The following is a 144,179-nucleotide window of genomic DNA, read 5'->3' on the forward strand; positions in this document are numbered from 1 at the left end:
TCAAATGTGAAAAATTCTGTAACACCTGCACCACCAAGCATTTTAAATAAGAGATATTCAGCTTATAATTGGTGGAAAGTGCTATAAGAAGAAAGCAAGTGTCTTGACCGATCCAGAATAGTGACACAGAGTTGAGAATGACTTTGCCTTCCAGAAGAAGTTTGGCAATGTCTGAATATATTTTGTGAAAAATAAGACTTTTGTGGGCATATAGTATATTACAGTGAGTGAAGCTGCTGTGTGGGGCACCTGCACCCTATCGCAGAGGGCCTGGGCTTGAGTCTTACTTCTGCTTCTAACTCCAGCTTCCTGCTAGTGTACAACATGAGAGGCAGCAGATGACGGCCTGATTACTTGGGTTCCTGCCACCAAAATTGGAGACTCAGATGGAAATCCTGGTTCCTTGTTTCAACGTGGCCCAGCACTTAGAGACTGGGAATTGAGAGTGCACCTGCAGATAAAAGATATTTCTGTGTGTCTCGTCCTCTTTCTTTGTCACTCTGTCCTTCAAAGAAACCTTGAAAAAATGGAAACAATTTTAAAATGTTGAGTTTAAAAAACTGTAAACTAGTACAGAGACTTCTGTACACTCCTCCCTTTCAGTTCCCACTATTGTTAATATCTTGCTTTTAGTATATATTGTTACAAGTAATGGATATTGGTACAATATTGCCTAGTTTGTTTTTCTTTTTCATATTGTTTAAGCACCCAGGAAACACTAAAGGCGCCCTCTAGCAAAAAAATTCACACTTTGTCTGATTTCCCTAGTTGATTCAATAGTTCTTACATGATGTCCTTTTTTCTGTTTCATAACCCTATCCAGTAAGCCATGCAGTGAGTCTTCTCCTTAGATTTCCTTTTGCTGTAACAGTTTCTCAAACTCGATTTTGATGAGCTTGATAGCTTTTAAAAATATTTATTTGTTCTTTATTGGAAAGGCAGATATACAGAGAGAAGGAGATACAGAGAGAAAGATTTTTCCATCTGCTGGTTCACACCGCAAGTGGCAACAATGGCCAGAGTTGAGCCTATCTGAAGCCAGGAACTCCCTCTGGGTCTTCCACATGGGTGCAGGGTCTCAAGGCTTTGGGCTGTCCTTGACTGCTTTCCCAGGCCACAAGCAGGGAGCTGGATGGAAAAGTGAAGCAGCCAGCATATGAACTGGTTCCCATATGGGATCCTGGCATATGCAAGGCGAAGATTCAGCCACTAGGCTATCGTGCTGGGCCCTGACCGTGATAGTTTGAGGACTACACATTAGGTATTTTATAGACTTTCAATTGCGACTTGTCTGATATTCTCATGAAGACTGGGACTATGGGGTTTGCGGGGGGAAAGACCATCACGGTGAATTCCCAGTCTTATGTCACATCTGGGAAAATCACATCACATCACTGATAGCATTAATCTTGACCACTTTCTCAAGGTGTTTGTTGTGTCTTCTCCATTGGACAGTTATTGTTCTACCTTTCTATATTTATTGGAAGCAGCCCACACTTTAAAGAATAAGGAGTCATATTCCACCTCCTTAAAGGGGTCTGTATATATGCATAAATTGTTTAGGATTTGTGTAAGGGATTTGACTTTGTTCCCTTATATATTTATTGATTCAAGATTTATTTTTCTAAAGACTTATTTTATTTTTTTTTTGTAAAAGCAGAGTTACAGAGATAAGGACAGAGAGGGAGGTCTTCCATCGGCTGGTTCATTCCCCAAATTACCAGAATGGCCAGAGCTGGGCCGATTCTAAGTTAGGAGCCGGGAGAGTGCTCCAGGTCTCCCCTGTGGATGCAGGGACCCAAGGACTTGGGCTGTCCTCTGCTGCTTTTCCTGGTCACAAGCTGAGAGCCGGATCACAAGTGCAGTAGTTCAGATTTGAACTGATACCCATATGTGGAATATTAGCACCGCTAGACTGCAGCTTCCCCTGCAGCACCAGCTGCGACTCAATATATATATATTTTTTACATCACTGTGGACTCCTAGATATTTCTTTCAGACTTTAAAAATTATTTTTGTGGACCCGGCACGGTAGCCTAACTGCTAAAGTCCTCACCTTGCACACACCAGGATCCCATATGGACAGCGGTTCTAGTCCCGCCAGCCCCGGTTACCATTCAGCTCCGTGCTTGTGACCTGGGAAAGCAGTCGAGGACAGCCCAAACACGTGGCACCCTGCATCCATGTGGGAGACCCAGAAGAGGCTCCTGGCTTTGGAACACCTAAGTTCTGGCCATTGAGGCCACTTCGGGAGTGAGTCAGCAGATGGAAGATCTTTCTCTCTGTCTCTCTTCCTCTCTGTATATCTGACTTTCCAATAAAAAAAAATAAAACTAATTTAAAAATTATTTTTGCAGTGATGAGGGGTGGCTGTGTGTGTCACATCTGGCACCTGGAAAGCAAAGATCAGAAATGTTGTTCAATATTCTACATTGCATGGAACATGTGTCCACAACGAAGAGCTACGTGGCACAAAATGTCGGTAGTGCCAAGGTTGAGGAATCTTGTTCTAGAGGCTTTGTTTTCAGCACTGTGCTAGAATAGGTAAAACTAATAATTATTTTAGTATTCTGTAGATATTCAGTAGGAGGTTTAGTTTCTCTAAGGCATTGTGTAAAGGAAATCAGCTGAAAAGTTAAGACAACTCATCAGACTATTCAGTTTCCGTACTATCCTTACCCTTGACCCTGGCATTGTGTAAAAATGATGGCTCTGTATTGAGTGTAAATCTACATTGGATAAATGATTGAATATTTACTTAGCATCAGTGTGTGTATTCCAGAGCTAAGGAAGTTAAGCAGGCTTTGGAATGAGCCAAGAAGTAGGAAAGACAAAAGGCATCTTTTCACTTTCATGCCTTGCACTACAGTGGTACCCAATCAAGGCCACTGATTAGTCCTGGAAGACATTTGACAACAGCATGATAAAATTTTGCTGATCAGAACCTGAGGAAAGTGATGCTACTAGCATCTAATATGTAGAGATCAGGGTTGCAGTTAAACAAGGTGCAACGCATAAGGCAACTCTCCAAATAATTAAGAAGCCTGAAATGGCAATAGTACAAGGTCAAGAATCCCCAGACTAGAAGAATCAAATCTATGTTCAAGTTCATTAGTTTTTCACAGCCAGGACATATATGAATATATATGTATATGTATATATATAATATATTCTGTTATAACCTTTAAAATTGTGGTGTGTGTGTGTGTGTCTGAGAGAAAGAGAGAGAGAGAGTGCAATTCCTTTTTGTTAATGCTTTCAAATAGATTACAGTTGGTGTGGCAAAACATTGCAGAGCATTGATGTGCTTAAATAAAATGAAATCTTTTATCTTGTACTATAACACCCTGAAATGTGTGCCTCTAATCACTTCTCTGACACCTTCCCAAGCACATCTACCCTTAATTCTCCATAGTTTGTGCCACAGCACAGGCCCACGCCTGCCAGAGTCCAGCTCCAGCTGAGTTCGGAACTCGCGAAGGGTGCGTGGATGAGGCGCAAAGAAAGAAAGAGACGGACCACTAGGAACTGTTGATCATCATAATGGACTACGCACAAAAGCTGTCCGCTTTATTTATACAAAATCAGTCAAACTCTGGCTCAGACTTTTTACGTCATGGTCAAGCGGGTGTTTCTAAAGATAGCTGCCATTTGTTTCACCTAAGGCTAGGATGTTAACCACCTGGTGCCTGGCACCTGGCGCCTGGCTAGGAAAAAGTTCTCAATAGACGGTGCATATCAATCACTAACACATTCCTACCACAATTACTCTACAGCTTGGTCTTGAGACAGTCAAGGAAAGAAGGGACCTAAAAGATCAAAGAAAGAGGGAAAGAATAGATTCCCACTACACGTGAAGACAGAACACCCTTGATTAGCATAGGATCAAAAGGGGAGTTAGCACCCTTGATTAGCATATTGCCACAGGATGCAGCCATAACAGCAATAATAGCATTTTGGCTAAAAAACGGCAACAGCACATCAGCTTCTAAGCTCCCATTGATATTTAACAGTAACTCCGCATAGGCAGGCAATGCCTAAATAGATTACAGAAATCTCAATGGGGTTGTCCGGTATCCATGCAAAGGGAGGCGGAGCTGCATTCAGGTGTTGTAGAGACATGCACCGGGCCTTGCCACACAGCGGGAAGTTCCTTGCAGCCTTGCCTGCAAAGTAACGATACTCTTCACACCTTCCTGTCTTCCACATCCATCACACAGACTTCAGCACACACCTGGACTAGCTTTATGACCTGTACATTTGGTGATCCTTCTGCCTAGTCTACTCTTCCTCCTGGCTACGTCCCTTCCACCGTTCACATCTCAGCTCAAATGTCACCTTCTCAGTGACATTTACCCATCTAGAGGGAAACAACAGAAATTATCTTTGCCCTCACCGTTATGTTTCATATTGTCCACATTTATCAATTTTGCAAGTTGTAATTTTTTTGGTCTTCTGCATTAAGCTATAATCTGCTACAAACAGCCACAGTGTCTTCAGTTTGTCAGTTTGTGTGTCCTATCCTCATGTTTGGACAAATTCAGACTTAAATAAATAAGTGTTGAATGACTGAATGCATGGATGGATGAGTCTGGAGTAAATTTAAATTTTCAGAAATTGTGAAGTTTAGAAATTTTTTTTTTGGCTTCTTTGGCCTTGGTCTCTCAAAAATGGAAATTTAGTAATAAGATGCCAAACTATGGATCATTTTTAAGTAACTATGATTTTTATGCTACATTTTTAGCAACATACTACATAATATGCATATTTGGCAGCATCATGAACTTCTACTTCTTATGTGTTATGTAAAATGATGGATTCATTCATACGAAGTTAGTGTTTAATTTAATAATCACATTCTTATTCCTAGTTTTTGCCTATATAAGTGAAACACAATAATCATTAAATACACAGAAAACCCATCAATATCAGAAAAACTAATGAAACTGCTAGATTTTAGAACTTAGGAACCCAATGAGATACAGAAAATATTCACTCTTAGAAAACAAACAGATAAATGAGCAAGGCAAACACTGCAATTCATCAATTACAAATTCTCTCCTAAGGGAAGTTGATCAATGTATTTTATTTAAATTTTTTTGCGGGGGAAAGAGGGGATTCCCTCAGGATTTATTCCTCACCAACACAAACAGTGGCCTTATCCATGGATATCCGTAGGCAGCAATTCCACACCCCCAAGACCCCAGAGCTCGCTGCTGGGTGGCCAGTAGGCGGAGCCTGCGCAAGCAACCCAAAAGCCCAGGACTTGCTCAGCATGCGGCAGCAGTGGCTGTGACTAGGGCCACAAACATTGAGTCCGAGCTGGCTTAGGTACCCCCAGCAGCTGCAAGGCTGCTAGAAGCTCCTACCACCCAGGCCCCTAGGTTGTACTGGTCAATGTATTTTAGTTTTTCTGAGAGATTACTTGCAGTAGTGTCTTCCCTAATGCTTCATGAAAGTTTTAAAAATTGAAAGTTTGCATTCATTCTTTTCTAAGCATTTTTTTCTTAAAATAAGCAGAATATATTTCATGCATTTCAATTACACAATGCTAAGAATCTAAGGATATTTCTTTTGCTCCTTCCCTCCTCTTTCCCTCACCCCTCTTTATTCATTCTTTTAAAAAAATTTTTTGTAATAAGTTTCAATTTATAAACAGGGAATAAGTAATCCAATAAATATAGTGTTCCACAAGTAAACAGTAGAAAGACCCTGTTCCACAGGAATGTAGACAAGGCTTATAAATAATAATAAAATCATAAGCTGTCAATTTTGGTCATATGTATTCAGGTTTTTTTTATTATATTCTAAATATTAGTTAGCTACCACAAATTAAAGAAGGCATGATAATTATCTGGCTATTTCACTAATGGTATCCGTTGCATCCGTTTTTTGTTAAAAAAAAGATAGAATTTCATTTTTAAAATTTTACTTTTTGAAAGAAGTATTTTCTTTATTGGAAAGTCAAATTTACAGACAGAAGGAGAGATAAAGATTCTCTGATCCTGGTTTACTCCCCAACTGGCCACAGCTGCCGGAGCTGAGCCAATCCAAAGCCAGGAGCCAGGAGCCTCCTCTGGGTCTGCCACTCAAGTGCAGGGTCCCTCTACTTGACTTCCCAGGCTACAGGCAGGGAGCTGGAGGGAAGTGGAGCAGCAGAACACGAATTGGCACCCATATGGGATCCTGGTGCATGCAAGGCAGGGACTTTAGCCACTATGCCACACCACCAGGCCAGAAGATTTTTTTTTCTTTTCTTTTTTTAAGATTCATTTTATTTTTATTGGAAAGTCAGATATACAGAGAGGAGGACACAGAGAGAGGAAGATCTTTCATCTTCTGATGCACTCTCAAAGCGGTCACAACCAAAGCCAGGAGCCTCTTTTAGGTCTCCTATACCGGTGCAGGGTCCCACCTGTTTGGGCCGTCCTCGACTGCTTTCCCAAGTCACAAGCATGGAGCTGGATAGGAAGCAGGGCTGGCGGGACTAGAACCAGTGCCCATGTGTGATCCTGGCACACTCATTGCAAGGGCTTTAGCTGCTAGGCTACTGTGCTGGATCCTGGCAGGAGGATTTCATTTTTTATTGCTGAATATTATTCCATCGTGTATATGTATTATTTTTCTCTAGTTTATCAGTTGATTCTGTATCTTAGTCATTGTAAATTGAGCTACAGATAACTTTCATATGCTAATTATATTTCCTTTGGGTCAAATTTTAGGGGTGGCACAGGTGAATCATATGGTAGATGCATTTTTCAGATTTCTAAGGAATCTCCATACTGTCTTCCAAAAGGGTGTGCTGGTTTACTTTCTTACCAATTATGTGTTAGGGTACTTTTTCCCCACCTTCTCACCAGCATTTAACTATTATAATTATTTTTAAAATTTTTGGATGATAACCATTCTAACTGAGGTGAAATGAGATCTCACTGTGGTTTTTATTCATATTTCCCTCGTGGCTAGTGATCTTGAGCATTTTTCATGTGTTTGGTGATCATTTGTATTTCATTTTTAAAACAATGTTCATATCCTTTCTTAACTGGATTATTTCTTTTGTTGATGTTGTGTTTCTTGAGCTATTTATAGATCCTGGATACTAATCCTTTATCTGTTACATAGTTTACAATCTTTTCTTCTGTCTTCACGTTGTTGCATGTTTCCTTTGCTGTGCAGAAGCTTCTTAGCTTGATGCAGTCCCGTGTATCTCATTTTGCTTTTATTGCCTGTGCTTCTGGGGTCTTCCTCCAGAAGTTTTTTCTACACCAGTTTCTTGCAGTGTTTCCCCTAATTTAATGGTATCCACTCACAAAGCTCTTTGATCTACTGCATTTTTGTATAGGCTGTGAGTTAGGAGTCCTGTTTCATACTTCTGCAAGTGGAGATCTATTTTTTCTTCAACACCATTTATTGAAGGGACAACCTTTCTCCAGGTAGTGTTTTTCTTCATTCTTTCATTGCAATTTATTTCTTTTTTACAATAATGGTTTGGTGTGCAATTAAAAAGACATGAATTTAAACATTTTAAAATAAGCAACTTAATGTCATTTAGTATGTTTGCAGTGTTATGTAAGCACAACTCTGTCTACTGCCAAAACGTTTCCATCACTCCAAAATTAATCTCCTGAGCCATTAAGCAATTATGTTCCTTACCCTTAGCTTGAGGTATCCACAGTTCTGCATTCTTTCCCTATGAGTTGATTTTGAATATTTCTTATTAATGGGAATATTTTGGGGGGCCTTTCGATCTGGTAACGTCGGGGAGGTGGGGTTGCCGTGGGAAGGGGGAGGGTTGGGGTGGTTGGTATGGGGGTGATTGGGCACCGTAATATGGGGGTGTGGATATTTGTGGAACAAAAGATAAAAGATGAAATGTTTAAAGAAAAATGGGGGGTGGAAGCAGAATGCGGCTGACGGATGGTAATATGGAATTGGGCTGGGGTGTGTGATGGATGGTATTGACTGGTATTGATTAGAGTGTTGAATGAATGAGGCGGGGCGGGCACTCGTGTTGGGATTAGGGAGCGGGTGGGGGTGAGTGAGATGTGTACTGAGAGGGTAGGTTGGGGGGTGAATGATGTGGTAGTACCATGCAATTGATTGGTTTTGAGAATTTATGTTATGATGTCATATTGGGTGTTTGGGTGGGTTTGGGTGAGTATGCTGGTGGGTGGCTTACTTGTGGGGTTTTGTTGCTTTGTTGTCTCTTGTTTTATTTTTTTGGATATTGGGGGTGAATATGAAGGGGGACAGGAGGATGTCTGGCACTTTGCATTTTTGTTTATTTACTACCGGGGTATTTAAACAATATGTTTTTAGGTTATAGATTTGATTCTGCTATTTAATGCATATTTTAATTTTACTAAGTAATTATAGGATTTTAGTAAGCGTTATGATTTTTGTGTGGGCTGGTATTACCACACTCAATACTTTTTATTCTCATTTTTATTTTAGGGAGAGTAGTTGTAAAGTTTTCTTTAAATGGGGATGAGTTAAGTTTTTGTAATGGTTAAAGTTCAGTCTGGGTTCACTTATACCTTACTAGGTGGGACACAAAGATTAGTTACTCCTCACTAGGGTACTGAAGATTTCTCTGCACACCCCTCCTAAAACTGCTCTGCACCTAAACTGTTGACATATGTCTTGTTAGAATTATAAGCCAGTCTAGACTACCCAAAAAACAGCCAAGATTTATTTATTTTTATTGGAATGTGGAGTAGATTTTCAGAGAGGAGAGACAGAGAGAAGGATCTTCTATCCACTGGTCACTCCCTAAATGGTTTCAATGGCCGGAGCTGAGACAGTCTGAAGCCAGGAGCCAGGTTCCCCTCTGGGTCTCCCACAATGGTATAGGGTCCCAAGGTTTTGGGCTGTGCTCTGTTGTTTTTCCTGGGCCATAAGCAAGGAACTGGATGGGAGGTAGCACAGCCAGGATGTGAACTGGCATACATATTTCTTTTCAGCAGTGTTCCGTGTGCTTTTGATTTTTCATTATCTTAAAGACTGGGAAAGCTATGCATTTTTGCTTGTATTTGTTGGTCATTTTTCAGTATAGTTTCTTTTCTTTTTTTGAAGACAGTTCTGCATTTTTTTTTCTATTTCTTTTATATAGTTTAAAAGATGGGGCATTGGGAGTCCAGGTAAGTCTGCTCAGAGTTGCGGGTGTCTCAATCTCCTAGTCAAATGGCTCGGCTGGAAGAATATGAGCCAGGACAGACTTCCTGCTGGGAATCCTAGCTACCATTCCAAGGCTGCGAAGTGATGGGCAAATCCTGGGTTTGTTCAAGAAAGAGGTCCCAGCATTTCCTCCAATCATAGTGATCATGCTGCGGGCAGATCTTGGTGACAGCTCCAGGCATTCTCAGGATCATGGCTCCGCCCACAACCGCCATGTTGGTGGCCCGTGTCCATGAGAGTCTACTCAAAAGTGTGAGTGTCAGAAACTCCCAGCCACGTTGCCATAACTGGAAGAACCGGTGCCAGGTGAGGCTTCCTCATGTGGATCCTAGCCCTCTGTCCACCGCTACCAAGCAGTGAGTGAATCCTGGGCTTGAGGGATGGCCAGAGTGACAACAGAGAAGGGTTTTACCTGCTGGCCACCTGGTAGGAGCTCTGGGTTCCAGAAATTACTGCCTAAGGATATCCATGAGTAAGGCCACAGTACCTGTAGATGAAAAATTAATCCTGAGGGATACTTAATGACAGAAACACTGTAACTCAAAGGTAAGAAAGGGGACTGAGACCTGATGGTTTGGAGGAAAGAGACCAGAAGATCTGTGTGGGTCAGACTCATGCACCAGCCCACAGGGGAATGCAGAGCGGCTCTTATTAGCATGGAGCATTGCTGACTACCTCATGCCAATACACGCAAAAGCTAGGGCTGGGGGCCTGTCTAGCAGGCCTAGATCCTAGTACCTGACTGAATATTGGAACAGGGGACAGGTCACATTAGGGAAGGTCAGGACACTAAAGAGCACTCGAGAGAATCAGATCTGGGAATAGATTGTGTAGGGGGATTTGTGGTTCAAATCCTGTGCAAGTCCCACTGGTTAGCTCAAGAGTTGGGGTGGTTGGAGTGGTGATGGGCTCAGCTAGGTGTGAGCTTGGAACTTGCCAACACTGACAGGTACTGGCACCAAGAATAGTCTTGGCAAGTCCAGGCTGCAACACCCATATGTGTATCCTAAAACAGGGTGTCAGGTGGGCTAGACCACAACATTCACCAGCTCATACTAGGCCAAGATGGAGGAGCAGACTATGTCAGGCAAGGGCCTAACACTTGCTGGCACGTGTGAAATCTGGGTCTGCGAGTGGGTCGAGTGGGGGACGTGGGATACTCCACGTGGTCCCATGTAGTGGGTCATAGCTCCTGCTGGTGAGCATGTGGTCCAGGCCTGGGAGTCAAGCAAGCAGGGCATGGTAGCTCCAACTGTTGGCTAATGTATGGCTGGTTTTGGAAGGGGCCAGGCCCTGCAGAGCTGAACAAACCTTAGCTCACTGGCAAGTGCAGAAACCAGGCTGGAGCAGGTCATGCTGGGCTAGGCTGGCACACTTACTGGCTTGTATGATCCATGGATGGGGGCAGACTGAGCAGGGCCAGGTTCCAGTACCTGCCAGAGATAGTTGGAGCTGAGGGCAGACCGGATCAGGCCAGGCTACAGCATCTTAAGGCAAAGGCCAAGTCAGGTGAGGGACTATGCCAAGTTGAGTCAGAACAACCACTGGCACTCACAAGAACTATGTCTGGGAACAGGCCTGGTTGGGGAGCAAAGGGGATGCCCTGGCTGGGTTGTGGCTCTCACTGTGAGTGCAAAGGCCAGAGTGAGTGCTACTGTCTAGTCAGGGCATGACTACAATGTGCCTTGGCACAAGTGTGCACTGTGTCTGGGGTGTAGCAGACTGGGCTAGCCTCCAGCACCCACTGGTACTCGTGGGAACCAAGGTAAGTAGAGGATGAGCTAGGCTAGGTCTTTGCCCCTGCTGAGCCAGGTGTGAGCTGTGATTGGGTGTGAAGCAGGCTTGGCTGTGCTGTAACACCCAACAGTAAAAACCAAAATGGGTAAAAGCTGTCAGGAAAGGGTACTGCTCCTGTTAGGACATGAGGTAGAGTAAGTAGGGCTGGACCATGGACCCACTGGTGTGTTTGACACCTGGCATTGGGAATGGTTCTGATGGAGGAGCTTGGGCAGCTCCTCTGTCAGAACATGGTCCCTGCAGGTGAGTGCAAGAACCATAATAGGGAGAAGCCCAGACCAGGCCAGGGAACCATACCCACTGGCATATATTTGGTCCAGGTTGGGGACGAAATGACCAGGCTTGGCCAGTTCATATTACCCGCTGGAGAATCTGAGCATCAGAATGGTGTGTGGGTCAGGCCAGGTTGGGTCACAACATAAGCCAGTTCACATGAGCGTCAGGACTGGGGTCCAGATGGGCAGGGCTAGGCTATAGCACCCACCAGCGTGAGTTGCAAGTGGGGGTGGGCAATAGAGGACCAGCCAGACTACAGCACCCACTGCCAAATGCCGAGGAGAGGTGGGCCATGTCAGACTGGGCTACAGCACCCAACCAGCACATGGGAGTCCCGGGGGTGGGGATAGGTGGTGAAACCAGTAGGTGGGCAATGGAGGACCAGCCAGACTACAACATCCACTGCCAAATGCCGAGGAGAGGTGGGCCATGTCAGACTGGGCCACAGCACCCAACCAGCACATGGGAGTCCCGGGGGTGGGGATAGGTGGTGAAACCAGTAGGTGGGTAATGGAGGGCTCCCCGGCTGGACCACCAGTCCCACTGGAGAGTGTGAGTTGGGATGGGGAAAGACCAGGCTGTGTAGGGCTATGACACCTGTTCATCCCATGTGGGCTGGATTAAGTGCAAGTTAGGCTGTGTTGACTATTCCTACTGAAGCATGGATAAGTCAGAGTGGGTGTGGGTTGGTTGGGCTTTGCCACAGCATCAGCTGGCAGATGCTGACACTGGGGGCAAATCCTGTCAAGTTAAAGTGCAGAACCACCTGGAGAGTGCAAGTTGTGGGAGTGGTCCCCTTAGGGAAACAGTGGGCACCTCCCTCTTAGGTTGCCACTCCCACTGGTGAGCATGAGAACCAGGACTGGGGCAGGCATGATGAGACAGAGAGGGGCACCTGCCGGCCTGCAGATGTGTCGGCTGGATAGTGTGACTGGTTGGGTTGATCTAGGCTACACTGTCCATTGACATGTATGAGAGGTGAATGGGATGTGGGACAGACTGGACCAGTGTGCTGTACATACTGACAAGCACAGGAACCAGGGCAGGGTTTGGGCCTGGTGGGGGTTAAAGTGGGTCACTCAGACTAGTCTGTGGCCCTAACTTGTGTACGTGAAGGCCGAGTGTGTAGTGGCAGGATTGGGCTGGTGTGCAACGCCCATTCGTTTGTGTAAAAGGCAGGGCTGGAGACACAAGTGACCCAGCAGTTGCAACCAGCAGCATGCGCATAAGCTGATTGGAGCGACAGACTGTGCCCGACCCTGTATTGGTGGGCACACACAAGAATCAGTTCTGGGATCACCTCAGATGAAGTTTCTATGGGTATCCCCCAAACTGAATTTCTGGACTCAGCCCCCAACTTTGGAGAGAATTGCAGGTTCTGTGGTCTGATCATGGAGTGCATGTGTCATGCCTGGGCCTCCTCAGTGGCTTAGATGAAGAAGTGGCCAGCATATCCAGGTACACATGCAGGATATGGCAGTACACTGGAGTCTGCAGAGGGCACCTGGTGGCACAAGTAGTGTACAGAGGACAAAGCAAGTCTAGCGCCTACCCCGGGCCAAGTGTTGGTAGTGAATAACTGGGCAAATGGAGACCCTATGGTGGACTATGTCAGCCAGTGGATTTCGGAGAGCTCTTGTCGCGTTTGGAGTGACGAGATTAGCTGTAATTTAGAAATGTTAAACTATCGAGACCTCATGAGCAGGACCCTCAAAGCATGCTCCACATTGAGGACCCTGTGGTGGTGATGTCGATTGGCTGTCCTCCAGCCCAGGGTGTAGACGCATTTATGAGGCTGGTTGTTGCTTCTCTCCTTGTCTCTCCCCTTTCCCTAGATACAGGAAGGAAAAAAATAGGATGTGTAAATGGAAATTTCACCCACTTTACTGTAGCCCTTGGCCCGAATCACCCTAATCAATTATGTAAAAATCATCAAAAATAAAAATAATTAATTCAAAAAGAGGGGCTCAGCAGCAGCAGACAAGCACAAGGGAGTGAGTATTGGTGCTTACTAGATCTCCCAAATGGATTTCTGTGTCTGGTTGTTCAGATTGCCAAATTTTCTGCAACATTGGGAGGTGTTTTTCTGATATCAATTACAAAGGTTGAAATGTTTGCTGACACAGTTAAACAAAATATCTGGCTGTCCCAAGATTGACAGGCTCAAGGTATTGATGCCAGGAATCCATTGGGTGTGGATGAGGCTGCAATCTTGCAGTGGACTGGATCTCTGTAGAGTAGCTTCAGCCAATGAAGATAATTTTGGAATGTGTTGAAAATCTTTGGTAATTTTTTTCCTTAGAAAATTGTACAGAGGAGAACTCCTGATTTTCTTTCAAAAATTCTGTTTGCTCTCCAAGATACATCCACATACATTGAATAGAATTTATTTTCTTTTTTTTTTTTTAGATACTCCAGATGGTTTACTTATCTAGTAAATAAAGACCTCTTAATACATGTAGTTATGACAATTCTTTTTAGGTGTAGGTTGTAAAACCTCTGGGAAATTGGCATGTACTAGGCAATGTGGCAAAGTGGGGTCACTTACAGTGGTGGACAGAGTCAGGTGATCTGGTTTCTGGTCCCCAATTCTTTAATTGCGAATTTTGTAACCTTGGATAAATTACTTAACATTTTGGAGCTCAAGCTTCCTTATTTGTAATAAATAAATGACAGGGGTCTCTTATGTTGTTATACTTCCAAAGTCCCTATTGGAGAAATGAATGTGTTGCTTTAAATGTCAAAAGCAAATTCATAGTCTTTCTTTCTTTGCATGGTTGCTTCAGTCAAACACGTACCAATAGAAAATGCTTTTTAAAAAGCACTCAGTGTATGGGAGCCATTGTGTACTATGCTAAGTCCCCATCTGCGGTGTCTGCATCCCTTATGGGTGATTTGTGTCCTGGCTGCTCCACTTCCCATCCAGCTCCCTGCCTGTGGCCTGGGAAAGCAGTTGAGGACGGCCCAAAACCTTGGGACTCTGCATCCATGTTTGGAGACCCAGAAGGGTCCCCTGGCTTCCAGTTTCACATTGGCTCAGCTCCAACCATTGTGGTTATTTCGGGAGTGAACCAGCACATGGAAGACCTTTCCATCTAATCTCTTTTCACTGCAACTCTGATTTTCTTTCTTTTTTTTTTTTTTTTAAGATTTTTTCTTAAATTGGTAAGTCAGATATACAGAGAGGAGGGTAGGCAGAGGGGAAGATCTTCTGTCCGCTGATTCACTCCCCAAGCAGCTGCAATGGCCAAAGTTGAGCCAATCTGAAACCAGGAGCCAGGAGCATCTTCTGGGTCTCCCACCAGTGTGCAAGATCCCAAGGCTTTGCGCCATCTACTACATTTCAGGCCACAGGCAGGGAGCTGGATTGGAAGCAGGGCTGCCGGGACTGGAACGAGCGCTTATATTGCATCTCAGTGCTTATAAGGAAACAACATTAGCAGCTAGGCTACTGCACTGGGCTCAACTCTGATTTTCAAATAAAAAAATATATAGCATGTTGTGCCCAGATTTAGAGATTCCCCAGAAATCAACAGGAGTCTGAAGTCAATCCAAGTGCACAAGGATGGTTTATTGAAGCTCAGCACAACTGAGCCTGGGTTCTTAGTGGAGAGCAGACAGCTGGCTGACCGACCGGCTAGCCGGCTGGCTGGCTGGGACCAACATCCCTTACCAGGAGTGTGGCCCCGAACAGCACATATATAGGGTTTTTAATAGGGGCAGTCCACAATAGCTTGAAAAGTCTGCAAGGTGAGGGGAAATAGCACACATTCCCTACCTATTTATGCTAGACAGTCCATGCTCTGAGCAACTAAGGTAAGCGCCTACTTAATTACTTGGAGCCGCCTGTGAGATAACCAGACTTAGGTGGGCTTTGATTCATAAGAATTGGGACTCATCAGTAGTAAAGGTCACATAGGCCTTTTGGCTTGCAAGCTCATACAGTTTCTTAGTAGCAATGAGCCATGAACAAATGCTTGGCATTTTGAAACTGAGGTTCTTCAAACACAGTTACACAAAATAGCTGGAAACAAAACAGTTAAACAAAATCTCAGAAAAAGAAAACAAAGCAACAACAACAACAACAACAACAATAAAAACCAGAAAGGTTCAGTGAACGCAGACTACACAGTGCTCCCCTTTGTGTCCTGGCCAAGTGCCCTTTTACACTTGTCCATGTGATGATCTGGTCTGAGGTTTGTTTCCTAATCTATGTTTTGCAATGTGTGTCAGAAATGTTTGCTTATCAAACATAACGCAACCAGCTCAGACAGGATGTAGCTCTGTTTGCTAGTCAGTGGCTAATACCTTTGTCATCCTCTGAACTTTTCCAGTTTCTCATTCTGTAACCTCTGTGACCTCAAATGATGACACCTTGACTTTCATCTAATCCGGAGATGTGTTTGTATTTTCTACAGGAGGGTTCAGGGTTTGCAATGCATTTTTTCCCTCGCTCCACTGCTGAATGCCATCCTGGCCTGCTAACCTAGAGTTCTGTGTCAACTAATTGCCAACTGTGTCCTGCTAACCTAGAGTTCTGAGTCAACGAATTGCTTCGGTTTCTGGTGAGGCTTTGAGAGCCAGAATTAAGGTCATTTTACATTTAGACATAGCACAGCAGGATCTTGTTTACAATTTGAGGCTTAAGATAAAAAAACAATGAAGGGGACCAAACTTGATGGTATTTACTTCCAATTTGTTTTCTTTCTTTATTTTTGTAATAGATGAAACCTGGCTATTTGTTTTTTGATAATTTGCAGAGAACACTTTGCATCAGTGACTTTCTGTTGCTGTTTCTGTGTTGTCTTTCACTCAGCCCCAAGTCAGCTTATTTATATTTAAAAAAAAAAAAAAAACGGCAAACCACTGAGAAACAAGCTAGGGTGTGGGGTGTGGGAAGGGAGGTTAAGATTGAGCTTGAGTGTTAATGATAGTATGTCCTGTATAATTAAACTGTCTGTTCTCCCCCACACACACACTTTTTTTCCCCTAAAAGAATGTTTAAAACTTGTACCTGTACAAAAATCTTCCCAAACTCAGTTCCATAACCAAATAAATGATCTTCCTCTCTGTTCTGAATCAAACACTATGTGGGTATTAGTAATATTTTTAAAGAATTATTATATTGAATTTAGTATAAAATTACCTTTGGGAATCTATAACAGATTAGTATACGAAATTGTTTTCTTATTATCAATCAGAGTATTGCTACAAATTATTGTTTTCTGTTCCTTTTGACAATCAGAGCAAATTTGTTATGTTGATATGCATCAATGATCTCAAAACTGTCACTTGATTCATTAGCTTCCCCCTAGTTCTTCTAAGAAACTAGAAAGAAATGCATATTTATATGTTAAGATGTTCATGATAGTACCATGTAAGGCAATGCAAAAATTTAGGAACCAACCAAAATGTCTCATAACAAATAGAAAGTTGGTTAAATAAATTATGTGACATTACATGCTAGAATATGATGCTACTAAGTACTATGTCTTTAAAATAATTCTTAGTAACATTCAGGGTAGCTCATGTTAAGTGTTAGGTTAAAAATAGCACTCAATGTTTTGTGTGGTCTAGTGCCTGCACTTGTTATTTGCTTCTGGCTCCCGATTGCAGCTTCCAGCTAATGAAAGGAAGCAGCAGTACTCAACCCAGTGGCTGAGTTCCCTTTACCCATATAAAACACCTGGATTGAGTTCCCAGTACCCAGCTGAGCTACGACCTTTATAGGTACTTAGGGAATGAACATTCAGAAGTTAGCACTCTCTCTTTCTCTCTCTCTTGCATGTGCATGTTCTCTCTTCCCCCCTTAAATAAATGAATACATTTTTAAAATTCCATACATAAATATAGGATGGTTCGACTTTGGAGGAAAAAAAAAATATGAACCAAAAAAAAACTTGTAAAAGGTATATCAAAGTGTTAACAGTGAGTCAGGGTGATAGAACTATAAATGTCAAAAGAATTATTCAGGTATTTTGGTGTTTTCAATATTTTCTAGTAAGAAATTATTGCTTTTAGAAACAGATATAAAAAGTTATTAAACAATTTTAATTAAAGCAAGCAATGAGATATTACTCTGCATATCAAACTAGCAAGATTTTTAGATGATAATTTTCAGTTTTGACTGGGATATGAGAAGCTGGTACTCAACTCTGAATATGAATGTAAATTGGTTGAGTCCTGTTAAAGACAATTAACACTCTCATAATATTCAAAATGTACATAACTATTTGACATCTCTACTTACAAGGCTTTGCTATATAAAGAAGTTTGAATATACAATATATATGCAATGATATTAATTGAAATATTAGTTTAATAATGAAAAACTAGGTAAAAGTTCAGAATGTCTGTCAGTGGAGATATGGGTAATACATTATCCATATAGCCATACTGTGGAATATTGTGTAACAGCAAAAAAAGAAAGAGATTTAATTATTTAGAGATTAATATTGAAATAACATGGAATGATGCTTGCTACATAATAAGTGAATGAAGCAATATATAGCATAATATGTACAATGTATTCTCACTTTGAGAAAATAAGCATCTTTGACCACATATGTGAACAGCGAACATCTGGAAAGATCTATACCAGATGACTTAACTGCTGTTATCCCAGTGAAGAAGTAGAAGAGATTTATTTAGTTTATATCGTTATATTTGGACAAAAGAAGTAATGATGTGCTTCTTTTGTAATAAAATAATAATGGACAATCAGGGGAAAATCAAAGTTTCTTGAGTGAAAATATGCTTCATGAATAGCAGTTCATGAATATATGTTGTTCATCCACAGTGATGTATATCTATTAAGCATATGGACTTTTTCACATATGCCCTAGTTTGCACTAATGCTTAATTTTATAGTGAAGTCACAAGAAGGAACTGATTCATGAGCTGATCTATATCCCCAAACCATACTTCTGCCCTAGGGTAGCCAGAGCAGAGTCATTGAATACTTTCATAAATATCATAGAAACTTGTAGAAAGTTGCAGTTAGTCACAGATTCTGAGCCCTGCCCATAGAGGTATAGTCGTCTAGGTTAGATGCATGTAAAAATGACTTAAAGTCTATGGGCTCACCTTCAAGGTATTTTCTATAAATGCTGTCTTGTGAGAGGAAGTCACCCTGGGTTTTATACAGAAGTTGGATGTTCCAAAATCAGGTGGTTGTATGCAATAATGCAATGGACATATGAAACATGAACTTCTCAGTCACAATACTTTTTCCCCCAAATAATAAAATATCGATCACATAGGCTTGTTGTGAGGGTTAAATGCACTAATAAATGTAATGTGTTTCAGGCAGTACCTGGCAGATAAAAAGTACTCAAAAAAATGGTGATTTCTAATTATTCAAATATATTGCTGTAATTCCTATTTGAATTACAATAAGTTGGTTCTATACTGTGTGACACATACTATGCTGTCTAGGCAAGAACAAATGATTTTATCACAGCATTTTAGTTTGAAAAAGGAGTGCTTTAGACTAATGGAATTATAACTTGTTATGAAGGACTATACTATTGTAACAATATGGGGAAATCAATTGGGGACTGGGATCCGGGGGCGGGAGGAAATCTCAGACCCTAAATAATTATACCATAAAATTCAAAATTTTAAAAAATCTGAAAGTTAAAGTAGAGTGAATATTTGTAATTATTGGTTTTGTCCATTTCATAGATGACGTTAACAAAAGGAAGGTTTGGAGGATTGAAGTGAATGGGGATTAGCTTGGTGGTCAGATAGTGATTTTTTTTTTTGGTAAAGATTTATTTTATTTTTATTGGAAAGTCAGATGTACAGTGAGCACAACAGCCCATGCTATGCTGATCCAAAGGCAGGAGCCAGGAACTTCTTCTAGGTCTCCCACACTGGTGCAGGGTCCCAAGGCTTTGGGCTGTCCTCAACCACCCCTCAGGCCACAAGCGGGGAGATGGATGGGAAGTGGAGCCGCTGGGACTAGAACTGGTGCCCATACTGGATCCCAGCACATTCAAGGGGAGGACTTTAGCCACCAGGCCACACTGCCAGGCCCCAGATAGTGACTTTGAGAATGAAGTATCTGTAGGCCATTCCTCAAGGACATTAGCTTTTGGCTGTAACAAAAGTCACTCAATAAGGAAAATATAGAGAAAGACCTTGGTGGAACTAGCTTCCTTTTCTTTTTTTCTCATCTGTTAGAGAGGTTGAACTTAGTCTTTAGTAGCCCTTATTTTCTATACACTTGACATGAATCAGGCAGTTTACAAGCATTATTTCACTTAAATGCTCCCTCAGAAAAGCCTTATGAATGAGGCTCTATTATTATCCCTAGCTGATAGATAAAGAGGTTGAGGCTTGGAAAGAGTTTAATGAAAGTTGATCTAGCGTGGTCTATGAGCCAAGTTCATATGATTTCCATATTGCCAATAAGTGACCTGCTAGCTCTAATGGTTGATGATTGAGTAAGGAAAACGTTAGATTTTTGCTGATCTTTCACTTGCCTTTTAAGAATCAGATGGTTGGAATCTTATATGTGTGAAAGATAGAGTTAAAGGGAGCTATGATGTTTATGCTTTATCTTTCTTAATAGAACTAGGCTTGAATCATTAAAGACGGCAGGCAAAATTATAGCAAAGATAATTCTTTTTAAGTTTCATGGTAATTATAATGTATTTCATTTATTCACTTCTTAATGGAATTTGGAACACTCATTGTTTTCTTTCTTATTTCCTTTATTTTATTTTATTTTTCATGATTCAATTCTATAGGCTGTGGGATTTCCCCTTCCACCCTACCCATTTCCTTTCTTCTCCCCCCCGCCCCATTTCCCTGATATTTTCCTTTTCAGGAAAGTTAATAAATGTCAAGGGTAAATGTGAAAGACGTTACTTAGAGGGGATATGAGCTAGCTTTAAAAAGGACAAAGTACAAGTTTCATCAAAAAAAGTAAAGTTAATTTACATCAAGACCCCCACCGGGATTTTGATTTGGATGGTACTGACTAGTTAGATTAATCTGGAAAGAAAGACCTGACTCTTTATAATACTGTGTTTTCCATCTAGGCTCATTATACTTCCATTGTTTTGGTCTATCAGTTAATTTAAAAGTCCAGCCAGTATACGAAATGAAAAGAAATGACTATTGAAAAGATGAACCACTGCTGGAAAAAAAAAAAAAAAACGTTTAGATCTAGCTGTTACACCTTTGACCATTTTTGAAAAGAGTGGCTTAGGTTATTATTTATGTTCACAGTGAGATCATGTGATACCTGGGTTTCTGATTTCACCAGTTGTTTCAGACACATGACTAAACACAATATTTGGCCTGCTTATTATTGGGGCTACAAAAATGAGGTTTCATACTGGTAAACTTTAACATAACTTACCTACTCAAATATTATTATAAGGTCTCACTGCTTGTAGATGGACCACAGGAGGAAATTATTATTCTTGTTACACGGTCAATGAAGAACAGTTGTTTTGTGCCCTTCCATAAATAACTAATGCCAAGAGCAGTTTGGCTATCTGTTTCGGCTTCGTGTTACAGAGGAGTAAAGGGGGCAAGGCGTAAGTATCAGCGCCTGGAAACAGAGACCTGCTGTTTAAGTTCTATTTAACTTCTACCAGTTCGATTTTCACGCTTTCAATGCTCTGTGTTGTATTTTGAACCCATCAGTTCCATTATACATCTCTGGAATGTGTCCATTTCCCAAAGATTTATATATTCTGTCTCTAATTGGATCCGTAGTTGTGGTTAGGACTCATTACTGAAGGAGCCTCACCATCCTGGGTCAAGGACAGGACCCTGGTCTGGACATCATGAGGACTATGGAAGGAAAGACAGGCTTTGTTGTTGGTTAGGTATGTGCTGGGCAAGTCATTTAATCTGCATCTGTTTCTTCATCTGTGAGGTAGGGATAATAATCTCCCGTCTTCTTAGTTGGTAAACAATGGTGCAAATGTTCCCTCTCAAATGTCAGACAGCTGCTTAGGGAATGTTTGGCTCCTGGGTAAGTAGTTCTTGGAGCATTACTGGTGACAAGAGGTTTTGCTTTTTTAAAAAAACATTATTTTTTGACCCTCACAAAGTAAAAAAAGAAAAGCTAGAAACAGCATGGATGCGTTTTGTTTCCTTCTTGGAGCTGTAGCTTTTCTTTCCTCTTTATCTGGGGTGTGGTTAGATGTGGCAGAAAAGGTGAGATGTGGGAGGTGATAAAGATAGCCAGTCATGTTTAAACAAGGACAATCCCGACCATTCCCTTTTGTTTCCCTTTTGTTTCTCGATGTGATAGATATCTGTGTTATGTGCACAACCTCATCTGTATCTGTATGTATTTACTGAATACAGATGCGGATACAGAAACAAACAAGGATAGCTATAGGAGATCCTGGTTTCTTCCCTTTTATGACTTCTTCATTTTGGGGAACTTCTGTGGGCTGAGTACTCAATATTCGCAGGAAATTACCTAATTGAAAGTGTCTGGACTAAGAGTCTGATAATAAAGGAAATGGGTAGAAGCACTATTATTTAATTACATGTCCTTTTTTATCTTGGTTCAGTGGATTGATTTCTGTGTTCTGTAGGCTCTGTACTGTGCCTATGTTTTAATTCTACAGCAAGACACCAAGTTTCTTCGCTATGGGGATGCTCATCCCTTCCATCTCTTTTGTGTTAACCTTACTTTAGATGACACTGCTCTGCACTCCCAGCTACCCAGTGAGTTCTAGAATTGCCAAAATGATTATTTCTGATATTACAACAAAATCTTGTAAAATCAACAAGACAAACTAGTTATTTGAAGTCTGCAATTTGCCGGGTCAATGTTTAAAAATGACTGCCGTGGCCACATTTACGGGCAAATTATGTAGAAGAAGATGGGTCGGTTGGACACTGGGTACTATATCTTTGGAAGAGCAACACACAAAGCTGTGGCTGTGCTCTCAGTTAACCAGCTACAGCGAGACCTTGGATGCTTATTAAAAATTCAACTTTCTCAGCCTTGCCCTTATCTCAGTTAGAATACCCAGATATTTTAGGTATAGATATCCATATTTTAATAAGCACCCAAATGATTCTGGTGCACAGTGAAGTTGAAGAACTATTCCAGCGCTTAATCTGAGATGTTGAGGCAAATACGAGGGCATTTTATAAAGTTGGTGGAAAAATAAGATTTTTGCTGCAAACATTTTTTGCAACCCATGTACACAACATATACACATAGAAGCACACACAACGCTGGTAATTCTATAGGCAAATGGAAAACAGCAAGAAGTGAAATGTGCATTAGCCACAAGAAAAGGTGACTCCTCCATTATGCGTCAGGGACTGGAAAATACGCGACAGTTGATGTATCGTTGGCAGTTTGTCATGATTCGTTTGTAATTATGATCGACCGCTTTGAGGTCCTGAGCCAACTTGGTGGAATTTTACTTTTGACAGCGATTTCTCCCATCTTTTGGAAACAGCATTCACTGGACTGGCTTAGAAAGAACGACCCAGGCCAATAACGGTGTCACAGTTCGTTTGCCAAAGTGCCGTCGTGGAACCAAAACGCAGAACGTGCTAAACCTGGTATCCTTGTGATACCTTCCGATTAGGACACAGAGGCAATCTTTATGCAGAGGGAGATAAGATAAACGGATGAGAGGCTTTTGAGCAGGCCCCCAGGAGCTAAGATGCTTTCAGTTAAGAGCGTTAAGATCTCTCCCCCAAAGGAAGAACAATAAGTGCAAAGATGAGTATCTTAAAGGGAAGCTGGAGGATGACCCGAGGGGAACTTTCATCCTAGGGTGGAGCCCTGGGAAGTTAGGGCAGGTGTGGGCGTGAGCCCGTTCAGCCTCTCACTGCCCTTAAGGCACCAAGACCCTCGGAAACACTCCGGATCAAGCCCGGCGGCAGTACTAACCTGCCGGGAGCCGTTAGGCGCCCGAGCGCCGGCGCCTCCCTCCCTTCGCCCCTCAGAAGCGGGGTTGAGCCCCGCCTGCTCGGCTGACGTCCCCGGCGAGCAGGGGCGGGCGCGTGGGTGGGCCGAGCCGTCCTCTGCCTGCGATTCGGCCGGCGCAGCCACACCACCGCGCCCCCGCTCCGCCCGCCCCTCCAGGCTCGTCTTTTCCGGGCTCGCGCCCCGCCGCCGTGCCCCGCCTCCGCCGGCTGTGTGCGCGCGCGCCGCTGCGGCTTTTTCTTCGGCCTCCGCCGAGCGCCAGTCCTCGCCCCAGCGCTAGCGGCACGCGGTTGCTCCCCGCCAGCTTCTCGAGTTCCCGGCGCCGGCCGGCTGCTAAGACGCGGCGGGCTGCGTCTCTGGTGAGTAACTCTGCCTGGGGGAGACTGGCGGCTTCCCGGCACCGTTCTCTTCAGATCCCGGGACCGTAGCTGTGGGGAGGGCTAGAGTGCCTCACCTGAGCCGGGAGAGGGGTGGGTAGGAATTGCTGTTCCTGGGCTCCATTAGCTTTCTTCTGGAGTCCAGGCGATTGAACTGCCCTCCCGTCCGCCTGCCTTCACTTGGGGTCGGGAGGATTTCGGGATTCACTGTATTCGGATTTGGTTCTTTGCCGCAGTCTGGGGTCCTCGAGACCCCGGCCTGCCTTTTCCCGCCGCCCGCGGCACGCGCAGGACCAGAGAATCATCCTTTCTGGTCGGCATACTAGGCTTTGCCACCAGCCTTTGCAGGAGAGTACCTCAAGTGCTCGCTAGACCTCCAAACGACCTTTACGGCGCCCCTAGACCTCAGCTCCATTTTGTCCCCTCCCAGGCGCTTTATAAGTGAGGACCACAGTCTTTCCTGCCTTAGAAGCATCAGCCCCTGTGAATATGACCGTTGGATACCTCAGCTTCTGATATCCTGAAAGCATCCCTACCCTTTGGGTACCTAAGAAAGAGCCGGGTTCTAGCAGAAGAATGCTCCACCCTCTCCGTCCCCCGCCCGGTTCTAGCTACATCCCTGCCTTCAGTGGGTGCTGCTGTATATTTAGTATTAGGTTTGTTCACTTCCTCTTCCTCTCATTCGAGCTCCCGAAAGCGCGGTGGTTGTTGTCTATAGGCATACAGAAATCTAGGAGACTATGATTCATTGCCTAACCCCATCAAGGGGTTACATATTTGAAATAAGACGTCATTTCTCCTCTTCACTCCAGCATCTCCTCCTTCAAAGGCATTTGTTTTCCAGCCTCTTGAAATTAATTGCCTTCGTTTGCCCTTTTCACTTTAAAAAAGCAGCCATTCGTTTATCAGAGAACTGATTGTGAGATAGAGAATAAGAAGAGTAAAATGCATCGAAGTGAACCCTGTTGAAAAAGTAAGCAGTTTTCTTTTTAAGAGGCTAATGGTTTAATCAGTGGTTCCATTTCCTCTTCTGTAAAAATAAGGATGTGGAACGAAGAACATAACCCAGGTTCCTTCTAGTGTTGTGGTTCCAAGACCTCGGAATCCATGCTTAGCATAAACACGTTTGCTGCATAAGCATAGACCTGGTTCAAGCTCTGTCTCCCATAGTTGCTTAGTACTTTTGTTTTCTTTTGCCGCTAACAAGAAAAACTTGTCAATGTTGGTGATGCATAGGGCAGCAAGTGGACATCCAGTTGCAGTACTGCTACTGAACATACCGATCCAAATCTCACTGGCTTAATGGCTTATTCTGAAATTGTAAAATTGCACGTGTTTTCCATTCAAGCTGCTAAAGAATAAGCCACGTCAGACTCATGTTAGAATTAACACGCGCTCTACCATTTAGGTGGAAGAGGAAACACGAAACCATCAGTATGCTTGCACCTTACAAATACAAAATGAGGTAACTCATTGTCCTAATAGAAGTCATTTGACCCCCTCCCCTGAAAATCTGTAGCTTTTAAATTACAGTCATTAAAAGCTTGAAGAAATTCAGGGAGTTTTTTTTTTTAATCCTTTTTACAAAAAAAAGCACAAGTGATTAATAAGTTAGCACTTTTATTTGAAGTCTTACGGGTAGCAAGATATGACTGGACAGAGGAAAGTCTCTGTTCAGTGAGAAGAGAGATGAATTGGGACTCTGGAAAAGCACAGATTCCAGTTCCAGGTCTCACTAGATGTGCAAGGTTAACTTGGAACAGATCAACTTAACCTCCAAGTTTATGCAAAAATCTGTGAAGCATTTTCAGGATTTGGAATTCACAAGTCCCCCAATCTGAATTCTGTATTCTTATACTGAATACATAATGAGTGTATACACATACACAAAGCAATTTACATTAAGGCTGTGTCATAAATCTTGTTACACTAATTGTTTAAAATGATTCAAAGATGTACATATACTAATTCAAATTTAGATAATACTCCGTTCTTAATTCACCCTGATTAAATGAGTCACTGTAAGTGGATGTGTACAAATTAAAACATTTTTTTAAAAGTTTGGTTACTAAGCAGCACTAATTTTTGCTTCCAAGTAGAAATATATGTGTATCACTTTTTGAAATCGTTCATGGCTTTTAGACATTTGTGAGGTAATGTACATAGGCTATCTTATGACTAATTTGCAAGCAGCTTTAAAAATAGACATACATCTCATTTATTCATTCTTCCAACTATCTTTTTCCTTCATCTGTAGTTTATTTCATGCTGGATTCTCAGGATATGATTAAAGAGTGAGTTTTACAGCCTTTGATTATGATGATGGTGGTGTGGAGAAATAGCTTATATAAACGGGTTACTTTATTAAAAGCAACTGTGGCCAAATACAATCTATAGGCAAAGTCCTTGGGAATTTGTGACTTCATAGTGAAAGGATAGATGATTGTACTATTTGTAGCATATTGACTGTTTTTATCATTACTTTTATTGCCTGCCTTGGCTTTCAATTGCCTTGCCTTTGGCAGAAGAAAAGTTTTATTTTTCCACACCTGTCATATCCTGGTCTTATTTTGCTTTCTTTTCCTTTTAACTTTTTATGTTTGAAGGGATGATAATAAATAATACCCTGTATCTCATTTCCACCAGTGATAACCATGTTTAACTATAGGATAACATAATCAGGAAATTGAAATACTCCTAGGTGTAATCCAAGCACATTACACAGGCTTCATTGGTACTATGCATACTCTTTTGTGTGTGTATTATTCTATGTAATGTTAGCACGGGTGGATTCATGTGATCGCCACTACAGGCAAGATACAGAAAAGTTTCATAATCAGAGAATTATTTATGCTGCATTTCAATAGTCACAGACATGTCCCTTCTTCCCTCACTCCTGGTACCCAGTGATCTGACTTCTGTATTTATACCTTCATTACTTCAAGAGGACTATGTAAGTAGAACTATACAGTACCAGTGTCTAACCTTTTACATGGGGGCTTTTCTTTGGCTTCATTCCTTGGGGATCTATACAGGAACAGCTTATTCCTTTTTACTGTTGAGTAATATTCAATGGTGTGCACATGTTTAACCATTGGCTTGATGATGAGCATCTGGTGTTCCAAGGGCTTTTTTGTTTTGTTTTGAATTTTGGCCTATTGTGAATAAAACTTCTGTGAACAGTTGAGCGTGTGTTGTGTGTGTGGGATAAATTTCCAAGAGTACAATTGTTGGATTCTCTTAATTTTTTTCAGAGATTTTTAGTTATTTATTTGAGAGAGAGGGAGTGAGACAGAAACATCTGGGGGTTTATTCACCACATGGCTGCAACCATCCAGGGTTTCAGCCAGATTTCCTGCATGGGTGGCAAGGACCCAAACATTTGGCTCAACTTTTCCTGCTTTAGTAGGGAGCTGGATCAGAAGTGGAGCATCCAGGACTTGAACTGTTGCTTTTATAGGGTGCCGTGGTCACAGGATATCGCTTACCTCACTGTTATAATGCTGGCTCCATATGCTTAGTTTTCTGAGGAACTGCTGTCCTGATTCCCATAGTGACTGTCATTTTACCTTTATCCTAGTGATGTATGTATGTTCCTCATCATTGTCAGCATTTCGGCCTTGTCACTGTTTTTCTTTTTTTCTTCCCATCATTACCTTTCCCATTGGTGTATAGTGATAATTCTTTGTAGCATCAATTTGCATTTTCCTGATGACTAATGACGTCTTTTCATGTGGTTATTTTCCATCCCTGTTTTCCTACAGTGAAATGACTGTTCATGCCCTTTTCCCCAGTTTCTAGCTGGATCTTTTATAACCTGAGTTTTGAGAGTTCTTTATGTATACTAGATACTGATCCTTTGTTGCATATGTGGTTTGAAAATCTATTTTTCTTGATATTAGCTTGCCTTTCCAACCTCTTCAAAGAGAGTTATACAGAACAAAAGGCTTTTAATTTGGATGTCGTCCGGTTAATTTTTTCTTAGTGTTTCCATTTATAGATTGTGCTTTTGATGTCAAGGGGTCTTATATATACTTTTTTTTTGGGTTAATTTCATTCCTTTCTGTCCTTTATAATTCTCATTACCATGAGCAATACGAGCAGTTTCTCTTTCAATAATTTTGGAGTTCAAATATATTCTGTGAACAAGTGGTTTGATGATTTAGAGTGTGAATACATACTCACAGATGCTCTCACTGTTTTAAAATGACTGCCATTCTTTTGTGTCATAAAAATGCATTATCTTGGGCCTGGTACGATAGTGTAGTGGTTAAATTCCTTGCCTTGCCTCTGGGATCCCATATGGGCGCTGGTTCTAATCCCAGCGGCCCCGCTTCCCATCCAGCTCCCTGCCTGTGGCCTAGGAAAGCAGTCGAGGATGGCCCAAAGCCTTGGGACCCTGCACCAATGTGGGAGACTTGGGGAAGAGCTCCTGGCTCTTGGCTTCAGATTGGCTCAGTTCCAGCCGTTGCAGCCACTTGGGGAGTGAGTGAATCAATGGATGGAAGATCTTCCTCTCTGTCTCTCCTCCTCTTTGTATATCTGCCTTTCCAATAAAAATCAATCTTTTTTAAAAAAAATACATTATCTTTCTCAAAAAGTTGTCAAGTGAAACAATTTTTTTTAACATTAAATGGATACATGATGTGTTTGGGAGGTTTTTGTTTTCACTTTCTAAATTAAACGTATTTTAGCAAAACATTATAGTTTTTTTTCATCAAAGATTTTTGTCAGTAATCTGAAAAAGCTTCTGTTCTCATTTAAATGTACTTTGAAAGTCTGCTGCTTCATTGTGAGTAGGGAGGTTACAGATCATGACCAGCAATATGGTAGGCGTTATCTGTTCATCATTAACTATCAGGATAATGAGCAAAAGATTATTATATTTGATTGTCTAGACTGCATATTTTTCCTTTATAGAGGCTATTAGCATTCATTTTAATTAGTTTTTAAAATAAATATTGGCTTTAAAGTGATGCTTACAACTTTGTATTTTTTTGGAAATGCCATACATGTTTTTTTATTTTCTTGACATTTTACTTATTTTCTTGTGATTTGAAAGAGAGGGTGACAGGTCCACTCCCCAAACGCCCACAACAGCCAGGGCTGGGCCGGGCCGAAGCCAGGCATCATGAACTCCATTTGAGGCTCCCACGTGGGTTGCAGGGCAACAACATCAGCAGCCATCATTTGCTGTCTCCCAGGATACGTATTAGCAAAAGGCCAAATCACAGACACTTTGCACACTGGATGCAGGCAGGTATTGAAAGTGGCAACTTCAGTTGCTGTGCTAAATTCTCTGTAATTTTGTATTTTGAAAAATGTGTGTGTTCATATTATGAGAAGAACTTAGAGGAAAAGGTTAATAATTAATGTTGTGAATATTAATTTATCTAGCAGTGCTGAAATTACTACTTGTCTCTTCCATGCTTGCCAAATTTACCTAAGTGTAATGCGAGGTGGTGGGTTTTTATTGAAATGGATTAAATAATGATATAAGGCAGGGGCCAGCAAGATAGTGCCTGAGGCTAGATCCTATCCACCACCTGTTTTTGTAAATAAGCTTCCACTTCCACTCATTTATGCATTGTCTGGTTGCATTCACAACATGTCAGAGTTTAAATAGAGACATTATGATCCACCAAGGCTTTCATCCCTGGACTTTACACCAGAAAGTTTGAGAAGCCCAGAGAGAGCAGCCTTGTCAGTTAGCAGTTTTCCATGTCATGCAGACAACCTGACACAGTTGCCTTGCCTTGACTAGGCTATCTTTCCTGGGGATATCAAACTTGGAAGAATGAATTTGTTTTTTTCCGAAGTCTGTATGGTACTGTAATCTAGCAGTCTTATCATGGAGTACATAGACACTTGGGAAGGTTGACTGTTGTTAAAAGTGGGTCATTTTTCATGTGACTACATTTACAGGGATGGCAACTATTAAGAATCACAGGGAGGCCTTCCTAGGTAGGATGTGCTTCTGGGGCTTACCATGGGCCAGAGAGCAAATGAGAGAGCCGGACATGCCATGGGAGTATTTTCACGCTTCACACTATTAAATGGTCTTCCAATTTACTGTAGTATTAACCTGTCAAACTGAACCTGGACTGTTGATTTATTATTTTGTTTGTACAGCTTCTTTCTTTCATTAATTCGAGGCTCAAACTTGAGTTCTTGTAAATGCCATAATGTGTTCACAGAATTGGAAGTTGAGTTAGTACAGTTGCTTCTGCATTTTGGAAAGATATGTATATCTAGCTCCTATCGTATAAAAAAAGTAATGGTTGTATAGATATTTTTAAAATGTGGACAGCCTATGACACCATATCAAAGTTAGAAAAGCAAGTAATATGGAACCAGCACCATGGCATACGATGTTAAACCTCCACATGCAGTGTTAGCATCCATATGTGTGCCAGTTCCAGTTCTGGCTGCTCCACTTCCCATCCAGCTCCCTGCCTATGGTCTGGGAAGGCAATGGAGGAGGATGGCAGACTTGGAGGAAGCTCCTGGCTCCTGGCTTCAGACTCATGCGACTCTGGCTGTTGTGCCATTTGGTTTGTGAACCAGTTGATGGAAAACCTCTCTTTTTGTCTCCTTTCTCTGTAAATCTACCTTTCAAACAAAGTGCAATAAATCTGAAAAAAAAGACAAGTGACATACTGGTGAGAAGCAGCTTAAATATATGCAGTAGAAACCTTAGTTACTTCCACTTAACTGATTCACCATATTACAAGATGGACGTTATTGCCTTTGTAAAATAAGGTACAAGAACAATTGATATTAGTATGCTTGGCTCCAGTATTCCAGTGTGCTTGTGTATTCATCAGTAGAACAGATGTGTTTTATTACTAAACCGTATATGCTGATTATATTTGTTTTAAGCAAACAATATGCTTAAATATGTTATAGCCTGATAAAATATAACTAGGCGAGAATTGGAGTCAGTATTGAAAATTTACTGATGAAACAAGATGAAGTCTGAGATTTAACTCATAGTATATGGAGGTAGTTTAGACGATGCAGATGTGGGGAATGGATAGGTACTGAGGAAATGTGATGGAACATAGAAAATATTGCTAAAATTGAAGTATGACTCCATTAGACTAATTTCATTAAGACGTGAGTGCTTTGGCAAGAACTGAGCAGCAAGATGCTTTAAAAATGAATTAGATATTGGTAAGGCAACTATGAAACGTTTGTGTAAATTTTTTTAAAGGTTTATTTATTTTTGTTGCCAAGTCAGATACATATAGAGGAGGAGAGACAGAGAGGAATATCTTCCATCCATTGATTCACTCACTCCCCAAACGGCTGCAGTGGCCAGAGCAGAGCCGATCCAAAGCCAGGAGCCCAGAGCCTCCTCCGAGTCTCCCACGTGGGTGCAGGGTCCTAAGGCTTTGGGCCATCCTCAACTGCTTTCCCAGGCCACAAGCAGGGAGCTGGATGGGAAGCAGAGCTGCCGGGGATTAGAACTGGTGCCCATATGGGATCCTGGCATATGCAAGGTAAGGACTTTAGCCTCTAGGCTACTGTGCTGGGCTCAGGTTTGTGTAAATTTAAGAGAGTTCCTTATTTGTTATGCAAATATCTTAATTTTTTGGAAATTTTGTCTTAACATTTCAGTTAATATGTCTTCGTAAGCAGTAGGCTTGAAGCTAAAGGGAAAGGTCTTGGCCTTTTGGCACCACATCAAAAGTTTGGTGAATGAGTGTACATTTGCTACTGATAAAATGAATGAAGATAAAATGAAATGTTTGTTATGCACATGTTTTTAGAATTATTAACCTGAATTGACCTTTTTAATGAGCTACCTGTTCCAAGTCACATTAATCAAGGGCTTCTGCTATGTAATATCTATGATATATAAAGTTCTTTTAGATCAATAAGAAAAAGGCACCCGTTAGAAATGGTAGCAGAGTGTTATGAATTTACATTTTCCGGAAAATGAAATAAAAATGATGTATTACAAGAACAGATGCTGACATTTGCTCTAGTAACTAGAGAAATGAAAATGATTTTCACTAAATGCAATAGCAAAATCTAAATATGCTATCCATTTTAGGAAATGGGCATACTTGTAAACTGTTAATGAGTATACATTGTGTAATTTTTTTGGTAAATTTTTATTTTGAAATTTTGAATTTCGTGGTACAATTTTGTATAGACTGGGATTTCCCCTCAAATTCCCATCCCCTGACAGATTTTCCCCATGTTGCTACAATAGCATAGTCCTACATAAGGAGTCATAATTCCATCAGACTGTGATTTAAGTGTTTCCCGATATTGCTGGTACAGACAGTGTCAGACAGTTCAGCATCCCTTTATCCACACATTTCCAACAGTTTCATTAGGAGTCCATCTGTGACCTGGAAGCAGGGATGCTTGTATCCCCACATCTGGATATGGTAGTGCCTAGTACTCCATCACTATACATTCCCATAAATGAGAAGCCATGGACTAAGATCAACAGCTGGTATGAATTGGAATAGCAGCCACAACAACAACAAAAACAACAAAATTAACATCGTGTAATTCTTTTATAAAGAATACCAAAACCCTTATTTTATTTATTTTTAAAAGATTTATTTATTTTTATTGGAAAGTCAAATATACAGAGAGGAGGACAGACAGAAAGGAAGGTCTTCTGTCAGTTGATTTACTTGCCAAGCCGGGATCCTGGAACCTCCTCCGGGTTTCCCATGCGGGTTCAGGGTCCTAAGGCTTTGGGTTGTCCTTGACTGCTTTTCCAGGCCACAAGCAAGGAGCTGGCTGGGAAGTGCGGTTGCCGGGATTAGAACCTGTGCCCATATGGGATCCCGGGCGCATGTAAGGTGAGGATTTTAGCCACTAGGCTACTGTGCCTGTCCCCACAACACTTATTTATTTGTTAGAAACAGTTCTAGCACAGTATCTGCTCATGGGTATGATACAACGAAAAAAAATTTCATTGTAGTGAAGCTGTTCATAGTAGTGGAATCTTGGTAGAAGTCTAACTGTCCACCAGTAGGGGAATGATTTAAATAGTAGGATGTGCTAAGGAATACTTTACCACTACTTTTTCTACTTTTTTTGCTTATTTTCTTTTTTTTTCTTATTTTCTTTTTACTTTAGCACTATTAAAAAAGAAAGGAAAAAAGCCTTCAGATATTCAAAATTTATATGCATACACTAGCAGGAATTCCAACATAGGTTAAGTGGAAAGTGTGAAGGGAGAACTCACAGAACAGTTGTTATACCATGATTCCCCTTATCTTTAAACAAACAAAACTTTATCATGTATATTGATAATCAGAAGTCTAGCTGATACACACCCAGATTAGTAATCTTTAATGGAAAAGGGAGTGATTTGAGCAGAATGCAGTATAGGGATACATATACTTTATAGTGTAAGTAGTGCTACAATGTATGTTTTTTAAAAAAATTTAAATATTTATTATTTTTTATTAGAAAGTCAGATATACAGAGAGGAGGACAGACAGAGGAAGATCTTCCATCTGTTGATTCATTCCCCAAGTGGCTGCAATGGCTGGAGCTGTGCCAATCTGAAGCCAGGAGCCAGGAGCCCCTTCCAGATCTCCCACGTGGGTGTAGGGTCCCAATGCTCTGGGCCGTCCTCACCTGCTTTCCCAGGCCACAAGCAGGGAGCTGGATGGGAAGCAGGGCTACTGTGATTAGAACTGGCGTCCACATGGAATCATGGGATCATATGCAAGGTGAGGAGTTTAGCCACTAGGCTACCGGGCCGGGTTCTGTGGAGTTTGGTTTTGATGGAAATTTTATTTATTCTGGAAGAGAGAGAGATATTGATTGATTGGTCTGACTCAGCCCCTGGACAGCGAATGCAAAGATAGGAGCTGTGATCTCAATCTTGGTCTCCCATGTGGGTGGTAGGGACCCTAATACTTGAGCCAACACCTGCTGCTTCCCAGGGTGCATATTAGTAGGAAATTTACATAGGATGCTCAGACTCCAAACCAGGCGCTGTTGTGCCAAACAACTTCCACCCCAATGAAGATTAAAAAAATGGAAGCTGAATGGTTATTTTGTTCAAAGAAAAACCACCTGGCTGCTATGATTACTTTTTGGTTAAAGATGTATGTATGTAGAATCATGGTTTTATTTTATTTAATTAATTAATTTATTTTACAATTTAACAGAGGTAAAAATAATGTCACCTATACTAACATGAATTCTGTTTATGATATATCAGTTTGTAAAATTGAATACTACTAGTGTGTTGGAGGACCAAGTTTGAATCAGACAAGTAGATTCTCTCACCATCTAGAAGGATTTGTTGAGCAAATCCTCTGAGGGCCCATTACAATCGCCCCTCCATTTATGTTGTGGGACTCAGAGGTAAAAATATCTCACTTTATGCTAATGACTTTGGTTGCTTTGATTGTTTTCCACAAATTCAACTTAGCATTTTAGGAAGGCAGATTTGTTGTAGTTATCTATGGTGCTAGTGAGAGGGCCCAGCATAGTTACTCATGTTTTACCAATTGTGATCAAACCTCTCCCCCACCACAATCTCCAAGGCTTTATGCCTGTTGGCCTTGGTGGAGTTGATTGCACAGCATAGCGATTTTGTCTCTTATACAGGATGCTATCAGGTGATTAGGTCCTCATTTCTCACATGTTCCAGGAGAGAGGCATGTGAGATTGTGCTTGTTGAGAGGTGTTAGAAATATGTGGCTTGTGGTTGCAATGACGTTAATACAGTGGGAAGGCATGGTGAAATGCCTGTTTTGTCTTAGGTATTCTATTTCTTACCTTTCATGTGTGCTTGAACTATTTTAATAGACTTAAAAAAAAAAAAAAGTAATGATAGGGTTGCGATTGACCCTTGTCTGGTAGTACCTGAGCCATCGAGCATCAAAGTAAAGCTGAAGAAATAGGTAGAGGTGCTGATGCTCAGGCCACGATCATTGGCGGCGTTCAGGAGAGTTGTCATTTCTGCTTCTCACACAAACTGGAAGCTGAAGCCAGTCCCTCACACAAGGAGCAGGAACATGCTGAATGAGTTTAAAATTCCTTCATGGCTCTGAGAAGTGAGATGATGGGATGAATCTCAGTAAAAGATGCCATGGTCTACAGGATAACTGAAGATACTAAGTTGAGAAGTAACTTAACAGAATCCTTGAAACATCTTGTCTGAATAGGAGAAATGGACAGAAGTAGTAATTGTCAGATGTTTCAGGCACAGAGCAGGGAAAAAAAGCAAGAAGGAGTATTTTTACACCTGGATCCTTTGAAATGTTGCAAAAGTTGTCATAAGTCAATATCAAGATTAGTTTAGGATAGTTTCAAGTCTTTGGGATAATGTTTGTGATGTGGATAGTATCAGGAACCAAGAAAAGATCCAAGAGATTTTGAAAGGCTTTGGCTTCCTTTCTGTGCCCAGATGGGTTTCTTACAGCAGATTTCTGTGAAGCAAGTAATTTCTATATCCTGGAATCCAGAAAAGACAAGACTTGGGCACACCATTGGAAACCAGCAGCTGGAAAGCTATGTAGTATTTATTCAAATAGAAGTATTAGCATATTCATTCAAATAGTTAAAAGTTACACATTTATAAGCAAAACGACTGACCTCCTTAGTTTGTTATATAATTCGAAATTTCCCATAGAATATTTATGTGCTACTTAGTGGCAAGAATACATACTCAATTTTATTTTTATTTTTAAAACATTTACTTTTTTATTGGAAAGGCAGATTTACAGAGAGAAGGAGAGACAGATCTTCATCTTCTGGTTCACTCCCCAAGTGGCTGCAACAGCCAGAGCTGAGCTGATTCAAAGTCAGGAGTTTCTTCTGGGTCTCGCATGTGGGTGTAGGGTCCCAAGGTTTTGGGCCATCCTAGACTGCTTTCCCAGGCCACAAGCAGGGAGTTGGATGGCAAGTAGAGCAGCCAGGACATGAACTGGCATCTGTATGGGATCCTAGTTCATGCAAGGCCAACCCAAGGTTACTCTCTCAAAAATACATGTTGAAGAACTCATAGAGTGCTCTTAAACAGACAGATTCAGTGTTATTGGAAGCTATTACAGGACCATTATTTTAATTATAGTAAGTCATTGACCAAAGCAATAGTATGTGGTATTGGATTTTTTTTTTTTAAGATTCATTTATTTTTTATTGGAAAGTCACATATACAGAGAGGAGGAGAGACAGAGAGGAAGATCTTCCGTCCAATGATTTACTCCCCAAGTGAGCGCAACGGCTGATGCTATGCCAATCCAAAGCCAGGATCCAGGAACCTCTTCCGGGTCTCCCACATGGATGCAGGGTCTCAAGGCTTTGGGCTGTGCTCGACTGCTCTCCCAGGCCACAAGCAGGGAGCTGGATGGGAAGTGGAGCTGCCGGGATTAGAACTGGCGCCCATATGGGATCTTGGCGCATTCAAGGTGAGGACTTTAGCCGCTAGGCCACTGTGCCGGGCCCGGATTCTTTTGACATTTAATTTGGTGCTCTCTTGTACACCCAGAGATTAAGTGTTAAAATTATATGAGAGTAACTTTCTTTAGCAATATTTTCCCAAAGAGTCCAATAACTTCCCCTTATGTTTGGTCTCATTTTGAACAGCTTTGCTCTCCACCGCAATCTGGAAAATGTTAAGTGTGAATTGCCAAGCAAAAAGCAACTCATAAGATCTTACACAACTTTTAGTATGTTATCCTTGCTCTATTTTGTCATTAGTTACTGTAATAAGTCTCTTTACTGTGCCCAGTTTGTGAATTAATCTGTCACAGGTATGTATGCATAGAAAAATGTATGGTATTTAAGGGTTGGCATTATCTGAGGGTTCAGGCATCTGTGTGTGAAATGTCTTGGAATGTTTCCCCTAATGGGAGTGAGGGGCAAGAATAGTATATTACAGTACTGTTTTACGAGAGGCAGCTGCCAAATGAAAACCTTCCTGGTGAATCCCCACGTTCTATTTTATTCCTGGTCTGAAATGGAGTTCCCCTTCAATTTCAGCCCAACCATATATTTGCCTTCAGTTTAGGCTTTGCATTGGTTAGAACTCAATGACTGGTGATTCATAGTCACAAAAGGACAAATAGTGTATTACAGATGTTGGCATCAGCCCCGCACAGCTAGCTGGAACTCTGGCTTAGCAGAAATGACCCGTAAGCTGCTCTAGGCCTAAATGTGCTATTAAGGCCCATTGCTTGGAAGAGGAGCATCCTGGTGGTGTGATGGCTCTCCATCCTCAATCTTAACTCTGGGCTGCCTTATATTTATGTGTTTGGTTAGTTGCTTATTGCTGGCAGCTGTTAAATGGGAGATCTGTGGATCACGCAAATTTCAGAAGCTAATGTTTTCTTCAAACGTGGAGATCATATGCTTAACAACAGTCTCATTTCCAGTTACGTCCAGCTGAGGAAGACTGTCAGTCTACTGCTTCAATTCCCTGGCTCCCTTAGATTGAAGGATCCATTTGCTTAGGGCACTGCTGATCGGGAAGCAGAGATGAGTTCTATATCAAAGCATTATCAGACATGAAAGAGGAAGTGACAGAATTTGTATTTTATAGATGTTTTATAGCCAGATTGTACCCTGAGTTTTGAATATTAGGAATCTAATTTTGCACCTAAGAGACATGTTTGAAAAAAGAGTTGTAGTCTGTAGGGTTCTGTAAGCTAAGTAGAATATTGAGCAGCCCTGCAGTGTTTACTTTGATTACAGCCTACAGTCAAAACCTACAGGAATGGGTAAAACTGTCATTCTTCAAAGGTGGGGTGATGGTTGTTTAATCCCTTGTGTGTCATTTCAGTGAGATGCAAACAACTCATTTTGAGGAACCAGATTTTGTGTTGAGAGAATTGTATTTGTTCTCAGAGCAGAGGCAGCTAGAGATATGCCTGCAATAGCTGGGGCTATGCCAGTCCAATGCCAGGAACCTGGAATTTGTTCCTTGTCTCCCACACGGATGGCAAGGATAGAAGTAGTTGAGCAATTACGTGCTGCCTTCCAGAGTGCATATTAGCAGGAAGTTGGAATCAGGAATGGGGCTGGTACTCCTACCTGGAACACCAATGATGTGAGTTACAGGTGTTCTAAATTGTATCTTAACTGCCACCCCAGCCCCTATCCCCCAAAACAGTTTGGCAATGTAGAGGGACCTGTTTTAATTTTTTCATCATTTCTAGTGAAGGAAACAGTTAAAGTAATTTAATTTTGCCTTTTTTAGGTACAGCATTTTGTCATTAAATCATAGGAAATTGTTTCATTTACCTTCTTTTGCATTAGGAGGCATGCATAGGAATTTTTGGACAGAAAACAAATTTTCAAGTCTACTTGTGATCTCTGCCCCTTGAGTTAAAGAATATTAGTGATATTCAAAGTTGCCTGTTTGGGTTGCATAAAACTGTTCAGTGAAATAATCCTCTAAACTTGGAATTTGCAGTCCTTGGCCAGGCTTGCAGCTATGTCCTGCTGTTGCTGAGACTGTTTGCCTTTGCATTGACTGGCACTGGTTCATTGCTTCAGAAGGATCAAGTTATTTGGTGCCTGTGTTTGGCACTGAGGTTCAGGATCAAGTGCCACGCTTTTATATTTTCAGGCATAGCAGCTCTGGAAACCTACAATAGGGTAAGTATTGAAAGCATTTTGATAACACTGTTTCTTATTTTTATTCACTTTTTTTTAATCTGGCCCGTAAAAACGTTGTCACCATAGCCCTCAGGGGTCAAGATAGTTGGTAAGAAAGAACATTTTAAAATGATTCACTCTGTTGACCTTAGGTTTGCTTTTGAAGAAGAGTAAGCAGTAGGTTGCTCTCTCTATATAAAAAAGTAAACTACCTTTTATCTTTTACTGTTGTTGACATTGCTTTCAGATGCTTCCAGGAAGATTGGATTGCTACCAGTTTAAAGAAGATATATTTTAGATTAAACAAACACAGCTGAAAAGGGATGTCTTAAAGGCATACTACGTTTTAGATGCCTCAGAAGCTAAATGCATTAGGGATGCATGGACAGTATCAACTAGGAGGAGATACAAGTATTTGAAATTGCAGCACATTTCTTGGCTGCTCGTTGTGCAGGATACCTAACTTTCATTCCTCAAACAGTATTTTGGTGAGATGAGAAGAAAAGTTCTCTAATTATTTTTGTACTCTAGCTTTTTTTTTAATCTCTTAGATTTCTTAATTTGCAACTGTGCAGAAGTGCCTTATATCAAGGCACAGTAAATACGAGGTAAGAAAACTCCCACTGGGTGTGGTTCTGAGTGGAACTAACTTGTTTCAAATTTTATGCTTGCTGAAATAGTTTTAGAGCCAGGCCAGGAGTGTTGTTTATAACAGGTAGATAAAATCCGTCAAAACATTTCTTTTTTTTTTTTTTCCACATTTTTCTTTCCTGTGTTCTCAGAGCCTCAGTTTCACCCTTTAGCTCTGCACTAATATCTGAAGGAAGTTTTTTTTAATCCACTCCTAGGCCAGCCAAGCAGTAACAGGTATAACTAGATAATCCAAGAGGGTAGCTATTATCATTAACTTTTTAAAAAGTCTATAACTGTATGGGCTGTTTTTATAGGATTGGGGTTTGCCTCTTCAATGACTATCCAATTATATCTAGCTCTCTGTTAGTCTGCTCTCCACTTAAAATATCTGTGGAATCGTAAGTTCCATGGGACTAGGGCATAATATACATAGTATATACTCTCTGAATATCACTTTTTAATGTTTATTTCTATTGATATGAAAAGAAGAGTGACAGAGAAGCAGGTCCTCAATCTGCTGGACCACTTCACAAATGCCTGTGAGAACTGGGGTTAGGCCAGGAGTTTTGGGACTCCATCCAAGTCTCCTCCGTGGGTGACAGGGACCCAAGTACATGAGCCACTGATACTGCCTCCAAGGTGCATTAGCAGGAAGATGGATTAGCAGCAGAGGCAGGCCTTGAATCAGGTTTTCCAGTATGGGATGCAGGCATCCCAAGTAGTGGCTTAACTTGCTGTGCCACAATATCTGCCTCTCACTTTTTTGAGCAAATGCATGCACGTACACCAGTAACTTTCAGTAAGTTTGGAAACTAGATTTTTATGATGGATAAGTATTGTCACTGGCTGTACTCCTCAGCATGTTATTATGGAAGGCAGTCTTCAGCAATGATGTTGACAGAACCAAATAAACTAGACTTAACCATTAATTTCCTGCTTCAGGGAGTCTGTCCAGTAGGGTAACATCACTTTCATATTTAGGAGAGGTCACGTGATGTAACTGTCTTTATAACTTCCTGTTATTATGCTAGAGGGTGTTATAACTTACCACCAAAGGAGTTTTATTTTAACATTTTTGCTTATTTCTAGGGTTCTTTTTCTCTTTTAAGATTTCTTTTTAAAAAGATATTTTTATTCGAAAAGCAGATTTACAGAGAGAGGGAGAAACAGAAAGAGATCTTCCATTTAATAAATAGTTCACTCCCCACACAGCTGGAATCAGACTGGTCTGAAGCTGAGAGTCAGGAGCTTCTGGCTCTCCCATGTGGATGCAATGTCAAAGGCTTAGGCCATCTATTGATGCTTTTCCAGGTCATTAGCAGGAAGCTGGGTAGGAAATGGGGCAGCTGCTGCTTGAACCTATGGTGCCCATAGGGGATGCCAGTGCTATAAGTGGAGCCTTAACTTGCTATGCTACAGCATCTGTAGGGATCTCTTAACCAAATGTTTTCCTAAATTTTGAAAATGTTATCTTTAATACATAGCTTATTGTTTTCAAAGTACTTTATTTTAGAATTAGTTTAGATTTATAGCCAAATGATAAAAGAATTTAGAGATTCTATCTAGTCTGCACTCAGCCACTCCCCCCTCCACCCCTGTTAGGTAATAGCCGGTGCATTGTGTCCAGTTAACTAAGCTATAGAATTTACTTGAATTTCCTAAGTTTTCTATCAGATTCGTTTTACTCTGTTCTAGGAACCCAAATTATTATGTATATTGGTGTGCCTGGATTCGAGCAACTAAGTAAAAGGCCAACTCTGTGTTAGTGTGTGTGTTTCATCCTTTTTCTAGCAAAGTGGGGAGATATAAGTATGTTGTAAATTAGTAATAATGACTCCACATGCTGATGATTTTTATACATATATGTGTATTAGGTTGAACCATTAAAAATGGCTGCTTTATATGTGACATTTTTGAGTTATGATACTTTTATGTTTCATCCTAATATTTTATAAAACCTGTCTAGAATCTTTCACATTTTGCAGAGTACCTGCACTTAAAAAAATGAGTTGACTTGAATCTTTTGACTGGGCACAGTTGTTGATATCTGTCTCTGATAAATACAGCATCCTTAATACTGATCCCATTTAAATGTCTTATTCATTTTATTTGAAAGCAAAGAGGCAGAAGAGTACTCTAAATTGTTTTAGCAGGAAGCTGCAATGGAGAGAGAAAGCTCTCCTCAAATCAAGCATTTGAGGGAGTGCCAAGCCACTGGCCTTACCGTTGTTCCAGACTCCCACTCTGACCTTTCTCCATTTGGAGGACTCACACAGATAACTTAAACTGTAGTGAATTGAATCTGCCCATCAGTATAATGGCTGTAACCTGGTGAATTGATTCTTTTTTTTCCCCATCCCTTATCTGAGTTAGATAGCCAGGGCCACTGGTGCCACCCAGTGGCACCTCATAGGCATTGATATTGCTCTATCTTCTTGCTTTTCCTTATTTATAGTATCACTTTGCTTTTCTTCTCCACACCTATGCCGCTGACACTTATGGGTTCTGATTTGGGTAGCTAGTGATATTCTGGGAGAAAGACTTGGAATGTGGTGTATGAAATAACAGGTATGGACATACTAAGTACACTATTTCTCACTTTGCTTACGAAGTCATGGTTCTTACCCAGAATATGTGTTAAGTTTATAGTCTATCTAAATATTGGCATTTCTCATGTTCAGTGGAAAACCTCTGAATGTGTGAGAGGAAGCAGTGCTGTATATGTCAAATGGGAAACATCATGAACTTCTAATTAGAATGAAAGATGTTATGTGTGGGAATTCACCTTTGGATTCCTTTCTCCATAGTGTGACTTGCTACTTCAGTCTGTGTTCATTCGGGAATGTTTATAAGCATCTCCTGGGCCCATGCACTGTGCTTGGTTGAGGGCTTACAGTGGCCAAGACCGACATAACCTCTGACATTAAGGAGTTTACGCCTAGTATGGAAACAGAAAGTTAGACAAGTTTTAAGTGCTGTGCCAGAATATGCTTTGAGGGCAAACGGCAGAGGTAGCTAACATAACACAGCAGGTGAAAAAAAATCTGTTAAGTTTAATTAAAAGAAAGACCTAAAGAGAGTCAGGAAAAGAGAATATTCATGCTGGGGGAGGGGTGACGGGATGGTGGGTAACACATGTGCAGGAAGCGCAGTGGAGAGATTAAGCTTAGTGGCTTGGTGCTTTTGAGAAACTAAAAAGTTCATAAAAGGGTTGTGAGATCAACTTTTTAAGGTTTCACAACAGTTCCAGTAGACAGTATATTCATTTTCTCCATTTTATTTTTGTGGCAATTGAGGCAAAGAAGTTGAATAATTCATCCTAGATCAACCATGTGGTAAGTGGCAGAGCCAAGAATTGAACTCAGATCATTTGGTGTCAGCGTATTGACTCACTCCTAACTGCTATGCTAGACTGCTGCTTAGCTGGACCACCATGTTATATCAGAGTTTTAATGTTTACCTCCTTAATCTTCAGTGGAGCACAACACCTGAGCCTACTTATCTGTCATTTTTTTTTTTTCTTCTGATTGGCCCATTTAACAGAAAACTTTTTTTGGTAAACTGAATCGTAGGCTCTAGTATACACATACTTCTGCAAGGATTAGTTTAGAGACTCTCAGGTTTGCTTTAGTTTTAAAAGCAGAATGGACCAATAACTGTGTTTGAAGGACTAATCTATTGTAAATAATATACGGAAATCAGTGGGGTGAGGTGATTTAGGGAGGAGGAGGGGAAATCCCAGAGCCCATGGAATTGCATCATAAAATAGATAAATTAATTTTAAAAAGAATAGGAACAAAATGGAAAAGAAATGCAGTATGCTGATGTGTAACTTAGGTTATGAGCCCTTTTCAGGAAATTATAGGGCAGGAAATTATAAGTTGTTTTTATGAAAAATAAGATCATTGAAAAATATAATATACCCTGCAAGGTTAGTATTCTTTGATTGCCCTATTAACTTGACAGTATCCATTTCTCTGTTTAAGACCCTACAGCCTTTAAAAAATATTTATTTATTTATTTGGAAGGCAGAATTAAAGAGGGAGAAACAGAGAGACCCTCCATCAGCAGCAAATGGCCTTGGGGGTCAGGGTTGGGCCAGGTGGAAACCAGGAACCTCAAACTATATCTGAATCTCCCATGTAGGGTGCATGGTCCAAACTCTTGGACCATCCTCCTCTGCTTTCCCAGTAGCATTAGCAGGGAGCTAGACAGGAAGTGGAGCAGCTGGGACTCTAACTGATGCTCATCTGGTACATGGCATGCAGGCCTTGATTTAACCAACTATACCACAATGCCAGTCCTGGGATGGTAAACTTTAAAATCATGTAAGCTTAACTTATAAGAGAAATATTTTTCAATATAGCAGATTTATTCTTTATATACTCAAAATATAATTGTATTTTGTAAGATAAAAAATTGACTTCACTTTTAGTCATAAGTTGTTAATCTAAAATCTACAAGTTGAGTTATAAATGTTCAATTGTGTTTAAACTACTTAAGTATTGCAAAAGCATCAAACTATAATACTTTTAAAGTTGTGTGTGTGTGTGTATATGTGCAATGCCGTATAGCTGGTGCTTTCCTATTTGTGAATTAGAACAGGAGTTTGTAGTTGGAAGTGTTTTTCCAGTAGCAAAGGTTGGCTTCTTGCCTTGTTCTTGTGACAGCAGAGTTAAGAGGATAACTAGCATCATCACTAGGCTATTTTTGGGAGGGGAAAAAAGTAGGAACTCTGATAATAATGACCCTGGGACAAGGGACGTAAACCATGAGACAGTCCTGGGCAAACTGGGATATAGCTTTAACCAGGTCATCCAGTGAACAAGTCTGTGAATATATTTTGGGAGCTGTGGCTCTGTCCAGTTGAATTAACTAGTCATCAGCCACAAGATTTCTCTTTGCTTGGGAGTACAAACATTAATTTTTAAGTAAAAATATTATTGTATTGTAGCAGAATTGTATGCGTAGCAGCTGTATTCATCTTATAATATTTAGATTGTGAGCTCCAGGCTGCTAGGCCCTGTCAAGGTTATTTCAGGACATTTGTGGTTGTGTGGGCCTTACAGGAAGTGGGGTTACTTAATGATACTTCATCATTGCATGAAACATTTTGAAATTAAAACTTTGGGGGAAAGAAATGATTCAGCCTTCTTTTTTAAATTTTCTTTTTGAAGTCAGCTAGTACACATTTGTAATAGGATACCACAGTTGATTGGAATGTCTAAAGCTAGGTAGGCCTAGGGAAGATGATATCTTCCAAGTCCCAGAGACCAGGTTGTAAACAAGAGAGTGTGGGTGGAAAGCTCCTCTCTGAGAGCCCCTGCCTTCAGGCCAACTCTGACCACCTGCTTGGAAAGAAGCAGTCTGGATACACTGACCAAAATACTCAATCTTTGTTGATCACATTTCCCATAGGGGATCCACAGGATGCTTAGCTTTAGGAAACAATATTATAATAAGAAACAGGAACTCTCATTTTATTTAGCTTTATAGATCATGTTTGTTAATCAAAATACAAGTTTATTTCACCATGAGTTTGGATTAAAGAAAGAAGTTTTGTTTATGAAATTGCTTTCCGTAGTCCACTAAAGTCGACTTCTGGCTGCCTATAAAAGGGATAACTCGCTTGAATAGGGCTAAACAGCTTTGGGACTATATTGTCACTTTTCATCATATACATATGTAGAGCCGTACTAGAATTAATTGAAAAGCTGGTGTTCTATTTTCACATAAAAGTAAATCAAGTAATATTCTTATTGTAGGAGCTTTCAAAAATATAGGAAAAATGTAAAGCTGAAACTGAAAATAATCTATAATGCTATAACTCAGAGATAATGCTTGGATTTGAGGAAGTTGAGTTGTAACTTAGTTTTATTGTGAATCGTTTTATTTGATATGTTTTGAACATTTTCTCATATTCTCACATACTCTTTGACAATGTTCCATTTGATGGCTGCTTAAGGATGACTTATGCCTGTGTCATTATTTTGCCAGTATCCTATTGGGCATATGATTGTTTCTATTTTTTCTGTTACTTGAGAACAGTATGATGGCTATCCTCTATTTTGTTTGGTATGTACATCTCTGATTATTTGCTTTGGATATTCCTCGAAGTAGAAAGTGAAATCACCAAGTCAGGAGGTATGACTTGACACATATTGCCAAATAGCTTTCTAAAAAGCATGTACCAATTTCCACTTTTGCCAACAGGGTATAAGGTAACTTTTGGATAGCTTTACTTTGTTCTTAATGGTAGTGCCAATTAAGAATAAAGTAATTGATAGAACTGCACTGCAGTGCTGTATGTTTTAGTAACAAAACTATTTATGGCACAAACAAAATAGGGAATGTTCCATAAGGAACTGGTAGCCTCAGTATTTTCAGAATCATTGAAATGAGTTGTATTTTCTTTCTGAGACTCCATGTTTCTAAAAATATATTTCCTTTTGTCAAATAGTTTATCAATGTAAATTTTAATGTAGATGAATGTGTTATTTTTTCTCCTTAAGTTTTTGTCCCATGAGTATTTATTATAGTGACTTCCTTGTGTGTAACACAGATTTTTAAAAAACTAATTGTAATTTTTGGCCAAAACTGCCACAGAATATGTGAAAGACCTGATTCTCATGTAGAAATGCTTTCTACAAACACACACTTCTTAAGATAATAATAATATATATTAATTAATGTGTTAAACCTTGGCAAATTCAGATTCATCTATGTGTCAACACAATTCTTGAAAAACTTGGGAGAAATTTTTATGAGTTTTTTGTTTGCAATTATGAGATCTAATGGTCCAAAACATCAAAATCATGTTGTAATATGCTTGGATACCTGAATCAAGGAGTACCTGTGTGATAGAAATTGCAGCAGTTGGAAGCATTTTCCCCAGTGCTTGTTTTGATTTTTTTTCTTTTTTTTTTTAAGATTTATTTATTTATTGGAAAGTCAGATATACAAAGAGGAGGAGAGACAGAGAGGAAGATCTTCCGTCCGATGATTCACTCCCCAAGTGAGCGCAACGGCTGATGCTAAGCCAGGATCCAGGAACTTCTTCCTGGTATCCCACACGGGTGCAAGGTTCCCAAGGCTTTGTGCCATCCTCGACTGCTTTCCCAGGCCACAAGCAGGGAGCTGGATGGGAATTGGAGCTGCCAGGATTAGAACTGGCGCCCATATGGGATCCCGGCACTTTCAAGGCGAAGACTTTAGCCGCTAGGCCACGCCGCTGGGCCCCCCAGTGCTTGTTTTGCAAGTAATCAAACTATATTGTAGGAGGACCTCTTAAGTATTATCTGTTAATATCTGTAACTTTAAAATTTTTAGCTTAAACTCAACTGATACCAGTGAGAGCTTGTAAGTGGAATTGTTTTCATCTTTAAATCATGTTTTCATGGGCCTAGTACAGTAGCCTAGCAGTTAAAGTACTCACTTTGCATGTGTCAGGATTCCATATGGGCACCCGTTCATGTCCCGGCAGCCTTCTGCTTCCCATCCAGCTCCCTGCTTGCGGTCTGGGGAAGCAGTTGAGGATGGCCCAAAACCTTGGGACCCTGCACCTACATGGGAAACCCAGAAGAAGCTCCTGGCTCCTGGCTTTGGTTAGGCTGAGCTCCCGCTGTTGTGGTGCTTGGGGAGTGAATCATCAGATGGAAACCTTCCTCTCTGTGTCTCCTCCTCTCTGTATATCTGAATTTTCAATAAAAATAAAATAAATCTTAAAAAAAATGTTTTCACCTTCTTGAAAGCCAGAGCAACATAGATAAATCTTGAGATTGTTGGCTTATTCCCCAAATACTCAGAATAAGTAGGCCTGGTCCAGGCCAAGGGCAGGAGTCTGGGTCTCCTTTGGGTCTCCCATGAATGTGGCATGTACCCAAGAACTTGCGACATCATCTGCCAAGGAGGCATTGTCGGGAAATTGGATTGGAAGCGGAACAGCCCCTGAACAAGGGAATCTGGATGTCTCAAGTGGTGCCTTAGGCCATTGGGCCACAAAACCTGCCATTGCTTTTGTTTCTGATGCTATTGGTTTAATCCCAGGTAGGGAGAAGAACTCACATTTTTGTTTTCTTATATCCTGACATTCATCTTTGTTTTTTTAAGATGATCTTAAAACTATAATCAGTGTTGATTAGAAAGAGATTCTTAATTTTATTCTAGAGAATCACAGAAGATGCTTTCTGAATATTTTCAAAAGCAGGCCCTATTTTAATTTCCACAGTTATTTTGAGGGAGAGAAACGGGTTTTTCTCTTTAAAAAAGTATTTTTTTTTTTGCAATTTTTATTATGCTCTAGCTTTATAAATTGCTAAAAACACTCCTATAGAATAAGTAAAAGTTTATTTAGTTAAAATGTAAACTACGTACTTCATAACTTATAGTGAATGATTTTAAGCTGGAGTATACTGCTATTCACATTTCAAAGTTTTAAATTTTTCGTTGATACAAGTGGAATTTTCCAGACTTCCCCTTATCTTTTGTTTGTCTTGCATCATACGTTGAAAAGCTCTGTACTGTTCATAGCTTCTGTTTTTCATTAAATATTTGGGAGGCCTAGGTGGATTAGTGGCTAGGACAAATAGCAGACTTAATTAAATTGTAAAATGTAGATCTTTAAGCTGAGTTTGAAAGTGGAGATAAAGAGCATGGCTCGGAACCTGTGGGGGTTGTAGCTAAACATCAGGTGTTACTAGTGTGTATGTATGAAGTGAGAGCACTCAATTTAAGATCTGCCCTCCTAGAATTTTTCTAAAGCATTTATTTCATTTGAAAGGCAGAGCGATGGAGAAGGAATGGGGAGAGAGTGAGAAAGAGCATCCTTTCATTTGCTAGTTCATTCTCCAATTACCCACAATGGGAAGGACAAGGCAGGGCTGCAGCCACATCCAGGAACTCCATTGAAGTTTCCCATTGGAATGCTTGGGACCCAAATACTTGTACTGTCATCCACCTCCTTCCCAGGCACGCTAATAGAAAGCTGGATCAGAAGCAAGATAAACTGGGATTTGAACAGGCACCCTGATGCTTACCAAAGCAGTGACTTAACCTATGCCACAAGGGCTGCTCCTTAGCATAATTTTAAAGATGCCATATATTGTCACTTCCAGACAATATACTATACATAGATCTTTAGCACTTAATAATCTTGGATAACTGCAGTCTTGTACCCTTTAGGTAACAAATGCTGTTGTGTTTATCCCTCCACCCTGCTCCTGGTAACCACTACCCTACCCTCAACTTCTGTGAGTTGGACTATTTTGGATCTTGCAAGTACTGTCATGTAGTATTTGACGTTCTGTGTCTGGCTTCTTTTACTTAGTATAAAGTTTGCCAGATTTATCTAAGAGAAGAGTTTCCTTTTTAGATACTGGTTCACTACATTAGTCTTAAAGCTTATTTTGGTTCATGAAGTCTATAACCTTCCAAGTAAGGAGTGAAACTTGCATGCCGGTGGTTTGCCTTCCTGTCCCTGCTGAATGCTGGGACTCACATTGTAGGTTAGCTACCTGATCTGTGTCTGCATCTGTTGCTATACTAATTAAAGGTGGGACTGTTATGTAATGAAATGGGTGGTAACAGAATTACTAGTTAGGATTGGAGTATTTCTCTTGGCATTCAGACTAGACTCTGTCTTTGAACTTGAATGTAGACAATGGGTCTAGAATAAATAAGCATTGCGTAAAAGCTAATGAACTGAAACTTTATCAGAATACTGCAGATTTCTCTGTACAAAGAAATATTGACTATTGTCATGGAGACATTATTCATTTGTGCATCCAGCATCAAAAGTGAAGAGTAATTTGGGGGCTATGAGTAGAACCAAAGTTGTTGTTGTTTGACTAAAATTGATTATCATCATCATCATCATCATCAAAATATAATCAATGGATCTTTTGTCATGATTTTTCCAAAATATCTGTTGCAGGTGGTAACCTACAATAAAAAAGATCTCCTTTTTAAAAAGTCGTGGGATGGATGCCTGGCCTAGTGATTAAGATGCTGTTTTGGGATGCCTATGTCCCGTATCAGGATGTTAGGTACTTAACATTTTTCAGAATTTTTTTGGTAATACTCTATTTTAACTTACTAAATTGGTCCTTCAGACTTTAAGCAGAGAAGGATGACGTAGTCTACTGGAAACACATCCAGAAGATGCTATCACAAAGTTAGTACTAATTTTGTTTCTGGAAAAATGTTTTCCAAATATTGGTTAATAGACTAGCTCATTTGCAGAAAGGACCGATGCCAAACACATTAATGACCCAAGTCCATCCACAAACGTGAAGAAGGTTGTTGGAAGTTGAAGAACAATAGTGCTCTGTGTTTGTATCACTTTCTTCTGGCACTTCAAAACTTTATTTTCATTATATGTGAAAAGCAGATAAACAAAGATTTTTTACCTACTGGTTCACTTCCATAAATGCTCACAATTAGCATGGACCAGGCCAAGAGCCCAGAACTCGGTCTAGGTTTCTCACATGAGCAAGAGGGATTTAGCCCCTTGAGCTACTACTATATTCTGCCTCCCAGGGCAGGAAGCTGGACCACAAGTAGAGTTGGGACACAAGCTGACCACTCTGATGTGGGATGCAGTCATCCAAAGTGACATTTTCGTTGCTGAGCCAGGCACTCATCTTGCTTTAAAAAAAAAAAATATATATATATATATATATGTTTAAATATACATATATATTTTATATTATACTCTCCTATATAAAAGTAATATACTCTCCTGCTAGCTTCCTGGACTTTGTTTTGTTCCCTGGGATTTGGTGACTTGAACCTTCTCAAGGACTACCTTACTCCCTGATTGTAACATGATATACCCTTGATACTGTATTTTTTTTTTTAGTTCATGCTACCATGGTTTTGCTTAGTAGAAACAAACTATATTTTTATGCTGCAGTCTGTTAAAAATTTGCTAACCTAAGATTTTCCGACTTCCTTGCATAAGGGATTTCAAGAAGCTCATCAGAAATGCGTATTGTGAAAAACCATACATGGATGCAAAATTCTTCTTTGAACCAAAATTGGCATGTTTTAACTGTTTTCCGAGAAGTTCCATGTTTTTAAGGTCACTTTGTATTCTTTTTAAAAAAATGCGTATCAGTAAAAGTAAAAAGTCTGGCTAGAGTTTTCAGTCAGTTTCTTCAAAATTTTTAAAATCTTTATTTGAGGGCCTGGTGTAGGAGCCTAGTGGTCAAAGTCCTTGCCTTGCATGCACCAGGATCCCAAATGGGTGCCGATTCATATCTCAGCTGTTACACTTCTCATGCAACTCCCTGCTTGTGGCCTGGGAATCAGTAGAAGACAGTGCAAAACCTTGGGACCCTGCACCCACACGGGAAACGGCAGAAGCTTCTGGCTCCTGGCTTTGGATTGGCACATCTTCAGCTGTTGTAGCTACTTGGGGAGTGAACCAATGGATGGAAGGGCTTTCTCTCTTTATCTCTCTTTGTCTCTACAAATCTGCCTTTCCAATAAAAATAAATAAAAATCTTTAAAAATTTTTATTTGAAAGGCAAATTTTACAGAGAAAAGGAGAATCTTTCATTTGCTGGTTCACTCCCCTTATGGCTGCAACAGCTTCAGCTGAGCCAGTCAAAGCCAGGATGCAGGAGCTTGTGAGTCTCCCATGTGGGTGCAGGGATTCAAGGACATGAGCCATCCTCTATTGCTTTCCCAGGTCATAAACAGGGAGCTGAATAGGAAGTGGGGAACAGTTGGGACACGAACTGGCACCCATATGGGATGTTTGCTGCAGGTGGAGGATTAGCTTGTTGAGCCACTGCACCAACTCCTCTTTTAGAAAATTTTAAAATGATCTATTTATTTGAATCCCAGTGTTTGAGAGAAATTTTTCTTTGCTAGTTCACACCTCCTCTTTCCCAAATGGCTATAATGACAAGAGCTGCCCCAGGTTGAAGCCAGGAACCAGGAACTTCATCAAGGTCTCCTACCTGGGTGGCAGGGGCCAAGATATTGCTGCTTTCCCAGGTGTACCAGCAGCAAGCTGGGTCAGAAGTGGAACAAATGAGATTCCAGTGATCGTACGGATGTCATAGTTCTGGGGGAGCTTAACCAGCTGCTGTACAGTCTATTTTTAGACTATACCAATTCTTGGTCATCTGTAAATAGACCCTGCTTAGGCAGTTGGCTTAGTTCTTTTAAATTATTCATTTCTTTCCCTATAGTATGAGTTTAAGAGGAGGATGCTGTTGTATGTGGGTAGAATGGCTTGGAGAAAAGAGTGTATAGAATTAGATTTTTCTGTTTTATATAACAACTCAACTAGGTTAGACTGTCTCATTTGGTTTTATTTTTTTTCTGTGGGGTAGCCATTACTGTCTTATATTTATTGTTATGAAAGAAGTGGCCTTTTGGGTTATAGATCTTAAGACAAATTTTAATTTTTCGTTTGTACAAAAGAGCCTCTGGGTGTTGCTTCTTTTGCCCAGAGATTTGAAGCTGTAAGGTGAGTAAAAGATGGAAGCTGGAATGCACGTTGGGCTAGGAGAATTCTCTGACGCCTGACTGTCCTGTTCCTTCTTAGTATCAAGGTTCAAGTGTTGACGCTCTTGGAGATTCTAAGTGATGGAATTCTTATTCACGCTGAACAGGCCGGCGGAGAGTTTTGTATGTTCCCCACCTCTCTCCACTCAACATCCTGCTGCCTATAGATCATTCAGTGATTTTATTGCGGGGGAGTTTTACCATGTTTAGTTACTAGAAATTTCTTTGCAGAAAATATATGCATTTGAACATAGAATTGTGAAGTTAAGTTTTTGAGGATTGTAATATAACGTCCAGGGTGCTCCAGGATGTTGAAAATTAAGGAAGTGGGCCTGGCGCTGTGGCCTAGCAGCTAAAGTCCTCGCCTTGAATGCGCCTGGATCCAATGCGGGTGCCTGTTCTAATCCCACCAGCTTTGCTTCCCATCCAGCTCCCTGCTTGTGGCCTGGGAAAGCAGTCAAAGACAGCACAAAGCCTTGGGACCCTGTACCCATGTGGGGAGACCTGGAAGAAGTTCCTGGCTCCTGGCTTTGGATCAGCTCAGCACCAGCTGTTGCGGTCACTTGGGGAGTGAAATCATCAGACAGAAGATCTTCCTCTCTGTCTCTCATCCTCTTTGTATATCTGACTTTGCAATAAAATAAATTAATTAAAAAAAAAGAAAAATAAGGAAGCAGTATCAGATTGCACAAGGGTCTTGTTTTTGTTAAGATTTATTTTCTTTTTACCGCAAAGTCAGATATTCAGAGAGGAGGAGAGACAGAGAGGAAGATTTTCCGTCCGATGATTCACTCCCCAAGTGACTGCAACGGCTGGTGCTAAGCTGATCCGAAGCCAGGAGCCAGGAACTTCTTCCAGGTCTCCTACGCGGGTGCAGGGTCCCAAGGCTTTGGGCTTTCCGACTGATTTCCTAGACCACAAGCAGGGAGCTGGATGGGAAGCAGGGCTGACGGGATTAGAACTGGTGCCCATATGGGATCCCGGCGCGTGCATGGCGAGGACTTTAGCTGCTAGGCCACCAGGCCGGGTCCTTGCACAAGGGTCTTATTTGACTACTCTGAGAACTCAGAGAGGAGAGGTAGTTTTCTCCTGCACTGTCTGAACGAGTTCAACCCTCAGCAGGATAGTGTTGTGGTGTGTATGTGATCTGTACGTATAAGTGTATTTTTGGTAATTTTTGGATGTTCTTAAAGATGATCTAATTACCAGCTTCTAAATGGAAAGAAGACAGAAATATCTTTAGGTTTCAACTTATACCAGTGCTGTGTTTGTATTTGAAAAGATCCTTAAATGAAATCTCTTTTGGTAAAGAACATAGCTGGCAGCCTATGGGCATCTGGGGGTGGGGGTGCCTGTCTGGAGGGATTGACCAGCTTGCTGTAGTTGCACATTGTCTCTTGGCTAAGTTTGCTTCCAGTCCTGACAGTGGGAGAGTCACAATTACAAATAAAACCACTACAAACATGATGTCTGCTTCCTGCCATGTTCCCAGAGCTTCAGCTACTGCCGCTTTGAGTCTGCTCAGTTGCCATTTCTGAGATCCTAGTGGCACTACCGTTAATCAAAGAGTAATCTCTAGAGTCATTTCTTGATTTTGTTTCTGATAATATTAAGCAGTATTTGACTTTTCTTTTAAGGGGGTCCTGGTGTCATTGTACTTATAAATGTCGTCTCTTGCTACAGATTGAAATCACGGAAGATAATACGTGTCCTTCTGAAGAGAAGTAGAGGATATCTGTAAGTACGTGTCCTTTAGGAACTGCGAATGTGTAGTTTTTTAGAATTTTGAGAAAATTTACTCACAGGTATCTTGATTCTTTTTAAAAATTTTAACTTATGTATGTAAAATGAATAAATTCCATGTGTTTGACAGTAAAGACTTAGGAGCATAATGATATTTCCCACCCTCCCTTGCTACTCATCTTCCTCCTTTCTTTTTTCTTTTTTTTTTATATATTTTTACAAAGCCATACTTTCTGTTCACTTCACAATCATGGGCTTAATACTCCATTAGATAAAGAATTCAACAAATAAGTAGAAAAAACCCCTACTGTTTCTCAAGAGTATAGTAAGAACAATAATCAGGTTTCAAAATGATCTTGACTCACTTTATAGTGGGGGAAAAACCCCTACCAATATTTATGATAGCATTATAAGGAAATATTTGGAAAACTGAGATAGGAAGATTCTTCCTCCTTGCCACTTCAAAAATTTAAACCATTTGCACTCATTTATAACCAGGCATGTGGTAGTTAAAATCCAAATACATCTTTGTTCTTTGAGTCATATCTAAAAATGGAGACACAGGCCAGAGTTCAGCTCTGACTGCGGAGGCTTGCAAGTATGTGCCTTTGGCAGGGTACTTTGCTTCCGTTGCCTCAGCTTTGTCATTTGTAAAATGAGCTTAAGAGTAAATAGTAAATAGTCAGTGATTTATTATTGTGATACAATTAAATCTGTAGCAGTTTATACTTGCCCTTGATAAATTGAAGCTTGTTCTGATCATTTTGCTGTATGATTGAAATATATGTCTAATCTTGATACGTCAGCATCAGCACTGCTGTTCATTGAAGTATCTGCTCTAGAGCATAATACTAAGTAAGAGAAATACAGCAGGGCACCTGCAATTAAAATCATGATGTTTTAGCCTGGGACCTAAAATAAGCTTCCTTAATGAAGAAATTTGTAATGGTCCCTGGTGAAGGAAGGAAAAGGAGGACAGCAGGTTACAAGTGTTTTTAAAGGTAAACATTTTCAGTTGAAAGAATTATTTCTTGTAAGTTGTTTATCTAAATTTGAAGGCATTGAGTGTAATGTTTGTTTTATGAAATGATGGTGATATGTTGTATCCCTGGTGCTCCTGTGTACAAGAATTAATGTTCTTATATAGTTATATTTTGAGGCCACTGATTTACCTGCATTAGGAAAAGGTAACATATGGCTATATTTCCATCAACAGACCAGAATTTGCTGTCTTTGAATTTGGCTCCTTAGGTTGTGTGTCATTCCATGCCTTATAGAGGAGGTGAGATACTAATAAAGCTAGCATTTCCTTTGAGTAGTTGACAGGCCATGGGACCATTGTGAAGGTAATGATACTCAAACTATTTCTTCAGTTAACAGTTATTACTAATTTACCCACTGAGTGTTCTCTGTATTGTTGCTATCTCAGACATACATACACCTACACATTGATAGCAGTTGGCTTATAGCTCTTCTTGATTTGGAAGGGAAAAAACACCACAGGAAAATGTAGGAGTTGCCAGAAACATTGGCAATACACCTATCAATTGTGTGCAGGGGTTTTACACACAGTGCCCTGCAGCACTTTGGAGACCTTCTATCAATTGTCATGATCTTCCCACTGCTATCCCCAAAAGTGTTACAAAACAGGAATAGGTCCATTATGAGCCTTGCTGCACTCACTTTAGTGAAGCATGGGCCAGGTAAACAAATAAATGAGGAGAGAGAAAAATAGAACGGAATGTGCCACAGTCCCTAACACGCAGATGTTAATTCCAGGAATGCTTCTGCATGGCTTTTTGTAGTGGGTTCTATGTGTCTAACTTTTATAGCTAAGAATCCTTCAGTTTTTGAAATGTCAACCATATCCATCATGAAACATTAAGAATAAAAGTGCAGTTTTAAATTATCTCCAGTCTTCTTTTTACTTGTACTAATATGTGAGCATGTACTGAGAGACCATAAGAATTTACTCTTCAACAGATTTATCAGACTTTGAGCCCTTTTATTAGTCTCACTTTTGAAGTATTTACTTTTTGTTGTTGTTGTTGAGAGACCAAGTGAGAAAGATAAAGAGAAAAATACAGAGAGAAAATCTCCCATCTACCAATAGAATCCTCAAATGGTTTGCCATAGCTGGGGCTGCTACAGATCACACTGGGAGCCTGGAATTATCCAGGTCTTTCACATAGGTGACAGGGACTCAAAGGCTTGGGCTGTCACCTGCTACCTCCCAGGTGTGCATTAGCTGAGACCCAAACTCAGACACTCTGATATGATAATGTAGGCATTGAAAATGGTATGCTACATGTTGGGCCAAATCTCTATTGAATAAGATTCATTCAACACTTTAGAATAAAGTGAGCCTTTTCCTCTCTCTCTCTCTCTCTCTCTCTCTCTCTCTCTCTCTCTCTTAACCATGATATACATACAAGCTATAGTGGTTAGGCAGCTGAGTGATAGTGAGTTATCTGACCTGTTTATGACAGATGTCTTGAAACCACATTGTTCCATAATTCTTAGCAGATAAAATATAGGAAACAACACTTGGGAAGAATTAAGTTATTAAATGGGCTCCTCTTCTAGCAAATGGCAAGGGCAGGCAGTCCAGGTGACAGAAAAAGTCACAGTTGCAAAAATTTTCCTGTAACACAAGGATGCTACTGAGGGCAATACTGCTGGCTACAGATCATTGTATTTTGGACGCCACACCCTTGGTTAGTAACCCTCAGTTTTATTTATTATCAGAAACTTATAAGGTGTCAGGAGATGGATATATATAACCTCTGGATATAGTCTACATTTTCCTCACCTTAACAAAATACATCTACTTTATTTTTTGATTTATTTGAAAGGCAGAATTATAGAGAAAGAGGGACAGATAGAGAAATCTTCCAGCTATGGTTCACTCCTTAAATGGCTGGAACTGGGCCACTCTGAAGTCAGGAGCTACTATTGGGTCTTCCACATGGGTGCAGCGACCCAAGGACGTAGGCCATCCTCCCCTGTTGTTCCCAGATAAATTAGTGGAAACCTGGATCAGAAGTCAAGTAGCCAGAAATCTAACCAGTGCCCTTATAGGATGCCAGTGTTGCAGGTGGAGACTTAACCTAATGTGGCATGTTATTATTCCCAAGTTAATTTTAAGAATGGACCGGGGTTGTAATGCAACAACTTAAGCTACTGCTTCCTTCACTGGCATTCCATATAGGAGTTATAATATGAGCCAAAGTGGTTCAGCTTCTGATCCAGCTCCCTGCTGATGTGCCTGAGAAGACAGTGGATGATTGCCCAGGTGCTTTGGCCCCTGCGCTCACATGGAAAACCCTGATTGAATTATTGGCTCCTAGCTTCAGTTTGGCTCATACTGGCTGTTATGTACATTTGGGGAGTTAGCCAGCAGATGGAAAACATCTCTGTTTCTCCATCTCTGCATTTCAAATACCTTATTAAAATGCTATTTCTACACCCCAGTTATTTTTGATGAGCTTATTACAAATAAATCATAAATATTAAGACCACAAAAAAAGTTCTGACAGAGGAGCAGCACCAGTAAGCTGAAGATTTTGGAAATGCAATGAAAATCTGGTGCTATGGGCAGGTTCGTGTAGCAGCAAGGTTTTATGTCTAGGGACCTGTGGCAGTTACTCTTGAGCAGAAGTTAGAAAGTCGAAACTGCCGTTGTGCTGTCTGTTCCCTTTGGATAACATCAAACCTTTTCTGTTTCTCTCCAAATACATAAAGCCCAGAATTTGTATTTTCTCATCTTCCATGATGTTTTGATGTAGTTAGATTGTAGCGTTATGCTTTCCTCAAAGGTTTCGCTTTTAATAAGATTTAGCTACAAAATTCCTTGAATGTAAAGTTTGAATTAGTGTTTTTTAAAGTTTATATATTTTTATTGGAAAGTCAGATATACAGAGACAAAGAGACAGAAAGATCTTCCTCGCATTGATTCATTCCCCAAGTAGCCGCAATGGCTGGAGCTGAGCCAATCTGAAGCCAGAAGCCAGGAGCTTCTTCTGGATCTCCCAACAGGTATAAGGTCCCAAGGCTTTGGGCCATCCTCAACTGCTTTTTCAGGCCACAAGCAGGGAGCTGAATGGGAAGTGGAGCAGCCGGGATATGAACTTGCCTCTGTATGGGGTTCTGGTGGATGCAAGACAAGGATTTTAACTGCTAGGCTACCATGCTACACCCAGTTTGAATTAGTTTTTATACAATCAGTTTTTGACTTTTAGAAATGTACCTATTTTAAAATCAACCATGTCTTAGTCACTGAGAAGGAGGGGATAGATGATCATACATAGGGTATGTGAAGTGTGTAGGCAGCACATGGCTTCTCGTATCTTCTCACCTCAAAATATAAAGATCTAAGTAATACCAACCTATGAGCTAGAAAAGAAACATCCGTTGCCCGCTAGGGGATGTTTTTAAGGTATTATGCAAGGGAGCCTGTAGTGGAGGACGAAACAGTATCTCCAACATGGCTGCCGAGGGGCTTCGCTGGGAAAAGCTGGGAAGAGACTGACAGGATGGTGACTTCAGAAGGTCATGCATCTCTAGGTGATGAATTCAATCGGCTTGATTAGTTTTATATGAGATTCATCAAGAGATCCATCAGAGCAGTGAGATGCTTTGAGTCAAACTAGTTAGGCACAGCTGTAATGTGTTTTTGTAAGCTATTTATATATTTATTTTGTGTACTTATTCTATGTTTAAATGTGCTTATGTCAATCCTATATACCTGTGTTTAAAGTCTAATTTTACAAGTTACATCATATTGATCAATGCCATTATTTTTCAGTGTAGTAATTTGAGTCAGGTGAGATTTATAAAAGGAACTGATATAAGTGTAAATGTTTATGTATTTTTCATATGCTTATTCAGTCTTATAAGCTCTCTGATCCTAAGTGCTTTTAATGCCCTTGTTTTCATAAAATACTAAAACTTTATAAGCTTTAATATTAAAATATAAAGTTAATTATATTGTAATGTATCTCCTGTAAAGTTGGGATTTGGCTTATCCAATGCAGCTATTCATTTTTAACATACTGTTTGATCTTGCATATTTTAAATTCTTTTAGAAGTTTTCAGTAGTATAAGAAAGTAGAAATTTTAAAAAAGCATTCCACCCCTTTACAGAAGTTTTAGTGATGCAACAGCTATTTAGAAATAGATCTAAAGTGTAACAGGTATTATGCTTAATCCCTTAGAACTTTTTATAGTTGTTTTCTGATGTAATGTTTGGTGGGTACAACTTAAACATTTAAAAAGGCAAGTTATCTTTTACCTGGTATTTAATCTATTGAAACAACACATGACTTGACAATGTGATTTCTTTAGTACTTAGGTAGTTAATCATTGGCTTTCAAATTGGTTTATTTTTGCATTTTTGTAAGATCTTGGGAATAAATGAAGTTAATTTGTCACTACCGTGTGTTCTAAGTTGGTAGATTCATTGATTTTCGCATTTTCTAAAATGAAAAAATGTCTTGGCATTAACCAGCTTCAATTTATTAGTTTTTCACTTCCATTCTTCAACTGGTTTGTGTCATGCTTCTGGGGGAAATGGTTTCTTTTAAACTGAGACTTTAATAAGTATGTGGTGTTTGTTTACTGCTTGTACTAGAGCTTTACATAAAACTAATCCTTTTTTTTTGTTTGTTTGTTCGTTTAACCTGTTTCAGAGGGCTTGAATTAACTGGAATGAAATGCTTAATATTAAACTTGATCTTGAATCAGCAAAAAAAAAAAAAAAAAAAAAAAGTAAAATTGCATCTAACTTTTCACTAAACCTAGGATTTACTGGATGTCTAAAAAGCTCTTTGCCCGTTGGGATATAGGACAGATCAGTACTCAATACTGTTGCCAGAATATAAAAAATAATCACTACTACCTATTTAGATGATACTACCAGGATCAGGATCATGAGCAATAGAGATAAAAGCAGAGACTTTAACATCAGATAAACCTGGTTCCAGATCCCTGCTCAATAGTGCTAACTCTGGAAAACTGTGTAACCTGAATCTGTGACAACTGAAAATGCAGGTACTAACTCAAGGACCAATGAAAAGAGACTGATCTAGCAGACTTAGCACAGTGCTTAACACGCAGTGAATGCTCACTCAGTGGTAATTAATATGATTACCATATGGAATGGTAAACCTCAGTAGGAGCAATTAACTGTGTATGATGGAAGATAATTTCTTGTCCTTTTCCAGCCGATGTACAAACACATTGTTTGATTTTGAGGAAGTACATTTTACAGTTCATGTCCAACTAATGGAGGGACAGCAGTATCACTCTTCATACATGAGAGCACAGCATAATGTTTGTAAAGGTGTCAGTGAAAAGCACAGGGCTGCTTGGGCCAGCTTCAAGCACTTGTAATATCAATCGGTCCCCTTAGCACCAGACAGTTTTTCCAGGTTCATATTTTCTGTGAAACAATCAAGCTAAATTGGATTTCTTTTAATTACCAGGGATTTTAAGATAAATTTTGTAGAGTGTTGTCATGAGCAAGTGATTTGTTTTTAAGATGGCTATGGCTAACTGCTGTAAGATAATTGTACTTACATAAGTTTGAGAACAGTTGTCAAGTTTTGAACATGTGAAGTTGAGATATTTAAAGACATACAAATGGAGCTTTTGAGGAAAAACTTGGGTATACACCTTTGGTGTTGACTGAAGCCCTCCAGGTTGGAGGGAGAAATTTGGAAGTTATCATTTTGTTTAGTATTGAAAGTTGTGAGACTAAAGAGAACACCATGGGGGTCAAGGATGGAGTGTGGTAACATCAAAAGATCAAGGAGATGAGGAGGAAGCAGCAAGGAATATTAAAGGGAATGCACAGAGAGAAGTAGGAAGAGAATTTGAAAAATGTGGTACCCTAGAGGCCGAATGAAGATGTTTCAAGCAGGTGAAGAGGTATCTGCTATGGTAGTGGAGGTAATGGGTTAAGGAAGATGTGGAGTGCAGGACTGGGCTTAGTTGACCTTTATATCTACCAACAGGGAAATCATTGGTTTAATCATTAATTAATGATAATTTAATCATCATAAATCATTAGATTAATTTTATGGAGTGGTAGTGAGAGAGAACTTGAGTTTATTGGGTTTGAGAGAAAATAGGAGCTAACCAAAGACAGACAGTATAGATAATTGAGAGGGTTCAGTTAAAAAGAAATAGGATATAAATGACAAGGACATGCCAAGAGGGAGAGTGTTTTGAAGAAGGACATAATAACATGTCATACTGCTAAAGTGATTGAGTAGGGCATGAACAATGAATGAGGCAAGAGACAGCGTAGAACTGATAAAGCAGCAGCATACCATCTTACCTGGATATAGAAAAGGATGTAGTGCACAGGTTGGCTTCAGGTAAGACCATGAATATTCATGTCTAGTCACAGGAGAGGAAAAAAAAAGCATGTGCCCACAGATGTGGGGAGATGTATAGTTCAGACAGTTAGAGGTCTGTGGAGATGTCTCTTTGGGTTTTGTCCGTTTTCTCCACAGAATGGTGAGCCACCTCAGCATCTTACATATTCTGCCCAAGGCTCAGTAGCTGATTCAGATCGGGAGGAAGGTTGGTAGTCTGAAAAAAGAGAATAAGGTATGAAACCCAGTGGTGTGGGCCAGTGGATAGAATAACTAGGTGCGATGGCTATGCAGCAGAGAAAAAAAAACCCCTTGGGGGAGCCATCAGGAATCTAGACTGAGACATTCAGCATAGTCATGTATATTTCTGCTCAAAGTTGGCTGCTTGGGGACAGTTACAGATTAGGTGGAGAGTTGGATTTAATCAGACTGTGGGTTAGCCAAGTGAGTGCAGCTAGGTGAGAGTGGCAAGGGAGTTGAGAACTCATGGTACGGATTGATTATATTGAGTATTCTAATACACAATAGAAGGGTTTAGCACAAATGGGTTTAGCAGCTGCCTGCGTTGCTGACATCCTTATGTTGGTTCAAGACTTGGCTGAGCTGCTTCCCATCCAGTTCCCTACTAATGTACCTGGGAAAGCTGCAGGTGATGGCCTAAGTTCTTTAGCCCCTGTTACCCATGGGGGAGACACTGATGGAATTCCAGGTTTCAGCCCTGTCCCTTAAGGTCATTTAAGGAGTGAACCAGCATATGGAAGATCTGTCTCTCCCATGCTCTCTGTAACTGTGCTTTGCAAATCAATGAATATTTTTTTTGAAATCCTAAACTTTTTAAGTGCCACCATGATTCCACAAATAAAAAATGTCACATCAGACTTCATGTAACAGGTCTCAGTCAAAATGCAGGCATTAAAAAATATGCATAGTTATTTCCAGGCTAAGTAAAGCATAAATGAAGCACATGAACTTCGTATTTTGACTTGAGTCTCATCTCCAAGATATCTCATTTTGAAATCTGAAAACAACAACAACAACAACAAAACAATCCATGACTTCTGATCCCAAGAATTTTGGAGCAAGCATATACTCCATCTGTGCTTCTCCTTCATCCTGTTTTTCAGCAAAACTGGTTGTAATTCCCCCCACCCCCATTTTTGATAGCCTTAGAATTTATTCTTATTTCTCTGTGGGACATACACATTCCACCTTATGGTTTGTTAGCCTGTCTCTGTTTCCTGGCATGCATACATAAGCATGTACTTCCAACATTTAGTGGAAACTGGAATGCAAAGATAAGTTTATTTTGGTGCTAAATGGTTTTGAAATCATGTATTTCTATTTTATTTCTTTTTGGACCCAGTGCTCCAGACTGTACCCTTATCCAACACTGTTTTGAAGTGAAATGAAAGGTTCGCATTTTTTAAGAAAATGAATTTGGCAGTGACCTCAATGGAGCCTCAGAAAGCCTTTGGCAAGAAAGGATTTTAGGATAGGCCAAACTGGGCACAGGCTAGTTGACATGCTTATTTGGGTACTAGGTGCTCTTTTTTTGTGCCCTAAACATCATTTACTTCTCTGTAAGATAAGCATTCAGTAACAGTGGCTCAAGTATTCAGCTGACCTGGAGGTTCCCAGGATTCCTTGCAGTGGCTATACCAGCTTCTCCTACCAGAGGAGCTATGCTTTTTGCTCTCGGCTCTATTTGTGTTTTTATATCCACACGAGGTTTTATTCCTGTGGATGAGCCATGACGGCCTCATCACTACTGTAAAGAGTTGGAAATCTTTCAACTAGCTGATCTCTGATCTGTTGCCACTGGAGTGTTCTTTGAACCTTGCTTGCTGTGTGCATGTGTGCATGTGTGTGTGTGTGTACTAATTACTATGAAGAATCTGTGGAAAGGAGTTTCCTACCTCTAGTGTGTGTAAAAGACTTCATGAGTATAACATTGTGAATAACTAAAGGCCATATAATTAATTTTAAGTACAATTAAATTTTAAGCTCTCAAAAGCTATTTTCTGCTTCCTTATTTAGCCTCAGCATTTAAGTTTGATAGTTTCTCAGTTGAAGATGGATGGTGCTCAACCCTTAGAGATATGTTATAAATTTAAAAACATGCTTTTAAAAAAAATTCTTTAAATTTTTGTTTTTATTATTAGAGAGAGATTGCTGGGGTTATTCCTCGAATGCCTGCAATGGCCACACTTAGCCAGGCTGCAACTAGGAGCTGGGATCCAGGATCAGGTACTTAATCTGGATCTCCATTGGGGTGGCTGAGAAGCAGGTGCTTGAGATTTTACCTGCTGCCTCCTAGGATGCACATTAATAGGAAACTAGAATCAGCATGGTCCTGGGACTCAAACCAGACACTGATGCAGGATGCGGACATTCCAAGCAGCGACTTGACCATTGTGTCAAACATCTGTCCCTGAAGACATCTTCTTCTTCCTTTTTTTTTTTTTTTGCCTAATAACATTGTCCCTGAGAATTTATATCTTGAAATGGGTACTTTATTTCAAATTAATTTCCTTTTGTTTATCCCCTTATTTGCCAGTAAGAAGTTTTAAAAAGCATTTTGTGTATAGGTGGATGCTCACCTGTGATTGCCCTTTAAATTTCGTAAAGGAGCATTACAAGATATTTTCTTCTATGTTTTCAAAGATTTATTTTGGGAAGGCAGAGTTACAAAAAGAGGAGAGAGATAGCAAAAGAGGAAGATGGAGGGAGGGAGACAGCTTTGGGCTTTCCTCAACTGCCTTCCCAGGACACAAGCAGGGAGCTGGATGGGAAGTGGGGCTGCCGGGATTAGAACCAGAGCCCATATGGGATTCCAGTGCGTGTACTAGGTAAAGACTTTAGTCACTAGGCTACTGTGCTAGGCCCTAAGCTTATTTTTCAAGCATCAACCCGGAAATATTCTACTAGTTTTTTCATTAAAGTCAACTTTTGCTTGTAACTTTCGTATTCCCAAAAGAGGAGAAATACAAGTGTAAAAGCATTTTCTAAGTGTCGATTTTGTGTTCACAACTATAGCAGTTGTATGGCAGAAGTAGTATTAAGTCCTAGCCCTCACCCGTTATGAGTTCACATTTATGAGGTAATTAACACACAAGAGTCACTGTTTTTCAGACATTTTTAGGAGTATGGCAGGAAGAACAGCTAAGCCATTTCTTCCAGTAAAAGCTCAAGCGCATTGGGAATTGCATTGAGGGCAAGCATTCTGGCAGAATGCTTACAAATGCTGCTTGGTACACCATCATCCCAGATCAGAGTGCCTGGGTTCAAGTCCTGCCTCCCATTCCAATTCCAGTTTCCTGATAATGTGCATTCTAGGAGACACTGGGTGAGGACTTCAGTTTTCTCGTGTCCTACCATCCACACAGGGGAGACTCAGATTGAACTCCTGACCCTGGCCTGCACCCGACCCAACACTGGCTACCGTGGGCATGTGCAGAATGAATTGATAGATGGAAGTACGCTCGCTCCCTCTATCTTTGCCTCCCTCTCAGGAGTACAGTGACAGTAGGGACAAAACTGTAGAACAGCCTCAGGAGTAATGAAAAAATATTTCTCAGGCAGTCTTCCCTACACTCAGCTGAGAATGCTGATTCAGTGAGTATTAGCATATTTCAACTATAGAAATGATACATGATTCACACTGAAGAGAGAAATTGAAGCCCATCTTTCCACAAGTCTCAAGAAAACAGCATGGCACACTTTTCAGCTGATCCTAAGTTATCCGTGTCCATTCCAGTAACTACACAAGGGGAGTTCAGTTCTGCCTGCCCCTTTGTTCATGTTCATCAGCTAAGTGCAGTCAAACTGCACAAAACTGGAAGTGATTGGATTTCACTTGTCTAAGCTGATACCTGCCTGTGAAACCATGAGCAAACTGTTAGAATGATGCAAAAAGTTGCAGACAATTTCAGCAGATTCTTGAATTCCCTGGAATCCATTCATGACCTCTAAAGGGCGGCACCAACTCTGAACTAATAAATAAGTCATTTTATTGCCCCAATGATTTCCTATGGCCCTTTGACTTTTATATTCTCTCATCTGTCCCACTTAGAAATCACTTTCTCAGATTTCTCTGACAAATCAGTTCATCTAGTTCTTCGAGATAAGCTGCATCTTTCATATTCTGCAAGTCTCCATACGGAAGATCCTCTCTAACAATCCTCTCTGCCATTAGAGACTTCATAACTACTCAAGTTCACAATCATCTTTCCTTTTTCTAAGTCGCTACATCAGGAATAGCCCCACCACTAACTGGATACTTTATACTACCACCAGTTTGAAATCTTTGGATACTTTAGAGCACACATCTTAAATAGTTCTCAACTCTATCAACTCCAACACCTCCATCTTGTAACAAATATTTTGTGTGGCAGTGCTGTGGCATTAACAGTCTAAGTCTCCACCAGCTTCCCATATGGGCACCAGTGAGTGTCCCATGTCCTTATGTCCTTGTACCCACGTGGGAGACCCAGCAGAAGTGCCTGGCTTCTGGATATGGACCACCCCAGCTCTGGCTATCACAGCCATCTAGGGAGTGAATCAGCTGATGCAAGATCTTTCTCTCTCTCTTGGAACCCTGCACCTATGTGGGAGACCCAGAAGAGGCTCCTGGCTTGGGATCAGCTCAGCTCTGGCCGTTGCAGTCACTTGGGCAGTGAATTATTGGACAGAAGATCTTCCTCTCTCTGTCTCTCCTCCTCTCTGTATATCTGCCTTTGGAATAAAAATAAATAAATCTTAAAAAAAAAAAGAAAAAGAAAAAGAAGCCTAAATTGGTGATGCTGCCTCCTCACCTTTATATACACAATTTCCTTCTATGTATTTGGGTTTGAGTTGATAAAGTTTTCTTTTTCCAAATGTGCAATTGATTGGACCTTTTCATGCCTCTCCCCCAGCAAGCTGCTGGGGTCTCTGTGACCATGGTGCTTTTGGTGCTCCTTACTTGAGCTCTGAAGCTAGTGTGGTCAGTCCTTTGTTGAGGGGCCGCCCTAGTGTGGAATCCTGTTTCTTTAGTCTTTCTGAGAGCCAATGAAAGTTATAAACTTAAGATTAGGAACATCCTTAGGTTGTTGTAAGTAGTTTTTCCAAAAAAGTTATCAAACTTACCCCAAACTTTGCCTTTGGACCATTTCTTTTTGGCCTTGGCGATTTGTTTATGCTGTCTTTATTTTTCTTGGCTGGCTTCTGTGTTTGTCATTTTTTGGTGGCCTAGCAAGGTTCAAGAGCAGAGGTGACCATGACAAGCTTGGTAAGACAGCCACAAAATCTCATCCTGTTTAAAACAGCCTGGCTTACATACATGTATTTTTTTAAAAAGCCTCATGCAACTTAATCTTCCAAAGTTCAAACAAACTTCAATATTGCATTCATGCATTTCTATTTGCATTAAAGTCATGTTACTCAAGCAACACAAAGAATGATGTGTAGAGGATCACACAGCTAAAAACTTAGAAACAAAATCAGAAATTGGTACACTAATCGTTTATAGCAACCATGATGAAAAATGGGAAATGCCAGTCTTTCAGACCAGTTATTTCAGCTTTTCTGTATCAAATCAATGACATAAACTAATAAAGACCTGAATATTTGAATCAGTTGTGCTATCAACCTGTTAATACTTTTGTTTTTCTGTGTTTTTTTTTTCTGCTCTCTGCCTGGTTTGTTGTCTTCACCTACAGGTGTGCTTTATTGTCGGCTTCCAAAGATTACTAACTTTTATCTATTTCACTAAACTGAACTGCCTTGGCTATACTGCTGCTCTTACTGCTGCTTCCATTATTGCCTTCCTCATCAAAGTAAGGCTTTCAGAAGCCAAAGAATATCAAGAAATAAGCACCATTTTTAGAAGCCTTTCCACTATGAAACCTAAGCTAAATGTGCTCACCATTATTTTGCTGCCTGTCCACTTGTTAATAACAATATACAGTGCCATTATATTTATTCCATGGTATTTTCTTACCAATGCCAAGAAGAAAAACGCTATGGCAAAGAGAATAAAAGCTAAGCCCACTTCAGACAAACCTGGAAGTCCGTATCGCTCTGTCACACACTTCGACTCGTTAGCTGTCATAGACATCCCTGGAGCAGACACTCTGGATAAATTATTTGACCACGCTGTTGCCAAGTTTGGGAAGAAAGATAGCCTTGGAACCAGGGAAATCCTAAGTGAAGAAAATGAAATGCAACCAAATGGAAAAGTTTTTAAGAAGGTAAAGTATCTTTGTACTTTTAATTTTCTTATGATATAGTTAACTTTTGCTTTATCATAAACTGAGTACCTTTGAAATATGTTGGCATTCTGTCATTGTGCCGTGTAACCAAAATTCAGAAGATACTCAGGGGTTCTGTATATTCATTTCAGGGCATTTTTAGACTCATACCCCTTGAATTATATTTTGACTGCTTGTTTGAATAAATATACTAGTAACAGAGTATGTTTCACACCAACAGCTCATTCTTGGGAATTATAAATGGATGAACTATCTTGAAGTGAACCGCAGAGTGAATAACTTTGGTAGTGGACTCACTGCGTTGGGACTAAAACCAAAGAACACCATTGCCATTTTTTGTGAGACCAGAGCTGAATGGATGATTTCAGCACAGACTTGCTTTAAGTACAACTTTCCTCGTAAGTGTCTTGTGTTTTTGTAGGGGGAGAGTAAGGGCTGTTCTCACTTGTGAAAGTTGTTCTGAAATGCCCTTGTTTTTAAAGCAGACCTTTTTTAGCCACTGTTTCTCCAAAAATTATATGCATAAAATACCATGAAATTTTGTGTGTAAAAGCTCTCCAATAATGCTGGTTAAGATAGTAACTTCTAAGGGCCAGTATGCCAGTTGGCAGCTTAATGGGTATGATTTAGATCTAGAAATGAGTCATGGTTGAAATATATAGGATTTGGGGTTCGTTTTGAAGGTGATATACACAATAATAACCCAAATAACCAAAAACATGACTTAGATTAATTCTGATTCATTACTTTAAAACCTGTTATTTTACATATTATTCCATTTTTTTTTATTACATTGCATTATGTGACACAGTTTTAGGCACTGGGATTCCCCTTACCCCTCTCCCAATCATATTATTCTATTTTACACATGAAATAATCAGGGAACAGCTTTAATTTGGCATTTGATGTACCAGAGAGTAAAATTGGATATATTTTGAATTCTTTAGCATTTGTTTTTGCTGTTGTACAACAAATAATCTTTTATAATTGAGTCCAGAATGGTGTCTTGTGCCATACAGCTGTTTGTGGAATGAGATTAGAACACTTATAAAATCAGTTTGGGGATCAAAAATTTGCATCTCAAGTCAACAAAAATACATGATATGAAAATGACCTTGTATGTATCTATCACTAAGCTTTAATAATTGACCATTTGTGCAAAAGTAGCTCTTAGCTATGTTATAATTTCTGACTACCATCCTAGTACTGGATTTCCATGACAGTTCTAAGTTTGGTGGGTGTCCTTTGATTCTAACTGATCTTATTTTCAGTTTATATTATCTTTGCCTGGTGGCTGCTAAGGAGTAGATCTCCTTAGTAACTAAAGTTAAGGTAGAGAGGAGATTGGACATTGGACCCAGTAAAGAAGTTTCTTGGTAGGAGTAAGAGGAGTATTCATGGTTGATCATTGATCATCTCCCTTGAGCTCTTCAAGATTTTTAAGGAGTTACTCATTGGGGCCATGACCAATGAAGGTGTGAGCCAAAATAGAGCCCTAAAATGAACTACCTCTAACCTGAATTAAGAGTCAGGATCCATTAGTCTCAAGCATGTTAACTGACTGATTTTTGTCATGTTGCATCAACCCAGTATTTCTGAATCTCTGCAGGTTGAGGGGGTTAACGTTCCATGGAATTTGTAAGGAAAATGTTGGGCTGTCAGAGAATTTGAAGCAAGGTTGAAGGGTGATTGCAGAGAAAAAAGTACCAAATAGAATTAAATTACAGAATATCTTTGTGCCTAGGAGTGTATCTATCATAAAGACTGACCAAAATGATACATCCTACTAGTAAATGTTCACTGTTTAATATTTATGTTTATTTTTATTATATAGTAGTGACTTTGTATGCCACACTTGGCAAAGAAGCAGTAGTTCATGGGCTGAATGAATCTGAGGCCTCCTATCTGATTACTAGTGTTGAACTTCTGGAAAGCAAGCTGAAGGTAAGTATAAAATTTTGTTTTAATTCATGGTTGTGTTATCTGGCAGGAAAAGGGAAGTGTTCAATAAGTGAATTTTTGTTGCAGGCTCAAATTTAATAGCTGCATTTTTTTTTCTCAACAGACTGCATTGTTGGAAATCAGTTGTGTTAAACACATCATTTATGTGGACAATAAGACGGTCAATAAGGCAGAGTATCCTGAAGGATTTGAGATTCATAGCATGCAATCAGTAGAAGAATTGGGATCCAAGCCAGAAAATGGTAAGTAAAGCAGTGAAAACAAATTTACTGCTGCATTAAGGTCTGTCGTTTCAGTAGGTTAGGAAATGAAGTGATGAGAATGAAAATGTTAAAGTTCTTTGACTTTTAAATGTTTATTTTAAAGTTCACTTTTTAACCATCTGTTTTATTTTTATTTGAAAGGCAGAATTACAGAGAAAGGAAAGGCAGAGGCAGAAATCTTCCATCTGCTGGTTCAGTCCCTAAGTGGCTGCAATGGCCAGATTTGAGCTGATTCCAAGTCAGGAGCCCCCATCTGGGTCTCCTATGTGGGCGCAAGGGCCTAAGGCTTTGGACCATCCTCCACTGCTTTCCCAGGCCACAAGCAGGGAGCTGGATGGGAAGTAGAATAGCTGGGACAGGGATGCCTGCCCTGCAGACAGAGGCTTATTAGTCTGCTATGCCATGGCACTGGTCCCTATAAAAATATTCTAAAACATGTGTTTGTATTTATTCTGCCATTGAGGTGGTAGCCAGCATTTCATTTGAACCAAATAAACGCATATTGTAGCCAAAAATGTTGGCCATTAGCATAAAGAATTGATGGATCAGGCAAGGTGCAGACTATCGCGCCAGGCCTTCTAATGCTTCTTAATGTTACCCAGTATCCTAGTTTAGAAATAATGCAAATAGGAACCTTTATGGGTACAGGTTATGTCCCAGCTGCTCTACTTCCCATCCAGTTCCTTGTAAGTATAACTTTATGTTTGGTTGCTTCCCTGGTACAGCTTGTTTAATTTTTAAAAATTTTAGCTAATATGTGAAAATGTATTTCATTTTTGTAAATGAAGTTTTTACTATCTCGTAATCTTAAAAAAAACTTTAAGCTCATTCTGATAATATACCTGTGAACTTTTCTCCGTTGATCTGTTCCGGAAAGGAAAGCAATTACTAGATTACCATGTTACCTGCTCTCTTGGAGGTGGGAGCTCCAGTGTACTGCTTACAGCATAGCACTTGGGAGTTACAGGATTGAAGTCGCATTTAAAATCCAGCTGTTCTCAATCAGAGGCGAGTCACCTGTGGAGCTCTGGTTCCATCCCAGGCATATGAAATCCAAATTTCTGTTTCAGCTTGATAGGTGATTTTTCCATGGTCTAAGAACCATCGTCTGCTCCAACCTGATTTTAGAGTTGAGAAAGCTTAGGTATGAGGAACTTACATACAGTCTTCCATCCTTCTGATTCTTCAGAGTCCCAGGAGTTGTTGTTGGTTTTTTTTTTTTTTTTTTTTACTCCTGACATTACTCTGTACACAGTACTGTGGAGGGACACGAGCAAACAGAGGTTAATGCTAAATATCCAGAAGAAAAGCACAACTGGAGTTAGAAATTCTCATTGTAATGAAGCAGAATTTGGTAATTGCTTTTGATTATGAACAAAGAATAGTTTTTTTTTAAATCACTAATTATGCAAAAACTAAAATATCCTTGTTTAGTCATTTAACTTGTAACTGAAACACACGTACTGTTTTGTTCACCTAGCGAGCGTTCCTCCCAATAGACCAACTCCATCAGACATGGCCATCGTCATGTACACCAGTGGTTCTACCGGCCGACCTAAGGGAGTGATGATGCATCACAGCAATCTGATCGCTGGGATGACAGGCCAGTGTGAGAGAATACCTGGACTAGGGTAAGAGAGCGCTACTCAACGTTCCTCTCATGAATCAGCTCATGTGTGGTATTCTCTGAACTGGAACTCTCTTATGTGATAAAGTTATTGAAGTTTCTAGGTCAAACTGCCTTTTTCAGAATGGTTAAAATGTTTTTCATATTTCATTTGTAGACCAAAGGACACATACATTGGCTACTTGCCTCTGGCTCATGTGCTGGAATTGACAGCAGAGATATCTTGCTTTACCTATGGCTGTAGGATTGGATATTCTTCTCCACTTACGCTGTCTGACCAGGTGACAAATCTCTTAGTATATTGGCGTGGTCATATTATTTTGCATTGTTTGAACATCAAATTGCTAAAAACATAAGATATTTTAATTCAGCTAAATCTTTCTCGACTTCAAAAATAGCATTCATTAAGCAATATGTAGCTATGGAAAATAACTTACAGATTTGTTGGCATTACTTTGTCTACATATTTTAGAATTCACTTAATAAAAACTGTTTTCTTGTATTTCTCTACAAGAAATACTCAGGAGAGCTGAGATGGAGAATATAAATACATCAATCCTTTTGACATATGATCCATTGTCTTGTGGGAAAGTGGATGAAATGGTAGGGTTTTGGCCCAGTTTTCTCTGAACTTGTGTTTTTCATTATTATAGCCACAGCACATATTTCAGTGGAAACTTAAAAATTAAGTTGTAAAGATTTATTTGCTCATTTGCTCTAGCTGCATTTCCATAGCACAGCAGCGGAGTGTTCCCACCACTGCAGTCCGTAGCATCTCAAGGGCAGTCCTCAGCTTACTGCACTGGGGCAGGCCTTTCCTTTTTCCCTGTTTTTCATAGTGGAAATTCCAGTGGTAGTTAGGGCTAATCCATTGAGGCCCATATGTAATGTCTGCTGTCAACAGTCAAGTTTTTTTTTTAAGATTTATTTATTTGTTTGAAAGGCAGAGAGGGAGAGAACAAGTATGTGAGTGAGCACTTGCATCTCCTGGTTCACTCCTCAAATGTCCACAACAGCTGGGGCAGAAACCTGGAACTCCGTCCAGGTCTCCCATATGGGTGGCACAGGCTCAGGCATTTGCACAGTCTTCTGCTGTTTTCCAGAAACATCCAGAAGAAGCTGGATTGGAATCAAAGTAACTGTTATTTAATTGGCACTTTGGTAGGGATGTGGGTTCCCAAGGTGGCTGCTTAACTCACTGTACCAGAGCACCACCGCTATAGTTCTATTTTATTTTTTCTATGAAAAGTCACAACCAGATTCAGGAATAAAAAGAGCTACCAGAAGACCTATGGGAATCAGGGTATTGAAAGATAAAGTGACTATACTAGGAAATGACTTGACTCCATGTGTGCTACTGCCCCTTCTATCCCCAGGTAATGTGTTTTTTGTTTAGGACTTTTAAAGCAACATGTATGGAAATGCCAGATTATAGCAGATTATAGCACTTTCTTTTGTAGAAATACCATTGCAGAGAGAGATTGTGTATATTGTATAATATAAATAGAAAAAAAATCATAGATTTTGAGAATTGAGATTCTAACATTTTTGTTTTTTGTTTTGTCCTTGGTATGTAATTTAATGTACACATTTTAAATATAGTGCTTCATTGCATTCAACATATACATGAAATTTATACATACGTATACAGATATGCATTGATCATGATCATTTAGATAAGAATAAAAGAACAGCACTTGGAAGTATCCTTTCTGACTCCTTCTAGTTATTAGTACTCTACAAGGTTACTCCAATATCCTTTTCTATTTTAATTTTTTAAAAGACTTACTTGTTTGAAAGATAGAACAACAGAGCAAGATGGAGACAAACACATAGGGTATAGGAGCAGAGATCTTCCATCTGCTGGTATATTCCTCAAATAGCCACAAAAACCAGGTCTGGGCCAGAACAAAGACTGGATCCGGAAACTCCATCCAGTACTTCCATGGGCATGACAGGATGATGCTGCAGCCATCTTCTGCTGCCTTCCCAGACACATTAGCAGGGAGCTGGATCAGATGCAGAACTCCAGAATTCAAGCTTGGAATCAGATATGGTATGCTGTCATCACAAGTAGTGGCTTAACTTGCTTTACTAGAATGCTGGCCACTCAGTCTGCTTTTGTGTTTTTATATATTTATTTTAAAAGATTTATTTGCTTTTTTATTTGAAAGGCAGATTTACAGAAGGGGATATAAAGTGAAATATCTTCCATAGGCTGATTCACTAAATGGCCACTATTGCCAGAGCTGGGCCAGTCTGAAGCTGGAAGCCAGTAACTACTTTTCGAACACACCTGGCTTCAAGGTGCCAAGGTCTTGGGCCATCCTCTGCTGCTTTCCCAGGGCATAAGCAGAGAGCTGGATTGAAATGGAGCAGCCAGGACACAAACTGGCACTCATGTTGGGTGTCAGCGCCACAGGCAGAGGCTTAACGTACCATAGTAGGGCCACAGTGCTGGCCCCAGTCTCCTTTTAAAGAGGTTTTTCCTGTGAGCTATTCTAAATAGCTGTCAACTTTTTTCTTTAAGAAGTGCAACCTCTTTGTAAAGTGGAATACTGCTATATTTAATATAACTACACTGTGCAGCTCAACCTCCTTATTTCAGATCTGCTTGGCAAGGGGTGAGCATTTTGACCTAGTGGTTGAGATGCTGGTTCAGACTCTCATGTCCATGTCAAAAGCGCATGAGTTAAAAGTCCAGACTGTAATTCCTGATTTAAGCTTCCTAAGGTGCATGCTAGCAAGCAGTGGTGATGGCACATGTAGTAAGTCTTAGCCGCTTAACATGGGAGACCTGGCCCCTAGATGTTTGGGGAGTATATCAGCTAATGGAAGCTCATTTTATCTCTGCCTCTCAAATAAATTAATTAATTAATATAAAATCTTTTAGCTTAGTAATAGATACTAAATGAAGTCTGAAACAAACTAATTAAAAAAAAAAGAAAAGAAAAAAATTGAGGGCCAAGCATGGTGGCCTAGTGGCTAAATCATCGCCTTGCATGTGCTGGGATCCCGTATGGGTGCTGTTTCATGACCCGGCGGCCCTGCTTTCCATCCAGCTCCCTGCTTGTGGCCTGGGAAAGCAGTGGAAGATGGCCCAAAGCCTTGGGACCCTCCACCTGCATGGGGGACCCAGAAGAAGCTCCTGGCTTCGAATTGGATCAGCTGCAGCTGTTTCAGCCACTTGGGAAGTGAACCAGCAGGCAGAAGATCTTTCTGTCTCTCCTCCTCCCTCTGTAAATCTGACTTTCCAATAAAAATAAATAAACCTTAAAAAAGAACTTGATCTGATAAAATCCAAATAAACCTATAGATGAGACTGGAGAATGAATTCTATATATATATATTCTGTGTATTTATATTCAGTGTTGTGGGCTTTCTTCTGTGCATAGATGTTATTAAAATATAAAAAGCAGTCAGTTCTGAGTATCCTTTTTCTTTCACTCTGGGCAAGTTCTGAAGCAAAGAACTGGCAACCTTTTTTTTTTTTTCTCCTTGCCTTTCCTAGAACAATAGCCTCAGTGTGGGGAAGGAAGGACAGTTGGCATCTATACTGGTCTGACTTAATTCTTGAAGTCTCTAAGGCCAAGCTAGTACATTAGAAGCCTGTTCGATAAAATCCCCACTTACTTTTTAAATCCACAGTACTGTGAAGTCTCTCAATCTCACTAGGAATCAAAACCCCAAGAATTTCTCTTACATAGGAAATAAGACAACCCACAGGTACCACATTGGAAGCCAGCAGAGAATAGGAATGTCTTCCTAACCAGGGCTGCTGTGATTACAGTATGACAAATAAGAACTGCTACACAGACTGGATCACTCTAATCTGATCCAAAATTTGAAATGCTTCAAAACCCCCAAATTTTTGAGCACTGATATGACACCACACATGCAAAATTTTACACCCAACTTCATGTGGACAGGTTGCAGTTGAAGCGCAAATGCCTTAAAAATGCTGCATAAAATAACCCTCAGGCTATGTGTATAAGGTGCCTTTGAGACATGATTTCATCTTTGGGTCCTGTTCTTAGATCCTGAATATGCATATGCAAATATTCCAAAAGCCACAAAAATTCAAAGCACTTCTTGGTGTGAACATTTTGGGTAAAAGGGTACTCAGACCGTATTACTAAGAGTCGTAAAGAAAACAGGGACTGATTGCTCGTGATCCTGCTACCCTGGAGCTGCTGTCAGTAAGAAAAACTCAGTAACATGTGGAGGTCAGCTCCAGTGTCAAGGGTGTAAATGCCCATTTTCTCTCTATAGAGAAGCCTCTCCTAACTGCGTGTGTTTGAAATAAAAGATATATAATATAGGTGAAATTTGTCTATGTTATATAAATAAGTTAAAAATATGTATACATACATGCATACATGTAATCAGGAAGTTGTTTTATATCCTTTATTCATATTAAAGGAAAATAGAGAAAAGCAATTTAGTTCTCCCAGCAGAACTTTCTATATGGTTAAAGTGGTTTTGTGGATCACAATGCTTCTTAAGAGGTGTTACCCCTCTTGTATTAATCATGACCAGCATGAAAGGTATCTAACTTGTATACTAATGAGCTACATTTCAGAGGATTATTATTTTCTTCTAACTTTCAGAGTGGGTAATTTTATTGGTTTTCCTATGTGCTGATGTGATATTTGAAATTCTAGAGTATTTATGAAGATTTGGAGAGGATATAAGGTATATATATGCAGTTAATACACATGCACATACTCATGTTCACACTCACACACACATATCCCTTGTAGTCACTGCCAGTGTCCTTCATATGCTTCCAGTGGGGCTATTATCAAAGTAGGATTTCTGCAAAAATGTTGATTGATGTTCAGGGTTGTGATGTTAACATGTAGCTATGCATAGTGGTCACAGAAAATTAAAATTACCTTAAATCTTTTTTTTTTTAGTGTTAAGTCTGCCTTTATCAAGGTTTTGCTCTTCTAAAATGTAGTATCAGTCTGTGTTTTAATAGGTGGTATGTTATTAGTGAGAGGCTTGGTTCACCCAAATAGGCCATTTTCTTGTCACTCCGGATCAGTTTCTCCTCCAGAGAAGGCTGAAAGGACTTAGAAGCAATAATCTCCTGGGGGAAGTACTACAGCATTTGTGTCTCTGGCTTGTGGGTTACAGTCGTTGTGACAATTAGCTCCCAGAGTGAGAGAAGATCAAATTTCATGTGTAACATCTATATCTCTTGTTATATTTGAATTGCAGCATCTTTTGTCCAGACTGTTTTTCCTGATTGCATTTACTTTTTCTTTAATGTAGTCCAGCAAAATTAAAAAGGGAAGCAAAGGAGATTGTACCGTACTCAAACCTACGCTTATGGCTGCTGTTCCGGTGAGTACAAAGTATGAATATGAACAGACGAGCAGCATTTAACTTACTGCTAGGATTTCGACTTTCTGCTTTCTGGAAAAGTAATATGGTTAGATATGTGTTTTTAAAAAGAACTTTGTTGAAATTCTTTAAATCGTGCAGTAGCAAGCGTCTGAAATGTTTGCTGATGATTGTTTGCTGATAACTTGAAAAGCAGATGATGAAAATGACCCAGTTCAAATGAACTAGTGTGAGGATTGGCCACAGTATGTTAAAGTAACATAAGCTCACATGATCATCTTGTTCTAATGTCTAAACTCGGGCCAGTTTTAAAGAGCTGACACAGCCTGAGATCATGGAGCCAGTGAGTGGCGGAGCTGAATCTAGACTCAAGCCTCTTAACACTCTTATAGTGACCAGTAGTGTGCCGCTGTCTTTGAAAAAAAAGATAATTTGAGATGTGGGCTTTGAAAAATATGTATCTCTTTGAAAGAGTCAGAGATGGAGAGAGCACAAAGGGAGAATCTTCCTTCCCCTGGTTCACTGCAGGGATGGCCACAACAGCCTACACTGTACTAGGCTGAAGCCAGGAGCCAGGAGTTTTATCCAGGTTTCTCACATGGGTACAGGGGCACAGTCACTTGGGCCATCCTCTGCTGTTTCCCTGGTACATTATTCCCGAACCGGATCAGAAGTAGAGTAGCTGGGATCCAAACTGGTGCCCACACAGGATGCCAGCATTGTAGGTGGTCCTATATCACACTACAAGCTCTGAGGATTGTTTTAGGTAGACCATGTTTTTGGAAGATTTCATGAAGGTTCATTTTTAACTTTTTCATCAATTTTCATTTTAGCAGAAAGGCAGAGAGACACAGAAACATAGATAGATCTTCCATCCATTGCTTCACTGCACCAATAGCCTGCACCAGCGAGGTCTGGGCCAGGTCAAAGCCTGGAGCCAGGAACTGTAGCTGAGCCTCCCGTATGGGTGGCAGAGATCCAAGTACTTGAGATACTGCCCACTACCCCCCAGGCTGCACATCCACCAGAGGCTGGGTTGAAAGCAGAGGATCTGGGACGCAGATGAGTCATGTCAGTATGGGATGCAGGTATCCCAAGTGATGACATAACTGCTGTGCCAAAAGCTTGCTCTAATTATGTTTTCTGAGTTTGTTTCTTTTCTGGGTTAGAATAAGAAGCTGACTACATGGATATTCACAATGTGAAAATTCAAGGGGCCTGGTACAATGGCTCAATTGGCTAATCCTCACCCTGCAAGTGCCAGGGTCCATTATGGGTACTGGTTCATGTCAGGGCTGCCTTGCTTCCTATCTAGCTCCCAGCTTACGGACTGGGAAAGCAGTGGAGAATGGCTCAAAGCCATGGGACCCTATACCTGCATGGATACCCAGAAGAAGTTCCTGGTTCATTACTTCAGATTGGCTCAGCTTCAGCTGTTGTGGCCATTTAGGCATGGAAGATCTTTCTGTATTTCCTTCTCTCTGTACATATGCCATTCCAATAAAAAATAAATTATAAAAAAGAAAAGTCAAGATAAATGCCTATTTGTAAGCAGTGACTCAGCTGGATAGCAGGTAATGTTAGATAGAACTAGAGTGACTTGATGAGCCACCAGTAAATCTTGCTAACTTGTTCTGTGTTGCATTCTTTCCTCATTGAGGGCTTTCCACATGTATGATTCGTATCTAGTGTTGGCAAGAGCAGTGTGAATAGTTCTTACATGTTTGCCTCTCTGCTGTATGCTTATTTTTTTTTTTAAGTTCCTGTGTATTGTTAAATGAGGATGCTTAAAGCACAAAGTCCTTCTGGGAATCTTTTGGGGTTTCTCAAACACAGAGCTAGAGAAATATTTTAGTTAGAAAGTCACAGTTCCTGTTGTGGAAGTGGAGGAAACAGCATTGGACTGTGTTTGAGTGCTGGGGTAGCTTTTTCAGTTGGAGCTGACATCCTCATTTGAATGGTTCTATTCTGATACTGAAAGACCCATCCATTAATTTATCTATTGTAACTAAACTTAATTTGCAATGATAATGGATATTTTAAACATTGAGAACAAGTTATTTGCAAACAAATATACATTATTCAGTAATTTTTGTTAATTTTCACAAAGTAATTTCAGGAAAGCATTTATTAGTAGTAGTCCAAGCTATTTTGTCTGTATTGGCATGAGATTTTGGCACATTGCAAATCTGGTCCTATCAATTTTCAAAGTAGGTCCAAGCAAGCAAAATTTTTTTTATGTAACAAGGTCATCATTAAGAAAACTTAATTTTTATGTTGCCTTTATTGTTGCCTTTACTTCTGTTAGAATAGAAATGGCTTAAGATATGTGAACTTCAGTTTTTAAAAAAGGAAAGACAAAGTTACAGAGAGAGGAACAAAGAAAGAGGGATCATTTAGATGGCTGAAACAAAGCCAAAAGCTCTATCTTGTTCTCCTATATGGGTGTCAGGGTCCCAAGCACTTGGCCTTCTGCTGCTTTCCCGGGCATATCAGCAGGGATCTGGGTCATAAGTGGAGCAGCCAGGACTTGAACCAGCACTCATATGGCATGCTGGCATCTTAGGTGGTGGCTCATCCTGCTGCACCAAAAAGAACATAAATTTTAAGAAACTGTGATACTGTAACAGGATCACAAAGTTATAAGAATGAAGAGAAAAATGATTCTTCGTAACACAAAAAGCAAATTCAACATGATTGTCTTGCTACTGTTTGAGGATAAGTAAATATCATTGAACGAACATATAAAGAAATCTGCGAGAACTAAATGAATTTTCTGTAGTTAACTTTTCTTAAAATTATATATAAACTTAATGAACGTATGTGACTAAAACCATCCTTGTACTTGTCTATATTCTTTAAAATTAAGGCTTTGCTTCATATTTCATTGACATGATAATTCTAATTATTTATGGAGTACAGTGATTTTTAATATATGTATTCTCATTCTTTTTGAGGTAGTAAATAGTGAAAGTCAGTGATATTAATTCTGTATAAAGGAAACAAGTGTTTCCATTATTATGCTAGAAATTTCTGTCGAGGATGTTATAAATAAGACATCTTCATTTAAAGAATCAGTGCTGGTGTAATTCTTTTTGGATTATTGAATATTTTATTTCTCTTCCAGGAAATCATGGATAGAATTTATAAGAATGTTATGAGCAAAGTTCAAGAGATGAATTATGTTCAGAAAACTCTGTTCAAGATTGGGTATGATTATAAATTGGAACAGATCAAAAAGGGATACGATGCACCTCTTTGCAATCTGTAAGTGATTTAATAGGTTATTTAAATATGTTTCTGTTTTAAAATCTGGAATGTAAATAAGTAAATGGCAAGTATATGTAATACTACCACCATGATCATAGGGTTGGATTTTCTTCATATTCTACATTTCAGTGCTTTTATTAACATATATAGGACCCTGATTTTGATCTGACCATGGAAATTTAATACATTCTAATGACCAGTCAACTGATTTAGTTAATCTGTTCTCATGGAGAAAAGATTGAAAGAAGAATCTTGAGAAAGTGTGAGAGAGAGAAAGCCATACTGTTTGCTGGTTTCCTCCCCAAATACCCAGAATAGTCAGGCTGGCTCATGCTGAATTCAGCAGTCATAATCTCCAACCAGGTCTCCCGTGTGGGTGGCAGGGGCCTAAATACTTGGGCCATCTTTTTTTTTTCTTTGAAAAAAGGTGTTTATTAAACCGTTTTAATTGTCATAAGATGACTAAAATGGGTTTTAAAACTTAAGGTTCCTCTCTTTCTGTGGATTGCCAGAACAATGTAAAAATAATATCAGTCAACTCTGAACACTTTGTCCCTAACGTTAAATTTCATAGATTCCTAGACATTTATGATTAAAATAAAAAGTGGACTGTAAATGACAAATAATGGCCCCTTGTACTGAACACACACTCTGATCAGGTGTACAATACTCTACTTGAATAATTAAGCAAAAATATTCCAGTTAAAGCATCAATTGTAATTTTAGCAGTTTAAAGTCTTTGTTTCCCCAACACTGTTGTTTTTTTCTTAAATAGAATAGTCTAATGCAGGAACACTAGTCTTGGGACTGTGCTCTCAGGAGGATGACTGACTTGACTGGCAATTTGTTTTGATTATATTTGTAAATACTCTAATTCAGAATTACATAGCATGCAGTATCCAAAATTATGGCTCTGATGCAGTTAGATTTACATTAAGAATAAGAAGTGTCATTCACATTCATTGTACACCCCACCTCTCCCGAGAGAAAAAAAAAAAAAAAAACAGTTGCTACCTATTCAAGTTCTAGACCTGGGGCAGCATTAAGGATTAAAACTTACCACTTTCCCAGGTCTTCTCATGTAAGAATTAATCCTTCCTGACAAGCAGTAAGCCTTCAAGGAATATTAGCACCATCCGTCTTTCGTGTGCGATGTTTTTACAGATCAGCAGTTCTAACAAAGGAACCTCTTCCATTCGAGGACACAGAGGTGTGCCCAGCGTTTTAGCTAGGTCCGTTTTGGTTTTAGTAACTAGGTTCAGTTTGTCACCACTCTTGCTAGAAATGTGTCCCATGCTGTGGTTTCACTTGTGGTCTTTCTCGTGGTGCCTCTCCTTCCGATCGTGGAGAGAGTGTGGCGAACTTGCTGACCCCAGATGCGATGGCGCCATCCACAACGCTGCTCATGCTGCCGGTGCTGGAAACGGCGGAGTGGGGCAGGTTGTTGGACCGCGGCAGGGGAGGGGGTACGGGGTTCCTGGGTGTTGTGACATTGCTCCCGCTGCTCCCAGCAGGAGCACTGGTGACATTCATGACATTGATGTGTGTCCTTGCGCGCGAGAGGGGTTGGTGAGGGAACAGGATGTCCTCAGTGAGGTCCCACAGGCAGAGCTGTGTATCCTGGCCCACCAAGCCAAAGCCGTAGGTCACTCTGACAGGGTGGCTGTCAGTCGAGTTCTGCTTGGACAGCTGCGACTGGGTAGTGTTGGCTCGGTCTCTGCCGAAGTGGAGAAGGTCCTGAAAGTCCTCATCACTACCATTGAGCTCCAGCAGGTCACTCTCTTCTACACTAGTGGTATAGGGGTCAAACGCCACAACACTGACCCAGGCCTGTGCCCTTGGCCTCTAGCTATGACTCGGCAGTCTACAAAGGACCAGACTGTCAACAAGTTGTCTTGTCCACCGGTCACGATGTACTTGCCATTGGAACTCCAGCACACACACAGCAAGTCCCCAAAATAGTTCTTCATCATGCAGCTCCACCAAATCAAAGTTGAACACCCACAGGAACCCATCCTGGCTCACACACGCTAAGAACTTGCCATCTGGGAAAAAAGCAAACTCGTTGAGGGCCCACTCACCCACTGTCCACTTAAGGAGAGGGTTCCTTGTGGATTTGCTCTTGCAAGTGTGCACGGCAATGCTCTCCCCCTGCCATGGTGCCACAAGTGTGCTCCACATTATACAAGTACATGTTCCCACTGGAATGGGCTACTAGGAAAAGGCTTTCTGAACTGGGCACCCATCTGACATAGGGGACTCGCGACTTATCTATTAGTCTTTCTTCATTAAATAGTTTGCTAGTTTCTTTTTTGATTGGGTCTATAAGCTGGACTAGGCCTACAGAGAAGCCCACTAGGAGAGACACACTTTCTGCTGTGGCTGTGAGGTGGTTGAAGTCATGACAAGTAGGCTGTATTCCTTTGTATATCCCTTTATCTATTGGTTTACCCAAGTCAGCAGCCTTGCGGACCCCTTTGTAGATGTAGAAGTAGAGCTCCTGGCCCCGTTGAAGCAGAGGCGGTTGCCGTTGCCAGACTGGTCATTGAGGTTGAAGAAGGAGACACGGATAGGGTTGGATCCTTGAGAGTTGAAGGGCACCCTGTTGGGTCAGCTGTACTCTGAGTGTGGCAGCGGCTTGTACAGACCTTCCTGGGTGGTGAATTGGGTCTTAATCTCATTCATCTCCTTTCCTCCTCCCTCCATCTTGGAAAGCAGTGTTCATCCTGCCCTAAGGCCCCTTGGGCCACCATTTTTACTCACCAGAGCATTAGCATGGAGCTGAATCAAAAATAGAGTAGGCCATACTCTAACCTGTTATTTGCTTCTGGATGTTGGTGTCCCAGACAGCAGCTTAACTCACTGCACCACAACAGCGAGAAGTTGCTATAACAATTATTTTGATTGTGGTACTGGGATTGGGAACCATTTTCATTTGCAAAATTTAGGTAAGTGACTAAATGTTCCAAAGATGACTTTGAAGTGTATTCTTTTGACATCAATTTTTTTCACAGACCAATACTGTATTTTTTTAATTGTTCAGATTTTTTTTCGTATTATTTTCCAAGATGTGACTAATTTTTACTTTGCTAACCTCTCCTTGTCACCATGATTATGAAACTGAGATGTTCATCCTTTCCCGTGAAGAGTTGAACTTTAAAAGATGCCCATTAGTGTATCATAATGAGTAATGCGCACAAGTATTCAAGTAATGGTGTCCTGTCTTTTATCAAGGTTGCTGTTTAAAAAGGTCAAGGCGCTGCTGGGCGGGAACGTCCGGATGATGCTGTCTGGCGGAGCCCCGCTGTCTCCTCAGACACACCGCTTCATGAATGTCTGCTTCTGCTGCCCCATCGGCCAGGGTTATGGACTCACAGAAACGTGTGGTGCCGGGACGGTCACTGAAGGTAAGCCTGGCCAATGGGGCACAGAATTCTGGATTGGCCGCTACTGACAGAATTCGTTGGCATTACCTTTGAAACCATGGTAACTTTATCATGCCTTGTAAGGAATATCAGATTCAAGGCAAAACAACACAGTTTTAGCGTAAGAATTCCTACTTGAGAGTATCACATGTTGGGTTTTTAAAAAGATTTATTTATATATTTGAAAGTAGGAGCTCACAGACCCAGTGCAGTGGCCTAGTGGCTAAAGTCCTTGCCTTGCATGTGCCTGGATACCATGTGGGTGCCAGTTCATGTCCCGACTGCTCTGCTTCCCATCCAGTTCCCTGTTTGCGGCCTGGTAAAGCAGTTGAGCACAGCCGAAAGCCTTGGGACCCTGCACCCTTGTGGAAGACCCAGAAGCTCCTCTTGGCTCCTGGCTTTGGATTGGCTCAACTTCAGCTGTTGTGGCCACTTGGAGATTGGACCAGTAGATGGAGGATCTTTCTCTGTCTCTCCTTATCTCTGTAAAAATTGGAAAGTCATTTCCAATAAAAATAAATAAACTTAAAAAAAAAGTAAGTAAGCCATGCAATGAGAGGAAAAGACAGCTCTTCATTTAATGGCTCACTTCCCATATGACTGATAGTTGAGGCTGGACCAGGCTGAAGCCCGGAGCCAGGAGCAATGTCTCCCATGTGGATATAGGGGCTCTAACAATTGAGCCCTTCTCCGCTGTTTTCCCAGGTGTATTAGCATGTAGCTGGATCAAAAGTGGAGCACCCAGGACACAAACTGGTGCCTAGATGGGATACCAGCATTGTGGCCAGAGGCATTTACCCACTTTGCCACAGCATGGGCCTGTCTCTCCTCCTTATTTGAAAGCCTTCATAGTATTTGTACCATGTTTGGGTACTCATTTTATTTTCTCACCTTGGGCCTTTCATTTCTCAGTGATCATTTTATTACAGAGCAGTCCTCTTGGGATGAAGTATTGTTTCTATGCAGCCTCCTGTGCCAACTCCTTATTGGCTTTCTCTCCTGCTGTTTTGAATGGTCTGATACAAGGTTTCTCAACCTTAGCCCTGTTGACATTGTCAAACAGACAGCTTGTCTTTGTTGAAGGCGCTGAAGATGTTGAGCAGCCTGAAACTGGGAGAAACCACTTAGGCCCACTGTGACAATGAAATACCTCTCCAGCATTGTGACATAGCCGCAAGGGAGCAGCATCACGCTGGGTTGAGAAACTCCCATACAGGAACTATTTTGTTGTCTGAATGATGTCACTTTCACTTTTAGCTCATTGTGTCCAAACTCAACATTGTTATTCAAGATTGTCTCTGCACTGTCTGATTATGTAAATATATCATCAGAAGCACCATCCTTAAAGTCATTCTGGGATACCAGCTTTGAAGTCATCCAGTTGTTTCTGTTGATATTTGTACCTGTCATCAGGACATCTGATTCCTTCATTTCACACTTTGCCCTCCATTTCACCTTTGTCCACCAACGCTGGATTGCTGCATATGGCTGGGAGGTACCAGCATTTCAAGTCATGTCTGCTGCTATTTTGTCACTTCTGACATCCATCTCATATCCATCTCACTTACATCTAACATCCCACATCTTGCTTGATAACTGGCGTGTGAAATTGAGTGTGCCTTTACTAGCTTTCCAAATGTTTTTCTCCTGGCTCCATTATAGCTGACCACCCTTGTTTTCTACATATATGTGTTTGTACCTGGCTTTTCTTGCCATATAAGCCCATCTTCTTCCTCTTTCTGAAATGGCTTTTCTGCCTCATCTCTCTCTATCTATCTATCTTTGGTTTCCTTTTCTTCTAATGTATTTTTTTCTTTTTAAAATTTTTTTCTAACCTGATTGCCTTTATTTATTTATTTTTAAAAACTTATATGAAGGGAACAAGTCTTATATGTCTAGTTTTTTTAAAAGTAAGATTTGTTTATTTATTTGAAAGGCAGAGTTGGATGAGGGGAGCAGGACAGGGAGATGGAGAAATCATCTCCGTGCGGGTTCACTCCCCAGATGGCTGCAACTGTCAGATCTGGGCCAATCCAGAGCCAGAAACTCCTACATTAATGCAGAGAAGTAGTTCAGAAGTGAAGTGCCAGTACTTGAATGGGCACCTAGGTGGGATACTGGGTTGCAGACAGAAGTTTGATTTGCAACACGACAATTCCACCCCAGATTTCATATATGCGGGTTTAAGAGTGTGATACTTTTACTATACTCTGCCTCCCTCCCTCCCTCCTATCTTCCCTCCTCCTCTCTTTCTCATTTTTCTTTTAATCTTTGCAATGATAAACTTCCAGTTTTCTTCATAATCACAAGCTTAATCCTGTACTAAATAAAGAATTCAACAAGGAATCAGTAGAAAAATTGCTCAGAAGTATAGACAGGGGCTGTGAACAATAAACCTCAGACTATCAACTTGACTCACACATTACATTTTTTTGTACTTTATATTACCACAGATCAAGGAAAATGTGATATTTATTTTCTTTGGAGGACCGACTTATTTCACTGAGCCTAATACTCTCCAGTTGTGTCCATTTTGTTGTTTATTACAGCTGAGTAGTATTGACTGATATTAACCCTCTTTTAATGCCCAACTCTTCAATAAAGTTGTTCCCAAGAGCTTCATTTTATGTTGATTTTTTTCTGATCTCCATCATGATGTAATTGTGCTTGCATGTTAATGCCATGTAATTTAGTATTCACATGTGCTTTAAATTATCACACAGACATTGATTCTCAGATAATTTGTAAGAGCATTGATCTTATGTGTTTTATTCACAATTTTTAATGTGAGGTGCATAACAGGCTTTCTATAATTATGTGATTATTGCCAGCAGCAATCACAAAGGGTTAGTGTCATTATCATCATGTTTGAAAAGAACAGCTAGATACTTCCTGAGCATTTAGTATATGCCAAGAACTGTTCAACAGTGTCCACATATCACCTCCTTTAATTCTCCTGCATCATCCCTTATATGAAGAAGTTTCTGTTATGATCTCTATTTCATAGATGAAGATACAGAGGTTTGGGTAAGCCATTTATCTAAGTTAAGCAGCAGTGGAGCTACTTTTCTTCCTTTCACAGATATTTTTGTACTTGATCATCTAAAATATTACCATGAAAACCAAAACAGTGCCGTAGAAATGGAACCAAAACACAAAAAAAATAACCTCAACTTATTCTCTTTACAGCCTCTCATCATGCTTTACACTCTTACCCTTACTGAGGGTATTGATGTGAATCTGAAATGTAGCAAGCTAATATGTTTTACTGCTTCCCTCCTCAACAGTTACTGACTATACTACTGGCAGAGTTGGAGCTCCCCTAATTTGCTGTGAAATTAAGCTGAAAGACTGGCAAGAAGGTAAGAATTTGTTGACAAGCTCTGTAATTCTTGAAAGACAATAGATTGATTTTGCACATACCTACATCTTAGATCTTGAACCCAAAATATTTTCATAATTAATAAATTCTCCAGCTGTTGGGTAGTTGATGGTTTGGATATACTGCAGAAGCAAGCTGCTTGAAGACTTGTGGGTTAATGACATCATTGGTAATTTTTTTTCTGATAAGTGAGCTATAAGTTAGAGTAAACTAGTCTTCCAATGAATGTCATGAAAGATATATATGTATGTGTATACATTAATTGCAACAAATTGGAATATTAAATAAGTAATGTCTAATATTATCTGAGATAAAAATTTTAAGAGTGGCTCATTTCTTATGTGCATTACTGTCAGTGCTGTACAAAGTTTTCTTTAAAAAGAAAAAGATTTACTTATTTTTATTAGAAAGGCAGATTTGTGGAGAGGAGAGACAGAATAATATTCTATACACTGGTTCACTCCCCAAGTGATCACAGTAGCCAGAGCTGAGCCAATCTGAAGCCAGGAGCTTCTTCCAGGTCTCCCATGTGGGTTGCAAGGCCCTATGGCTTTGGGCCATCCTCAACTGCTTTCCCAGGCTACAAGCAGGGAGCTGGATGGGAAGTTGAGCCACTGGGACACAAATCAGTGCCCACGTGGGATGTTGGCACTTGCATGCAAGTGGAGGATTAGCTAATTCAGCCATCATGCCAGGCCCACAAAAGTTTTTTTCTTTTTCTTCTTCTTCTTTTTTTAAACTACAATTAGGTGCCAATTGCACTGCCAAGAGTTTTACACCTTGTGCGTAAGTTCCTCTTTTTTCCATGATGCCATTCCAGTTTTTAGAGACTTACTGCCTGTGTTCAACGAAAACCTTAGGAAAGATTTGAAAGGCATCACTGTTAACCTGTTAGTAGTTTCCCATCTTCGATGGTTTTTCCTTAATAGAGATCTACGAACACTAAACTTTAATGATATCCTAAGTGAGAACTTCTATTGTTATAGAGAAGTTTGGGATGCATGGCTGTTGGCATGAATTATTGCCAAGCATTCCAGGGTGTCCTGAAATCAGTTACCCACTACCACTATCCTCACGTCAACTTGAGTATTTGCAAATATTCTCTCATAAAATGTTGTAAAAATTTCATCAATAGAAACATGATAACAAAGGAGCTTTAAGATTTAGTGAGAGTTAATTTTGTCTTAGAGCAATAACTGATATAATTTTATGATTTCCAGGCGGTTATACAGTTCATGATAAGCCAAACCCCAGAGGTGAAATTGTAATTGGTGGGCAGAATATCTCCATGGGATATTTTAAAAATGAAGAAAAAACAGCAGAAGATTATTCTGTGGATGAAAATGGACAGCGGTGGTTTTGCACTGGTGACATTGGTGAATTCCATCCAGATGGATGTCTGCAGATTATTGGTAAGCACGTAGGTTTTTTTTTATGATTTATTTATTTTTTATTGGAAAGTCAAATTTACAGAGAGGAGGAGAGACAGATCTTCAGTCTGCTGGTTCACCCCCTAAGTGGCCACGATGCCGGAGCTGAGCTGATCCAAAGTCAGGAGCCAAGAGCTTCTTCCAGGTCTCCCATATGGGTGTAAATATGTGGCTTTATATCATAAATATTTGTTGTAATGCACCCTATTGTACAGCTTTCCTTACCTTTCACCTGTACATTTAAGGCACAGCATGGATCCCCTCACACACATACACACACCAGTGACTATTGATAAGGCACTGAGGAGCCCTGAACCACGGGAAATGATAGTATAAATCTTCAGTACTAATCTATGCTTGTTTGGGCATTGTCTGCATTGAGTCTACTGAATTAGACCTTAAAGTTTAAAAACAACAACAACAGTAACAACTGACTTCTAAATGGCCCTGTTATTCAGGCATAAAATGAAACAGATATTGATTGATACATACTGACAACTCTGCAGAAAATCCCGCTTGGGTTCTTTTCTAAATATGCAGTTTTATCTGTCATAGCTCTTGGAAACCATTTTTTTAAATTTATTTTATTTTTATTGGAAAGTCAGATTATACAGAAAGGAGTTGAGACAGAGAGGAAGATCTTCCGTCCATTGATTGACTCCTCAGGTGGCCACGATGGCTGGAGCTGTGCCAATTCAGGGCCTCTTCTGGCTCTCTCACTTGGGTGCAGGGTCTCAAAGCTTTGAGCCGCCCCTCAGCTGCTTTTCCAGGAAACAAGCAGGGGGCTGGATAGGAAGTGGGGCATCTGGGATTAGAACCAACACGCATATAAGATCCCAGAGCGTTCAAGCCTAGGACTTTAGCAGCTTAGGTTATTGCACTGGACCCACCAGTACTTCTTTAAGCATTTTCTTAACTAATTATAGGGCAAGCATTGTATGTAACAAGATTTTTTTTTATTTTTTATTGGAAAGTCAGATATACAGAGAGGAGGAGAGAGAGAGATCTTCCATCCATTGATTTACTCCCCAAGCAGCCACAATGGCTGGAGCTGAGGCTGCTATCTAAAGCCAAGAGTCAGGAACCTCTTTGGGTCTCCCATGCTGGTTCAGAGTCCTGAGGCTTTGGGCTGTCCTGGACTACTTTGCCAGACCACAAGCAGGGAGCTTAGATGGGAAGCAGAGCTCCTGGGGATTAGAACTAGTGCCCATATGGGATCCCAGTGTGTGCAAAGCGAGGAATTTGGCCGCTAGGCTACCATGCTGGGCTCTGTGATGAGATTTTACAAGTGGTTTTGTAAAGTAAGCATGAAGGCAATGGAAACCAAAGCTAATCAGGATTCTACAAACCTGCTGAAAGCAGACCAGATAACTTAATATTCTTGATGATTTTCAGATCGTAAGAAGGATCTGGTGAAGTTACAAGCTGGAGAATATGTGTCTCTTGGGAAAGTGGAAGCGGCCTTGAAGAACTGTCCACTTATTGACAACATCTGTGCTTTTGCCAAAAGGTAACTTTCTGGAGTTGTGATTTGTCTTTCATACACTTAAAGGGTAATGAGAACATTAATTTGATTATCTGCAGTTGTGAAAGTAGCATCAAGCTTTTTCTAGAACTTTCATCAAAGTTGGAGAATTATGAAATTCCTGTAATTGAGCAACATCAAGATCACTTGACAGAAACTATTTATGGCATGTCACAGTGTCTTGCTTAATGTGTCACAGAAGTTATTTAATAAACAACAGTTGAGACTTAGCAATAATTATTTCCCCCCAAGTAAAACACTTTTAGTACCTGTTGAGGTGAGTTTTGAAGCCAACTTCCTCTAAATCAGAAGCCTAAGGAGAGGGTGTGAGTGATGATGCGGCGGTTAGGATATGGCTAGGAACACACACATTCCATGCCGAGTGCAGGATTCATGTCCTGGCTCCGCTCCCAGTCTAGCTTCTTGCTAACGCTGGGAGGCAGCCCGTGATGGGTCCCTATGTCCCATATCAGAATGCCTGGATTTGAGTCCCAGTTCCAGTCCTGATGCTAGTCCCTGCCATTCACGTGGGAAATGTGAATTGAGTTCTTAGCTCCTGAGGGGTGAACCAGGGGAAAGGATATTTCTCTGTCTCTTGGATAAATATTTTTTAAAACATTGAAGAGATTGAAACATTTCCTGTATATACTAATGTTTTATTTTTATGTTCTCCTTCGAAGTTTTATTGTGGCTAAAAAAAAAATACATAAAATTTACTGTCTTAATCATTTGTTAAGTGTACAATTCAGTAGTAAAGTGGAGTATACTCACACTGTTATGCAACCAGACTATGAAATTTTTCATTTGTAGAACTGAAACTTGGCTCAATAAACCCAGTGCCCGGCATCTGGCACTTAACTTTCTAGATTCCTCATAGACGTAGAATCTTGCACTGTCTTTTAAAATTTTATTTTTATGTATCTAAAAGGCACAGAGAGTGAGGTAGATAGATTTTCCACCTAGTGGTTCATTTCCCCAATTGGCTGCAGCATCAAGGGCTGAGCCAGGCTCAAGCCAGGACTTGGAACTTTGTTGGATCCCATGTGGTGGCAGGGATGCAGGTACTTGGAGCAATCAATGGCTCCTTCCCAGGCACATAAGAAGAAATCTGGATAGAAAGCAGAGGTGAAGGTGAGACTGTATCCTAGGTACTCTGAAGCGGGGTGCAGGTATCCCAAGCAGTGGCTTTACCTATTGTACCATGTTCACCAGTATTAATGTCTGTACCATTGGCTTGTCTGACTATGCATAATGTGCTTAAGGCCACCCATGTTGTAGCATACTTAAGAATTTCCTTTGGGCCTGAAATGCTGGCTCAGTGATTAAATCCTCAATTTACAAGTGTTGGGATCCCATATGAATGCTGGTTCCCACCCAGCTCTATCCTTGTGGCCTGGGAAAGCAGTAGCGGACGGCCCAAAGGCTTGGAATTCTGCACCCACATGGGAGACCCAGAAGTTGTTCTTGGCTCCTGGGTTCTAATTGGCTCAGCTCTGGCTGATCAGACCACTTGGGGAGTGAACCAGCAGATGGGAGACCTTTCTCTCTGTAAATCTGCCTTTCCAATAAAAATAAAAATTTTTAAAGGAATTTCCTTTCCCCCTCAATATTTGTTTATTTATTTATTTGAAATCCAGAGTTGGAGGAAGATGTATGTGTCTGTATGTGTGTATGAGAGAGAGAGTACACAATCCATATTTTCCCATGTGCTGGTTTACTTCCCAAATGGCTGCAACAGCCAGGTCTGGGCCATGACAAAGCAGGAACCTGGATTGGAAGTGGAGCTGATAGGATTTGATATGAGAGTTTAACCTTTGTACCCCAACACTGGCCCTTGAGAATTTCCTTCCTTTTAAAGGCCGAGTCAAGTGTAATTGTGCACATATAATGCGTTGCATTTATTTCCCTGTCAGTTGATGCTTAGATTATTTGTGCCTCTTGGTTATTGTGAATAATATGAACATGTAATATGCAGGTAAATCTTGAAGATAATGTTTTGGGTTCTTTTGGTTAGATACTCAGATGTGGAATTGCTGGATCATGCACTACTCCTATTTTAACTTTAAATAGGATAATAATTCTATGCATAATGTTTTGAGAGGAGGCATTATTCTGTTTCCCATGGTAGTGGCAGCAGCATCACACAAGGATTTTGTTTCTCTACCTCCCTGCCAATGTTTGTTCCAGATTTTTTGAAAGTAGACATCCTAATAGGCATGATGGATGTCTCAGTTTCATTTTCATTTACTTAATGGTTAGTGCTACTGAGCATCTTTTCATTTGGCATTTCGCCACTTATGTTTCTTCACTAAACAAATATCCACTCAAATTATTTGCTTTTTAGTGTAGATAATGTTTTCTTGTTGAGTTTCAAGTGTTCTTTGTATATTCCATGTACTGATCGCTTTTCAGATACATGACTTAAAATCTTTTCTCCAGTTCTCTAGATTGACTTTTCACTGTGTTGATTGCATTTTTATAGAGGTCTTAATTTTGATATAATTCCATTTATCTGTTTTTGCTTTTATTGCCTATACTTTTGGTGCCTTGTAAGATACATTCCCAAATCCACCATCATGAAGCTTTTCCCTGTTTTCTGCTAGGAGTTTTATAGTTTTAGCTCTTAAACGCTTAACTATTTGATCTATTTTGAGTAAATTTTGGTATGTATGATAACACGGAGGTTCTTCCTCCTTTTGCATATGGATCTTAATGATCCCAGCAGAATTTGTTGACTAGATTGCCCTTTCTGCATTGTGATGTTTGAGCATTTTTCTTGAAGATGTTTGACCACAAGTACAAAGGTTTATTTCTACTCTTTTTCTGTTTCGTTGGTCTATATATCTTTCTCTGTGTTTGTACTATGAATTTCATTTCCTCATGAAATTTTAATCAATAAAAAGAATATTCACAGTTATTTTTTATTGTAATATTCCATCGAACAATTTATGGATAATTTTGCTCCACGTTTTTATTTGTGTTTAATTTTTTTTAGTGACCAGTCCTATGTGATTAGCTTTGTGGTTCCTAATCAGAAGAAGTTGACACTTTTGGCACAACAGAAAGGGATTGAAGGAACTTGGGTTGATATCTGCAATGACCCTACCATGGAAGCTGAAATACTGAAAGAAATTCGAGAGGCTGCAAATGCCAGTAAGTAAAAAATTGTTCATTTGTTGAAGTCCCAAAAAGTTATCTAAAGGTACCTTGTGCATTAGGCTCTCCAAGTATTTGTTTTCATAATAGAATACAAGGCTTAATAAACCTACCTCATATGTGGGGGTGGGGGATACTCACATGTATAAGTTACTTTGTGAAAAAAACCTTAAATGTCATATAACAGAATAACTCATCTGATGTGTGTGTGAGAGGGAGAGAGATGTTACAGCAATGCTGCCAGTGCTCCTCTGAAATGTGTTTGGAATAGTCCATCTTTGTTGTATTTGCTGTGGGTCACATTAATATCTGCAAAGTAGAAACTGAAAATGCTTCAGTCAATAGCGTTCTAACTATAACTATGCTTTGTACATGTCTTTTTGCTCTGTGGATGGATGGTCTCAGATGATGCATTGGCAACAGAATGGAGAATATCTGTGTGTTGTGTGCCAGGAATTGCATTAGGCACTAGGAAAACAGAAGGTAACATAAAACACAGTGCTGGCTTTCAAGGAGCTCACTGTTCTTTAAGGGGACATGGAAGAGAGGCAGCGACCTTCATAGCAAGAGCAAGATGAACAGAGAATTGTGGTATTATGATACCTATCCTTACCCCCAGAGCAAAGGGTGTGTGGCTTAAGGACAGTTTTCTCATAGAGATGCCACTTAAATCCATTCCTTTTAAAAAAAATTATTTTATTTTTATTGGAAAGGCGGATATACAGAGAGGAGAGACAGAGAGGGAGATCTTCCATCCCATGATTCACTCCCCAGGTGGCCACAACGGCTGGAGCTGAGCCACTCTGAAGCCAGGAGCCTCTTCCGGGTCTCCGATGCGAGTGCAGGGTTCAAAAGCTTTGGGCTGTCCTTGGCTGTTTTCCCGGGCCACAGGCAGGGAGCTGGATGGGAAGTGGGGCTGCTGGGGTTAGAACCAGCGCCCATATGGGATCCCGGGCATGCAAGGCGAGGACCTTAACCACTTGCGCCATCGCGCTGGGCCCCAATCCATCCTTTTTTATAAGAAAGATATATTTATTTTATTTGAATGTCAGAGTTATAGAGTGGGGGAGAGACAGAGATCTTCCATCTGCTGATTCATTCCCCAGATGGCTGCAATGGCCAGAGGTGGACTGCTCCAAAGGTAGGAATCAGGAGCTTCTTGTGAGTTTACCACATGGGTGCAGGGGTGCAAGGATTTGGGCCATCCTCTGCTGCTTCCCAGACCATTATCAGGGAACTGGATCAGCAATGAAGCAGGCAAAGGTAGACTTGGTTCCTGTATAGGATGACAGTGCTGCAGGTTAATGACTAGCCTGCAAGCCACTGTGCCAGCCCCTTAATTTCATTCTTATAAGTTGGGTAGAAGTTAATTAGGGAAGGCATTCAAGGACATGGAGTGGTAGGAACAGAATGTGAAGAAAGTGATGTGGTCAGGGAACAGTGAAGACTGACATTACCATGAAATGTGCAGTACCAGATGAGGTTGCTGAGATAAGCAGAATGAAGTCACATAGAACCTTCTATACCAAATTCAAACAGTTGGACTTAATCCTACTGTAGGCAGTGAGGCAGTTTTGTCAGATTTTACCAAGGGACAGATATGGTCAGCTTGTATTTTCAGATTGATGAATTCACTCCAGAGTCCATGCTGAAGATGCATTTGAAGGGGACCAGCCTGAGGTGGGAGGCCGGTTAGTGAAGGGTCTGCTAGATGTCTGGATGAGAGCTGAGAGTGCTGAAGATATGTACAGGAAACGTTTAGGAAACCAATTTGTTGAGCTTTGAAGATAAATCAACTTATGTTGGTTAAGAAAAAGAAGTTCAGGATGGCCCCTACATTTGTAGCTCAAATGAAAAGGTAGATCTCACTAGTGATTGAGCTAGAGAATACAGCAGAACTGGTTTCTGTGAGAAGTACACACTAAGGTCAATTTCATCTGGCAGGTGTGTGTGTGTCTCACTCTTTCCCCATGTCTGTCTCTCTTCTCTGCACCTCTTCCCCTCTTTGCCACCCCTGTAAATCTGCCATTCAAATAAATAAAGTCATGGGAGAAGCCTAGATTGTCCTCACAGATTTGGGGATAATAGAAGCCAGGAAGATCTGGGCTGACTTCGGGGAAAAAATAGTGTGAAGTGAGAGAAGGAGGCTATGGATAGGTCAGCAGACAATAGCAGTACTTAGGTAATAGATGCAGGGGCTATATGGAAGGCACGATGGACAAAATGCAGGAAAACAAAATGGGATAAGGCACTGCTGAGTTTGTGTAGAGGGAATCAGCATCAGTTTTAAATTAGCCAAGAAATCTGACAGAACTTACTAGAACATTAACTGGGGGCTGGTACAATGGCTCAGTTGGCTAATCTTCCCCCTGAGATCCCATATGGGTGCTGGTTCATGTCCTGGCTGTTCCACTTCCCATCCAGCTCCCTGTTTATAGCCTGGAAAAGCAGAGGATGGTCCAGGGTCTTGGGACCCTGCACTCACATGGGAGACCCACAGGAGGCTCCTGACTCCTGGCTTTGGATCAGCTCAGTACCAGCCATTGTGGCCTTTCAAGAGTGAACCAATGGATGGAAGATCTTTCTCTGTCTTTCCTTTTCACTGTAAATCTGACATTCAAACAAAAATAAGTGAATCTTACTTGCTTTATGATCATGCCAGCCCCAATGTTCTCTACTTTTCTTTTTCTAAAAAAACAAAAAAAGATTAGATTGTTGTGTCTTGTCTTTTTTATTTTCAGACTCTGTCTATGGACTTCTCACTGGAGAGGGAACTTTCTTATTTCCAACCCCAACCATATACACACTTCATTTCCCAAGATATAGTAAATATTGCGTTTCATGTTGACATTTTCATAGCCATGAAAATTACTCACATCTGAGCTACAGTGTGTTTATGGGTTGTATTTCCCTTCTTGAGTAATGTTTTGTTTTAAATTGACCTCTAAAGTTGAATTACTTAATTTTCTGGGATCTATTATTAGTTCTCTGTCTAATGTTTAATACAGTTGTAAAAACCTTCTCCTTTACAGGGAGATGTCTATCCGTCGAGAAGGTTTTTATTTTTTATTTTTTTTCCCCTTTGGAGCCCTTCATCCTTAGGCTGAGATTTATCACATTGGCTCTCCTGGGTTCCCCTTTCTTACCCTGGGAATTTCCTGTGCCTCTCTTCTGAGTTGGAACCTGTTCTTGAATCTCCTGTCTGTCCGTTTCCTGGTTTGCTTGCCCATTTGAGTAGATCACATGCTCCAGCAGCTTCCTGAGAAAGATTTTCAGGAGGTAACCTTCTGAGAGTGTGTTTGTGTGACTGAATGTCTTTTATCCTTACCGCTGAGTCCTAGCTTGGTGTATTTTATAATTCTACACTGTAAATTGATTTTTTTCACATTTGTATTAACATCAGGAGTACATATTCACGTATTTCATAGCTCTGAGACGAGAGCCATACTTTCTCCTTCTCCTCTATCACCATTCTTTCCTCCTTTCTTTTTCTACAAAGAAGCAAGACACTTCACTGTCTTGGTTCCATTGTCGGCCTTCAGTGTTGCTGGCTGAGAAGTGCACTGCCACCCCAATTCCTATTCCTTTGTGTGCAAACTCTTTGCTCTCTCTGAGCTTTCAGTCATGCCGTTGATTTTTGGCAGATAATACACAATGATGTGCCTTAGTGTGGGTGGGTCTTCTCTCATCTGTCACATGTACCCATATACTTGGTGTGTATCTTTTTAACATGGAGACTTCTGTCCTCCAGTTCTGAGAAATGATTGACTAACCTTTTCTTCCATAGTTACACTGAATCTCAGCTTTGTGTGGATGCTCCTTGGGACCACTTTGATGTTGCTGTTTAACTACTTGCTTTCATTCTTTATTTTCTTGTTTTTTAGTAGTTCCTCAACTTTATTTTCTCTTCTTCTGTCTATGGAATTTTCACTTTCCACCATTAGAATATTATGTTTCAAGAACTCCTTCCCATCCTCTCAGTGTTCCCTGTGATAACACCCTGCTTCCCAGTGAATCCAGTGGCAACGCTGTCTCTTACTCCCAAGAGGATGTTCCAGGGGTGCCAGGGGAGCCTTTTGTGTAGTAGTCCTCTCCTGGGATTGGCTCAGTTTCTTCCAAGTCCCGCCCAAGGCTTACTTCGGTCCTAGTCTCTCAGTGTCTGCTAATCCTTGTCTGTATAATCATAAGAACAAGATACTAAGAAATCAGAAACCTCACTGAGCTTCCTGGAAGAGTGACTCCAATGTTAGTGTCTTTTTTGCTTGGATTGCTTCATCTTTTCAGAGAAGACTTCCAATCCCTTGCCTGGGTGATATGGAAAAGAGGTTGAAGGGAATGGCAGTGTGTGGATCTTAGCCTTACCAAATCCATTACTTATACCCTTTCCCCCGTGATGCCTAGTGTCCTTGAGTCAAGAGTCTAGTTCCGTTTTTGAAAAAGGAAACCTGCCTCTGAGCTGGCATTGGAAGTGCAACACAGAGTAAGGAAGAATCATTTTTTGCACAGCAGGCTGGGACCCAGCCCTACTGTCTTCAGCCCATTCTGGACATCGGTTTTAAAGTTTGTTTTTTTTTTTCCAAATTGTTCCCTCATCTTTCAATATACTGTCTCCTCTCCCACCCGTCAAAAAGGAAAAAAAAAAAAAAAACTCCACACATCTAGTGGTTTATATTTCTATCAGCGGGCATATCTTTCCCTAACTGGACTGTTATTATTTATTTCTGTTTTTTTTTAAGATTTATTTATTTGATAGAATTACATAGAGAGAAAGAGACAGTAAGAGGTAGGGGGAAAGACAGATTTTCCATGTGCTTGTTCATTTCCCAAATGGCCCAATGATCAGGACTGGACCTTGCCAAGCCCAGGAGCCATCCTGTCTCCCATGTGGCTATGGGAGCCAAAGCACTAGGCACACCAGCAGGGAGTGGAATGGGAAGTGCGATAGCCAGGACTCAAGATATCACCCACAGCGGCTCATCTGCACCACAGTGCTGACTCCCATTTACATTTCGTTTTTAAAAATAGCTATGTATGTTCCATTTTATATTAAAAATTTAATTTAGTGCTTGCGTTATAGTGCAAAGCCATGTCATGCAATTCTGATATTCCTTATCAGAATACCAGTTTGAATCCTGGCTGCTGTGTTGCCAATTTGGTTTCTTGCTAATGCACTTGGGAAAGCAGCTGAAGATGACTCAAGAACTTGTGTACCTGGAATCTAAGTGAGAGACCTAGATGGGGTTCCAGGCTTCTGGCTTCAACCCAGAGAGGCCTTGGCTGTTAGGCCGTTTAAAGGTGGCACATGAAGTATCTCTCAGTCTCTGCTGGTCTGTGTCAATCACCTTTCACACAAATTGCTTTAAAAGTCTTTACATTAGGGCCCGGCATGGTAGCCTAATGGCTAAAGTCCTCGCCTTAAATGTGCTGGGATCCCATGTGGGCACCGGTTCTAGTCCTGGCAGTCCCACTTGCCGTGCAGCTGCCTGCTTGTGGCCTGGGAAAGCAGTCGAGGATGGCCCAAAGCCTTGGGACCCTGCACCCGCGTGGGAGACCCAGAATAAGCTGTTGGCTCCTGGTTTCAGATCAGCACAGCTCTGGCCCTTGTGGCTGCTTTGGGGAGTGAATCAACAGACAGAAGATCTTCCTCTCTGTCTCTCCTCCTCTCTGTATATCTAACTTTCCAATAAAAAAAAATAAATATTTTTTAAAATCTTTATATTAAAATAGTAACAAAATGGGGCCCGGTGGCGTGGCCTAGCGGCTAAAGTCCCGCCTTGCACGCCCGGGATCCTGTATGGGCGCTGGTTCTAGTCCCGGCAGCTCCACTTCCCATCCAGCTCCCTGCTTGTGGCCTGGGAAAGCAGTTGAGGACGACCCAAAGCCTTGGGACCCTGCACCCGTGTGGGATACCCGGAGGAAGTTCCTGGATCCTGGCTCTGGATCGGCATAGCATTGGCGGTTGCGCTCACTTGGGGAGTGAATCATCGGACGGAAGATTTTCCTCTCTGTCTCTCTTCTTCTCTATGTATCTGACTTTCCAATAAATAAATAAATCTTTAAAAAAATTAAAATAAAATATAATAGTAACAAAAGCAAAACTGATTTATAGTAATAGTTTTCTAATTATGATCTAACTTTTCCTGAAAAAAAAAAAAGCTCTGTGCACTGTAAAGTTTTAAGTAATTATTAAATAATTGCCTGTTAACACCTTCAGATTGAATTTTAGTTATAAAGGCACTGAGGCTTAATGATTTTTCTTTAAGATGTTTATATTATAGTGTCATTGAATATAATTCCCTTTAGATATTTTCAAATTATTTAATTTACTTATTTGAAAAGCAGAGATGGAGAGACAAAAGTTTCCATCCACTGAATCACTCCCCAAATGGCTGCAGTAGTCAGGGTGGGCCAGGCTGAAGCCAAAAGCCTGGGACTCTGTACAGGTCTCCCCTGCGGGTGTCAGGGCTCCAAGCACTTGAGTCATCTTTTACTGTCTTGCCAGGCCCATTAGCAGGAAACTGAATTGGAAGCATACCACCACTGTGATGTGGGATGCTGGCATTGTAAGTGGCAGCTCAACCCAAGCTGCCATGCTGGTTCCTGACAGCCTTTCATATGAATGTCACCAGGCTCGAAGAATGTCTTTTGAACCAAATTTTATTTTGTTTCTTTTAAATACAGTATTTTAAGAAGTTTTTCCACCCATGGGCTAGCCACTGGAGGTGCATTGCAGTTGCTGTCAGTCACTCTGAAGTAAAATATAAAATGTTACTTAAATATTTCTCATTGCACATTTAACTCTATGTAAGAAGCAATGCAGAAAGTCAAGCTTGATCACAATCATGGGGAGGTAAATAATAAAATCTTTGGACTTGGGCCCCTAATTTTCGTATGCTTGGAGTGAGCATATAATTGAACAATTTCTGATTTGGATAATGAATGCCGATTATAAGCTAAATATATAAATCATGCATACATTTACAAAAGGCTTATAGTGTCTTGCCAATGTTTTACTTTGAATTACCATTTCAGAGATGTGCAAAAAGTGTAAAATAGTCTTGATTGTATTAAGCAGTTCTGTCTGAAATTCTGTGTCTTCCATAACAAGCATCTTTGTGTTTTCATTATATTCATGAAGTATCGTAAGAATTAAAAGGGGGGTTGGCAATGTGGCACAGTGAAATAAATAAACCGCTACCTGAAACACCAGCATCCCACATTAGAGCACTGGTTTGAGTCCTGGTTGCTCTACTTCTTTTTTTTTTTAAAGATACATGTTTATTATTTTTTTATTGGAAAGGCGGATATACAGAGAGGAGAGACAGAGAGGAAGATCTTCCGTCCGATAATTCACTCCCCAAGTGAGCGCAACGGTCGATGCTATGCCGATCCGAAGCCAGGAGCCTCTTCCGGGTCTCCCACGCGGGTGCAGGGTCCCAAAGCCTTGGGCCGTCCTCGACTGCTTTCCCAGGCCACAGGCAGGGAGCTGGAAGGGAAGCGGGGCTGCCGGGATAGAACCATATGGGATCCTGGGCATGCAAGGCAAGGACCTTAACCACTGCGCCACCGCGCCAGGCCCGGTTGCTCTACTTCTAATCTAGCTCTCAATGTGCCTGAAAGAGCAGTGAAGGCACCTGAAGTGGGTCCGTGAAACCCGTGTGGGAGATCCAGATGGAGTCCAGGGCTGCTGCCTCTGCCTTGCTCAGCCCTGGCTGTTGTGGGCAATTGGGTAGTAAACTGGAACATGGGAGGTATCTCTCTGTGTCTCTGTCCATCCAGTTCTCCCTACCCCCACTCCCATCACTCTGCATTTAAAATAAACTAAAAAATAAATCTTGTGGGGCTGAGGGGAAGAGGAGGAGGAGAATGCAAACTAGTTAATTTGGGGTGATTTGAGCAACTGTTAGTGACTATACAAATTGATGTTTGCTGCCACCTGCAGGTCACACTTCATATCATCTAAGTCAATGCAGATAAAAATACCATGTTTTTTTAAATGGGTAAAATTGTCCTTTTAATCTTTCTCACTTGTTAGCGCTTGCTTTATTCTGTTTATAGGAAAATGTAACTATCCCTGATTCTTTTCAGCTTGTGGTGCCAGTTAGTGTTTAGGAACTCAAACAAAACCTGTTATCCGCCACCCCCCCTCCCTTTTTTGCTTTAAATATAGCTAATGAAGATTTAAATGATTATACATAGGAACTTTCATAAATTAACTTGAGAATAACTGCTGAAAATTGTGCTTTCCATGTCCCAATTATGTCTGTGTTTCTAGAACAGAATATTTGTAAGTAGTAAAAGTAAAAAGAAATAACAGGGCTACATCTATAGTTGAGATTTTGTTTGCTGGCGGTTCAGAAGGCACTGCAGGAGCTAGCAGGCTGGTGTCAAGTAGCCTGAACTATAATGTAAGAAGAGACTAGACATGGTTCATTCATATTGGAAAGTTTTGTGCTCATTTATCATGGGATCAGGCAAGGAAGCTGTTTCTGAGTAATATCTGAAAGGTTTACACACCCAATTTTATATTCTCCAATTTTAATGAGAGACCCACCAATTCAACCAAGGTTTCCTAAAATTTAGACTAGCAGTGGAACAGGAACATCCAGGATGCTTGCTGCTGAAACCAAATTATTCCTAAAGGTTTCTTGGCTGTTCATTGATAATTTTAAAAATTTGTAGGTATTTGTGTCTTTGTAATGACTTTCAAATTTCATACAAAAAAGCTCCTCTGTAGATTAATACTACTAATAATGGAACTTCCAAATTTAAGGATAGTCTTGTCTTAATACCAAGTAACATGACATAAACTAATTTATGAAATTTAAAATTATCGGCTGGCTACTTACCTGCTTATATTTCTTTGATCATGTATTGTGTTATCTGTTTCAAATATCATGTGCATTGTACCACTTCTTAAACCATTTCAAGATGTGGTTTTGGGTTCACAGTCACATGAGGATTGAAGTTCATGAGGAATATTTGCGTAGGGACTTAATCTTGTGCAGAATGAACTAGTGTTCTTGTACATGTGTATGTATGGGAATGAAACAAAGAAAGAACTGCTTCCCTGGAGCTCACATTCTAGCAGGTGAGGCAAGAATGTGTTAGGTAGTGCTGAACACTTTCAACAGAGCAGTGTAAGAGGGAATAAGAAAGACAAAGGGGCTGTTTTCTTAGGAGGTCCCCTGCAAGGGGGTGGCTTTTAAATGGCTACCTGGATGAAGTAAGGAAGTGATTTCTGCGACTACTCCTGCCTTAGGAAGTCTTTTGTAGGCAGAGGGAGCAACGGCAGCAGAACACCTCTGAAGGGGAAGCATGTGAACCTGTGTGTGTGTGTGTGTGTGTGTGTGTGTGTGTGTGTGTGTGTGTGCATATTTATATGAATGAAAACTACATAAGCTAAAACTGACTGAACCAACTTATACTTTGAGAAATCTAAAGTGGAATGATGAGGCAATGGTATCATTAATAAAGTAGCATATGATTGAGTAAGCTTGCCTCAACCTCATTATGTGTGCCAATTCAGCAAAATTTGTGTTTTACTAATAGCTTTTCTCTCCCCCTCCCTTACTCTCCACCCTCTTTCCCCATGTCCTCCCCTTTCCGCCTCCTTCTCTTCCTTTCAGTGAAATTGGAACGATTTGAAATTCCAATCAAAGTGCGTTTAAGCCCAGAGCCCTGGACCCCTGAAACTGGTTTGGTAACTGATGCTTTCAAACTGAAAAGGAAGGAACTGAAGAACCATTACCTCAAAGACATTGAGCGAATGTATGGGGGCAAATAAACAGTTAATCTCCTGCTCACAGTTGGCCAGATAGTGGCTTGATGGTTTTTCAGTTCTGTCATTTTAAGCCTTTGTCCACCCATTAGAATGTCATGTATGCCATTCTACAGACATAATCATAGAAGAAAAAACCAAAACTGATTAAAAATAGTTGTTGAGTCTACTTTATAACTTAGTTTTGCATAGTTCTAGTGAAGCTGAAATTGAGAAGTTATTCCCTTTAGTCGTGTAATTAATTTTAGAGCAAAAATTTTGTTTTTAAAATGTAGCCTAAAACATACTTGTTTTTAAAAATACTCAGTGCTGAACAAAACAAATTGGAGTTGGAGTAGAATATAGTTTGGACACACTTACAACTTCCAAAATCTATTGTCTTCCTAGTTCAGGAGAATTTTAAATATTAAGCATGACAAAAATATATGTTAACACTACTCAAAGCAGAAATGCTATACAGGGCTTTCAAATACTCATACAACCATTTATCTTGAAGGGGAAACTCAATCGTAATCTATACAGCACCAAATAATACCTTAGGAGGTATTATTTTAAGATTGTAATTGTTGCATAGACTAGCCATAGAATCACTGTCATGTTGTGAATAATTACAGTGCCTACAGTAAGAATAAAACAATATACATACCAAAAATATCCAGTCATGTATTTGAAGGAAAATGGAATTTTTTTTTTGAAACCTTGCGGTTAAAAAAAAATCAGTAGCTGTAATTATCTGAATGACTTAAAAAAGAAAAGTACACTTTGTAAAATTCTGAAAATTTCCTTTGTGTGGTGATTCAGCACGAGAGGCGGAGACCAAGGGGAAAATGCTAGCGATTTAGGAGGAAGCATTTCCTCTGGTAGTTAAGATTGGTGGAACTATGAATCTTGGGACCTATGACCCTTGCGCAGTTGAATCTGGTGAAGATTTAGGCTCTCAATTTGTTGTTGATAACAGGGATTCATTTTCAAATGTACTTGTGTTATATTTGTAATTTATGGTTTCTTTGCTCTCGCTGATTTGATTCTTAATCAGTAGCTGGCATTTCAGAAAGACTTTCATTTCGCTTTAATTTTGGGAAAGCGGGTTCTAAAGAATGACTTCCCCAAAGTTTTGCTGAAACCTACGGGTGATTAATTAGCTTGTGGATGACTTTGGGGAAGATTAAGGGAAGAAAACACTGTTACCACTGTTTTTGTTATTGTTCTTTGTGAAGAATTTTAGAAACTGGAAATGCTAGATTGGGGAGAAGGGCAGAATTACTTGAGAAGGAACTAATATTTGCAGTAACTTGGAGTGTGGGTTTCTTTTAGAATTTTTCTTTTAAAATCTGGGGTTATGGATAACTGATCTTCACACTCCAGTCATAGTTACTGTTAAAGCAAAACTTCTTGATACTGTTATTCTTTGCACTTTTTCTTAATCATTTTATATATAAGCATATGTGTGTGTGCGTGTGTGTATCTTCCCCCACACACGTATGTTGCTTTCATTGCTTTGTACAGATGTGGGCCACCACTGCAACAAAATAAAAAAAAATTTTCTTTCTCTAAGCTATTTATAAAGAAAATATTTAAATATTATGTATATGGTGGTAATAAGGAAAAAAATCTGGTATTATAAACGAGAATGAAGGTTTTTGTAGAAATTTCTTTCTGTTCAGTGTTCTGCAAAGCAAAATTCCAGGCAAATTTTCCCCAAAGTTATATATGAACATTCTTATTCTTCCAACTTGCCTTTGAAGAGTGGTAGACCACGATTGTCAAGTAGACTACTGTTCAGCTTCTACTGTTCCTGGCCCACTGTTTATCTTTTATGGATAATTTTCTTAGACTTTTCCAATATGTGACTTTTGCCCCCACTGAGAATGGTGATTTTTAAGTGTGTGAGTGCTTGCATTCGCTCTTATCTTGGATATTGGCGACCCCTTCTGCCCCCATCTCCCGGAAGCTGGAACACTGCCAACTAACCTGCTGTATAGGTCCTTTAGAAACATGGAATTAACACTTAAGGTTGGGTGCTGCTAATTCTTGTGAAAATCCAAATCTTGTTAAGGGACCAGGGAGATGCCACTACCCCCTTATTTTTTCATCTAAAAATATACGTGTTTGTGTAAAGCTAAGTCTTTCCATATTCATAGTGACTTTTTAAGTATTGGAGCCTAAAGGTTTTGATGTCACATTTTTATACCTGTTTCAATTGTTCGCAGTTATTATACATCAGCCATAAAAATTGTACTTGAAAATTTTACTACAAGTATGTACATTTGTAAGTCACATATGTGGCTTTTGTTTTAATGACATGAAAGAATCCTGCCTCCTTGATATTTGTACTCATTCTTTTTTTTCTACAAAAATTGTATGTTTTTTTAAAGAGTGGATATACAAACGATTCTGAAGGTCAGAAGTTAAGAACAGTAACGTTTCTTTAATTATAGAGACTGATTTGTAATCCTAGCCTATATTTTCCTGATAGCATACAACAAATGTTTCTAAGGTAACAAGAAGAGAACAGGTTAAACACTGTGTGGTGTTTGGATTTGGAGACAAATATTCTCATTTTTAAATGTAGTTACAAATTCAAATGTATTCATATTTGTACTTTCTGTTAAAATGCACGATTGTAGGACTGTTATTTAGATTTTGTGTTTATTCTTGATGAAAAGCTTTATTTGTTCTCGTTTTTAAGTTTGCACTTGAATCTTAATAAATCCACCCATGTTATCAAGCCAATTTGTGCTTAGTCATGTGTCTAGGTTAAATCTACAAGTGTGAAGATTATTAACCAAACTTTTAGACATTAAACTTCGAGAGTATTAATCTCTAGACTTACAGAATTACACTGAGCAGATATATTAGCTTTCTTGTTATTTTAAATAAAATACCCAAGAGGAACTTACTGGAAAGGAAAAAAAATTGGTGGTTCTTGGTTGGGCAACAACACTGTTAGCTGGGTGTTTGGTGGAGGCTGGCAGCAGTGGAACCTGTGTGGACGAGTGATCACACAGTGAGCCAGAAGGCAGAGACACAGGGAGTATGCTCTTAGACTCTCTGTGACCTACCCTCCCAAGGCCATCAGGACTCAGTCACAGCCCCCAGCAACCAGACTTAATCCAATCCCCTAAAGGCCCTGTTGTGGTTGGATCAAGTTTCTGTCCTGACCCATCCACCATCAGCATTAATCCATTAAATGATGATGTGTTAAATTTCAAAGTTGGGGGGGATGGTCTTTTTAATAATTTACTTACTTTTTTGAAAGGTAGATTTTATGGAGAGAAAGACTGATAGATCTTCCTTCTGCTGATTCACTCCCCAAATGGCCACAACAGCCAATCTGAACCCAGGAGCCAGGAGTTTCCTCTGGGTTTCCTATGTGGGTTCAGGGTTGTAAGGGCCTGTGCCATCTTTCACTGCCTTCCCAGACCATAAGCAGAGAGCTGGATCGAAAGTGGAGCAGCTGGAACATGAAGCAGTGCCCAAATGGTATGCAGGCACTTGCGGGTGGAAGACTTGCCGCACATGCCACAGCACTGGCCAGAGGGGCTGAATTTCTTATTTCCATATACAGCAGCTCAATTCTAGAAAAATTATAAGCCACAGTTTGAAAGCACAGGTTTTACAGGTTTTACATTGTGACATAGCTGGTTAATCTGCCTTTTGTGACGCAGACATACAATGTGGGCACCTCCTCAGTCCCAGCAGCTCCCACTTCTCATCCAGCTCCTTGATGGTGCACCTGGGAAAGCAGCTGAAGATGGCCCAAGTTTTGGGACCCTGTAGCCATGTGGGAGATCTGGATGAAGCTCCTGACTCCTGGCTCCAGGCTTCAGCCTGGCTGTTGCACACATTTGGGAAAAGAACAGATAGATGGAAAACTTCTGTCTCTCCTTCTGTCTGCAACTCAGCCTTTTGAATAAAAATCTTAAAAGGCAGAGGTTTCAAGTGAGCCATTCTGTGCAGTCTGTGGAAGACAGAAATCCTCCCCCGCCCCGTCCCCCGTCCCTGCCTTTCCCATTTGTTCTTCCTCTGAGACCAGTAACATTCAGTTCTTAGTTGAGTGTCTTGCTACTTACTTACCCAGATTAGATATATTGGGAGATCATGAAGTTTTTGCATTGTAGTAAGTTATTTACATCTGAAAACTATGGATAATTTTCCTTTGAACCCTTTGTAAGCTAATAATTATCTTTCTTCCCTTTGCTTGCTTTTCCATGTACTGATCACTATTTCAACCTCCCCCCCAGACTTTCCACTAATTGTGTAAATATCCTCACAAGACTTCTAGATCACAAGAATCCCAGTATTCCTGTGGCAGTCTACCAGAACCTTCCAACCTGCTCGAGGCCAGATCATGCACTTTTCCCCATGGTTATCATGGGACTTCCTTTAGCTTTTGTATGTATTGTACCTCTTCCTCACTGAATCCCTTGTCTACTTACTTGGATCGTTACCTCTTTTTAAATGGAGCACATCCTGCTGTAAAGGCAAGGTTGAGATTTTCTGGGTGTCCGATTGAAAATTTCCTCTCTCTGTCGAAAATGTCATTCCACTGGTATCAAGCAACCTACTTTATCTCCCCAGCAGAAACCTTCTATTCTATTTCACTTCTGTGTTCACAGATAGATCAAGCACTTCTTCCCTTGCCCTGATTCTTCATCCCCATCCACCTGGGAATTACGGTAGGAAGCAAAAACAGTGTCCATGACTCATCTTTTCTCAGTAGCCAGTGGGCCCTTTCCTGCTCATAAAATCTTCTTACTAGTTTCCCTCTTTAGGATCAAGCAACAAGTGTCAACAGAGGAGAGTATGGTGTTTTCAGGTTAGCAAGAAAGGAAACACCTAGTTAACTGTTGGATCCCCTCTCCTCTGCATAGGCTTGCTTGCTTTTTTGATTTTATTTTATTGTTTTACTTTGGCAGGCTAGCTAGCTATTTCTTTTGACACCAAAAGACTGAGGGATCATGAGAAGATGAGGGATACCCACAGAATATTTCTTGGGAGGTGCTCCTAAGAGTATGAAGAATCAAAAATAAGCTCTAATGGGGAAAAGGACTCTTGGGAGTGGTAAACTTTTTTTTTTCTGGCTTGTGAATATAACATCAATCAAAAACCAAGAGGCTCCTATGAACACAGGAAAGGGGAAACTAAGAAGCAGTTAAAATCCATTCACCCATTTTTCTCTCGAATGACTTTTTGGAGCAGAAATCTATAAACAGTTATTTGGAAGTCAGATATTATTCTGCCCAGCTCTTTGCTAGCCCGTGGAGTTAATAAGAAGCTCAGAGTCATATATACGTATGCATATGATACAGATTGATACAGATTACCAGCATAGGTTTTCTGTATAGCCAAGAGCTTTTTTTTTTTTTTTTTAAGGATTTATTTTATTGGAAAGGCAGATACACAGAAGGAGATTCAGAATGATCTTCCATCCGCAGACTCTCCCCAGGTGGTTGCAAAGGCCAGAGCTGAGCCAATCCGAAGCCAGAGTCTCTTCCAGGTCTCCCACGCAGGCGTGCAGGATCCCAGGGCTTTGGCCCATCCTCGCAGGAGCTAGAAGGGAAGTGGAGCAGTCAGGACGCAAACCAGCACACACATGGGATCCTGGTGCTTGCAAAGTGAGGACTTCAGCCACTAGGATACCGCGCCAGGCTCCCAACAGCTTTTAGACGGCTTTCTCACTTAAGCTGTATTTTCAACATTTCTTAGCATAGAGCACGCCAGTCACCTCATTCAATTTGGGATGGTGAACAGCCTTTATCAACCAATGTGGGAAATTAATAATGTGGTTCTCCTGGAGTGGGTGAAGGGCAGGGTCAGAGAAACCAAGAAAACTTAGGCTGCCTGGCTCCCAGCTTCACCCCTTCTGTAGATCTGAACTTTATTACCAGCAAGAAGCCCAGCTGTGGGAGACTATGCATCTCTTAAGGAAATCTAGTGAAGGAAAGGGTGCGGAGTCTTCTGTTTCATTTCAGCAGGAGTCCGGTTTTTCTGGGCTCATTTTGCTTGTCATATTTCCCTTTTGCTTGTAATGTAACCGGTAGTTCTCTGGATTCCATCTTCTAGCACGGTGGGGTTCTCTTGGCTGGGCTTTGGTTTGCTCAGAGCACCACTTGAGTACTGGCCTGGAGCTTCAAGGATTCAGAATTCTGTCTTGACGAGGCAGGATGAACAAATTTATTAACTTGGGCTGTTAGCTTTAGTCTCACTTAAAATGTTGGTACATTCTCTCTTAAAACTTCTTTTACCATAAGAGATGATAAAAACGTAAGTAGTGGAAATATTAATTTCTTTCAGTTGATCAATTACCCAATGTTTGCATGAATCAAAAATCACACTGTACTTTGTAAACATGTACAAGTATTATGTATAAGTTGGAATTTTTAAAAAGTTCTTAGAGATAAGTCAGGCTCTTGATATTCTCAGCTAGGAAAGCATTTTCTGCTTTCTGATCATGTAAATTCTGATATGGTGTTAGGCAGGCAGCTAGTTCGGGTTCACAACTCTCTTGCCTAGGCAATCCTTCCTGCCCACTGTGAGTCAAATGACGCTTATCTATCATTACCTGGGACAAGAGGGGGGTGGGACTGCATAACCACTTCCCTTTCAGGTCTCCTTAAAGCCAGGCTGAGGAGGGACTCACTCTGGCTCTTGGCCTCTCTGAGTACCCACTGGCTCTCTTGCTTGCCACAGATGGACTCTGAGGATGGAAGGTAGCAGTTCCTCTCTCTTACCCTTTCCCTTCTTAGCCCACTCTCCCTGAACATGGCCAATGTGTGCCTGTATTCCTCACCTTCTAAATAAACCTTATCACTTAAAAAAAAAAAGATTGATGTTTTATCGAAAAGGAACATTTATAGAAAGAAGGAGAGATAGAAGGATCTTCCATCCACTGTTTCACACCCCAAGTGGCTACAATGACCAGAGCTTGACCAATCCAAAGCCAGGAGCCAGAAGTCTCTTCTGGGTCTCCAACATGGTTTCAGGGTCCCAAGATGTTGGGCTGTCCTCAACTGCTTTCCCAGGCCACAAGCAGGGAGCTGGATGGGAAGCAGGGCCACTGGGATTAGAATTGGAGGCCATATGGGATTCCAGCGTGTGAAAGGCAAAGACTTTAGCCACTAGGCTGCTGTGCCGGGCCCCTTACCACTTTCTTAAGCTGTGCTCAAAACGCCTTTTTTTAAAAATAAATATATTTTTATTTATTTTCTTTTATTATTGGAAGGTTAGATATACAGAGAGCAGGAGAGACAGAGAAGAAGATCTTCCATCCATTGATTTCACTCCCCAAGCATTGCAATGGCCAGAACCACGCCACTCTGAAGCCAGGAACCCAGAGCCTCTTCTGGGGCTTCCATGTTGGTGCAGGGTCCCAAGGCTTTGGGCTGTCCTCTACTACTTTCCCAGGCCTCAAGCAGGGAGCCAGGGTGGGAAGTGGATGCTGCCGGGATTAGAAGCAGCTCCTATATGGGATCCCAGCGCATGTAAGGCAAGGACTTTAGCCACTAGGCTACTGTGCTGGGCCCCAAAACACTTTTTAAAGTAAGAGTCAAGAACCTAGGAAATAAATATTTGGCCCAAACCTAGACCACAACAATATCAGTAATGTTAGATTTCTTTTAAGACTTGATAATTCCGAAGTGCTTCTGAGTTCTTTGAATGATTATAGCTAGATGCTATGGCAAGACAGAACATGGTGTTGTGCTCTCAGCATGTGCTAATAGAACATAAGGGGGAAGTTCAGAAGGGGAATGTAAGCTAGACTCTATGTATGCAAGGTTTTAGAAAAGAGAGAGGAGTGCCTGGTGTGTTAGCCTAGTGGTTAATAGCCTTACCTTGAATGTGCCAGGATCCCATATGGGCGCCAGTTCTAATCCCAGCAGCCCCACTTCCCATCCAGCTCCCTGCTTGTGGCTTGGGAAAGCAGCCAAGGACGGCCCAAAGCCTTGGGACCCTGCACCTGCATGGGACACCTAGAAGAATCTCCTGGCTCCCAGCTTCAGATTGTCTCAGCTCTGGCCATTGCGGCCGCTTGGGGAGTGAACCATTGGACAAAAGATCTTCCTCTCTGTCTCTCCTCCTCCTTTCTGTGTATCTGCCTTTCCAATCAAAATAAATACATCTTTAAAAAAAAGAAAAAGAGAAGAGAGAGGAACTGGGCCTCAGTTGGCTGGGAGGGCTTCCAGACCGAGCTTCACACTGAAGAGGCATGACTGTCCCCACAACCCCAGCGGGTTGGGAGCAGCAGCATCACCCCTGTGTCCCATCAGTCTCTAAAGACAGGCGGAAAGCAACAGGAACTTTCTGAATTACAACTTCATGTTCTGGACCTGAGATTTCCTAAAGACTGCACATGCACCCAAGATATTTATGCCCTCTGCCCGTGGGCCCACCGGAGCTCCCTGTTCTTATCCCTTTGTCTCAGGGAATCACTGTATGCCATCTCTGTGTTCCATAAAGTGTATACAATCAGATGGCTGTTGGATTCCTTTTTTCTTGGAGAGCGTAAGCTCATGAACTCAGTTCCTGTTTCCTTGCCTGTGGCCTCACACACACTGCTTACCAGCTCTGTAATGGTACACATCATTTTGGTGTCATTCACTTGCATCTCCAGTGCCAGCCACTGTTCCCGGCAAATTGTATGTGCTCAGAAAATCTTGACTGAATGAATGAGGAAATGTAGATCATTTAAGGATGAGTAGGAGTTGGATTACTGGAAAGGGTTAAGGGTGTTGGATGGGAGGTGAACAATATGAGCAGTAACATATGGTGACAGTATGTGCCAGGCACAATTTTTAGAGCAGCTGTGGGTCCCAGAACTGCTCATGTTTTGAGGCAATGGGAAATGATCAGGTCCCATCATGCCTATTGAACATGATACTGCTTGAACAAGGAACCACTAAAGCATTACTGCCCAAGAACAAAGTCAAAATTGAAACAGATGGTAGTTGACACAACTGGCTTTCATTTTTTTTTTAGTGTCTAATTTCAAGCTCTGTCCACACATCGTGGGAACAATTTCTCACACGGTCTGAGGTCTTATTCCAGTCATTCCTAAATAATCCCTTACAATTTTTCAACTTGGAAGAAGTGCTATGTAAACTCATGGCACTCCCGAAGCAAAGGATGCACGCACAAAATAACCTCACCCATACACTCAGCTTTGGGAAGGGCAGTGCATGTGAGCTTTATATTAGCGAACTAGTCTGACCAGATGTCTGGTGAGCCAACACACTTGAGGAGGATTTGCAACAAGCTCTTTATTTCCTAGCATGCAGGTTCTTTTCCCCCATCCTAACTCCCACCCTGTTCCTCACCGGTTAAGTACCTACAGGGTTGCAGTCTTTCTGGCATTTGTTTTAGCTGATTTGACCAACAACATGCTGTTTGCCTAAGAACTTTCAGGTGCGTGTTACCTACAGATTTACTTTGAAAATGAGCCAGATTGCTTTTTTCCACAGTGTTATGCCATCTCTCATGATACGGGGTTTGAAGGGCAAGTGAACTCTGTTACCTTTCTCCCCGGTGTTAGAGGCATCGCTTCTCACATACAGGAAGGACTGGCTATTTTCTACTCAGTTTCATCTAGGTTGTCACATATTCAGGAAGAGCTCTTCTTGAGCTGAGATGGAGGTAAATAGCTCTGCTCTGATTCTCATATCACCATATGCTTCTGGTTCATCCTAAAATGACACTCACAGGCGATACAGTTAACATTTTCAAGGGGGCTGGCAAGTAGCACCGTGAGTTAAGCTGTAGAAAGTTTTCATATCAAAGCAGCAGTCCAAGACCTGTGGCTGCTCCATGTCCAGTCCAGCTCCCTGAAAATGCACCTTAGAAGGCAGCAGAAAATGGGCCAAGTCAGATGGAGTTCCTGGTTCCTGACTTCAGCCTAACTAAGCTGATGGAAAAATTTGGACAGTAAACCAGCAGATAGAAGATTCTCTCTCTCTCTCTCTCACACACACACACACACACAAACTTTGCTTTTCAAATAATATAAATGAATATCTTAACAAATGTTCTAGGTACTATGCTAGATACTTTTCAAACATTATCTTTTTAAAATATATTTTTATTTTGAATTTTGAATTATGTGGTACAGTTTCATATAGATTAGGATTCCTCCCAAACTCCCACCCCCAACAGATTTTTCCTATTTTACTACAATGGTGCAGTCCTTCATAACGAATCATAATGCCATCAGTTTCTTATTTAAGTGTGTCCTGACATTGTTGGTACAGACGATGTCAGACAGTCCAGCATCCCATTGTCTACACATTTCCAACAGTTTCTGGGGAGTCTTTCTTTCCTCTGGAAGCAGGGATGCATGTTCCATTATACCCCCACAACTGTATATGATAGACCCCAGTACTCCATCACTATACATTTCCATAATTGAGAAGCCATGAAACAAGGTCAATAACTGGTATGAGTTAGAACAGCCAAAGCAACAACAACATCATGAAAAAAAAAAAATAACACACCACTGAGTAACCAACACATGCGTGGCAAAAAGGAAACACAAAAGTCTCTTGGGAAAATTATGCCACAGTGTAATCCATGAGCCAGTGATGGATTCGACAAGAGAAAAGAAATTATTTGGAATAAGCAAAACCAAAATAAAAAAACAACAAAACACATGGGATACAGCCAAACAAACAAACGATCAAAAAACGGTATGGATTGGACTATTGCGGTTACACTTTCCATGCTGGTTTCCTTATATAAGAGAGGACATATGGCATTTGTTCTTTTGTGATTGACTCATTTCACTGAGCATAATGGCCTCTAGTTGGGACCACCTGGTTGTAAATGGCATAATTTCATTCTTAATGGCTGAATAATATTCCATGGAGTAGACGTACCACAGTTTCATTAACCACTCTTCTTTGGATGCACATCTAGATTGTTTCCAAGTCTTTGCTATTGTAGATTGTGCTGCTGCAAATATAGGATTACAGATCCCCTTCTCATATGCAGATTTCACTTCTATTTATATTCCTAGGAGCGGGATAGCTGGGTCATATGGCAGGTTTATTTGCAATTCTCCAAGCACTCTCCATACTGATTTCCACAGTGGTTGTACTATCCTACACTCCCACCAGCAGTGAAGGAGGGTGCCTTTCTGCCCACATCCACGCCAGCAGGTGTTGTTAGTTGAGTTCTGAATGTATGCCAACCGACATGGTTTTCATTTGTATCTCTCTGATGGCTAGGAAGCCTGAGCATCTTTTCATGTCTGTTAGCCATTTGAATCTATTCTTTTGAAAAAAAAAAAAGTCTGTTCATTTTCTTTGTCCATTTTGTTACAGGTTTGTGTGTGTGTGTGTTTTTTGTGGTTTTTTTGTTGTTGTTGTGTTTGTTCCTGTCCCTGGGTTTCTAAGGCTCTTCATAAATCCTGGATTAGTCCCCTATCACTTGTGCAGTGTGCAAAAATTTTCTCCCATCCTGTTGGTTGCTTCTTCACTTTGCTAATTGTACAAATATTATCTTAATCAATTCTTTCCACATAATCCTACAAAAAGCACTTTGATTAGCATCTCTATTTTGCAGAATAGGAAACTAGAGACCAGAGAGTTTGAGAGAATCTGCTGTTAGGTGACCAAGTCAGCCTTGTAACATGGGTTTGTATAATACTAGGGCTTCTGCTTTAGGATTGGCTATTTATCTCTGTTTTTTTTTTAAAGATTTATTTCATTTATTTGAAAAAGAGGGAGCGAAGGAGAGAGAGACAGAAAGAGGGAGAGAGGAGAATCAGAAAGACCAAGAGAATCTTCCAGGTTCCCCATGTGGGTGTAGGGACGCAAGCACTGTGGCCATCTTCCAGTGCTCTGTCAGGCACATTAGTAGGGAGCTGGATCAGAAGCAGAGCATGCAGGACATGCGCCGATGCTCATGGTGGCATCACAATTGGCAGCTTAGCCCTTTGTCACAATGCCAGCCTCGATGATTTATTTTGGAATATGCCTTTTGGGCCTGGCGCAGTAGCCTACTGACAAAGTCCTCGTCTTACAAACACTAGGATCCCATATGGGTACCAGTTTGTATCCCAGCTGCTCCACTTCCCATCCAACTTCCTGCTTCTGACCTGAGAAAGCAGTTGAGGATGGCCGAAAGTCTTGGGACCCTGCACCCATGTGGGAGACCCAGAAGAAACTCCTGACTCCTGACTTCAGATTACCTCATCTCCAGCCATTGCGGCCACCTGCAGCCACTTGGGGAATGAACCAGCAGATGGAAGATCTTCTGTCTATCCTTTCTGTAAATCTGACTTTCCAGTATAAATAAATAAATAAATAAATAAATAAATAATAGTCTTTAAAAAGATATGCCTTTGTCACACCTTGTTGTAGTGGTCTGCATACCGTTTGCTGCCACCTGCTCCCATCAGAATGTTAGTTCAATCACACCTGGAGCCCAGTCCTTACAGGAACCAAGTGTCATTTGGATGCCTAGTGCTTAAGGCAGGGCATGACAATGGACCAGAAAGGTTTTTTTCTTTCTTTCTTTTTTTTTTTTTTTTTAAGATTTTTAAAATTTGTATTGGCAAGTCAGATCAGTTTTTGTTGTGTTTTTTTTTTCACTTTTTTAAAATTTTGATGTTCTTTACATACTTGATTAGGGCTCAAAGGTCAAGGGCTACAGGAAAGTGGGTAAGACCATTGTTTCCACATTCTCTTTTTTCCTTCCTGTATCTGGGGGAAGGGGAGAGGCAAATGGAGAAGACACACTTACCCTCCCAACCATTCCAGGGTCCCCAATGTGGGGCATGCTCTGAGGGTCCTGCTCAAGTGGTTTTGATAGTTCATCTGTTCTGAATTGCTGCCCATCTCGCCATTCCAAGCATGATGAAATCTCTTCAGGATCCACAGGCTGACATAGTCCACCTTACTGTCTCCACTTGCCCAGATTTTCACTGCCAACACTTGGCTGGGGTAGTTGACGATTTGTTATGTCCCCCTGTTGTGGTACCAGTTGTCCTATGCAGGCTCCAATGTACTACCAGATTCTCTGCCAGAAACGTTGCTACTGCAAAACATACTGAATGGGGAGGAATGAAAACCTCAGGTGTCCACCAGATGGGGCTATGGGAGTCCAAGAAAAAACGCCCTGAAACTTTCCTGCTCATTTCCCACAAGTAACCAAGTACCCACATTATTTTCTTTCCTTGTCCCGAAAACAGAGTGGGTGGCAGAAATATTCTCAAAGACCATATTCAGTCAGAAATTGACAGAAATTTGACTATTTAATTTATGACCTTGTGTCTTGGCCTAAAAAGAAGGGATGATCTTCGCCATCCCTTAAGATTCTCCAAGTGGTTTTCAGACCCACTGGAAAGCTAGAAATAAAATCTAAATTTCTCAAAGTGTGAAAGAAGGTTGGGCAGTGGAATGGAAAGCTTCCCTGATTTTGGAGGCCGACTTAGATTCTGATGGAATAGCCTTTCACTTACTGGGAACTTGAAACGTGGTGCATCTCTGCTCTGGATTTCAGTGTCCTCACCTATGACGTAAAGTGGTTTCATGAGACTTCGAACTTGGAAACCTTTTTCCTTTCCTAGTAACATCTGCACAAAGGGCATTAGTGAGCAACATTATGGAAAGATGATAATAAAGATCTTGGACTCTGATTCAAGTCTAACTTGGCTGCCAATGAAGTCTGTGAGAAGTCAAGCTAATGAACTCCCCTGGCTCTCAATTCCCTCATCTTTATGGTGATAGCTACCTCATGGGGTTGTTCTAAAGGATGAAGTGACACAATATGTGTAGACTAGTGCTTGGCATACATAAACTTTTAGTAAAAGTTATCGTCCCATAGAGCTTACCCACATTTGACTAAGTGTCCAGAGTAAAACCCATTCACTCTCATTCATTTTTTTTTTTAAAGATTTATTTTTATTATTTTTTCATTGGAAAGGCAGATATACAGAGAGGAGAGACAGAGAGGAAGATCTTCCGTCCGATGATTCACTCCCCAAGTGAGCGCAACGGGCCGATACTATGCCAATCCGAAGCCAGGAGCCTCTTCCGGGTCTCCCACGCGGGTGCAGGGTCCCAAAGCTTTGGGTCGTCCTCGACTGCTTTCCCAGGCCACAGGCAGGGAGCTGGAAGGGAAGCGGGGCTGCCGGGATTAGAACCGGCGCCCATATGGGATCCCGGGCGTGCGAGGCGAGGACCTTTAACCACTTGCGCCACCGTGCCGGGCCCCACTCTCATTCATTTTTGAGGCTAGATCTGTAGTGGTGGCTTATATAAAGGTAGTGCTACTGGGTGCGTGTAAGGAATGTTACAGCATGGCAGAAGACATTGAACTCAGACCACCTGGAGTCTTCTCTTTCAAATAAGGCTTTGCACTTTGGTGATTAGAGCTTGGATCAGAGTCATGATTCTTTCCAAACCAGAATTTTGACTGACCTTCCTTCCCAGCACCATGTCCTGACATTCCCTGTTTATCTCTAGTTCACATGGAAGTAGCTATGAGAGTTATAAAGGCCTAGATTGTGCATCGATGCAACTTGTTCACTGATGTGTCTCAGACCTAGTACAATGCCTTGCAGAAAGTAGCGAGCAATAAAACTAGTATCTGGTGAAAGAATGAACGAATGAATATTTCCTAGTCTCTACTTGGTACTTTATAAAGCCTTCTTCACCCCACCCCTTGAGGCCACATTGCAGCACTTCCAGCCTTCTGGATGCCTACAAGGCTAACCATCTGCACATATCCTTTGGCAACTAGCCAAACTCAACACAATTCTATTCGACCCACATTCATGAACTTGCATTATTGGCAAGAAGCACTCACAGTCTCAACAAATGGTGAAAACATTTCCTAGTCCATGGCACCTCAACTGTCCTCTTGAAAAAATAAAAGAACCTTGGCACGGATTAAAATCGTTCCCCAGACTTTCTAAAATCTTTGGCAACATACGTAATTGCCTTTTGGGAATTCAAATGAATTCTAGACGATGGATAAACATTCTTATTTGATAGGTGTGGGGCGGTCATGCTGCTGGAGGTTGGAAGGATGGGGAAGAATGAGAACCAGTCCTTCTCTGATAGATTTACCATTTCATTGAGTCTTGAAGTGAAAGGGTTGTCATCTCAGCCATTGAGGGCTGGCCTGGAAATGGGATTTAAAAGGATGCCCAGAAGCCCCTAATGTGAAAACAAGCCAGAATCTTGCTACACACACTCCTGTTTTGTTTTGTTTTTTCCTGAGATTTGTGCCATTTCCATTTTATGACCATTTTCATTTCTGTTTCCATTATCTCCTACACATCTACCTCTCCCCACAGCAGATCTCTACTTTTTCTCTGGTAATTATTTTAGTGGAACTAGCAGTGTCCTTGCATGTGCTCATTAAAATGTTATCTTTAATAGTGAGAACATGGAAATAACGGAAATGATATAACAAGGACTAATTTAAATAAGTTATGATAGAGTGATAGTCTGGAATATATATAGATTTTAAAATGATGTTCTAAAAAGCAGTAAATGATATGGGAAAATCACAATGTTGTTAAGTGAGAAAGATAGGTTATAGAACACTCTGTGTGCGTGCGTATACTATTAGTAATTTTTCACTTGCTACTCTTCCATTTTGTCCAATGTTTCTGTGCTGAACATTGCAATCTGAGTTAGGATAGCACCAGCGGGCAGGACTACAGTGTGAAGAGTCTGAGGGCACTAACAGGAATACTGAGCAAGGCATCCTTTGGTCAGTACATTTTGAGGAAAGAAAACCGCTTAATATTGAAGAATGCTGGGAACATACTGTTTTTTCAAATTCAAAGAGGAGATGATATATCTTAGTGGCAAGGACTGGAGACCCAGCCAAGAGAATTGGGCTCCAATGGAGAACTTATAAGGGGAAACTCTGGGTTTCAGAATGCAGACGTGATTTGATGGCAATGAATTTGGAGAACTATTCTCGCCGTACCATGGACTGGGTTACAGGCATGGAGATCTGCCAGGAGACTCTCAGTTTGCGTATTTGACCTGAGGTAATGAGAGCTTGGATTAAACTCATGGCAATAAAACCAAAAAGGAAGAAGCAGATATATTTGAAAGTTCTGCCAAGGGGGGCGGGGGGAAAACACTTGAGCTAGAAATTTTCAAGTCTGATTAAATATATGTCAGATAGGTGAAACCACGTAAAGAGACACTGTCAAAAGAAATGCAAGAAATGTGTGTAAACAGAGTATCTGGGACAGGGTGGGTGGGTGGGGAGGGGGAGCGGAAGCTTCAGGGATTCGTACAGTTAATGGGCAGAGGAGAGAAGAGGAGCCAGCAAAGGAGTCAGAGAATGATGAGTCCTGGAGAGATAAGAAGAGAAACTTGAGAACGCAATGCCAGGAAAAGCGAGGGGGAGGACAGCTACAAGAAGGAGTGGGTGGATCACGGTATCAAATTCATCTTCGAAGTCAAAGATACAAACTGAGCAGAGACCCTTGAATTTGGCTGGTAGGTCACTGGGATATTTAACAGGGGACAGTTTTGCCGAAGAGGGAAAGGTGGAGAAATGAAGGCACCTCAAGGGTTCTACTCACATGATGGAGTAACATGTAAGGACTGGGTGCAAGGTCGAGCTTTATATTTCAAGTCCTGCTCACTGACCGCTCTGAACCTCTTTCCGCTTCTGAAAACAGGACTAATCCTCCTGGCGAACAAGGCTGTTGAAAAGTACAGAGATGTTGAAAGGATTATTTGTATGCTATACTGAAAGGGCTTCTTCGTCTAGCTTGCCCCTGGTATCTCTGGGCATGTTTTAACAGATTTAGAGTGTCTTTCAATTCAACAGTGATATACCTCGTTGGAACTACTTTGAAATATCCTCTAGCTGTGTTCTCTGATGTTCATCATACCAAATCACCAGACTGATTCTACTTTGAGCTATTCTGAGGCAAGAACACTCCGGCCTAGTGATTATGATGGAGTCAGCAGGCAGGTGCAGGTGAATGTGACTGAGAGGCTTGTGAGGAGGCTGTGAAGCTAGGCTCTATTTGAGAAGCCAGACACAGTTTGGTATCAATCTCACTTCAACATGTAGTATGGCTGAAGCCCCTGAGTGGGTGGAGGGACAAAGGATGACCCGGACAGAGGAAACTGAAAACATTTTGGGGGGTTGACATAGTGGCTTAACAGGTTAACCTTCCACTTGCAAGTGCAAATATCCCATATTGGTGCCAGTTCATGTCCCTGATGCTCTCTGGTTATGGCCTGGGAGAGCACTGGTGATGGTCCAAAGTCTTGGGCCCCTGAATCCATTTGGGAGACCCGGAAGCAGCTGCTAGCTTCAGATCAGCTCAGCTCCAGTTGTTGCAACTATTTGGAGAGTGAACTAGCTGATGGTAGATTCTCCTTCTCTCTCTCTTTTTCTTCCTCTTCTTCTTCTTCCTGTAAATCTGCCGTTCAAATAAAAATGCCTGGCCCTGGACTGAATGCCCTTGAATAGATAGCTTGGTTTTCAAAACATACATAAAGACATGCAATTTTTTCATTCCTTCTCTTGTTATTTGGTGATAATATGCAACCAAATCTTACCAGTATTATCTCATCCTCCCCCACCCCCACTTTCCTTATTATCTGAACATTAACCTTTTGCTTTGAGAAACTCAGTGTGTGTCCAGTTTAACAGTCTGGAATGATCTTTGCCTTAGTGCCTTGTTTTCCTTTAAAAGGAAGAAAAAATGGCCACCCTACAGGCCATCCAGACCAAGACTATTCCGAAGCCCCAGAGGGGCACATAGCTGGGTGCCCATCCAACTGGGACCATAGTGGGCACATCTATAGCCTCTACAACTGGTACGGTCTAAATCCTGAGACATCTAGAGGGTACAGTCAAAAGGCCTTTTTAATGTCTCTTCTCCTTTTAGTGAAAGAAATTGGCTTCACTTCTGGGAAGGTGGATTACCAAGGGCAATAGGATCATTTTGTACACTCATGTGCCAAGATGTGTTGCCCCACTGAATTGGAGTCATAGGAGTTGGTGCAGGGATACTGCCAGGGGAGTGTTTGACAGTTGTGCATCCCTGGGAGTCCTGTTCTGCACAGCGCTTCTTGCAACGTGTCTGGCCGCTCAGTCACTAAACTTGACTTGGCCATCTTCACAATGAGATACTCTCCTTGAACCTGGGGTGGAGGATTGGGGCAGGGAGGGGAGGTGTAATGAGGGCTACAGAGATAGCCAAGGTCCTTGTCTACAGAGGAACTCCCATGTAGACAAAGAAGACTATGCTAACATGTTTTGGGAAAGCTGAAGGAGGGAAGTTTGTGGTCGCACTTGGTGGCCTGTGTTGGGTAGGAGTTGGGGGGCAGATGCTGCAGCAGCGCCAACGTACCAGAACTTGGAAGCAATTATTTTCCAGAGCCCAGGGTCCAGGCTGGGCCCGTATAAGCTGCCCTGCCAGCCTAGGCTGCCTGGGGCCTCGCGCATTCCTGCCACCCACCCCACCCCACCCCCGCCTCCTTCTGCCCCTCCCCCGGCCTCACCTCCTCCCGGTCCCCTTCTCCTCCCCCCACCAGCTGTCCCCTTTTCCTGGAGCAGCGAGACAGCCGGAGCCTGAGAAGAGAGCGGCCGCGGGCCTGAGGGGGCGTGGTGGGGAAGGGGAGGAGGGGCGGGGGTGAGGGGATAAGGACGGGGCGCCGGGCTCCCCCAGCGTCACAGCGTGCCAGCTGGAGCACCACTTGCTGCAGCCGTTGCTATCGCTGTCGCCGGTCACTGCTCTCTGCTTTCTCCTTCGCTCGCCTCCCCTTGCCCAGGGGAAAGGTCAGCACCGACCTGGAGCCACCGTGCCACTCCCTGACAACCATGAACTGCAGCGAGAGCCAAGGGCTGAGAACCCTCTTGAGCCGCTTGCTGCTGGAGCTGCATCACCAGGGCAATGCCAGCGGCCTGGGCACTGGCCCTGGCCCGAGCATGGGCATGGGGGTTGTGCCTGACCCCTTCGTTGGCCGCGAGGTGACCAGCGCCAAGGGAGACGACGCCTATCTCTACATCCTGCTCATCATGATCTTCTACGCCTGCCTGGCCGGAGGCCTGATCCTGGCCTACACCCGTTCCCGCAAGCTCGTCGAGGCCAAGGATGAGTCGTCCCAGGCCTGCTCTGAGCACGAATGGGCTCTGGGAGGCGCCCCAGCCGCCGATGCGGAGACTGCCGCTGGCTCCTCCACCGAGGGCTGCAGTCAGATCGCCTCCGGGGGGCTGCCAGCCCTTGCCCAGGGCGCCGAGCGAGTCTAGAATCACTGGCCCGGCTTGCTGGCTTGCTCCCTCATCATCTCCTTGCTTGTTTCAGGGCGCAGCTGCCGCCTATTCTTGCCCTTCCCACTTCCCGGGTTCGCCCCACCTGAGACCCAGACACAGATGAGAGATCTGGAAGGACCAGCGCCACCCTTGCTACTCACTCCTGGCTGTTCTCTTTCCTTCATGCTTCTAGTCCCGTTCTGCACTGCACATCCAACTGCGCTAAACTGCCTTTGATCTCTGTTCTGCAGAGGGCCCCCGACATCATGTTCCAGCCCCCAGTCCCCCAGGAAACTGAATCCAACACTTGGCATTGACTGAAGCAATGAAGTCTATCTGAAGTTTGGGCCGTCTCACTGACAGCTATTCCAGGGAGTGCTCAGGCTGCAGAGCCAAGGGGCTTGCCATCACTGCCAGGACGGCTGCAGCAGCTCCAGCTCCCTGTTGCCTTAGGACCACAAAGAAAACAAAGAGGCTCGGCACATCTTTTCCCTCCATCTGTCTTTCAGCAGGGAGCAAGTGCCAGCCATCCTACCGCAAAGAACGGACATAAAGGGAACTAACCCTGGAGGGAGGTTCAGTGGGGAGGGGAGGACCCGTGATCTCAACCGTATGGTTTTCTTGCTTCCCCAGTCATCATGCCAGAGGTAACTTAGCTAGTGTTTTGTAGCTTTGCCATCTTCTGCTGTGTGTAAGCATTATAAACACTACTGGGTGTATCATTTCAGTGCTTCCAAACACCTTTCCTGTACTGATTGTTATCACAGGGTCGGCTTTATCCATGGAACATGAAGCTTGGGTGTCCTCTGCTCTGTTACCCTAGGAGATGTCAGAGACAGGTAATAAAAATTGTTCAAGTGATAACCTAAGACTCTTTTCTCAAAGACCCAGCCTTGAAAACCTGTATAAAGCAAGAATACACACACACACACACCTGATGTTTGGCTTTGGGCTTGAGTTGTTGTGCTCTATACACCTTCGGTTCCAGTATCACATGCATGATTGGAGTTGAAGAAATATTTTATATGAGTAAATGTGTTGGTTTGTTGAGTGTTTCAAAAGTATAGCTATTTTATTACTTCCATCTTCTCTTTTCTAGAAATCTGAAGCACTTAGCAATATCATAATGCTAAATAAGGTTTTTTCACTTTGTCCAGGCTCATCAGTAATAGTTATTAGCTATTATTAAAGCAAAGGTTTAGAAGCCACCATATTAACTTTCTCAAAATCGGGGTGTGTTAAAGAAGGAAAAAGCCGTCAGTGATGCCAATGTGAAGTCAGGGAGAAGAGGCTTGAACTAAGCAATCTTAGCAAATGATGGATAAAGTTAAAGGTCTGTGTCTATTGATTCATTCTCCTTGTCTCAAAAAAAAGAGTTGCCAGAAACTTTCCTGCTTAGGGCTGAAAATGCTTACACCTGCTGAGGGCTGGGCTTCATCAGACACAAAAACATCATTACTGAGCACTCAGCCAAATACAGTTTTTTTTCCCCAGTAAAAGCAAGACAAAGGTAATTATGAGCCATAAAAATGCATCAATAACTGTCGCTGTCCTTCAGTGGTGGACTTGTTGCACGGAGCCAATAATAACATGTGTGGACTCTGACTGATGGTAGAAAGCCCGTTTATTAGTGGCCTCAGACTTTATACACCCGAGGATCATATAGGACAAGGGAGGAGGTATTGAGCTTATCAACAAAACCCATCAACTGTTTCTATACTTTTGTTTGGAATTCTTTTGTTTTGTATATTCCACCTAGTGTCCTCATTCACATGCTATCCACTCAATTGTTCTCATACAAATGATATCCATTTAGCTATAGGAATGGTACCCACTCTGTTTTTAATAATACAAATATTATTATCCTGTCAATTGTAATCCTGTAAAGGGACATTGTTGTCCCTTTACAAATAACATGCAAAGCTCATTCAAGGCTTAGGTTTTAACCTCTCAGCCTATCTGGCATTTTACTGACACTATTAATAAATTAAATGAGCATACTTTCATTTCAGGAGTCACTGCTTGAAACCACACTAGCATTGCTGCACTGGCTCCTTTCCAGTCCCAGATCCAGCCATGTAAGGTTGCCCCCTTTTGGTGAAGGAGGGAGGCCAAGGATTAAGTGAAATTCTAAGACAATGAGTGGGGAAAAGGACATTGTGAAAGGCCATCTCAGCCAGATGTGGAGGCCCCGGGGAAAGTGGAAGGAGGGCATGAGGTACAGAGATGCCAAAGACACCCAACCCTGTGTTTTAAGTACAATTGTGCTATTTATTTAAGCTGGCACAACTAGAGACACAGGATTATGTTGATGATGAGTCTAATCACCACCTTAGGTGCTGAAATTTTGTAAGGATATCTACCCTTTTCCCATCAACATTTAAAATACTGTATTGTGTAAAATAGGATCATAGAAACTGGGAACAATTGTGACAATTTTCAAGCTGGCCTTAATGTACCACCTATGGGAACTACATCCTACAGCGAGACACTCCTGCTTTCAAAAAAATTTTGTCCTTTTTATGATGACACTGAGTATCTGACCAAAAAGAAATACATGCAGAGAGTAACCATAAAGCCCTCCCCATGAGAAAACTGAACTCACCACCTGAGAGTTCTTTGCTTTTTTTCAAATACTTTTGGAACTTGCAATCGTGCCCCAGATAATAAGTTTTGGAGGAGTTTGGACACAGCTTTGTACCAGCATAGTGGTAGCAACACTATTGAAATGCTCCCATTGTAGTCAGCAAAGATAGCAGAAAAAAACAAGTATTTAGCCAATTCCCGGTTCTGATACTGCATCCCCATATAGCATGAGCTGAATGTACAAATTGGGAAAATGTTAGTTTTCTCTTTATTGTGATTTTAAAAAATGTTAAACACTGTAAAAAGCAATTATTCTTTTAACCCCATTCAGAAGTCTATTTCTCCCTTTTGCTAAGCTGATGTGCTTCAGTTCAGGTGCAGATCGCTGCTCGATAAAAATAGTAAGTCAGAAAACCCGTATTTCCTTAGCTGTGGTTTTGGACTTTCAAGAAAGTTGGGCTAGGAGATATTTTTTGTTCCAAAGTCTGTGAGTGCTCTTTGGCAGTGCAAAAATAAATGCAAGCTTTTCTTTCATTGCAAATGTGTTTCTAGGTTGCTTTGACTTTTGTCAAGGAATAAAAGTGGGGTTTTTCATTTATTTGCAGCTATTGTCTTTGCCTGTTAATTTGCCACAGTTTTTATAAACTCACAAGTGGCATATAATTGCTCTCAACGAAGAGAAAAGGGCCTGGGCTGCTTTCCAAATGGTCCTGCTGTCTAGCGTGGCAGCTCGATCAACTGCATAGTACCGTAGAGAGCACAGCGCCACAACTGCGGGGTTCAGCCTCTGCTTTGTCAGTCACTGGACTTTGTCAGTTCATGGCTTAATATCTTCGGCCCCAGTCTCCACAGCTGTGGGGGATTTGAGGCTCAAGTGAGATAAACTATGAGAAAGGGCTGCAAGTAGGGCAGCAACAGAAGCAGAAGGCTCATCATTTCTTTTTCCTTCCTTGTGGGAGTGCCCTTGTGAAGGTGGGTGTGGGAAGTGGAGGGGAGAGAAAATCTGCCACAGTGTATGGTCTACCCTGGTTGCTCAAGGAATAGGATTCCTGATGCTGTACTTAGCTATTACTTCCCAACTTTCTGAGCCTGACCCGTCTTTCCCAGCATACTGGTAGCCTTATCAACCTACCCAACTTTCCTTTATACATAGGCCCACAGTGCTCTTTGTAAAAGAAAAAGTGATATCCATGCTTCATTTCCAGGCTTTTATTACCAGATATCTGCTTTATTATCAGAATAGCAAGACTTCTGATGACAGAAGGATTAGTACTTCTGAAGATAAGGTTGGCACAGGGCAGAGTAGAGGAGAATAATGAGCAAGTGTCAGAGGCTGTGGGCTTTATGAGGAAGGTGGGAAGAAGAGCAGTCTAGAACACGTTGAGAAGACCAGGGAACATCACTGAGGCCCACCAAGAATGCATAGATTACATACTGTAACAGCCAGCCTAGAGGAACTTGAGCGACTCTTCCAAAAATGGCCTTGGGAGAAAACAGATCATTTTTCAGCCTTCTGATCACTTAACACAACCTATAACCTATTCAAGAAGACAAGCAAAGTGATAGAGGCAACTCTTCCTTCTGTGCTAGAGCTCTGGGCACGGGATCAACTGGGTCCCACTTGTGCCCCAGGAGCTAGATTCTGAGGGAGGACAGAGTCAGCGTTAAAGCTGTAACTTGTCCTTTGTCCTCTGAAAAGTAGGCAAGCAGAGCAAATGGGGGAATAGCTCCAGTGCATTTTTGAAAAGTGTGGTACAATACATGACATTTATCATCTTAGCCATTTTCCTCTGGTGCACAGTGCGATAGTGTAATTACACTCACATTGTTGGGCCACAGCACTCTATGAAGGCAGAGAAAGAGACCAATAGCTAGGTTATCTTCTACAGAAGCATGGAGCATGGAGCTTAATCATTGCTTTGGAGGAATTCCCCTTTTAAGGGTATTCACATTTGTGAAAGATTACCAAGGATAACCGGAAGGTAAGAAAATGTCTGGTTGTTTCAGAGAGTCTAGCAGAGAGACCTTGAAATCTTTACATGGGTTATAGAGGGTGCTAAGGGAGCATGCTGGCCCTCCTGCAACTTCTCAAATCACATTCTACTCTTGCTGCCAGATGCTGTTGGAACCCTGAGAAGGACTAAGTCTCTCTCTTTCCTCTTCAAGTATATGAAAAGAAGTAAAAAAATATATATATATCTATATATATAGATATATTTTTAAAGATTTATTTATTTATTGGAAAGTCAGATATACAGAGAGGAGGAGAGACAGAGAGGAAGATCTTCTGTCCGATGATTCACTCCCCAAGTGAGCGCAACCGCCAATGCTATGCCGATCCGAAGCCAGGATCCAGGAACTTCCTCCGGGTATCCCACACGGGTGCAGGGTCCCAAAGCTTTGGGCCATCCTAGACTGCCTTCCCAGGCCACAAGCAGGGAGCTGGATGGGAAGTGGAGCTGCCGGGACTAGAACCGGCGCCCATATGGGATCCCGGCACATTCAAGGCAAGGACTTTTTAACTGCTAGGCCACACCGCTGAGCCCTAAATATATATATTTTTTAAAGTTGCAGTACGAATGGGCTGAATTCCCACTTACCTGACCCATGAGATATCCACTCATGAAATAACTTCAGCCCCCTGGAATTACAGGGGATGTCCTTATAGACACCACATGTGATGTGGTAGGGGTTGCAACTCCACTAGGACCCACAAGAGAAAGAATGAAATCAAAGGTGATTGCTATTTCACACCTTCTCTCCTTGGATCACTCTATCTCTGGGGGGCAGTGTATACAGACCCCTCCTTCAGCAAAGCTGAGACTGGTATCCCTCTTCCTGTTCCAAACTCCTCCAGCCCTTACTCCCAGTCCCATACTCTGAAACTGTTCCTACCCTACTGCCAGGATCTAATACCACCTGATCTGCTACTTGTCCCAGCAAAGATACCAGGAATGCAGCTTTAAGAGTGGATTTCTGTCCCTAAGAGGGAGCGGGGGCAGCGTGGGGGAGACATGCAGAGGGACTGCTTTTAGGATACTGAAGCCCTCCACGGTTCAGGACTGGCTCTGGCAGTCACAATTGTGTGGTAAGTTCTTCAAGACATAACTTTGCCTTGTGGCTTCTCCCCTCTGTTTCTGAAAACTGCTAGGCTTCAACCGTACTCTGCACTTCCAAGCCAGGATGGAGCCGGGCCAGGCCAAAGCTGGGAGTCAGAAGCATCATCTATCCAGATCTCCCATGTGGGTTGCAAGGGTCCAAGCTCTTGGGCTATCTGCTGCTCTCTCAGATGTATTAGTAGGATGTTGGGCTGACAATGGAGCAGTCAGGAATCAACTGGCACTCCAATATAGGATGCTGGTATCCTAAGTGGTGACTTAATTCACTATACCACAATGTCAGCCCCACATGTTGCCAAATTGAACGCTAGACTTTGTCTTTGACTTTTACAACCCCTCAACGTTTAGTGGAGTGAATCACTCCTTCCTTGACAATTTCTCTTGACTTCCATCACAGCATAGCCTTCTGCATTTTTTTTCCTTCACCAGCCTTGCCCTTTTCTTCTCTTTCTCACTTACTCTTACTCACTTTCATCCTCTTCTGCTCAATTTCTCAATATTGACCTGCCCGATGTTCCATTCTGGGACCTCTTCTTTTCCCATGTCTTATTTCTTTCCCCTTGGTGATATTGACTAGCTGGTACCCACCAAGTGGTACTCTTACATATAAGCACTATCTTTACAATGACTCTCAACTCAATAACTTTTATCCTTAAACCTCTACTAGGAGCTCTGGACTTGCAGACCTACCTTCCTAATAGCTCTACTAGACATCTAAATCCATCTTGAAGTTAACTTGTCCAAGTTACAGTTTTAAAATTTCTTTTCCCAAAACTTGCATGTCCACTTAGGAAAAAGAAAAGAAACCCCTGATGTCTAGGAACTAGGCTGCCATTTACACCTAGTGACCTGGTGTTCCCCTGTTGGACATAGATAATATGTCAAAACACCAATATCAGTTAAGTCTAATGGGAAAATAAGTCTGTGCCCATGACTAAGCAAGAGAAAACAAGACCATTTCAGAGGGGCAATGAGGGAGGATATGCCAAAGAGAAGCCAAAAGAGAAAAGGCAAAAGTTCTCAATTTAATAAGAAAAGGGGAGAAAAAATCCCATACATGCTGAAATCAAAGGCAAGAACAAATCTTCTGTCTGTGAAATATATTCATGCTGCTTTTACCTTGATTTATCAAACTGCAAAAGTTACAGTGCATGGCAAGCATTTAGTTACTATGGGGAAGGCATTAAGTTTGTGTAGGCATGTACAGGAAAAAGCCTAGTGTATATTGGGGTTTGGTTGTGTCTGTGGCTTTAGGCATCCCCTGGTGGACTTGTAACAACCCCCATGGGATGAGAGACCATTGTGCTCATGCCCATCTCGCTTCCTAACTCAAGTTACACTAATCAGATTCTTGAAACCCAGAGAGCTCAAACTAACTTTGCCTGTTCTGTCTCCATCCTATGACTATTTCCTTCACTTCATTCTGCCCTTAGATGAGATACCACTTGTTCAGAGTCCTTCCTTGGCCATTCCAGTTAGAGTTGCTCCTTTTTGCAGCCCCTATCTAATTCAGTCACATTGCCTTGTCTATTCATGGTAGAAATTACTGTCTAATGTAATCATGTTTGTTTACTAACTGGCTGTCAATCTCTTTCGTGTAGGTTGTAAACACCAAAAAAGCATGTTTTTTTTGAAAAGCAACTAAGAAATGGTGCGTTTTTAAAGTGTTTTTGAGAAATAATTAATGTGCAACAAAGACAACACATTTAATGTATGTAATGTGATGAATTTTGACATATGAATATATCTGTGAGATTATGAATTCTAATAGAGACTTAGTCTGTCCATTACCCTCCTCCCTCAAATTTCCTTGTGAACCATTGTGCCTCTTTCCTGCCGTTGAGAAAATTATGGCTATAGGTTACTTTGTACTTTCTACACTCTTATGCACATATTGGGCAGTGTACAGTTGTTTTATTAAGCGTGCTGATTTTGAGATTCATTGATTTGTAGCCTGGATCAATAGTTTGGTATTCTTCACCACTGGCAAGTTCTTCAGGTAGCATTGCAGCTTGTCAATCCATTCACCTGCTGACAAATACATTTTGTTTCCAAATTGTTGTAGTAATGAATAAAATTCCTAGGGACATTTCTGTGCAAATCTTTTAGTCTAACATGGAATTACAAGCTAAACTTTTTTTGATGTACATTCATGCATTTTTCCATAAGACACTTTCCACAAACATTTAGAACACCTGTCATGTGCAGGGATTTAAAAAAATGTTTTGCACCTGTACTGGCTTATTTTAAATCCCATTTTCAAAAACTTTCTAAAAAGTCCCTTTTTATGGTGAATGCAGGGATTTTTGTGTGTAGAGTTCTTTGCGGCACTCAACTCCCTGCCCTCTTGCCCAGATACTTACATAAAATATTTATGAAACAGGTGATGGTTATATATTTGTTTAAGTAATAAATGGAACTTCGTTTTTTCCCCAGTCTAATGGACAATTCCAGTTCTCCCTGCCCCTCATTGAATTTTCTGCTACCTTACCTTTTGCCATACTATTGCCTTTCTGCTTTACAGCCCTGAGTGACCCCCTAGAAGACGGCTCTTTCCACTTTGGGCTTGGTGGAGAAACCCCACTCATCGGATTCCCTGCCAGTGTGTGCTCTCTACCCTAAGCCGGCCCCTCTGGCTGTTCAACAATCCGTTCATTCCTCACTTGCTGACTCCCTATCACATTCCCTGCAGCAGCTGCTCCAAACTTCCTGCCCTCTCCTCAAGCCCCCAGCACTAGCCCTCCCCCTCATTCTCGGGAGATGACTTCATCTCCTTCATTACTAAGAAAATTGAGGCCAACTGACAGGAGCTTCCTTGGCGCCCATCTGAGCCATCTCCACACAGCCATCCCAAATGCTTCCTGCTCTCAGGAAGATGTGCTCCATTACCTTGTCAAGGTTAAGCTCCCTGCTGGTGTGCTTGATTCCAACCCCAACTTGTGTGATATTGATGATAGTGGTAGCAAAAGAGAGTGTACTTAGTTCTTGATACAGCCATATGTGGTGCTAACACCTCAGAAAACAGCTCTGAGTTTTATTGGAAAATTTTTAATTAACATACACCATTTCTAACTTTTAAAAGTAGTTGATTTCTTACAAAGATATCTCAGACACATAAATACTAGGGATTTGCATGTATATTCAAATTGAATGTTCACAGCAAGATTGTACGGTAGCACTGTTTTTCTTTAAAGACTATTTATATATTTGAATGGCAGTTCAGAGAATTATCTTAATCCTATTCAATATTCTGTACATGGCAAATTATCGTCTATGGCCAGAATATAAAGCAATTGTATGAAAAAGTTAAAGCAGAGAGAAAAAGAGACACATTAGAGGAAGACATTAAGAATCTTGCCAGATGAAGGAGTTTGAACTTGATCCTGGAGGGAGGGTGTTCAAGCTTTAGTGAGTAATCTCTGGGGAGCTTGCTTTTAGGGCAGACTCTAAGCTCTTCCTTCAGACACACACTGTCTCCGCTGGGGACAGGCAAAAACACCTTGAAGCATGAGAGATGTCTAGGAGATTGTGGAAATATTCCTAGAAAGAGATTGACAACCTTTCAAAATTGTGGCAAAATACACACAACATAAAATTTCAGAGTGTACAATGCAGAGGTGAACAGCACCTTCACAGGGTGTGTAGCTATCAGCACTATCGATTCCAAAACATTCCCATCACCCACTCAGGAGAATTTCAAAGGGGGAAACTGACAGAGCTGTGCAGCCAACAGAATACAAAACGGTGAGTGAGAGGGAACGATGGATTTCATCAGGTTTTGTGTTCATGGGAATAGTGATGATGTCTAACGAAGAGAACTAAATGGGGCCTGGTTCTGTGGTATAGCAAGCTAAGTCTCAGCCTGTGGAGTCAGTATCCCATATGGGCTCCAGTTTTGAGTCCCAGCTGCTGCACTTCCAATCCAGCTCCATACTAATAACTTGGTGTGGTAGCAGAACATGACAAGTGATTTTGCTCCTGTACCTACTTGGGAGACATGGAGGAAGCTCCTGGCTTTGAATATGCTCAGCTTTGGTCATGGCAGCCATGGCAGCCATTTGAGGATCAAACCATTCTTCTCTGTCCTTTTCTCTGTAACTCTTTCAAATAAGTCTTTGAAAAAGATAAGTAAATGAATCATAACATGTTTCCACAGTAGAAATGAAGGAGATACGATCTGGGACAAGGTGAGTATTGTAGAACCCTTCGGGGAAACACTGAAGCATCCCATTGTAGTGGTTGAGGAGTACAAGTGAAAGGTAGACTGTGTTACAGCCACTGTTGCCTATAGCTTACAAGTGCTCTATATACACAACCGCTGTGGGTCCTTATGTTACAGATAAGCTAACAGGTGCACAAAGAAACTTGTCAGAATCACTAATACGTGACAGAGGGGCATTGGAATTCATACAGACTCACCTTACAGTCAGTGCTCCTGTCCGTTAGTGCTATGTGGCTTGTCACTGAGGCCCTTTTTTGTCAAATCTGGGAGAGTAGAGGCAAGGCCCTGGCAGAGCATTAGGAAAGCTCCACTCCTGTTAGTGGGGGGGGGGGGGGGGGGGAGGAAGGTGCCATAGGAATCCATTGAGGAAAACAGAATGGTGGGTAAGGAAGGTAACAGGAAAGTAGGAAAGTTGCAGAGGCCAAAGGGAAGAGGGAGTTGGAAGAAGGGCAGGTGTGATCCTGTGGATGTGGTGTAGCTGAAGGCTGAAGAGGAAACATTTAATTTGCTGGTGATTGTCACTGCTTTCTTTCCAGATGGCTAGTGAGTGGAGCACAGGGAAAGCCAGAGGGAAAGAGTTAAGGAATGAGTTGATGGTAGTTAGAAACTGGAAGCAGCTAGTGCCCATGTGGAGACTGTTGGAAAAAAGTCAAGCAACAAGACGATCAATGGACACATCTGCCTCTTGGGTCTTGTGACTAGAGCAGAATTTGCCGCATAACTTGTGCAGTGAGTGACCTTTTTTGAAACCTCAGTTTCCCAATGAGAGCAATAGAGGATTGGGAAGTGAGGTGATGTGTGTAAAATAGACACTGAAGGAGTCTGTGCCTGATGAACTATCACTATTACTTGCTCAGTAAATGCCAATGACTGTGGTTCATTGCATGTGAGTAGTCAGGAGATTCCAGAGTCCAGCCTCCTCAGGATCTCTGAGATCTTGGACAACTAGACCAGAGTAACTAACTTTCGTTATTAGGCACGGTCCTCCTGGGCTCACCACGGGCAAGAGCCAAGCCGTAGTGTTCATCTCTGCTTAGTGAGCTGGATGTAAGCTTATGTAGCCTCTCTATACATGGGTGCCGAGATAGGGAACCAGAGCTTACCTTGGAAGAAGTGACTTAGCACAGCCACTCCCTAGCCTGATTTCTCTAAGCACCCAAGGAAACCAGTAAAAGCCTCAAGCTTTTTGGCATCAGATGTTTAAGGATACTGTCCACTTGTAATGTGGGAAATCCCCTCCCTTCCTTTTCCCCTCCCTCCCCCTCCCACTTCTTCCTCTCTCTTTCTTTTCCCCTGTCATTTGAAACCTCCTATAAACAATGGAAAAAGTTACTTTATTTCAGAAATGAGAATACAGTGCAGTGCACACAATACCACATCTCTCTTAAATGTTACTATGTTTTTCTTTCAAGGTTCAAAACTCACTTGGAGCTCTTTTAAGAACCCAGAGTTCAAAAACATCTCTTATTCGGATCTGTAACTCAATGAGCTGTAATAAAGTTCGAGACTCGCCACTGATCCCACAATATTCCTTGAAACTTTCTTTAATTTCTTCTTTTTTGTAATTGTTTTATTTTGATAATCTTTAAGGCACAAAAGGTCAAGGGCTACAGGAAAGTGGGTAACACTATTGTTTCCATATTAGTATTATTTTCTGTATCTGGGGTAAGGAGGGAGGTAAATGGAGAAGCCCCACACAGCCTTCCACTCATCTCAGGTCCCCAATGTAGGGCATGCATTGAGGGTCCTGTTCAAGTGGTTTTGATAATTCAACAGTTCTGAATTACTGCCAATCTCACCATTCCAAGCATAATGAGGTCACTGCAGAATCCACTGGCTGACATAGTTCACCTTAGAGTCTCTGCCCAGTTTTTCACTGCCAACACATGGCTGGGGTAGTTGATTGATTTGTTCTGTCCTCCATCCTTTGTTGTGGTATCAAGTGTGCTCTGCGGGTTCCGATGGACTGCCATATCCTCCCTGTGCACCTGGATACGCTGTCCACTACTCTGTTTGAGCATCTGAGGAGGCTCAGCTTTGACACTTGCATTCCAGGGTCAGACCATGGAACCTGCACTTTTCTCCATGTTTGGGGTTCTGAATCTGGCAGTTCGATTGGGAGGATCCCCAAAGAAACTTCATCTGAAGTGATCCTAGACCTGATTCTTGTGTGTGCTTGCCTGTACAGGGTCTGGCACAGTCCATCTCCTCAATCAGCTTATGCACATGCTGGTGGTTGTAATTGCTGGGTCAGTTCTGTTTCTAGCCCTGTCTTCCACACAAACCAATGGGTGTTGCAGTCCAGCCTGATTCTGCCCAGCACACACTTGACCCTTACATAAACCAATGGGAGCTGCAGCCTAGTTGGACTGACCTGCAATAACCCCCGCCCCCCACCAGGCCCGACCCTGCCCTGGTTCCTGTGCTTGCCAGTATGTCCTACATCCTATTCAGCTCTCATGTCAATGGGCATTGAAGCCTAGTTGAATCCAACTGGCTCCCCATCCAGCCCATACACATGTTGGTGGGTGCTGTTCTGTCTTTCCACCACTGCCCCAGTCCTGGTTTTCATGCTTTCCAATGGGAGTGATAACCCTAGAGGGAGGTGCCCACTATTTCCCCACTGGGCCACTCCCACTCCCAGAACATCACTCTCCAGGCAGTTTTGCAGTTTAACTTGACAGAATTACCCCTGCCCCCCAGTGCCAGAAACTTTCTTTAATTTCTTCAAAAGTCTTTCCTGCCACTTGATTCTTCTTAAACTTTTCTTTTTAAAATTATTATTATGAATTACATTGCATTATGTGACAGTTTTATAGGTACTGGGATTCCCCCTACCCCGCCCCAAACCCTCCCCCCATGGTGGATTCCACCTTGTTGCATTACCACAGTTCAAGTTCAGTTGAGATTCTTTCATTGCAAGCATATAGCAAGCATAGAGTCCAGCATTTTCTTGTCCGTATAAGTTCAACGGCTTCTTGGGGAGAGCTTCTCTGGTCTGAAGGTAGAGTCGGCAGAGTATCATCCTGATCAATTAAAAGCCCCAACATTCTTAAACTTTCTTTAAGGCATCATGACACAAAGACAGACTTGTGATTATTTCAGATTTCCAAGTTCACAACACAGGGTGGTTATTAGAGAGAAGTGTTTTCCTGCTGGTCATGAGGCCCATGCAATATCCACCTCACAGACCTACAGGATTGTAGCAACATGTAGGCCTTGGTTCCCGGGAGTTGGTATCCAAAAGCCACTACACTGAAAGAGATGCTTTGTTCTCCTCAACATTTTCCATCTGCATTCTACCCTAATTTTTTGTTGTTGTTGTTTCCCCACCATTACTCTTTCACTCCTTCCTCTTGAGTAACTGCCACAATAACAGGCTTCTTTACCCCTTCACCTGAGTCAGCCTCAGAGCTGTTGCCAGCTGGAAAGATCTTTTTCCCATGACTGGAGTCACTGCCCGAGCATGTCTGCTGACACTCACTAGAGTGCTCCTAAATGGGAGGCTTTTTTTTTTTTAAGATTTATTTATTTATTGGAAAGTCAGATATACAGAGAAGAGGAGAGACAGAGAGGAAGATCTTCCGTCCACTGGTTCACTGCCCAAGTGAGTGCAACAGCCAATGCTATGCTGACCCGAAGCCAGGATCCAGGAACTTCTTCCGGGTCTCCCACACGGGTGCAGGGTCCCAAGGCCCAGGCCACAAGCAGAGAGCTGGATGGAAAGTGGAGCTGCCGGGATTAGAACCGGCGCCCATATGGGATCCTGGCGTGTTCAAGGTGAGGACTTAAGCCGCTAGGCCACGCTGCCAGGCCCAGTGGGAGGCTTTTTAAACAGAGAACTAGAATTCAAGCAGGAGGCTTGGTAGGGGAGGAATGGGGGCAAGTCTTCAGTGGCATATTCTGGCAAGGTTGCCCCTGAGCCCTTGTCAGTCAATCAGAATGGAGTCCCAGGCTACTCTGAACTGAGCCGGCTCTCATGGACTGTTGGATAAACAGCTCTTCTTCAAGCCCAGTGCCTATTTCAAACACAGTCAGACCCCAGGTCCATGGCTTCCACGTTTGGATTCAGCCAACTGCAGAATGAAAATATTTGAACAAATGCTTCCATGTGTACTAACCAGCTACGTATTTCTCCCCTTACTATTAACCTCTAAATAATCAGTATAATAACTCCTATTTTGACATTTACATTGGTAGTCTGCTTTGTAAGTAATCTAAGACGATTTAAAGTACAGGAAGGATGTGTATAGCTTTTATATGCAAATAATCATTTTGCTTTTATAAGTATTTGCAGGAAAAGTATTTGCAGGGAAAGTCCTGGAACCAATCCCCTGGAATGAAGGTGCAACATGACAGAACCTATTTCTTTTCTTGCTTTCTCCTAAGGGATCAGAAAGACCAACCAATAGATTTCTGGGGCTCTATTCAATATGTGAGCATCACCCTTTGGGAGACAATTTCTTGTCTTTCTTGCCTTTCAGATGTTCTGAAGAAGAGTCCATTCTGCGTTGGGGGACTCTCTTTGCGACAGTGCACAGGCCTGTGGAGACCACAAGGCCCCCAGCTCCTCTGTCCTTGGACTGCGAATCATGCTGCTAGCTGCGCTCAGTGTTGGCTATGTCCCTGTCCCTTAGTTCCCCCAAGGATGAAGTCAGCCCCCATGGAGAGCCCTCTGCTTGCTTCTTTTTTTTTTTTTTTAAAGATGCATTTATTTTTACTGGAAAGGCAGATATACAGAGAGGAGGAGACAGAGAGAGGAAGATCTCTGTCCAATGGTTCACTGCCCAAGCGGCTGCAATGGCTGGAGCTGAGCCAATCCGAAGCCAGGAGCCAAGAGCTTCCTCTGGGTCTCCCACATGGGTGCAGGGTCCCAAAGCTTTGGGCCATCCTCAAGTGCATTCCCAGGCCACAGGCAGGGAGCTGGATGGGAAATGGGGCTGCCTGGATTAGAACCGGCGCCCATATGGGATCCTGTGCATTAAAGGCAAGAACATTAACCACTATGCTATTGTGCTGGGCTCACTTATTTCTAAGAATTGTTAAGAATATTCTAAAGTGGCGCCTCCCATCTGTCTATCAATTGACGTGTCAGTTGTATTCACTATGCTGCTGTTCCAGAATCTATTGTCCACATGGTATGTTGTGGTGGAGGGTGGTCATTGTGGCTATGTTGCTGTCCTTGCCCAGTGATATGAACACCAAGGTGTTTAGGAATCTGTTTCGTGCCTCATGTTCCCTGGGAGCCACTGGAGACTTCAGTTACAGGCAAAAGCAGGCCAAATCATTCTTTCTTTAATCCCCCTGGGTCATCAAATGACAACTAAAGTGTTACATCAACCTGTGACTCTCAGCATTTACCTAGAAGGTCACAAAAATGTCAGTTTCTGGGCCACTCTTCTCATCAGAGGGGTTTAACTTAGTCCACTAAGCCAGAGAGGCATCAGCAATCAGACCCATCTCCCAAATCAATTTCTTTTCTCCTGTGGCATAAACCCCTTAGCCCCTGAGGCAGCTCTGACTATCTTACAGCCAGTAGTAGCTGTCATTCTTTTCCCTTGGAAATGAATTTCTAGCCATTTGGCATACGTGCAATGAGTCTCAGACTTGAGCACTCAAAGGCCAGGTCTTTGCTCCTGTGTTTTTCAGTTGCATGATTAGGAACAACTTGGAAGAAGACCTAGGATTGAAGAAGTATGTTTGAGTTTTCCGTTTATGCCTTAAGAAGAGAGATGATGGAACATGTTTCAATAGGAGAGTCAGTAAAAAGAGAGAAGGTGCAGACGCAGGGAACAGAAGGAAATACTAGTTGCCACTGCCCCCTGCAGTGCAAGACAAAGTATCTGAGACCCTCCCCTGTCTTTTGTGACAAGAAGAGACAGGGACCATGACAAGGGGATCCTGGGTGGGGTAGAAAGCTGAGGCTTGCCGCTTGAAAGATGTGAGTTCCTCTGAAACGGCAGAGGGGAGTTACGGGATGATGAACACACCTTGAAAAAAGCAAAAGCTGTTTGAAACAATCACAATGAAGGAGGTTGGAACAAGTTGATTAAGAGACCACAAAGATCGTGTGGCAGCAGGAAAGCACCAGTTCAGAGTCATTGTCATGACACTCTAGCCAGTTACAGTGTTTCTCATTCAGCACCATGCATGTTCTACGTGGAAATAACTATTTCAGCTCTTTGCTTGTAATGGATGAGGACCCAGGCTAGGAATGGAGAACCCTGCCTTCAGATCTGAGTCCACCCTTGACAGAACAAGGCAAGTATCAGCCATTTTTAGCTTTTTAGCCATTAGACCTTCTAGACTGCAAACGCATCCAATGCCCCCAGGCGCTCCTGCTCTTACATTCCGTAAGCCAGTCTGGCCCATGTCCAGGATTGTTCACCATCCCACCCTTTGTATTTTGTTTCAGTCACATGACTCTCCCCCCAATCCCTGTTTTATACACCACTAAGATTTTATTCACTGGAACATAAATTATTCTACAAACATAATGCAATGTTATACAGAAACTGCCTTGGAAAATGACTAAACTATTAAATGGAAATTGTGAGTGCAGAGCTGTATGTGTATAGTTGCATTCCTTTTAAAAACATGCTTATAGGAAAAAAATATGTGCAGGAATATGTGACAGACTTAACAGTGGTTATCTCTGGGAGGGGTGTTTGTGAAGAATTTCTCCTATTTGTATTTTCTCAGTATCATCTTTAAAAGTTTTTTTTTTTTTTTTTAAGGTTCATTTGTGAGTCCAGCATGGTAACCTAGTGGCTAAAGTCTTTACCTTGCAGGCGCTGGAATCCCATATGGGCACCAGTTCTAATCCTGGAAGCCCCGCTCCCCATCCAGCTCCCTGCTTGTGACCTGGGAAAGCAGTTGAGGATGGCCCAAAGCCTTGGGACCCTGCACCCGCATAGGAGACCTGGAAGAGGCTCCTGGATCCTGGCTTTAGATCAGCTCAGCTCTGGCCATTGTGGCCGCTTGGGGTGTGAACCAGTGGATAGAAGATCTTCCTCTCTGTCTCTTCTCCTCTCTGTATATCTGCCTTTTCAATAAAAAAGATTCATCTATTTGAAAATAAAAATTTTGGAGAAGAAATAACAGATAAATAGATGAATAGAGGTAGATAGATAGATAAATACACAGACAGACACCTTATTTCTGTTGATCTTCCATCTATTCACTCTCCAGGTGGCTGCAACAGCCAGCGCCAAAGCCAGGAGTTTTATCCAGGTTTTCCCTATGGGAAGCAGAGGCCCACATACTCAAGCCACCCTCTGCTGCTTTCCTCAGGCCATTAGCATGGAGCTGGATTGAAAGTGTAGCAGCTGGGACATGAAGTGGTGCTCACAAGGGATGCCAGCCCAGCAGGCGGCAGTTTTACTTGTTATGCTATAATACTGGCCCCTTTAAAAAAAAGATGTTTAAAATAAATTACTCTATAAAACATATAATGTTTAAATAAATGTTTAAATATAGATGCTTAAAATACAGAACATTAGAAAAGCTTGTAGAGTGAATGCCTGTGCAGAAAGCACCACACCAATCAGTCTACCATTAACATTTTACTTTACTTGCTTGATCAAATACCTTTCCAACTGCCTACTTCTCTCTCCATCACTTCAATCCATCTTATATTTCGAGGTATTTTAGATTTACTCTGGTTTCAAAGTAAGTTGCTGTCATCAGTGCATTTTCCCCCCAAACCGTTCAACACATTTATTATGTATTGCAGCACAATATTTATTTTCAGTTTTATTCCTTTTGTGACAAGATTCACATGGAATGGATGGGACAAGTATTAAGTGAATGATTCAGTAGATTTTGATATCAATACATCTTTGTAATTCAAAATGCTATGATGACACAAAGTATTATGCAGATAATACTATTATCTTTCCTATAGAACACTGAGAGATTAAAAATGATAGTGCCTAAGCAGTATAACACCTGTAAAACTTTAAGTGCTCAATAGATCTTAGTTGTTATTAGAACATTAACTGATGTATTATTTGGATGCAATCCATCATTGCCACACTTCATCCTGTAACTTTGAAAATATCTAAAGAACTTTGAATTTTAAAATTGTTTTATCTTGACAAAAAAATTGCAAAGACAGTATAGAGAGTTCCTTTTTACATCACTAGGGCAATTGGGTCACAGCTAATGACAATCAAGATATTCGTATTAACTGTATTTCTTACTTTTCTAGATTCAACTAGTTTTATCTTTAGTGTTTTCTTTTTCCTCTTCCATAATGCATCCTGGTTACATTATACTTAATCCTCACCTTTCCTTACACTCTTCTGGGCTGTAACAGTTTCTTAAGATTTTATTTGATATTTTGATGACCTTAAAAGAGTTTTGAAGAGCAGCAATCAAGGTATTTTATAGAGTATTCCTCCATTAAAGATTGTCAGATATTTATCTCAGGCTATAAGCAGAGAACTGAATGGGAGGTGGAGCAGGCAGGACACGAACTGGCGCCCATTAGAGATGGGGTGCTTGCAGGAGAGGATTCACCAGTTGAGTCTTGGCACCAGGCCCCCTCTGATGTTTATCTCAAGATGAAACAGTAGCTAGTTCACATTTCAGTATTTATAATATGTTCAATGTTTGTAATCAGATTCAATAGAATTAGTAAAGACGTGCTAGTGAGTGGTGATGAGGCAAAGCAAGGCTGCCGATAAGTAGTTAAAAAGAAGCACACTGACTTTGAGCAACTCAGAGAAAATACATGAAAATGTGGAAAGTTATAGATGCCCAGAATGGTCCAGTCTGATCATGTGGAGGCATATCGTGCAGTGGTTAGAACCTGCTGAGATGAGAAGGCACTGAGGGAGTGAGGAGATGGAGGATGGTGGAGATTCGCCAGGGAGGGACTGAGTTCTTTCCATTACAAATGTCTCCTAAATCAAGAAGCTTTCCTAATCTTGAAGGATTGACTATTCAGCACCACATCAAGTGAGAATTCTTCATCACCTCTGCGCTGAGAGCCACTTGAAGCTACACAGCAAAGCCAGTTCTGGGAATACCCAAACATGAGCACAGCCTTTGCACTGGGGCTACTTTGGGAACATTTGGACATATTCTTCAGCATCATATTTATACTTTGGCAAAACAGCAGAGGTCCAAAGAAATAATGCTCAACTTCCTCCTTATACCCTATATTTTCAGTTATAGAACAGTATATTCCTGGCAGAGACTAAGGCAAGATGGTCAATCATAGTGGTGACACTTGGCCATCTGAGAGGTTGACCTGGATTTGAAGGAGCAAGTGCCCCTTGTGTGGGGTTAATGGGGGCAGAGAGGGATCAAGTCAGTGAAATGTGAGAGAATCAATATATGGAATGCTTGATGATGGCACACTTGCACATTTCACAGAGGAAGGAGGCTAGGGTTACACCCAGCAACTGCAGATGCTTGATTAAAACAAAAAAAGCAAAAGCAAAAAACACAACCTTCAGAATTCATTTGTAGTTTAGGATCATCCCTGCCAAGCCTCTCCAACACCCAATCTCAGATTACATGAACTTGAATGAGAGGAAGCTTAGGTAGAAGAGTTTATGCCATAAGCTAAGGTGTGCCCCAGGGGAATGCCTGTGAGTTGGGGGGCTGGGATGCCAAAAAGAAGCAAACAGCTGGACACAATCCAAGGCCAGACTGAGTTTGAGATCCGGTACTTGTAGGGACAGGAAGAAGACTCGAGAAAAGCTGGAGATGGTTGAAGGAGACAGAATCGAAGTATCTGTGGGCTATTAAAGCTCAGATGGTCTGCATCCAAATGACACATTAACTAACATTCTAATAATAACTAATATTTATTGAGCACTTAAGTGTTTTCTAGGCTTGGTAATTCATACAAATTAGCATGCTCAATCACTTCAAGCCCCCATTTTGTTAATAAGGCACTGAATCCCAGCAAGGTCAAGTAACTTGTTCAGACTCACTGTTATCGTGCAGCAGCTGGAATTTGAATCCAGAGACAACTGTCATGTGTGAAAGCCTTAACAAAATTAGTCAAGGTTGGTGGGCTGAAGAGGGGTTGCTTTCTTAACTGTTGTCACTAGCTCAGCTCTCCTCAGAATCAGGCCTCCTCCTCTTAATAAAATTCCTGTCCATTCCTAGCCCCCATGGCCTGTTCAGCTCCGAAAGAGGGGCCTTCTACTACGCCTCTTTAGAGTGCAGGCCACTGGGGTCTGTATTATGGGTCAGAGGGTTAAGCTATTACTTGCAACACTATATGGAATCACCTACTTGAATCTTGGCTGTTCGGCTTCCAATCCAGCTCTGTGCTAATGCGCCTGGGAAGGCAGCAGAAGATGGCCCAAGTGTTTGGTACCCTACCACCCACAGCGATGAGGGAGATCTGGGAGGACCTTGACCTGATCTGGCACTGGCTGCTGCAGGCATTTGGGGAAGTAAACCAGTGAATGGACTCTCACTCTCTCAAGTATATGAAAATAAGTAAACATTAAAAGGCAGGGCGCTGTAGGCACCTGCTCTGTCCATCTCCAGTCCTTTAGGATCATCTATACTTCCTCACTTCCTTCACCAGGTTCTCACCCTCTTGTTATAAGAGGTACTTGCTACAGCCTGCAGCTGAGCTTAATGGCTCAAGAGGTGGGTAGCATCAACTGAGCCTCCATCAGGGTGTTTCCAGGAAACTGGACGCACACACACAACCTATTGTACAGGCTCCACTGGCTTTTATTTCTTTGCCCTGCTTTCTGCAACAGCTTGTCCCGACTTGCATTCACAAACCTGCTGGCTTTCCCACTGGGATGGATTCAGAAAGTGACTCTTTGACATCCTGTTTCTTCCCACATTATTGGAGCACCAGCCAGACAGCCCAAGCTGCTGCAAGCAGCTGGGCGCAGACGCATGGGGATTAACAGCTCACTGATTGCCATGCACCTCCAGAGCACCGAGTGCTGCAAACCCAAACTCCTCAGCCAGCCCTTTGCCCTATCTGGGATGGAAGACACCATAAAAATATGGAGTGCCATGAAATATCCAATTGGCTTTGATCCTGTGGAAACACATTGACCTGTGGAAGCCCATCCCTTACCTCATAAGAAGTCATGAATTAGGGAAAGCTCTCTGTTACACAGGCTATGGCAGGAAGGACTGCTAGATGCCTGTGCTGTCTCCTTTGCCCCACCCTTTCTTCTGTCTGGCAAATTATCTGGCCAACTGCTCACTCAAGAATGGTATTTCCCTGTGTGGTTGCAGGGGGTCCAAGGACTTGGGTCATCATCTGCTGCTTTCTCAGACACATTATCAGGGAGCTGGAATGGAAGTAGAGTATCTAGGATTTCAACTGGCACCCACAAGGGATGCTGACATTGAAGATAGCCACTTAACCCACTGTGCCACTACGTTGGCCCCATAAATTTATATTCAACTCTTTTTCCATGGGTTTTTTTTTTTAAGTCCTTTTGTTGTAGGGTTTTTTGACCCTGAATATGGCAGCAACCTCAATTCTTGTCTCGCAGAAAAGAAGAATTTTTGTGTGGACACAGTTTAGTTTTAAAGCAAGATTTATTAGAAAAGTTGAGAAGAATGGCTCCCATCCTAGTGACAGGAGGGGGCTCTGAGATAGGAAGGACCCTTACCCCCTGACATAGTGGCAGGAGGAAAAGTGGAAAAAAGAGACCCTAGTCCTCTGCGTAGTGGCAGGAGGACATAGTGGCAGGACGACAAGAAGAGCCCGTATTAATGGTAGGGAAAACATCTTTTAAAGGTTTACCTCAAAGATGTTTCTCCATAAACAAAGAAAATTCCTGGTTTCCATGGTACCTGTCCTTGGGACAAAAGGCCACAAAGGTGTCACTGGCCAACTTTCTTGGTCCCTTTCAATGATAAGGAGGCCAGTCTGAAGCCCTCCCCCTCACAATGACCAGAGGTAATGGCCGGTACTTCAGGTGAGCAACTGATATGCCAATAGCACCCTTGTCCCTTGGAAGGAACGTGCTCTGGTGAATCTAAGACTTGGTGGGGAAATTCTCTTTTATATAAAAAAATGACTTGGGGACCCAGAATACCCTAACTGCCTACTGCCCAGTCTAACTCCTCTCACACTTTCATGTAGGTCTGTGTATATATGTTGTAGATGGGTATCTTTGGTTTTCTTTATTCCCTCCTTAAATCTCCTACTTTTTACCTTTTCCTTCTGTGGCAACACTGCCTCTCGCTTTCAAGGAACATGCCCCACTGCTTTCAATAGAAATGAAGCGTTTTGAAATCTGCTGAACATATAAAAAAGAAAAAAAAGACTTTGTACTTTTGTCCAAATGCTGCTGAATCTGCACAAGGGACCGAGGGGGATCACATATTTTCACCAGATTTAAGGTTTAAAAAAAAATCTGTATGCTAATTATATAAGTCAGGTGATATGAAAGTATTGAAAGAGGGGGAAAAAGAAAGAAAACAACCACCACTTCTTTATCCACCTCCATAACCACTCTTACCTGCTAAGCAACCAGTGTTCAATTCAGTGTGTGTTATTTTGCACCTTTATCTATGCTCTTAGGAATACTTGTGTGTGCATGTGTTTTGTTTTCCTACAGTGGATAATATAGCTAAATAAGATAAAATCCTATGCCATCTGCCCTTCTAAATAATATGGAAATTCATTGTCTTTGCTTTTGTGAGTCATGGGGTTGAATGAATTCTCACAGGTGAGGGAAAACCTTCCACTCTGGCCTGCAGATTCTATAAGGATTAATTTTCTTCTGGAGTTCCCCATCCTCCAATATGGTTGGAGAGCGAGATTCTTATCTCTCCTTTTACAATCTAACTTGGAACTTATTCCTTGTTCTAAGACCTAGCCTCTCCATTTTAGCTGCCTAATTGGCAGATGATTATTATCATATATCACCTTGACAGCTGCTTCCCTCCATTGCTGGCTCACCCAAGCCTGTACTTTATATATTGGCAATGATTCTTGTTGTTTCCTACCACATACAGTGTGCCCTTCCAGTACTCAGCTATCTTAGACACACTCAGGATGCCCAGTTTCCACAACTGGACACAATCTCCGGTCCTTGCTTCCTGGCACTGCACTGGTGTATCAAGTGCTTTTTTTTTTGTTTTGCTAAGCTATTCTGGGCTGCCTTATCCTTTGGCTCAGTTGCTTATCTGTTAAGC

The 144,179-nt window shown here is 41.4% G+C and overlaps 2 protein-coding genes and 1 pseudogene across 7 annotated transcripts; 2 read left to right on the forward strand and 1 right to left on the reverse strand.

The window, feature by feature from the left end:
- Nucleotides 1–23,397: 23,397 nt before the first annotated feature.
- ACSL4 (acyl-CoA synthetase long chain family member 4) lies at nucleotides 23,398–104,583 on the forward strand. 6 transcript variants are annotated; one of them, XM_040999956.1, is made up of 16 exons: nucleotides 23,398–23,538; nucleotides 52,990–53,043; nucleotides 66,422–66,661; nucleotides 66,903–67,080; nucleotides 68,517–68,626; nucleotides 68,748–68,886; nucleotides 70,388–70,538; nucleotides 70,692–70,815; nucleotides 75,815–75,886; nucleotides 79,014–79,153; nucleotides 82,391–82,563; nucleotides 85,869–85,943; nucleotides 87,184–87,375; nucleotides 88,789–88,903; nucleotides 91,914–92,071; nucleotides 101,704–104,583. In XM_040999956.1, the coding sequence occupies exons 3-16, from the start codon at nucleotides 66,434–66,436 to the stop codon at nucleotides 101,859–101,861; spliced, it is 2,013 nt and encodes a 670-aa protein (XP_040855890.1). In that variant the 5' UTR covers nucleotides 23,398–23,538; nucleotides 52,990–53,043; nucleotides 66,422–66,433; the 3' UTR covers nucleotides 101,862–104,583. The 6 variants fall into 6 exon arrangements, with proteins under 6 accessions (XP_040855890.1, XP_040855888.1, XP_040855891.1 ...); XM_040999954.1 differs by having other exon boundaries at nucleotides 23,413–23,538; nucleotides 52,990–53,047; nucleotides 66,131–66,661; XM_040999957.1 differs by having other exon boundaries at nucleotides 23,414–23,538; nucleotides 52,990–53,047.
- Nucleotides 80,199–81,841, reverse strand: LOC121169379 (annotated as a pseudogene).
- Nucleotides 104,584–120,559: 15,976 nt separating the features above from the next.
- On the forward strand, nucleotides 120,560–121,097 carry KCNE5 (potassium voltage-gated channel subfamily E regulatory subunit 5). The gene has a single exon (XM_041000071.1). The coding sequence runs from the start codon at nucleotides 120,669–120,671 to the stop codon at nucleotides 121,095–121,097; it is 429 nt and encodes a 142-aa protein (XP_040856005.1). The 5' UTR covers nucleotides 120,560–120,668.
- Nucleotides 121,098–144,179: the final 23,082 nt, after the last annotated feature.

Source organism: Ochotona curzoniae, unplaced genomic scaffold (assembly GCF_017591425.1).
Source record: "Ochotona curzoniae isolate NIBS_2020 unplaced genomic scaffold, NIBS_Ocur_1.0 scaffold_1852, whole genome shotgun sequence".
NCBI lineage: Eukaryota > Metazoa > Chordata > Mammalia > Lagomorpha > Ochotonidae > Ochotona > Ochotona curzoniae.

Excerpts from the sequence above, each read along its gene's own strand:
- ACSL4 (XM_040999954.1), top strand. The coding sequence starts at position 66,311 with ATGAAACCTAAGCTAAATGTGCTCACCATTATTTTGCTGCCTGTCCAC. Across the intron at positions 68,887-70,387 it reads GGGATCCAAGCCAGAAAATG|CGAGCGTTCCTCCCAATAGA; the intron begins GTAAGTAAAGCA and ends TTGTTCACCTAG. Across the intron at positions 70,816-75,814 it reads CACTTACGCTGTCTGACCAG|TCCAGCAAAATTAAAAAGGG; the intron begins GTGACAAATCTC and ends TCTTTAATGTAG.
- KCNE5 (XM_041000071.1), top strand. The coding sequence starts at position 120,669 with ATGAACTGCAGCGAGAGCCAAGGGCTGAGAACCCTCTTGAGCCGCTTG.